Source organism: Strigops habroptila, chromosome 7 (genome assembly GCF_004027225.2).
Source record: "Strigops habroptila isolate Jane chromosome 7, bStrHab1.2.pri, whole genome shotgun sequence".
Taxonomy (NCBI): Eukaryota; Metazoa; Chordata; class Aves; order Psittaciformes; family Psittacidae; genus Strigops; species Strigops habroptila.
The window spans coordinates 37150083-37294261 of NC_044283.2; the positions used below are offsets into that span (position 1 = coordinate 37150083).

At 37.1% G+C, this 144179-nt stretch overlaps 1 protein-coding gene and 1 long non-coding RNA gene across 3 annotated transcripts; one reads left to right on the forward strand and one right to left on the reverse strand.

Moving 5' to 3' along the window:
- Positions 1 to 19654: 19654 nt before the first annotated feature.
- LOC115610768 lies at positions 19655 to 36672 on the reverse strand. Its single transcript, XR_003992330.1, has 4 exons — positions 36586 to 36672; positions 26082 to 26174; positions 24961 to 25108; positions 19655 to 19832 (listed from the first exon to the last, which is right to left on the reverse strand). It is a non-coding gene; the product is annotated as an uncharacterized LOC115610768 (long non-coding RNA).
- On the forward strand, positions 36265 to 108413 carry VEGFC (vascular endothelial growth factor C). 2 transcript variants are annotated; one of them, XM_030492757.1, is made up of 7 exons: positions 36265 to 36977; positions 85910 to 86123; positions 88033 to 88223; positions 98759 to 98910; positions 102770 to 102879; positions 103124 to 103454; positions 107874 to 108413. In XM_030492757.1, the coding sequence occupies exons 1-7, from the start codon at positions 36834 to 36836 to the stop codon at positions 107986 to 107988; spliced, it is 1257 nt and encodes a 418-aa protein (XP_030348617.1). In that variant the 5' UTR covers positions 36265 to 36833; the 3' UTR covers positions 107989 to 108413. The 2 variants fall into 2 exon arrangements, with proteins under 2 accessions (XP_030348617.1, XP_030348618.1); XM_030492758.1 differs by lacking the exon at positions 36265 to 36977 and adding an exon at positions 84533 to 84654.
- The last annotated feature ends 35766 nt before the right edge of the window (positions 108414 to 144179 follow it).

The window sequence follows — 144179 nt, forward strand, 5'->3', positions numbered from 1 at the left end:
CATGATTATCTTTCTGCTCATCTTTTTTCTTTCCCTGAAAGATTAGGTACTGCAGAGCACATATAATGTGAACAATATATGGTACAGGAAGAAACCAATCTTAAATAAAATCTCTGAACGGATACATGAAAGAGTAAAAAGCTGAAATTTTTGGGGAATATAGAGAATATTCAGAAATTGGTTTTATTTTTATGATAGCTGACTAAACTGAAGAATTTAACCTGTTTATCCAACTTACTGAAAACTGTTAGAGGAAGGTAGCAAGCACAGAATCAATAGATCTTAAAAGCTCACCAGGCTCAACCCGTGTCCACAAACGGGGTGAGCTAAACCTACATAATCCCTGAGAGATGCTTGTCTAGCCTTAAATATCCCTAGGCAGATACATCATGTATCTCCATATTGCAACCTATTTCAGTGCCTAATTATAATCTGCCATTGGAATCTTCTAATAACAAATGCAAATCTCTACTTTCTTGCCTGTTTTCTGTACATATGAAAAATATTACTCCCTTCCTCTTCCAAGATACCTGATAGACTCCTGGTGCAACAAGAGCTATATACAGAAAGCAACATTGTACACTACTCAAAATAAAATGTGAGCCATCACATTTTCAAACAGCTATTATGAGAAGAAGAAAATAAGGAAGAATATATATTTTTGTCCAGAAGCTACTACCAAATATCCCTATAAAATTGTAACTCTATTTTGTTAGGGGGGTAGGGAAAGTGGTTAGAAGTGCCAATTTTTACATTAAAACCACGTCCATTTTGTGACTTCATTAGGAGATGCACTTGCTGTGTGGATAGAAGACAGGAAACAAGGCTCTGAAGAAAGCTGAAGGAGTCTGTGTCCCCAGGAAGGCTGATTTTTACCTACGACAGACACTGAATAGTTTTTATTATCCTTTGAATTATAGATTGGATAGAAGAACCTAAAAAACAGGTACATTTGCTGGTCACTTTAAAAAAGTATAAAAAACATTTCTCTAAAAAACAGGTACATTTGCTGGTCACTTTAAAAAAGTATAAAAAACATTTCTCTTGTTTATGAAGAGAAAGACAACTTTTCCCACTACTTAAGATTTAGAAGTGAGACTTACTGGAGAGTTGTGTTGTCAAATGTTTTTCACCACTTGACATGTCAGAAACAGGATTTGGACAGGTGCTATGAGGAAAATAGAGTGTTTATGCACATTCAACACCCCCCTGGAGGCACTCTTTCTTCACACTGTCATTTGGGTTGCATCCAGCATGTATGATGCTTCACAGGGATAAAAATACCATAGATTTTTGATTTTTGCAAAAGACGATAATGTTTAACAAGGGAGACTGAATAGCTTTGGAAAGACCTATGATACCTGGGCTTATGCTGAGAAAAAGGGAGGAGATGAATATCCGTCCTGTACAACTGAGATATCTCTTTTCCTAGTTGTGCCAGTACAGAAGGTAAAATCCTGTAATGTCTACGCTATCATTAGTATGCCTGCCCCAACAAACAAGAAATAAAAATGTATTTGAACAGTAAACTTCCACAGAGAAATTTATTTCTTAGGTGCCCAAAGCAGTAGTTGTAGCTGCAGATCTGAGATTTTATAATAAGATATTTGAGATCTTTCCTACAGAGCAAATATCAGATCTTTTCATCTAACTGAAATATAGGTAAAATTCACATTTCCCCAAAGGAACTGGCAAATATTTACATGAGGTAGGGTTCATCTATTTGCTTGTTGTTTTGGGGTGGTTTTTTTGGTTGTTTTTAATCTGCAACTGGATCATTTGCAAACTGAACCACCAGGAAGTTCATGGTGTTTCTATACTCACTCTCATGCAACTAAGGAAAATGCAGTGATATCTAAACCTAGACACATACCAATTTACTTATGAAAAACTTTTCCAAATCAAAAGTGATTTTCAGCTCCTTTGCAAAAAATGAAATCACAGAGAAAGTAAGGAGACTATTAATACCAGTGACTGTCAGCATACTCCCTTTTGGAACTCTATAGTGCTAACAGGTATATAATAATACACAGTCACTACTTTAAGAAAGAAACACTTAAAAACAAGAGATGCCACTGAGGCCCTTTTCAGGTGAAAGAGGGACAATTTGTATTATGTGATTTGTCAAAATATCTCAAGAATATATTGAAATATATATCAAAAATGATAAAAGAAGATTACTCAGGGACTGAAAAAGTACACACTTAGTGATCTTGATTAAAGATTGGTACTGAAGAGACCACTGATGCTTGCCGGGCATGCTAAAGGTAGAAGTCCAATCAAGTAAGAGTCCAATTAAGTAAAAAGCAATGATAGATTTTTTTATTGGTGCTAACATAAATATGCTTTATATACCCTTTGTAGACTGATTTTAATTCCCTGTTATGACTTTACTAGAAGGAATAAAAACAAAAGAGGTGGCATGGTAGTTTTAACATAGTAATATATGAAAATACAGCATTATACAGGAAGGACAATTCTGAGTGCTTTTCAGTTTAATATCATTTGGACATATCTGACAGAAATATTATTAAATACTTTTTCATTATCACCTCCTGACTCTTTTTAACAGATAAAGGCGAACAAGAAATGTTTCTTATTAGAAACTAATCTGCAGTTATTCTGCACAGATAAGGAACAGATAAGGAAAAATATCAATGTTTATATCTTGGATATGTAAAAGATTAAGAGAAAAATACCGGCATGATATATTCATTACTAACAGATACATAACAGCACAAGGTCACTACCCTGAGAAAGATGCCTCAAAATATTTAGATGTTAATGATGAGTTTAGGTCAGCTGTTTTTTGTCTTGATTCTTCAATATGTTCCTAGTTTTCTCGTTGATTGCACAAGATCTTGTGTACAAATTGCTCAGGGACTCATAATTTTTAAGCCCATATGAAATATCCCAACAGGATATGCATGAAACCAAGGCTGAAGGTCTTTCCATGGAAGAAAGAAGGTGGTGTGCTCTGCATGATTTTTCTTTTCTTCTAATGAAAAGTAAAAAATAACCATCAGAAAAAACAGTGCTTAGAAAGGACAACAGTTTCAAGAAAAAGAGAACAGGTGGAAAAATCAAAGTAAGAAACCCAGAAATATATATTCCATAAAAGTTCTGCTGATGTCACATACGTAAAATAAGATGTATATGGTATTGACCAAGCTATTAGTTGTCCTGTGTCTTAAATCTTTATTAACTTTGCAGGAGGGAAAGCTGTGCAGAAACTCTTGTGCTACTCAAAATTAAGAAGCTTATTAACATGACTAGGGGACATAACAGCTAGGGCAAGGACAGTGACTCTGCTCCTTTCATTACTTGGTCTCATATCTCTAATTTGCACCGCGTAAATTCCTTCAGAGTTAGCCCAAGGATTTCCTAGGAGAAGCTCAAAGTCTTTTGTTTTTTGGTTTTTTTTTTTGGTGATGTTATCGCCTTGAAGTCTTAAGGTTGAGCTCCTGAGTTGTTTTAAAATGTTGTATGAAGAAAGCATGCTCTTGTCTGTCTGGCTGAAAACTTTATGCTTACTTTCCAAATTAAGACAGTTAAGGTCATCAGACGATGTAATTTTCTACCCCGTTATAACACTAAACAGATACTAATGAACGAACTTCTGAAAAATGACAGGGCACCTAGAATTGTTGTTGTTTAGGATAAATCAGCTTGCACACATCTTTAAATAGATGACTGCAGTTTCTTGGATGTTTCATGCATCTGTCTCTCTTTTCTTGACTTATCCACTCTTTGGGAAATTTGGCTTTATAATTAAAAAACATTGCCATCTATGAGTTGTATATGAAAAGAGAAGGTAGAGCAGACCTCATCTATAGGTGTCAGTCTCATTTAGTTTGGATGGTTGGTTGATGCCTGTAATTATATATTTAAATAAATAAATATACACTTGCCTGTCAAGCGTGCAGAAGATTCACATCCTCTTTATATGTGCACGTATCACATCTACATACCTGCAGATACAAGTGTTGCTAAAGGAAACTCGTTAAAAATAATGTGTTGGTGGCCATTGGCAAATAGAATTTTCTCCATTCTCTTTCGCTCTTTGCCTGAGAAAAAGCGCTGAAGTACCTTTCAAACTGAAATTGACAGTCCTTTCTGAAAGCTGAGAGGCTTAGAGGATTAATTTAAAAATGTTTTTGCTATTGGAAGATTTTTATGCAAATACTTAGCCAGAGATGATTGTAAGGATTGTTTTTTTAGTCGTTTTTGTTTCCAACAGAAACACTTTTTTAATCTTCTCTACCATCAAAAAGAAAGAAGACAAATACGGCAAATACTGCACTTAAGGCTTGTCAGATATATAAAAAACTGGACTGATTTCAACTTACAACTGCTTTTAAAGAGAGAAAATATTTGGAGTAAAGTCTTTTTAGCAGGGAAGGATACAAAAACGGTGACTGAAAGTTAGCCAGATACATCTTGTGCATTTTATTTTGAATGTATGGGAATAACAGTGGTTAATAACTGGGGGAGGGTAGGGGGAAGGTAAATATGCATTCTTATATTCTGATGTTTTCAAATTAAATCTCAATGCCTTATGAAAGATAGGCTTCCTTTAAATAAGACATACTGGGCTTTATTGCCAGACTGACAAAACACAGTTCTGTAGCCCTCTGTAGTGATCTAAGTAGATGACCAAGTGAATTTTTAATGTCTTTGAAATATACTAATCATTTACAAAAAGCTTCTTTATTTTTTTTTTATAATATGACAAGTCTCTGAACCTGAGGATAATATAGTAAAGAAGCACTCCAAAGTACATTATTTAACCTTGAAAAGCTGACAGTCAAGCTATGAAAGCATTTATTTTTGAGCTGGAAATAGTGTCATTGTTGGACAGTTGTATTTAGCAACAGCCAGGCTCCAGTCCAGCAAAGTTCCTAGGTGTGAGTGCAATTCTAAGCACTCACATACCTAGCAAACAAATAAACTAGAAAACGGATAAAGCTATGTATGGGCTTAAATGTCTTTTTAAGCAAAATCCAGTGCAATAATGCTTGTGGCTCACTGGGGGTTACAGCTGCCATCATCATGAAATTAAATGCATTTAAGAAAGGTTCTAACACAGCATGAGAAGCACTTCTACTGCATTATGCAAATTGGAAGTGGGGTGGTTTTGTTTTTGCAACAAAGTGCAATGCTTTGAAACTCCTATTAAAAACTAAATTGGCAATTCAGAAATAGTTCAACTCAGCAAAAAGAAGAGAATACTTTGCTCAGTTTCAGGGGAGGAGGAGGTTGTAAAGCATTTAGTGTCTGCCTTGCAAAGCCATTTGTACCATTTGAGAAATAAGAGACACAGAGAAACCACATAAACATTGATATAAGATATTTAATCTCAGTGGAGACTGGATTCTGCATGGCCTCAGTGAACAAAGAGGGCTCATCTCTGAGTCCCATACTGGTTTGTGAGGTGGCTCTAGTAGAAATGGCTACCCTCATACATATGTAAGTATTCTACCTAATTTTCTTTCCACAGTTGTCTAGTGGGTCCATATTAGAGCTGTAGGATCCTTCATATGCTTGAAGTAAACAAAGTAAACTGGACAGCATTGCTATTATGACAAAATTTACTTTAAAAAGGTATAAAATGAGTCAAAGCAATAGTTACAGAATAATATCTTAATCCTCTTTTCCCTTACTATTTTTGCACAGGTATTTCTGTTAAGAAATTCCCCAGCATCATCAAATAATAGTCCTTATACTTCTCTAGATTAATAAAAAGAAAACAGTAGCCTTGCTAAGCAGTATTAGTCAACCTCCTATTTCAATGCAGGGTCATTAACTTTACTCTATTCTAGTAGGACTCTAAGAACCAGCTGTCCTTAATCTGGTCTCCTCTTCCAGTCCATCAGGGTTTATCCTGAGCAGCCTGGAGAAGATTCAGGTTGACACTCTTAATTCCTGCGTGCTGACGAAGTATTGTTGTGTAGTGTGATCAGCATGATTCTAGAGTCTCTTAGTATTCAAGTTGATTCTTGTATCCATTGGTTAGTCACTTGTCTAACGCAATTTCTTCTACAGAAGCTTGGACAGGTATGTTGTGGATTCTTTTTGTTTCTTACAGTCTATATCTATGTCAGGATTTAATAATATTCATCTAGTGCTAGATTAAAGGGTTACTTACTTTGCATAAAATCTGTTGTTGGTTTATCTCTAACACAGTAATCACATAGGTGGGTTTATATTTCGTGAAAACCAGTGTAGTTTAGCTAGGCCTTCTGTCAGTGTTTAACTAAAATTTACTTCCTTTTGCGTTACTGTAAAGTTGCAACTACATAACAGAAACTGTAGGGAATAGGTGGGAGTGAAGTAAAGAGGTGCTTGTGAATTTTAGTAGCTGTTTTACTTTAAATATTCTACGGTATTGGTACTCTTACTTCTTTATAGTAGTTGCAGAGGAATTGGGCTTACCGGTTCTTTTATTTGTTTATTTTTATTTTTAAAGGTTTAGGGTTTTGGTATTCTAGAAAAAGAATGAGATGAAAGCTAACATGAAAAGTAAGTCAACACACTCTGTAGAAAGAATTTTGGTGCCAGAAATGGCTTATATTTGTATAATTTTTCAACTAAAATACTGCCAGAAAATATGGATTCAACTTTGGAATAAAAAAGAAGTTTGGACAATTTTTTTTTTTTCTTTTCCAAAAGGTACATAATCTAGTCATAGAATGAATATCAAATTGTATTTAATCTGGTTTAGACTCTTCTAAACTAAAAAAGCTGAGGTTTCATTATAAAGGTAATATTAGTTAATATGATAAACTAATGGTGATAATGTTTCTTCTAATGACAGAACTGCTGTATTGAGTTGAGAAAAGAGTTTCGAAAAGGTTAAAAGGAATTAGTCCATAGGATTTTGATTAAGCACTTCCTCATACATGCATGTGCTTTTAGGCCCTGATTTTATAATACCGATTGGTAAAGGACAGGAGTAAGTTTTGTGGGGTATGGTACTGTAGTAAATATTTGTTTTTCTTATCTAAGTGCTTTGTTTACTTCTTAGAACCTTTAGGTGTGGGAGTAGGGGAACTACATGAAGTAGAAAAATGGATGAAAAAGTAACGTTAAGGTCATGAACAAGGAATATTATGTGAAATTATACACTTATATGAAAAAGAGTTGTAAGCGTTACTGAAGGAATAATGTTTCTGTAATGTGAAACTAGATCAACGGGAGCAAACATGTTATTAATTATATACTGACAATTCACAAGCAAAATTAGTATAGCTCTGTTGATGTTAAGTCAAATGCACCATTTTACTTTGGCCTACATTTTCTTTTCTTTTCCTAAGCTACTGATATCAATCAAGTTTATTACATATACATTATAAGTTTATTTCATAATATATAATATGTTACATATAATAATGTTTTAGCTAGTCAGCTGTTACTGAAATAACCTCAGTGAATGAGACTTCCTATTTTTCTGATGTCCAACACTACACCATAATTTACTAACAGCGGCGGTTCTTACAGAAATATGATTTTTAAATTGGAATACAGTTTTAAATATGTGCCATCTAGAGACTTTCAATGCAGTTTTCCATTTCCTTCTGATAGCTCTTTAGTTGGTGAGTATATTTCTGGAATTAGGAGGCAGATAGAATAAGATCCAGGGCAACTCCTGGAACTGTGAAAAGTCATGTTAAACCTTTGGGAGTTTGTGATTGGGTCAAAAAGCAGGCAATCATAGTACCTTGATACACTTTCCTTTATAAGAATTTTGAATAGATGTAGCAGATGTTTTCTAATGCAATTTAAGTACCCCAAGTAGTTTTAGTTAGTGGGTTGGGGCAGTGGGTTTTTTAAGTGGCAGAAGTTGGGTGGGCAAATGAAAGAAACTATACCTCGGTTAACAGTCGATAACTGGAGGAAAACTAATGGAGCTAGTGAAGAGAAAAAATTAAATGAAATAAGATCTTCCTGTGAAAAGTGTCCCTTTTTTCTTCTCAGAGTGGAAATATGGTCATTAGAAAGGTGAGAGTTTTTTTCTTTGTGATTGTAGTGTTGATAACTATTTTTGGATTGTTACCATGTTTTGTACTCTTATTAAAAATGTGGGCCCTGAATGTCTAAATAATTACTGCATTGTTCCCTGCTCGGTGGATTCGGACAAATTAATACAAAGCATATGATGAAAAGACAACTTTAAATGTGTAAAATGCACTAGTTTGTAATCTGTAATTTCACTTTTTTCTCCTTCATGGCAAGCAACTGAAGTTTAAACATAGGGAAAGGATACACTAAAAGTAGTAGTTTGATTTCCCTTCCCACATCCATCTGCAGATCTGGCTGGTTAGCATCTAATTAACAAACACTGCTATGGTTATTAAGCAGCTGATTGTTTATTTGGTTTTCTCCTCTTTTGATGTGTGATTTTTATTTATTCATTTTTATATTTAATTTTCTTCTGTGCAGCCAAATTTCTGAAAAGTAACTATTCCTGATTTCTAGAAAAGTTCAGTGGAAGAGATCACAAAATAACAAAATGTAATCTCTTATTTTGTCAGGCTTTGTGCTATTGTTATTAAACCTATACAGCCTAACAGTCTGAGATGATTATGTGCAGGCAAAACTTTGTCCAAACCACTGACCAGAAAAAAGATACCAAAACGGTCCAAATGTATTTTCATTTACACTAAGCAGGTATAGACTTAGTGTTAAATAAAGAGGAATCTTGTTTCTGAATCTTAAAAAGTCATCTCATTAAACAACTCCAATATGCTAAAAAATCCAAACATTTATTTAGTAAGAGTTAATAGTAACTCTTGTACTGAAACTTCTGCATAAGTTGTATATAGACCAAATAGGTGAATGTGTGGGAACCTTGAGAGCTAGAAAGGGAAATGAGTAATCCTTAATTGATCATGAGAGTACTTGGTGAAGGGTATACACCTGCTTCAGTTCATTTTGGAATACACTATTCCTCTTTCATTGTTACTTGTGTGTTGTCCATATAGGCGCTCATTTTATTTATCTAAAAATACTTCAGAGGATATTAATCTACAAGCAAAAGACGTAAGATTCAGATTTCATTTATCTGATGCTCTTGGTATTCATGTGTGCCATCCTTACGTACCATAGTGTACTAGTCCATCATGTAAAGCTTAACTGTGTTTAAGTCACATATGAAAATATCAAAGTCTGTTTAATTCTTAGTCAATAACTAAGGTAATAACACTCTGAAATTGTATAGAGTTTAGAGCTATCAAACGTCTTACTTGCAAGAAGAGTGTAAGATTTGCCAGTGTGTAGGGTTTTGTGACTCATATTCAGTATTGTAATAAGAAATAAATGAAGCACAATGCTTTTTTTACCATCTAAAAATAAATTACCTAGCACTCAGAAGGCCATGGTAGCTGTCCTCTTCTCATATGGAAGCATCATGTGTGCCATAAGCCTTTAGCAGATCCAAATTTACAGAAAAATTGTCACTACGCTAAATTTTTGTGGTCTTTACCGCAGGATATCAATGTGCAAGAATCATTCACTTTGTCTAAACAGTTATCTTCCCAATTTTGTGGTCTGTGACTGCAAGGCAGTCAGTGAGGAAAAGGGAGTTCCTTCATCAGGGAGGGAGACTGAAGACTAAAGTGCTTTAGATAAGCACACATCTCCCTTCAGTATTTAATAAAGAGGCAAACCACAGAAAGATAAATTCAGACAACATGGATAATAGATGTAAAATATAATGTGGCTAGTGAATAGAAAGCTGAAGTAAATGGGTTAGGAAGTGCATTTTAAAACTCACATCTCTTAAAAGAGCTTGGAATTACTTAAAATGTTTAATCATAGAATGGTTTGGGTTGGAAGGGTTCCAAACCCAGCTGTCATGGGCAGGGACACCTGCCACTAGATCAGGTTGCTCGAAGCTCATCCAGCCTGGCCTTGAACACTTCCAGGGATGGGGCAGCCACAACCTCTCTGGGAAACCTGTTCCAGTGCCTCACCACCCTCATAGTGAAGAATTTTTCCTTATAGGTCAAGGAAACCAAAAAATAAGAGACCTCAGTTTTGGGTGGTGAGAAGTCCATACTCTTCAGATACTTCTTGCTCATAAGTATCGTATTTATATTGGAATAGTATATTTCAGAGATGTTATTAACACAGTTTTTAACGTGGCATTTCCTTGACATAATATAGGAGCTTATGACTATTTAGACTCTAAAAATGAGCTATGAAATACACTAAATAACACTTTCTACAACCTACATTTATCTAAAGGAACAATATTCTTTGGGACTATGATACTTCTTATTGCAGTGTCTAATTTTGCTACATCTATTTAAATTTCATTTCTAGCATAATGCTGTTGACCTTAATGTAATGCGCATGCAATGAAAAGACATACTCAAAAAGCAGATATCGCTTAACACTAAGAAATCTAATAGCGTGAGAACTAAGGGTTCTGTGTCACAAAGTTAAATTAGTGTTCGACAAAGTTAAGGATTTTAAAGCTCAAAATATTGCTCAAGCCTAGTATGTTATCTGAGTTAGTAGGCTCCTACTATGTAGTAATCATGTCTTTCTTCAAATTAGTATCTTACATTGCTTCAAAAGTGCTCATCTTTTAAATTAAAAAAAAGATACCAATCAAAAAGCTATTAACTTCCATACCTACAGACAAGGCTATGTTTATATATACTGTTCAAGTCTTAAAGGTAATCACTGTAAGATCTTAGAGATTAAAAGGTTTCATGTGAAATAAGGGGGGAAGTTTTGTTACCTAAAAGCCTGAGGATAAATGTGGTACTATTTTCAAAGAGCTTTATAAATGTCATCAAATGCTTGGACAAGCTCTTCCTCTTTTACTTAGGCATACAGAATGAATATTAAGTCACAATTCAATCAGCAATGTGGATTTCCTTTAAGGGAAGATAAGTAACCAAATTATAGAACATTTTAATAGCTGAACTAAGTAGTACAATAGGAACCAAACAGTACCAGGCACTCAAGATACAAATGCTACATTAGAGAGAACTGTAAAAATTACCTAATGGTTTTCTATGATAATTCAGATTTAGAAAAACTAATATAAACAAAATCTACCACTGTTGCTAGAAATCAATTACCTCTGTCTATTGGATAAGCTCTTCTTTTTTCCCTTTTACAAATGGCCAGAGTTTTTAAATAAACAACTCTGAGCATCTGACAGAGAGAAAAAACATCTATTCTCAAACTGACAGGAGAAACTCGATCTTTAGTGCATAGGTTTCATAAACATCTTGTTGATGGTATTATGATATTAAGATATTTAGAGCAGTCTTTTCAAAATATCAGTGCTAAACTTGAGTAAAGTTGAGTAAAATAAGAAGTGTCTACTTCTATTACCTACCCAATGAGGAAGCATGGTCACGCAAAGAGTTGTGGTAAATGGCTCAATGTCCAGTTGGAAACCTGTAACGAGTGGTGTCCCTCAGGGATCGGTGTTGGGACCAGTCCTGTTCAACATCTTTGTCGGCGACATGGACAGTGGGATTGAGTGCGCTCTCAGCAAGTTTGCCGACGACACCAAGCTGTGTGGTTCGGTTGATACGCTGGAGGGAAGGGATGCCATCCAGAGGGACCTTGACACGCTTGTGAGGTGGGCCGATGCCAACTTTATGAAGTTTAACCAAGCCAAGTGTAAGGTCCTGCACCTGGGTCGGGGCAATCCCAGCCACTGCTACAGGTTGGGCAGAGAAGAGATTCAGAGGAGCCCTGCAGAGAAGGACTTGGGGGTGTTGGTTGACGAGAAGCTTAACATGAGCCGGCAGTGTGCGCTTGCAGCCCAGAAAGCCAACTGTATCCTGGGCTGCATCAAAAGAAGCGTGACCAGCAGGTCAAAGGAGGTGATCCTGCCCCTCTACTCTGCTCTTGTGAGACCTCACTTGGAGTACTGCGTACAGTTCTGGTGTCCTCAACATAAAAAGGACATGGAGCTGTCCAGAGGAGGGCCATGAGGATGATAAGAGGGCTGGAGCACCTCCCGTATGAAGACAGGCTGAGAGAGTTGGGGCTGTTCAGCCTGGAGAAGAGAAGGCTATGTGGAGACCTCATAGCAGCCTTCCAGTATCTGAAGGGGGTCTATAAGGATGCTGGGGAGGGACTCTTCCTTAGAGGCTGTAGTGGTAGGACAAGGGGTAATGGGTTCAAACTTAAACAGGGGAAGTTCAGATTAGATATAATGAAGAAGTTCTTTACAGTGAGGGTGGTGAAGCACTGGAATGGGTTGCCCAGGGAAGTTGTGGATGCTCCATCCCTGGCAGTGTTCAAGGCCAGGTTGGACAGAGCCTTGGACCACATGGTTTAGGGCAAGGTGTCCCTGCACATGGCAGGGGGGTTGGAACTAGATGATCTTAAGGTCCTTTCCAACCCTTACTATTCTATGATTCTATGATTCTATGATTCTACTGTTGCCTAAACCTTGGGGGGAAAAAAGATATGATATCAGTCTCCCAACTTCCAAATGGGTTTCCCATTCACTAGATCTTTATTTTTTTTTTAATTCTGGTCCCTGGTTTTGGCCCAGTAAACCTTTAGTCACTGTTTTAGGAGCCCTTTCAGCTCTAGAAGAACACTTCAAACTATAGGCTGTATTTGGTGACGGATTACTCTTCTGAGGGGGAAGGACAAATCTTGTGACTTTCACCTCTGGAGTAAAGGACCATGACTCTACATATATTGTTGTGCTTAACGTGGCTGCAGCATACTTTAACATTTGTTTATTGTTAGTGTTCTAACAGCCTGAAAAACATACTGAGCATTAAAATAGCAGAAGGAAGATTTTTATATATGTTTTTTTTAACCCTAGCTCACTCTAAGTTGAGTGAAGTGCTACTGAATCATAGGCAGTTCTACTGAGACTTCTTCCTATTTATCCCTGAAAATATAAAGTCCTGGATGTTGACATATCTATTAATTATTGGTGATTTAGGGTGGTTCCTAAAGACACTGAATTGAAGGAGAAATAAATGAGAGAGAATGCAACTTAAAAGGTGAGAGGGAATGAATCCAACAAGAGCCATCCCATTTCTTACTTTGTCATCTACTGAAATTTGTCATTAGCTGGAGAAAAGTCAAATAATTAGAGCAACTGTTCCTTTCTTCTGGTGAAAGGGCCAGCTTCTAGTTGCCCCTTAAATTTTAAGTTTTCTTATTTTAGGCTACTGCATACATAAAACTAAGATGCTACAGAACTTAGTGGCAATGTGAATTGGTCATACCTAGAGAAGCTGCTATTCTAATTTGCATTTTTCTTCAGTTTCCACATTGGATTTTAAGTATTTATTTATGGTGATATAAGGGGAAAGCAGCAAAATACTGAATTCAGCTAAAAGAAGAATCACTACCAAATTAGAGATGGAGAGCTGATGTAATTCCCTTTTCATCTACTGTGGAATATCTCTAATAAAAAAAAAATTAAAAATTAATTGAATGTTTATTCTGACTTATAGCAGTTAAATTCCTAAAACAACAAAGCAGCATCATTATCTCAAATTCTAAAACTAAATCATCATGTCATTGATGAGGCTTTATTTAAAAGGATTAAGCAGACTTCCCAGGTAGGCTCATTTCCATCCAAATCAAATCTATCGCAAGTGGTAACCCCACCCTATTTGTAATGCCTGGTGGGACACTTAGGGCTTCTGTTGTTTATGAAGTATTGCAGTGTAAGTAATTTGCCTGCATAAGAGATCTATAGCTTGAAGGTCAAAGGTCTTGATCGCCTGTGACCCAGAAACAAGAAATGTTTAGCCTTCTGTGTACATAAAGTTTGGCCACTTCAAAACCTTTTGAATATGCCTGTGCAGTGCCCCTGAAGCTTTATGTGACTCTTCTCCCACCGGTAATTGTTTTTAAAATTCCTTCAAAAACAGTACTTTGCAGGGACTGCTTGGCTTCCCAGAGTGTGAATAAAAAATACATTCACTGTCACAATCAAGCTTTCGGGAGTGAATGATACACTTGCCTAATAGTGATTTTAAAGATAGTATTTACCCTCATGGTTTAAATGACTTGTGTAACTTTTGGTAATTAGCCTTGCTGTTTTTTCCTACATTCCATAAAATCTCAGCTTACAATAATGCAGAATTTATAAATAACTTGCATATGTTACCTTAGCAAAGAACTTAGTTTAGTTAACTTCAGGTATCTCTCAGATGCAAGAAAAGATTTTGGCAAATGATCTAGAATATATCAGTGTAGCTGCTGGATCAGGCAGCAAGGAAAATTAATCCAAAAATATGCTAAAAATTTGAACACAAACAGGGATTTTAGTGCAGTCTCCTTCCCAGCCTTGAGTGTGATCTAAGCAACATTTTAACTCTAATTAAATAAAGTATGCTAACCACTGTGTGATGGTCTCTCAAGGTTCTTGGCTATAAGATTTTTACAGTGAGTTGAATCTTTCCTTTGCCTGCCTTGGAGCTCTATATTAGTTCTCGTAACATTCCTAAAAGCCCTGTTAGAAATATATAGCCTAAATCCATATTAGGCAAAATAATTCTGGGGATGGCCAGTCAAATCTCCCTAGGTCTCCAGTTTGCAACTTGTTCTTTTCACAACTGATGAATGGAGGCTGGTAGCAAAATAGGGTCTTACGAGCAGAAAACAGATTATGTTGTGGAACTAGCAAATGGTGGGTTAATGGGGAGAGCAAGGCTCTTTATCCATCAGTTGATCATGGTACAGACTTATTCTTGATTCTGAGCAGAAATCCTCTCCTTCACACTACACCACCAAAAAGCTTCCCATATGCAGCTGTGTTGGTGTCTTTCACTGTATACAGCTGAAACATCAGGTTATACAGTAGGCAAGCCATGGTGAAGTGTAATTAGGATAAGAGTTTACACCAGCGATCTGGTAGCAGTTCTAGAAAAAGTCATCTAAACTTGGTGTTTAGTGGATATTCTGCAGAAATGGAGTGTCTCTGTTGCTCCAGTTACATGCTTACTTAGCATATAAGCCAATTATTTTATTGGCTTTAAGTTTTTATGTGGACTTAATCTTTGAGCTCCTTCCTTGTCAAACTTTTCAAACACTTCCATTTTTTTGCAGCCTTTTCTTATGGAAAGAGGGACTAAAGAAAGGCATGTTTTGACTATTAAAGCTTTTATATTTTCTTCTCAAGGGCTGGGGCAGGGGTAGAAAGAACAAGCATCATTATTGAATGTGGCTGTGAATAACTAGCAGTAGTCACTATAAAGGAAATATATGTAAGTCATGACTGTACCTTGTTGTAAACTATTTATTAAGCATAGAATCAACTAGGTTGGAAAAGACTTTCAAGTTCATCAAGTCCAGCTGTTACCCCAGGACTGCCAAGTTCGCCCCTAAACCATGTCACTAAGGGCCTTGTCTGCACAGTTTTTGAACAGTTCCAGGGATGGTGATTCCACCACTTCCCTGGGCAGCCTATTTCAATGCCTGGTTACCCTTTCAGTGAAGAATTTTTTCCTAACATCCAGTCTAAACCTCACTCGGAGCAGGTTGAGGAAGTTACCTCTTGTTCTATCACTCATTACTTGCGAGAAGAGACCAGCCACATCCTCACTCCATCCCCCTTTCAGGTAGTTGTAGAGAGCGATAAGGTCCCCCCTGAGCCTTCTCTTACAAGACTAAACAACCCCAGTTCCTACTTTTGCTTCAGTTATCTCAAGTAAACTTCAGAAAAATATTTTCATTAATTTCATTAAGCTAAACATCTCTTCTTGGTTTTGATGTGGTTAAACAGCAGTTCCAAACAGTGGGGTTGAATGTATGTTTTTATGGTGTTTTAAAAGGTCTCTGTCCCCTTAAAGTTTTTGTTATATCCTAACTAAAGGCTAAAAGTAGGATGACAACTGAGAAACCTAGATAGAAGGAAAAACTAGGATGCAGTTCTGTATAACAGTTTGTAAATTATTAATTTTACTATTTTATTTCAGTGATATCCGTAAGTTGCCATTGATAGAGAAAACCACTGTAAACTGGAACATAATGTGCTTTTCTAACTACACCTTGCTTACATAGCATGGCACACTTTAGCAGTAGATACTAGTGTACTCTTACATGAAAAATGTAAGATGAAAAGTAAGTTAGTTAAGATAACCTGGTTAATTGTAATTCTGAGGCAGACATGGCATGCTTGCATTTACTGATTGTCACAGCTTAACTTTAATTGCTATAGCTGACAATGTTTTATCTCTTTTATACATAGCTCTTAGTCCTTCATAGATTAGATCCTGCTATTTATTTTCCTTGAAGAGACGGGGACTTACAGGTCAGTGATGTCTTTAAATTGCCATTCAGTTTTAAAAAAAGTCAAGTAGTCTGTTGACCATGTGGGCTGCTTTTCACTTTGGAAGATTCCCATAGTTGTAATGCTGTTTGTCATTTTAAGACTAGGAATATGACCCGAGTTCCCAGGCCCGCATAGCAAATAAACATTTGTGTCTCTTGGGAGCAGTACTACTAGCCTATCACTAACTTTGGCTCATTATACCAAGATCACTGAATATTTGGTCCTTTTGATGTACTGTGTATGTGATATATGAGAATGAGTGAGTGGGTGTTGCTTGGAAATGTCCTCCTTTCATCCATAATATAAACAGGCCGTACTTGCTGGTCCCTAGGTAACCAGTTTCTGACTCAATGTTTAATCTGCAGCCTCCTAAAAGATTGTATGTTGGACCTGATTCTGTTTGTATTTGAAAATTATCTAGAGTTTGTAGAAATCCTAATGATTTACTATACAGGATTTTAGCTTATATAACCTAAATTGAATGCCCTGATAACTCCCTTAGCCTATATATCATAGATGCTTAAGCAATAAATCATTCTAATCTTTGGGTTAGACTCTATGCAACAGACCCCTACAACATCTTTTCTTTTTCTTTTGGAGGCTACATCCAGTACACTGAGGTTCATTAACTATGAGCTAAATTTCTTGCTTTTCCTAACTGTCTGCTTCTTAATGCTATTACCATCACTTTTTAAAATAATTACTAATGATTTGTATATAATAAATCATCTCATGATAGTGATTTGAAAATGTTTTTTCCCATTTTCAGTTCTCTCTCTGTTATCCCAGAGACTCAGAATTAGAAAACAGGAAAACCAGAGGGGGTGAGGAGTCTGTGCTTCATCAATTGTATTTTTCCTCATTATGCTCTTACTTGTATTTCATTTAGCACTTCTAGCACTGACAGTGTGGCTTCTTTTAGCTATTCTATCCTGTCTTCATTCAAATGACAAATTATCACTCTTCCCAGAACAGTGGAGTCTTTCACTTCACAATTTTTTTCCCATTAGAATTTGGAAAATACTGTGAGATGTTCAGCTAGAAGAAACAGATTCATATTTGGTGTTTTTTTCTGCATTTGCAGAAAGAGGATTGTCAGGGTGAATTTTAGGATTCCAAAAAGGCAATACAAGCTTTTGACTGTTGTTTTTTATTATATTCCATTTCTAGAAAGTTCACAGTTTTGCTTCAGAACTCATCTTGTTAGGTAGGGCTCAGAGGTACTTCAAATAATAACCGAGAAGTAGAGTTGCAGAAGTGAGGCTTATCACCTGCTTGTTTTTTACTGCTCACTTGGACAAATTAACATGCTAGTTCATCGGACCCATTTATGTCATTTAAACTGCATGTCCATTATATATTCCATGCTGGGCAGCTGAAAAAGAAGCAGAGAAGTGGCAAGCACAGGAAGCCGCAACTGGCAGCTTGGTAATTAATATAGCTAGTGCTCTTATCTGAAATGCACAGAATTTTTAAGATTAACACAATTAAATGTATACTGAAATTCCTAAGTCCGTCTTACTTACAAGTTTGAGTGGTGTGGGCTTAAACAGTAACAAATATTTTCTGTTTTATAGCCTCTCTTCTTGAGTATTTTGATGCCAAAAAGTACTACTAAATATGGCATGTTCATACCTATACCTTCAGAAAGAGGAAATATGCCTTTCAGATCCTTGCTTCGCATTTTGTATTTTGTCAGCTATGAGAGCAAGGTCATCTGATTAAGAAGAAAAAAGAAAAAGGCACATAGTACTAATGAGTAAATAGTTTGTTTTTCTAGTAAGCTTTACTAGGAGTGTGAGGGGGGAAGGAATAAAAATAAAATTGTCATTTCCCAGATTTAAATTTGATCAGACCAGCATGACACAGTATGCAAAAATGTGTTTGTTACCTTGACATTTGTAACCTAGAACATGTCCTCAAAAAGAGTATATAAATTTAATTAGAAGACTTGTAGTGATGATTTGTTTAGTGAGTGTCATGCTCACTAATTACAAGTAGATGATTTATTTTCATTCGTACTTGCTTTAGTTTGTTGGTTGTTTTACATTTCTGCTAGATTAAGCATTCTCATTTCTTCCATTGGTTTTTCATTTGTTTTAAGCTTTCTGAAGCCAAATGCCTAAAGTAAAGGCAGCATTAGGCTTGCAACAAGACTGCATCTTACTTGGTCATTTAAGATTTTCAGTTAAGGTTTTATGGTATAATAGAGAACTTAAACTGAAAACCATAAATCTTTTGAGAGCTGGCAGAAGCAAATGACATCTTAACCACGAACCCAACTGAATATTTTATCTCATATGTACATGAATGTAATTTTCCAGAAATGATCGTCAGTTAAATGACTGTGACAGATGTCACTGTCAGTTGCTCGTCAGGAAAAACTGCCTCTGATATGCTGACTAGTACATCACCTTCAGCCCTTACAGAAGGTGAATGTGCTGCTGCAAGTGTATTCTTTTTTGCCTTGGTTCTTACAGGCCTTTAATATAACACTGTACATTAATACATATATATAATATAAGATGTCCATTTAATATAATAATACTGTCTGTTACACAGCAAAATGCTTTCAGTCCAGTGGGGTAACAGGAAAAAAGACACGAAAAAAAGCATCGGATCATATTCTAGCAGAAATGGTACTGATAGCTCCCTTCAGGTGCTTCAGCACAGTTTTGAGTCTTTTCTTATCCGGAGTGGAGGTCTCAAGTATTAGTGTGTCTGTTACTTAAGAAGCTTGTGTTCATAACAAGTTTCTGGATGGTCTGTAAGAGTCAGATAGGACTTGAGGAGAATGAGTCTTTGCAGGATTAGAATGCTATCCTGAAAACACTAAAATTACCACTTAGCAAGGGCACTTTTCTTAAAACCCCACTGAATCTTTACTTTTAAATTCTAAAGTCAAGTATAGCATCTGTAATTTACATTGAGCCATAGGCTTAGCATAAAAAGCTGTATGCAATATGAAAGAATTTTGGTTTGTTTGTGATTTGATTTTGTTTGTTTAGATTTGAGGAGCAAATTTTGTAACCATATAAGGAATATTCCTTGGCTTAATGATTAGTAATAATGAAATAAATGTTAAGAATTATTAGGAATGTAATAGAGGAATTAAATAGAAAAAACCCCTAAGATGATTTAAACCCACAACAAACACACAAGAACTGTATGTAATCCTTTTTCTTCATTTCAGTTGTGGATAAAAAAGGGTTTAGAGGAGGATGGCAAAGATAATCGAATATACAAAACTGTCTTCTGCATAAAAAGAAGCATACTAGCTAGGAACCTTTGGTGGGGTATGTAGTGGAAATAAAGAAAACTAAAGGGTGTACAGAAGGAGGTTTACAAAATCAAAAGTGTAGAGGAGAATGTGGATAGGGATTTATTTCAGTTCCACCATAAAAATGAGAGGCATAAAATAAAACCAGTGATATTCAGAGCAAACCAAGGAAGATGGTTCTTCACGCAACATGTTATTAAGCTGCCACATGGTGTTATGGAATGTGGGCATGTACATGATCTCATAGGGTGACGGTTCAGATTCCTGGAAAGAAAAATAATTTTAAGAACGGTTATATTAAAAAAGATAACACTTCTGCTCAAGAAGTTTTTGAGCTGCATCTTGCTGAAGTCTAGAAAATATTCTGGGGAAATATAGCTATGGGCTTGTCTTCATCTTCCTCAGGCACCTGCTGTTGGTCACTGTCAGGGTCAAGATAGCAGACTAGACACACTCTCCCAAGTATTTTCACTCAACATACAAGATGCATCTATTTCAGAAATATTTGAGGGAACCTAATAGGAAAACAGTAGGAAATAATTTTGTACATCATGTCAGAATTTACCTCTGGAAACAAATGTCTTACCTCTGAAAAAGAAACAGTACTTTGAGGATAAAGCTGTCTGAAAAAGGTTGTATGGGTTTGGTGTTTGTTACTTCTCAATCACTTCTGGTTCAAACAGGTTATTATTGCAAAAGAAAGTCTCTCCTTGTGAGTGATGCAGGCTATTGCGTATTCTGTCTGTTAGGTTGGGATGGTAGGCAGTGACTGTTTAGTGGTACGAATGAAACAAGAATTCTTAAACATTTCTTACCTAACCTCTTCAGGCTATATTATCTATGAAGGCAATTATATAGCGATTTGATCAGCTACTTTTTAAATGACTAACATAATCGTATCAAACACACTTTTGCATCTTTTAAAAATATGTGCTTGGATTCTTGAAGGTCCTTAATGTTCTCCTTCATTGACATTTTATGTAGTTTTCATAGTTATCCAGTTTGCACAACAATATATTTCATATTCACTTTTTAAAAAAAGAAAATAAAAGAAAATTCCAGTAGCGTCTGTTACATCTCATCTAACTTGATACATGTCGCCTGAGTCAATTACTGTTGTTATTCTTCTCTCCTCTCTTGCTTGCTTAGTTATCATTCCTTAGTAAGTTAAGTTAAAATACTGTGGTAAAGAGCAAGATTAAATAGTTGTTGGTTTTTTTTTTCAGTTTTTTTTATTTTTTAAATGGGGAAAATAAAGATCTTTTATCTGCCAGCTGCTGGGGTTTTGGGTGTTTTTGCTTTTGTCTTAACAGAGATGACTTTATTTTTTCTAGTTTATTAGTTCTTTTACTTTATTTTGCCTAATACTTTAGTTTGTTTATTTCTTCCTTGTATTTTCCCTATTTTCACAGCCGGAAAGATTTTGTCCCAAATACAGATTATTTCTGGAGAATTCAGTTTCAGAATCAACACAAAACAGTTCTAAGTTAGGATTACATTTTCTTGGCAATGCTAAATGATACACTTCACAGTTTTTCTCTGTCTGGTCAAAGCAATAAAATGACTTAATATGCAGTCTTACAACTAAATGTACAATCTTACAAACTCTTGGACCTTAAGTTTGTGGGCTAAGCTGGTACACTGTCCATTACGCCTGATAATAATAGGCTCTCATCTTTCCCAATTTGTACTTACTACATGCCTTGTCATGTAACAGAACTTACCAACTGATAGAAATGCGTTGGTTTTTTGCATGAGCCTGAAAGATTAAACTCAATTATGTAAGAACTGACATTTCAGATAAAGATGGCATTTTACATGATACCACAGGAAAAAAATTTGATAATATGTGGGTTTGGTTTTTGGTTCATGGTCTGTAGTGGCTTGCTGTAGGTTTCCTGGTAGTCATCTCTAGCTGTATTGTTTGAGCTTTTACACAGGCTGGTATGAATTCCCCGTTTGGATGAAGTTTTATGGTTTTAAAAACCCTGATAAATCACCTTTACAAATTTGTAATCGCATTGGGCTGAAAGAAGAATTATTAAATTTATTTTAACAGGGAAAAAAAATAAATCTTAACCTAGTAAATGTTAAGTATCTGGAGAGGAAAAGTCTGTGTTTGTATCTGATTTTCCCTATCATATAGTATTTGTTATCACTATTCCTCTTCAGTGTTGCAAGATAAGACAAAACAGCAAGCTACATATTGTAGGAGGAATATTTTGGCTTTTTTGGTTTGGTTGGTTTTTGGTTTTTTGTTGGTTTTTTTTTTTTTATTTTGGTGTGGTTTTGTTCTGTTTTCAGAACTAAGTATAAATATTTCTGTATTTCTAGAGGTATATAGTTGTATATGAGTTTGCTTCCTTGCTCTGCCAGTTGTGATTAGAGGGGAAAAAAGAAAAAAGTCCTGTTTTAACAGAGGGGGGGAAGAAAAACCCAAAACCCCAGTTAAGCCTTGTCCTCCCTTTCTCAATGCACAAACCTGTAAGTTACCACAGTGTAAAAAGGAGTGTTTTTGGGGGACCTGTTTGTTAAAGCAGTATTACCTGCCTAGATTCTGGCCTTGCTCTCTTTTATTCAAATAAGTAGTAATTTTTAAATGGAAAAGCAAGTATTTTTGTAATGACAGAATCAACTTACTCTAAGCCTTATTTTGTCCTTAAATTACATTTTCATTCCTATGGAATGAAGAAACAGAAAGATATGTTGCTGAGTATGCCAAGTTGAAAAGGACCACGTCCCCTTGCTTTCAATACAGGACTGAACTTGATGGAGAATTAGAGATTGGTTTTGCAACACAAAATGGTGGAGCTATGTTGCTATCAATTTTGCCAAGATCAAGGCATTTGAAAAACAAAATATCTATAGATTTCTTCACCATGTACTGTTCTGCCTAAAATACAAAACACTAGGGCTGAAACTCTCTCACTACGGATGGTGAAAAATTTTGTTACTGGTTTTTAGTAAACTTTGGATTTCGCTAACATTGGAATACCAGGTTTGGTGTTTGTTTTTTCTCATTTGTTTCTTTGTTTTTCCTAAGCATATAATGAACACAAGGCTCTAAATTATATTCAAAGTGGAACTTCTTATAGCACTGTGACTTGAATCAAATTCATAGATTAAAACTTGGTAAACTTTTCTGCTAATTAAGTACAACATAGATTCTTACTTGATTTTAACACTTTGGTCTTTGAATTAAAAATGCTGCAGAGGGGAAACGGGAAAAGTCATGGGAAGGGAGAAAGCAAATCTTTAGAGTAGAACAAAACAATGCTTTCAGAGTTAAATATCAGATGCCAAGAGGGGAAAATTCCTATTTAAATTCTGTATTTGTAGAATCTTTATAGCTACAGTTTTTCTGTAGGTAGCCCATCTTAAGCAACATTTGGCTACATGTTCTATTAATTTTAACTATTCTGGTAGCATGCATATGACTGAACAGCAAGATGTCTTTAATATACAAACCACCAGATATTAGTAAAACTACACTCTCGTCAATCTTTTCTTTAAACGGAAGAGAAAAGATCTTATTAGACCCCAGCAGATCTAATAAAGGTTTGTTGCTTTCTACCAATACAGGATGGTTACAAGTAAGGAAAGATAACAAGCTGAAAATTTTCTATATACAAGTATAAGCAAATATTTTCATAAAGTGTAAGTGTGCTGTAAGAGTATTAGCGACATGGTTTCTACTTTTCACAGAATGTCTTGTGGCCTTGTGCCTAATCTTTGGAAACAATAACTGTGACACTGATGTATTCAGAGCTATTGTGCCTGTTGTATTAGAAAAAAAAAAAAAAAGGACACTTCAGAATAAGACATTCTGTTTAAGACACATTTGGACAAACCAGGGGGTAAATCTGCCTGGGAAAATTAAGTGTCTAGGAAACAAGATTAGCCTTTTCCATTTGATTTTTGGTGAAATCATATTGAACTGAGATGTTTCAGAGTTGACAGCTCCCAGTGAATTCACTTTTTCTTCACGTTACTGAATTGGAGAGCAGAGGTCACAGGTTCTGCTGCCCTTTTATTGTCTTATAGCTCTGTTGAATCAATTCTCATGCAAGAACTTCTGTTGCGTATATTGAGTAGTTAAGGCTTCACTAATTGGATTTGACATTATAATAGATTTCCAGCCAAAATTATAGAGAAAGATTAGACGGATTCAAATCTGTGCGATTAATAGGATATGTTACTTCATGCAATTTTTTTCTTAGAAGTAAGAATACATAATGAATGTCATAATGTAATTATAGTCTGCAACTTCCTAGGATTACTACCTCAAATAGGTGGCAAAAAAGGTAAATAACTATCTCTTTCTTGTTTTAATAAAAAAGAAGCATGAGCCACCGTAGTTAATGCAAAAACAAGGTTATGTGCTACTTTTTACTTAATTATGTAAAGAAGAAGGCCACATACATGGTATCATTTAAAAATAAAGTAATATTACTACAGCTCTGAAATTTATTGTATGGCAGTCCAGGTAAATTCAGGAGAAAGACATTTCAGTGGAATTATTATCTGTTCATTATTTTGTAAGACACCATTAGTGCTCTAAATAGAGATTAAAAATACAGGGCCTCCGAAGAATAGATCTCTCATGTGGAAGTTGTATCTCAGTTGGTGCTCTCTTTCTACTCTGATATTAATTCAGTTGAGCAGTTTACATTTATTGCACAAGAAAGTTAAAGTGGGTAAGTATAAAATCTCCTTATCCACAGGTAGACATTTACTGTTTGCAATGAGAATGTGTCTAGAGGTATTGGACAGAATTTTCTAAGCTGCGTCTCAAATGTTGGAGAAACCAAGTGTTGCATTCAAAGAAAACTAAACTTACTAGCTCTCATACAATCTGATACTTCTGAAAATCAGACTGCTTATATAAAATAATTGATATTTAGCTATACATGAAAAAATACCTGGAACACAGTTGTCTTCTGTCGATTTATTTCATTTCATACACAGAGGTAAAACAGCACTGTTTAAATCATAACCATAAACTTGGTGGCAACAGAAGGCAGGGGTCAACTTGCAGGGAGTTTTTCATACCTGGTTTGCTGAAAGAACATCCCATAATACATGCAGAGTATAAGAAACTACCATAGCTTTATGTGAGTAAGGAAATTCTGCATGCTTTTCCACTAGTCTGTGAAATTCTGAGACTCTTATTGAAAACACCATTCCACAATAGTCTTCAAAAAGCGTAACTGGGCACATAATCAGTCATATATAACTGCACCAGGATCAGTGGTGATCAGAGCTATGTTTTTGAATAAAAGGAGTTCCTTTACTATGAGACAGACATACAGGAATGCGCTTTGTCTCAAGTATCTGTATTTCCAACTTAGAAGGCGTTATAATTGTGGGTAAAATGCTTCCTGTTTCTCACCTCCTCAAGCAGTCCTGTGGTGATTTCGGGGAGTAAACTGTGGGTTCACAACTCCTAGGTGGCTGGTTGGTTGGTTGGTTGTTTTATCAGAGGCCTTTTTTTCCTTTTCTCCTTTTTGTTGGGGGCAGAACAGTATTCTAAATCTTGTCTGAAAGAGTTAAAAATAAAGTGATGTTAGATTTTAACACTTAATATTAGCTATGTTGTTCATCTATGATATCATCTAAGAGGTTTTCTGTAAGGTTTTGTTAAATGTATTTTTACCTACAATAAAATCAGACTTGTAAACTACCCTTCTTCCCACTTTGTTACCTGGGCAGGCTTAGGTTATGTTTTGTGTATGTTACGTCTTACACATACCAATTCTAGGAATTAACATCCTCTACAAAGCAGTAGGTCTATAGAAATTTCTCCCAATTCACAAAATAAATAAATAAGCATCTAGGTCCTTATTACCATATAACAAAGCAGTTTACCATATTAGATTAAAATCCTCACAAAGTTATGATTATAACATGTATTACCAGTAATACATGTTGTAAAAGTTTGTAGTTGTGGTGCAAGAAAAAGGAAAGAAAAATGACATGCTCTTATGACAAAAAATGAACCTATAAATATGGTTTCTTCTTCCTTGATAAAACAGTAACCTCTATTTATTGAGCAGTATCTACTCATTTTGCTAACCAGAACATTTTGAATGCATTATTCCTGAAATACTAAAGGAGCCATGAGAGAGTCAGCTGGACCTATGTATAGTGCATTAATCACATCAGCAACATTGTTAGCAATTTCCTCTCACAAAGTAGTCTTTTGTAAGTGACGTTCTTTAACTAGAAAGAGCCAAATTGTTTTTTAGTTTTCAGAGTTTACAAGAATGGCTGCATAAGAACTGGGGGTGGGGCTTGGGGTTCGGGGTGGCATCTGGGTTTTTGGGAAGTAGGGGTGTAAAATGAGAACCTTTTGACGTGTAGTCTTTGGAGGGGAAATATAACCCAACCACCACCAAAACCAATCTGGTTGGCTCTAAACTCAATAGCTATAGGACTTAATGCTGCCTTCTCCTTCATGGGCACTTATACAGAACTCCCCCAGCTGTGAAGCAAAGAACGAACTGCACTTACCTAATGGCCAGATCCAAGAAAAAAAATCCTGTCACTGTTCTGTTCCTTCTGTTCCCATGTAGCTCATGAGGTTGCCTTTGACTGCATACTAGTCTGTAAAAAAGACTAAAGTAAGGTAACATCAGAAAATGGGAAATTTGGAGAAAAAGATTACTACAGATACTCAAAAATTTATTTGTTCCCTGTATGTATTCTTTCTATGCATGACTTGGATCCCTCTATGGATATTGTCCCTGACTGTAAGAGATCTAACTATGCATAATTCAGAAAAAGGGTAGTAATAATTTTAATTTCTGATTATTGAGCATATTCTGGTTGCTAGTAGAGTGTGAATATTGTATGGCTTGCAAAGAGATCATACAGTTAGACTGGCTCTGTAAATCTTTGTACCAACTCAAGGCTTCACACCGTGTTACAGAGGATGGAGATGGAAATATATGCACTATATAGTATATTTGACATTCAGTGTAATTTTGCTTTCTTGATGTAATTTTTGTCCAGATAAATTTGTTTTTAACTGTTTCCTGTGAAATAAGAAAACCTCTCTATAATGAAAAGTAATATTTTTTAAAAAATAAATCTTTCTTCTACTGCTTTAATAATACTTTTTTCTCGGTCTCTATAGTGGCTGATTATGAAAAGTACTCAGGCTTGTTTCTAAGCTTCTCAGAATTAGCAAAAATAACTGTTACAAATACAGATTGTAAGTATTACAGATGTTTAAAAAAAAAGTGCAAAACCTCAATTTGCAACTACGAGTTGATCTTCCTGAACATTGAAATCTATTGTAGCTTTCAATTTTTGTTCAATAAAGAGCTGAAAAGAATGAGCAAGATATAAATCTAAAATGAAAGCACAAAATCAGTCAGTCAGCAATCAAACACTCCTCTTATTTTATCAAGTATGCCACTATTACCTTTGCTCCATTTTGATAGTCAAATTGCCAAGTTGGAGACTAATTTAATGGATTTAATTACTTACCTCGCTTAAATTCCTGGCCTCCTTTCCTCCTGTGTTTCTTGGACAGCCCCTTACGGCACTGGGGCTCCCCAGGGACAGATTTTCCAACATAGATTCTCAGCATAAGACTTCTCTTCTGTAACTTTAGGGATCTCAAAATTACTATATAGTCTCTCACTATTATCAACAGAGCAAAAACATATTTTATTGCATATCCTAAAGTAAGTACCAAAGAAATGGAGAATGAGTTCCCCTTCAGAAGAGGTCTATTCATTGACTGTAATGGACAACCAGACACATTGCTTTAGACCAGAACTGTAATTCTGGGCTGACGCAAGGGAGGCAAGATCCTCTTCTGTTTGTTTTACTCTTTCTGGGTGCAGTTAGTTCTACTGTATGTCTGCCCACATGACTACTGTTGAAAACAATTGTAATTCTCCTTTTGGATTTCACATTCTTTGGCCCCATGTGAATCAGTGAATGCTGGCATGGTGTAAGAACAATATCAAGGCAACAGTGAGCTTGAGCCCCCCTGGCATTTGCATAAATTTGGGGATTTCAGTGTATTGTGGAGGCTGGAACAAATAGAGTTCAACTGATGAAGTGCAGAAAATGTCAAGCAAGCAGAAACTTTTTTAATCTTTACATGGTAAAAATTAGTAGAAGTAGCCTGTAAATTTCTATTTTTAAGATAATCTATCTCTTATAAAGAAAGGAAGTAGTTAAATGTGCTTTGAAATGTTTAACTGACATTCAGACATGTCAAACTGACAGCTCTGTTTTGTTAAAATCAAATGGTTTGGCTTTGCATCTTGGGGGGGGGGGAGGGGGAGAAGGAGTTTACTTATAAGGTCAAGTGTTCAAGCCAACCTGAAAGAATGAGTAGTGTTAGAATTACTCCCACTGCTGTGCAAACATGAAGCTGACTGATGAAATGAGCCTTCTTAATTATGAACTTCAATATTGTATATTTAGGGTAAGCTTTTGAAAACTCACTGAGTTTAGACCCAGCTCTTTTTGACCTTGACTGAGAGTAGATTGAACTCAAAAAGTTGGCTTATTCCTACTGGCACTCAGCATTATTATTTAACAAGGCATCTGTTACACTATTTAACTAAACAATAGGTCACACGATAAAGAAGCAGAAAAAAACCTTCAAACTACTGTAGTGAAATGTCTAGACTTTGAAATTCTGTTTGGAAAAAAGGGAATACACTTTTCCTCCGTCGTTTTAAAACTCAAATGATTTTTCAAGACCTCTGATGAATATTAACAGCTTTGCTATTAATATCACTGCATGAATATATCTCCCATCTCAGTGAAAAAGTCTTATCTTTTTTGGATATATCATTGACATACTTGGATAAGGGCAAGAAAAGGAAAATTCACTTATAAAAATCAGATTTTATAAGTGATTTCAGAAGCCTATTAAAATTTAGAAGGATATTACTACAATTAATAATTATTCCTAATTCCTTCCGGATGCTTTGAAGATTTCAGTGCAAAACTGTGGGCTAGAAACATTGTTGTATCAGGTGAATATAACGCTCACTTCACAACTGCGTGGAAACAAATACTCCTTTGGACTATTTTAATTTTTCTGTAATCTTACCAACTAGAATACTAGAACTCCAAAGAACTTCCAGTAAATGTTTATTTTCATTATAAGAGATTAGACACTTACTAAGAGTAACCAAGAGCAAAATGTGTGTTGTGCATCTGGCTGTCTGCAATCCCTCATAAGCATAAAACTGTTTTTAAAACACAGTATAGCTTGTACCATCTCTCTTGTGGCTATCTCTATAGCATGCAGCAGCAGCACCATGTAGTTTGGGCTCACTGAGCTTCACCAGGTTGTCCAATAGTCTGACCTCCTCTGTACCTCTGCAACTGGGGCAGCTCAGAACCCAGCACTGGCGTGTTCCTTCATCACTCAGGCTTTCCGCAGTAGAGGGGCTGCTCCTGACAGGTCCCATCTTAAGGGACCAGAAAAATAAGGTGGAAGTATGGCCAGGTCTTTCTCTATCCTGTTCAGGTGAGAGAGCTGTGAGTGGCCATACAGGGCCTAGAACACAATGATGACTAACCTGCTAGGGTTGCTAGGGAGGAAGAAGAAAATCTGGCTCCAACGAAAGTTGATGACAAAGCTGGTTTTCTGACCACTCAAAATTTTAAAGCAGAAAAGATAAGCAAAGGTGACTTCTGTGCATCTGTGAAAATTATTTTAATGTAATAATACACATTTTGAAACTATCTTTTTTTTTTAATAATAAAATATCTGCAAATTTTAGGTTTTTAATTTTATATGCTTGTCTCTCTACCTCCTCCTTCTCTGTCCAGATCAGCTGGCTGCCCTGGGAAGATGCCATCACTGCAGGGAGTCTTACTGAGAAGCTGGGGTTGTTTTTAGTTTTGAATACACTTAGGCTTATATTCATTATCAATAGAGAAGATTAGGTTGAGTTCCACAGCTGGAACCTGCTACTGAAAATGGTCTCTTGCTCTACCCTTTGCATTTAAGAGTTTTATGCTTGGACAGATTAGTTAAGTGTCCCTGTGGAGTTAGCTGTAGGTTTGTGATGGGATAGGAATTTTAAAAATAGCTTAGGCCCAGCATGCTACCCACTTTTTAGATCAGTAGTAGCTGCTTAAATTCAAGTTACAAAGAGATAAGCAACCGGAAGGACGACGGATGTGCTGTACTGAAGGCTGCTTTGCCAAGTGATGATCTAGTTCCATGTTGCATGCATCAGCTGCGTAGTCTAGCCTGGAGTGTTGAAAGTCAAGAGACTGGCTAAAGGAGGAAGATTAACAGGCTGTGGTGAAAGGAAGAAACAGTCAAGAGCTGGCCTAAGAATGTCTCTTATTACATAAATTCATTAATGATAAGGGGGGAAATTAGCATGGCTTTCACTGTACCACAAGGAACTAATATTGGTGTCACCCAGTGCTTAGGAAAATGAAAATTCCTGGCTAGACACTGAAGGAAGGAATTGCTTGTGGGCTCTGGGGCAATCTGCATATCAATGCACCTTTTTGTTCTTTAATTCTTTGTCATTGTGTCATTGGTCACTGCCTTTTTTTTTTTTTTTTCTTTTTTTTTTTTTCTTTTTTTTTAAGCAGCTTTTGGAAAATGAAAACATTAGAGATTGAATTTTGAATTCTCACAAATGGTGGGTCCTCATCCTTCTGGTTTTGTGCCCAGGATGTATCCTTAGGCCTGAGAGCAACAATAACACTCTTGATTCTGCACAAAACATACAAACTTTGAAGGGAACATGTTATGGTTTTTATTAAGCAGTTATTTAGCAGAGAACAAAACCTTCTTAGTAACCAAGTTAAGCATGGTGCCAATTAAAACTATTAGTAATGATAACTTCCTGACCAAAAATTGGTACATAGGTTTTTTTGTTTTGCTTTGTCTTACCATTTGGTTAAAAAAAACTAAAAAAAAAAAAAACCTAAAAAAAAAAAAAAAAAAAAAAAATTAAAAAAAAAATAAGCGGCTTTACCATATGTATCCAAAAAGCAGATACATGAAGTTTTTTTCTAAGATGGAATGATTTGATCTAGTTTCAATGGTGATAGCAGCAGCACTCTCTATTCATTTAATTGTAGATTATAAAGAATATTTTACAGATTGGATTTCCTGTGTATTTTCTTCCAACCCTATCTGTTGGACTGACTTCTGGTGCAATAATGATGTGTAAAAGAGTAAGTATTTTTGTTATGACTAAGTATACGTGGTCTGAACATGAGACTAAAAGACAAGAACACATTTACTTTGTGGTTTGGACCTGAATCAATGAGAAATTGATTCACTTTCCCTCAAAATATGAGAAATGTCCTATTGGCTCCAAGAAACCATCTGTCTAGACTGTCTATCTAGTTTTCTGTCTCCAACAGTTGCAATTGAACATGCCATTTAGGGGAGAATACACAAGAGTGTCTGCTTCTGCAGTCCATTTCCTTCACACTTTTTGCAGCATCTGCATTCATTGAATTAGGGATGCACAGTTGTACACCTCTACTCGTATATTTTTTTTTCTCCTGATCCTCTTTAATTTGTCTGATCCATTTTTAAACCTCACAGTTGTCTGCTTCCAACTTGTCATAACAGCAAATTCCAGGACTTCACTACCTGGTGTATCAAGGAAAAAAAAAACAAACCAAAACCAAAAAACCAAAACCCAACCCAGGCCACAAACCTCTCCCTTTCATAATTTTTAAGCTAATCTCCACCTGTTTCCAATTATGTCAAAAATGAAGATAGGCCTAAGCAAGAACCTCAGACCAATGTCCCCACATTTTGACAGTTTTGGTTTCTGAATCAGCAAGATGGGCTGAAGCAAACCCTGCGGTCTGAACCAGCACCGCAGGAGGAAAGTTTCGACCTTCAGCCAAACTTTCCTGGTCGCTAACAATTCTTTTGCTGACCACAAGGAATCAAGGGTAGCACAGGTCAAATACACCTTTACTTTGTTACATTTACAGATGAGATCTACGTAGCAAGGACAGCACAGACAGGTAGCCTTAAAATTGGAAGTAATTTTGGTAAAGTCAAGAAATTACTAGAAAAAAAGAGAAGATAGCGGACACCATTCTGTTGAGAAATGTGAGTGTTTCACTTATGATGGGAGAGTCAGACCTACAACTGCAGGAAAGTGAACATCTCTCTGGATAGAAAATCCTCAAAAAATACCCAAGAATTACAGCTGATTGCAAGCTGAATGTGACTCTGCCTAATAGACAAGTACTGCATGGGAAGGTACATGCAGAAGAATGGGTTGGGGTGTTTTGTTATGCTCCATTTCATTCTGTGCAACACAGGTCAGTTTTGAAGTACCCTTTTTTTCAGTTTTGGGCATCACCTTTCAAAGAACTCCTGAATCAACTAAAGTTCATTCACATAACAGTTTTAAGGTATGTACCATGATAGCAGTTTGTGTTTGTATGTTTTGTTGAATCTAAATTTGTTTATATAGTGACATGGCTTCACTCGTACACAGTTTAGATTGTGCACAGCTTTCAGTTAAGAGGCAGCATAAATTTACAATCAGTCAGAGGTTATAACAATGAACATCATCACTAAGTGGAGAGATTAATTAATTTACAGGATGTTAAATCAATATTCTTTTGTGTGAGACTTTGTATCACAAGATAGAAGAAAAACTATAGTAAAGAGGAAGATTCTAACGTAAGACAGCTGAATTAAATATGTGCTAGGGCTTTCTCCATTCTAAATTTAGGGCAGCTTTAGAGATCTGTAATTTATTTGGGTAATTAAAACACTTTTCTTGAGATGCTGCCTTGTGTTGTCCATTTTTGCATCATGTTAACCCCTTATTATAGCAAGGGTTTTACACTGTTGCAGTCATTCAGTCTGCAGCCTAAAGAAATTCTAATGTTAGATCGAATAGTCTTGATTTTAACAGTTTAGAAAGAAAAGCCCTGAGAACAAAGAAACCCCAACAACCCTGTAATCCCCAAATATCAACCAGTGTTAAAGGCTGAAGACTAAGGGTTCTTGTTAATTAATTTTCAAGAGGGACCAACTTTTATACCAAATGGAAAAGAAATTGCTAGGTAATAAAGTCCAGGTTGCTAGGTCAAGCATTGCAGACAATGTTTTTGCAGCAGTGATGTCTTTCTCATTGAATTAAAGTTATCCATCCTAACAATATTTTTAGAGAAGATGAATGGATAAAGCTAAATTTCAGGATTCCTAGCTGGAGATTTGGTGCAGAACAGTTTCCCATGGGTTAAGTTTTACTGTGAGGATGTCTGATCAAAGTCAAGGAAAACATTTCAGTTGCTTTTGATCATCTTCAAGCCACAATGCTGATCCTTTTCTAGGATCTTATGAGGAAATACTACACAAGGGCCCATTAAATAAAAAGATATGTTTTTAAATCTGCTTGTGAGGAATGAGGAAGGCCATTATGCACATAATGCGTAAACCTGCAGTACTCCTAAATGTTTCCACTAAATCATATATGTTTTATGTAAAGAAAGGGGTTTGAGAAGTGGACTGAGCCTGAAATCCACTGCACCGTCTTTTTTTTTCAGTAACTAAGTCTTCTCTTCCATAGAACTGGTTACTCCAAGTGCATAAGCAATATGATAAGAAATGCGTAATAAAACTTGGGATTGAAGATTCAGTTGGCAGAAAATGTTGTAGTGAGCAGCTGTTCTAGTAGTTTGGCACTGAATCTGAAATGCCTTGTCAGTTGCTTTTCCCTATACATATCAGGCTCGTTTACACTATTTACATGAGACTTTGATATCTCAGACACTGATCCATATCCTGATTTTTTTTCCCATGCTTTTAAGCATGAGAGGAAATATAGAGGAGTCCTATTTGTAGAGTAAGGACTGAAGTTCAAAATATGAAGGACTACAGTGCCTTCATATTTTGAAATGACTCCAGAATGGCACTTCCATAGTCTTTTGAGTTGCTGCACTTGGAGAACAATGTTTTCTACCTTTGAGATTTACATTAAGTATAAATTCCATTGAAATTCACCAGTAAGCATATGTGTGCTGAAACAAAAGCAAACCATGCTAACTGATTTTAACTCTTGGGCATGCCTCCGTATGTCTATTTAAGAGGAGAGTGCAAAGTATAGTAGCATCCTACTGACTTTTCGTGCTGCTATTGACACTTCTCTATTCCTCAGTCTCAGTTCATATTTCTTACAGTGGTTCCTCTCTGACTTTTTGTACTGCTAATGAATGGAGATAGGAAACAGGTATTGAAACCCATCCACGTTTCAGAATGGATACAGAGAATGTATCAGAAAGGAACATACCTGGTATGTCTAGACGCAGGAGAGGAATGTGCTTGACAGATGTACATTACACCAACTTGAACAACAGAATGAGCTCTGGATTTTTTTTTTTAATGCAGTTTTAAAACAACATCAAGAGAATTTATTTGAAGGAATCTTACATCTGATTATAAAAAGCTTCCTTTGTTTCTCAACAGTAGCTGTAACTGCCATTGAAGCACAACAGAGTAAGACCTAGACCTATATTTCTACAGTATTAGGGATATCTCTTGTGTCTTTTGTGCTTATAATGTCAGTTTACTGTCAGTGTACTGAGTGCCACTTAGAACTTTAATTCTGTAGACAGATTTCTGCTTAATTTGAAGACAAGAGGAGGAATATTTATTAGGTTGTGAGGAACGGAGAAAATATTTTTTAAATCAGTAAGCCTTTAAATAAGCCATCTTTTACAGGCTGGAAAGAAACACAGCCTGAATTGAGGAAAACCTTAGTGTCCCAGACCCATTGGAATACTTACTTGTTTGTAAACAGAAGATACAAAGTATCATAGATTTTAAGCAATTTATGTTAAAAACCTTACAATTAGACTGTGACTTGAGGTGCTATGACTCTGATTAATAGCTTTCAATTATGACAAACTTGCTATACAGAACAGTTGGTGGAAATGCTCTCATGTAGAAAAGCCTTTGATCCTGTGATGGATGTTCTATGGATTGGGGGGAGGGAAGGGACAGAATGCAAGTGCTGAGGAACTGGGGAAATAAATAATGAAGCCAGCTGATATTATGATGGCACAGCAGGAGTGCTATGTTCCGTCCTGGTTTGTGATTTAGTTATGGGCCACTCCTTGCATGGCACTCATTACTGAAGTATAATCTGTGCATTGTTTGTCAGGCAGATTTTATTAATCTGTGATATATCTGAGAGATTTTAACATGTTTAAACTCAAATCAGTAACGCTGTATTTCTATTTAAATGGGTTTTGCATCCTGGCCTATGCTCTTCAGGCTTTAATCCTATGCTTTGATCCACAGTGCTGTACGGGTCCACTGAAGAACAATAGGCTTCTTAATTTATGTACACTGTTATATCTTCATAGCTGGTTTGCTTAAATTTTACCACTGTCTTTGCTTCATGGCTTTACTGTGTTGTGAAGATGATAAAAAACTGTTAGTGCTTTAATAACTTTCTAGTAACTATAAAACCTTTCAAAATGCATCTCTACTTAAACTTCAGATTTCATTCCAATTGCAAATGAAGCGATTACTTCCTAGCATCAAAATAATATATTGTAGCAGCAAGGTGAAAGACCATCTTGGAAACGGTAAGAAATAAATCAAAAAGGAGTACCCAAAGGCCTGCTAAAGACACCTTTATGTGTAACCCCCAGAATGTTGTTCCCTGAACAGTTACATAATGGGATTCCCGAAGAAGGGCAGTGTACCATGAGCAGACTGCCAGCATCCAGCCAAGGCAATCAAGGGTCTGCCCCCACAGTTTGTTCCCACACTATATCTCATTACCAAATGATACACAAAAGTGATGCAGAACAGCTTGAAAAGCTTTCTAAATATTTACCCAAGGTTCAATAATGCTATTCACATCAAGCAAAAATAATAGTATAGGGAATATAACGTTTTCCTTTTGCATGGCTGAGATTTGAGCAGGCTGCAGCATGTTACTTTGTCAGCAATGTTCAATCTCTTTTGGGTTTACTGCTTGACTTTTTTTTTTTTTCTTTTAATCACAGTGTAACTGGAGCACAGTGTCAACACTCTGTTTTATTTAGGGTTCTGAATGGGGTGTAACTTCTGTTCAGAGATAGCTCTGAGATGGCACTGATAGGAAGGTTACAAATAAATGTGGTACTCTTGGGTTACTTTCCAGCATGGCAAAATCTTTTTCTCTCCAGCCAAAACTCTCTCAAGCTGCCAACACTGCTCAACAAGTACCTGACTAGGTACTAACAGAGATTTTCTTGCATGCTTTCTCTGCGAGATTTTACCCAACTGCATTTGCCGAAACGAAACAAGCGGGCACTTTGCTTTCCCCTCGGGGCTGGGACATACAGCGGGATGCATCTTGTTGGGGCCAAGGCTCTGGGCGTGGCCATCTCCACTCTGCGGGAGTGCCCGTGCCTGTGCCTGTGCCTGTGCCTGTGCCTGTGCCTGTGCCTGTGCCTGTGCCTGTGCCTGTGCCCGGGCCGTGCGGGGAGCCTTAGGCCCGCCACCCCTTCACGCCGCAGTCCCGACGCGACGACGCGCCCCGGGCGGCCTTTTGCCCGCGGTGCGGGGGGATCCGCTCCCCGGGGCGCCAGCGCAGCGTCGGCGGCAGGCGGCAGCAGCAGGAGGAGGAGGAGGAGGAGTTGGAGGAAGGCCGCCGCCGGCACCCTCCCGCCGCGCAGAGGCGCAGGCAGAGGGCGCTTTCGCCATGCGCGGCCCCTGCCGCCGCCGCGCAGCACCAGGCGCCGCGCACCCCCCGGCCGCGCTGCCGCTGACAGCCGTCCGGACAGACCTCCGCGGCGGGCGGAGCGGAGCCCTTCGGACACCCCCGGCCCGGCCCAGGGCGAGAAGAACTCCCCGAGTGCGACCGGCTGCTCGGTCCCGCTCTGCCCTTCGGTCGCGCGCTCTCTCTCTCTCTCTCCCTCCTTTCCTTTCCTTCCCTCCTCCTCCTCCTCCTCTCTGCGCTTTCCACCTCCTCTGCTCCTGAGTGAGCGCAGCCTCGGATGTCCGGTTTCCTGGTGGGTTTTTTACCTGGCAAACTCCGGATAAGTTTGGTGAGAATTTGCAAAGCGGCTGGGAAAGTTGGGAACTCCCCTGCAGGCGTCTAGGAGCTCCTGCTACCGCATCTTCTCCATCCCACGGATTTTACTGCCTTGGATATTGCGAGGGGAGGGAGGGAGGGACGGAGGGAGAGGAAGAGAAGGAGCCTCATAATTTCGCCTGCATTCCTCCAAGTGCCCCGCGGCCCCGTTCCGCGCCCGCCCTGCCATCTTTGCACAATGCACTTGCTGGAGGTTCTCTCCCTGGGCTGCTGCCTCGCTGCCGGCGCCGTGCTGCTGGGGCCGCGGCAGCCCGCCGCCGCCGCCGCCTACGAGTCCGGCCACGGGTACTACGAGGAGGAGCCCGACGCCGGGGAGCCGAAGGTAAGCCCGTGTCCCCGCGACAGATGCCCTCGGGGCATGTGCCTTCGGGTCCGTTTGAACGGATTGCATGGAAATCCTACTGAGGAAAATACTTGGGAGAAGCCTTTTTAAGGAGAGGGTTCTTTAAAAGCGAGGGAAGGGTTTGTTTAAGGAGAAAAAAATAGTATGTTATCTGGATTTTCAGGGTTGCTGGAAGGAAAGGTGCATGGGGCACAGCTGAATTCACAAAGAGACGCAAAGCACCTGATGGGTAGAGCAGCCCGTGGGCTCCGCTCCTGCCGCCGTGCGGGGCTGCCCGCGGGGAGCGGGCTGCGGCGGAGCCCGGGCAGGGCAGCGGCCCGACGGCTCCAGCTGGTCCCTGTAGCCGGGCCGCCGGTGCACCCGGGGCTGCCCCGGCACGGGCGAGGCTCCGGGGTCCCGCTGCGGGCTGGGACGGACAGAGCCGGGGAGCGCGGGCGGGAGGGCTGAGAAACGCTCCAAGCAGCAGCTGTGCACGGGACGAAGCGGCGAGGGAGGCGTCGGGGGACGGTGACCAGAACACCCGAGACTTTCCATTTGTTGAAAAGCCTCTTGGAGTTACTGACACTTTGGATGAGTTGCTGCTGCGTGACGGAGGTGACGGGAGGTGTAAGGTGGCACTCGAGTATGAAGATTCTCGTTTTGCCCAGGCGCACGGGAAGGTTGGGTTTAAATTTTCAGATTTCAGTCACAAATACTTAAAATCCTGTGTTAATTTTTGTTTGCATAGGAAGTTTCGTAATGTAGAAGTCAAGTACCTTTGGTACTTGTGGTTTTGCAGTTACCGGTATGCTGATGCATAAAAATGATGCATGGTATGTGGTTGTATAAGCATGTGGCATTACTAGGAAGATCTTTGATGTCTGAGCTTTTAACAGCTCTTGCCTTCATCTCGTTGATTTGAAGATTTCTGACATACTTACTGAAAGTGATCATGACCCAGCGCATTCATTATTCATTTCAGTATGGGGCAGGGAGGGGGAGTGTGTGGATTAGAAGTTAAGCTGATATTCTGATTCTCCCCCACCATTCCCCCTGTGCTGTTTGTTTTACTGAATAGAAGTTTAGGAGATTTTACTATAACTACATGGGAAGTCAAGTTTTGACTAGTGTACATTAGGTGTGCTTATTTCAGCTATTCAAACTGTTGCAGACCTCATGTTGCTCATGGTGTTCCTGTTTTTCAAATAATAACTCTGCATGGAAAAGGTTACTGAGTATACCATAGTGTCTCTTAAAATATTGTAATTACAGCTGAATGCTTACCACTGCAGTATTCTGAATGCTAATACACTATCAGTGATAATGTTGTTTAAATGTTTATCAAGTACTTAAAAATAGGAACACAAAATCAATTCAGCTGGTTGCTCTTATCACTTAGACTACTGCAAAAAAATGCAGAACTTAGTGAAGGGTAAAAATACCTCAACTCTTGCCAGCCCATGACTGCAAGTCAGTTATTTACTGGGTGAAACTGGTGTTTGAGTTGTAAAGCCTCAGAATAGCTTATGTTTAAAAGGTAGAAAGAATCCAAACTGGAGCGTGGTGCATATTTTGTACATCTAAACTGCTGAGGTGGAACAGCTGATACTGAAGATGCTCTCCTTACGGATGCTGTATGTTCCCCTGCACGTGTTGTGGACAGTCACCCTGTTTCTTGAAGAAACCTCAAGGTCTTTGGGAGTTGCCAGTGTAGTGCATTGTGTAGAAGAAGTGCAAGTGTTCCCTGGAAAAAGGGGAACTGTCAGTAAACCGAAGGAAGAAAGGTCAAGAGACTGGGAAGCGAGCAGGATAGCATGTGTTAAGCGATTGCATTAACAGAAAAGTGGTTTTGTGCCTGACTACTGGTGAGTAGTAGAGAGAGAGAGAGAGAGAGAGAGAGGAGGAATGATTCTGGATCCAAGCAGACTTAGTCATGTTGGAAGTCTTTAGTTATGAGTTTGTTGCTTTTGCTGGAACCGTTTGAGTGAGTGAGTACTGCACATTATTTGTTCCTGTGATGAGAGAATGTTGAGATGAATGTCTGAAGTAATTTTGAAAGGATTAAATAAGTAAACTGTAAGTAATTGTTTCAAGGAAAATATGATTATATCATCATCCGTTTGAACTTCATTAACTTCAGTGTGAAATGTGTAGTCACTTGAGTTTGTGTTCATAGATGTCATGCTTCCTCCGTTTTTACTTTCCATCCATATGGCATACTGCTGCATATTAAACTGATCCTTAAGTGCAGGTCATACACCCTTTTGGGTCAACTTTTAACACAATATATTTATTTCTCTTTGCTCCTATTTTAAGAACTTCAGCTTTAGAAACATTTTAAAAAGTGAATGAAGTTGAGGGTCCTCCAACACGGGAGTAAAAGCTAGGCAGAAAGCAAGTGTGTTGTGTTTTTATGCAGGTGTTATGTATAAATCTTAGAGATTAGAAGCAACTTGGAAGCATTACAGATAAAAATAGTAGCAGTTCTTCATACACACCTCTTGCAAGGGCATGTTTCGGAGCAAGTGGGCACTGATAAGCCTGTGCAATACTGCCTCCCCCTTATTTTTTTTCAGCCTAGGGGTAAAGTTCATTATTTGACAAGCTTATGGGGTCCAGAATAGTACTTTTCAGCTGAACTGTCTGCTCAGTGGGATGGGAATGAATCCTACCTGCAAACCACCTCTTTGGGATTTCCTGCAGCACGGAAGATTTCCCCGATGAGGTGACTCCCTCCCTTGCAGCCACTCCCCAGCAGGGCAGGAGGCAGGGTGGTCCTACTCCATCTGTCCCTCTGGGTGGCCTGCTGCAGAAGACAACCTGGTACTTCAGGTCTCTTTTTGTCTCATGTGGGACCGGGGGAATCAGCCCTTCTGTCCCCAGTGTTCCTGCAGTTTGCATGGGACTCTCTACCCAGCGTGAGTGCTCAGAGCAGCTGCAGCAAGGAGAGGGTGAGCGGCAGTATGACACCAGTGTCTTGTACCTTTAGCTTCTTGTACTGTCTATGAATATTTTAATAACTCTTATAATGTGTTTAGTCTCTGGCTGTTGTTCGTTAGGTAGTTTTGAATTGGGAATGTGTGGTGAGTATACACTGCCTACCTGGGAGGGCAAAGTATTTAAAATAAATAAATAATTTCTTTATTTGTTGAAAGGTTTAAAACAAACTGGAGGGACTACACAGGCATTCTGGGCAAGAATTAAACCTCTTGGGTTACTGAAATGAAGGTGTGACGGTACCTAGACTGCATAATGGTAATAGGGTAACAGGAGCAGGAGTAGTTTATTATGGTAACTGTGATGGTTAACAGTGGTCTGGTGATAATAACTGGACAGAAGCCACACAGCTGGGAGGGTTTGCCCTAATAGCTCCACCTTCATTTTGTTGCACAGTCAGATCTTTAGGATTATGTGACTATACAAAAGCAATATTAGTTAATAGTCACACATGGTTTTAAGAGGTTTAAAGCTATATTTAGACAAGATTCCTAGTTTTTTATTAGGATGGAAATAACAAACTAAAATGTGTTTGCCTGTTCTAAAGGGCATCCCTGGAAGTGGCACTGGGGCCATTTTACACAGACGGGAGTAAAGAACAGAACACTGTGCTGTGATTCCATGATTTGCTTTTTGCAATGAAAATAAGTGCACTTACTTGAGCTCCATTTGTCTTGGATGCTACCTCAGCTGAGAGACACATCTCTATTATTAATATTTTAAAATTATTTTATATCTGACCTAAACATGTGCTGCTAGTTGATGGCTAATGGAATTTAAATGCTGTTAGTGTGGGAGAGTGAGGGAAAGCAGTGTGTCAGTTTAGGGCTCCCTCCTGTCACTGTTGTAATCTCAAACCCATCAGTTCTGTGGCTATCTCTTAAGTTTATAAAGTGTGCCTTACTCTGTGTTGTGATGTTACATGTACTGGTGAGAGATGAGGCTAGATTTTCTGCTCTGAAAACATAACATAAACCTCACTCCCAACATTCAAGCAGTGCTAAATTGAGCAGGTAGGGAGAATGTTATTTTTCCTGCTGTTGCTGTTTTGTCTGCTACAGCTTTCCTTTTCATGTGTGTGTAGCCACTTTCTTTTTTTCAGACGCATATGCACACACAGAGAGATGCTGTCTTTTTTTAGAAGCATGATTTGTATCAGTTACAATGGGATGAACAAAAGTATCATAATAGGACCTATTATGAAGATTGAGCAATACTTCTGTAAACATAATTTATTAAACCTTGGCCTAGCCTTTTGTGTGTTAGTATTGTACTTGGCTTGCCCTAAGAGCTCATGGCACTTTCTAGTTCTTGGTGTAGTTATGTGCATTCCTGGGTGTCTTGTGTAAGCTCACTTGTGTGCCTGTGAGGGACTTCATGGGATTGCTGCTGACAAACAATTGCACTTCTGAAGGTTCTAAAAAAGCTGTGAGAATCACTTTAACTAACTGATGTTTGGAGGCATACAGAAACATCCCATCAAAAATATTATTTTTACGCTCACTTAGGTTCAGCGTGTGTTTAAACTCTTGCATGTTCTTCAAGCGTGTCCCCGCTTATTTTAGTAAAAACAAACCAGGACTTGTTCTTCAAGCTGTTGTAGCTGAGGCTGATGGCAATAATCCTCTCCATTGATATGCTGCATCCAGGGTAGGAAGTCTGTCTAGAACCTTGTGTTCACCTGCTGCTTTTTTGAGTGTGGTCAGTGATTCATTAAAACAAAATGCTTGGGACAAAGGAAATCCAACTGAAGTCAGACTGGTATCCTATCAAGTTTAATATCCTGTTGAATGTAAAAGACATAGTATGGCTGTCTGTAGAATGAATTATAAGAAATTCCAAGCAAGGTTGTTGTTTGGAAATTGTAAGCTCTTTCAAAGTCCAAGTTGCTCCTTAACAGTTTTGTTTGGCAGAGTGTTGAATTTTGTTTAGTGAGTAGGATAGGTATGATTGTTTTCATTATCTATTATAAACATTCAATAACTTCTTATTTTCCTAATTCTGCCCTGCTTCTAACCTGAGTGATATGTAATACCAAGTTCCTCTCTATGTGTATGTGTATCTGCTTCAAAGACACTGATGGCTGCATAAATTGCAACAGAATTTTAATTTAAAATGTTGATAGCTTTGGAGGACCATGGGGATTTCTTTGTTGAATTACTGTTGTATATGAATTTGTCAACTTCTTTTTCTTGTTTTGTGTTTATCTGTCACCAGAAGTTTGTTCCGATGACTTAGTATGTCTGTGTTACTGTATTTTCGCCCCTTCTGTTGCATTTCAGACTTTAGTTAGGAAATAGCTAAACTGTGGGTTATTTATTCTTCTACTCTCTGATTGTAATAATTGTAAATCAATCTCTATAGCTGTGTAGTAATTTGGTTTTTCTTTTGACATTTCCTGGCTTGTCTAAGATGACTATAACTCCTTACAAATATTTAGAGACTGCAGTTGCCAGTGGAGTGAAAAAATGTTTTTGTAGGGTGTTTTTGGTCCTACATAGAAGTAATCGAGGAATGGTGTTCTTTGGCAGAGGAGGAGAAAACACAGGAAAAACACCTTCTGATAACTAAAGGAAAAAAGAAAAAACCCCAGACCAGTAGTAGTTGGTATATTTTGGCTATATTGTAGTCTTTGCTTGGAGGATACCATGACAGTAGATTTCACTGGAAGTCAAAATGTTAGTGTTTTGTTCCTCTAAAAGGATTGTTATTTGGTATACTGCTGAGGATAAAATCTCTGCTTGTTTGCAGGCTCACTATTACATGGAGAACACTGGTCCTACTATTTCTTGTTAGAAATGGCGCAGAAAAGGAAAATTATGTAAATTCAGTCGTTCCAGTTACATGTATTTATAACTGGCCACAGATACACAGGAACATACTTTGCCTGTACATGTAATAGTACCAAGACCCTTGATGGGGACTCTTATGTCTTTTTTATGGAATTGCTACTTATGGTTAGATTAGCAGTGTGATTAATTGTCTAAGGAAACTAAGAAGTAAACTTATGAGGTGGTGCCTTGTTGACTTTTGTCCCTTGCCTAGGGACAGATGTTTCCAAATTAAAACAGAGCCTCTGACTTCCTCTTCACCACACCCGCTCCCAGCAAATCTTGCATAACAGGGCTGCAGTGGTACAAACATGACCATTTACTTCCTTTCTTTTATTCATGTGTGTCAAGGTACTCATGTTAAAATTTAAAAAATCCTTAGAGAGATACTGAAATCTTATTTCCTTTACATAATATTGAAATATTATGGGATTTGGAGGAAGAGAGGCAATCCTGTTAATAATCAGCTGGCTTGCACTGTTGAATCACAGTAGGTAGATTCAGTAAACATGAAGTGTTTTTTCTAGGAGGGAAAACAGAGATGGATAATTATTTTGTCTTTCCAGTTGGGTGTGTTTCTGGCTGGCTAGAGAAGAGCAAAACGTTGGTTCATTTAAAAATACCAAGAACTCTGTTGTGCAGGCCACGGGGCACAGCTTTCAGGAGAACATTAACAGTTGCTAAATATCCCACTGACATGACTGAATATGGTAGGTATTGTCCTGTCTCCTTTGCAATTTCATGCCCTTTCATGGAAGCTTCATCTAAACTACCAGGCAGCAGAAGACAAGAGGTTAGGCTAAAAATCAAGTTCTCTGAGCCTCCTTGCTCACTTGCTGGGCCGTTTGTGATGCTGAGTTTGCACCTTCTGCCTTGTGTTCGTACGTGCACCCTGAGACATGAGAGCATATTGTTTTGAACACACAGTTTGGAAAGGTCTGGTCTCTTGTGTCTCAGCAGAGCCCAGCAGGTGGGCAGCTCCTGGGTGCCTCAGTGCAATTTCTTTTGCCTCCTAGGAATGCCGTGTTCATAGTATTGGGCACATGAGATTGTCCGGCCACCTGTTAGGAGGGAATTCACTATGTCTGTGCAGAGGGAGGTTGTTTGATGAACTGTCTGGACTCAGACGGAGATCACGCTGCCTTAGAGTGCTGAAATTGGTTAATAAAAGGTTGTCTCTGCAGTTGCAGTTTCTTCCAAGACCGTAGTGCTCAAGTGAGAGTAGACACCCGTATAACTAAAAGGTGTGGGAAGTGGTGTGTGGGGAAAAAAACCTTTTATTTTTCTTATCCGAGAAGAGCTGCCTATTTCTCTCTGATCATCAACTGTGAAAATGAGGAGGATCTTTAAGTTTAATGACGACCTTGCTTCTTTTTTCCCTCCAGGCAGCTGAGCCAACAGGTGATCAAGTCACTAAAAACAAATGAAAGGAGTAAAGAGCTGTAGAGGAGTTCTGAGTACTTTCCATTCTGAAATACCTGTGGACAGGCTGATAAGGCAGTAAAGGTACACTGAATCGTGATCTTGGAGCAGGAAGTAGGGGAAGGAGCAGTGAAGGATTTTCAGAGGGCAGGACCATGCTTCAAAGGAAGGAAGAATTAGTCTGTTCTATTGCATCACATGGAACTAAAGAATTAGGCAAACTCAACAGTCATTACTAATCTGGATTAATAGCATAAAAAGGCTCTTTGTATTAATGAAACTCCTAGAATATCTTAACGGTTTCAGAAAATTAATGAAATTTTCAAATCGTCATCTCTTATGACAGATGGATGATCTGTATTTTTCCTTTGAGCCTGTAAGTTGCTGCTTTACTCCACGATTAGTTTGCTTATGGTATTTCTTTTAAGTATTGATGTCATATAAGAGTAGAAGAATGGCTGTACCTGGTCAGACAAAATGCCTGGCTAGCCATGGATGCTGCTTTCAGCAGTATCCAACACGGGCAATCTTGTTGGACAGCCCCTCTGTGCAGCCGCTAAACATGCACAATGTGGCCCACTAATGTGGCCATGGATGACTTGGAAAGTGATGTTGGAAACCTCATGCATGGCACATGATGAGGAGCAATCTGTCACACCTTCACCCTCGCACCGGCTTTTCCGCAGTTCCTTCCAAGGTGAAGGCTGCCCTTTCACCACAGACATGTCTCTTCCTACAAGAAGACAGTGCCCACTGAGTCCTGGCCACCAAAAGTTTCTCTTTTTATCCTCTGTCCTGTGAGCTGAGCTGCTTGATTCCCCTGTGGGGAGTTTGTTGTGCAACACCCAGCTGATTTGTCCCCAAACTGTCCCATAGAAAGAGCTTGAGAGAGTTGTACTCCACTTGCTTAGTTTCTTCACCTTTGCGTCCCACAGACCATGTCCAGGAGAAGCCCTGGTGTGTGAGCGTGTACCTGCTGCTCCTTCCTTAGTCAGCTGGGGACTTCGGCTGGAAAACACAACAGCAGGCATCAGATGTTTACAGGGTGCTTAGGCTCATCATGGTTTTTGTAGTGAAAGGGCAACCATGGCAACATGCACCTGGCTACAGCCACTCTTGTGGCTCTTCCAGTACCTCTTAGGGGTTTTTTGGCTGGCCTTCTTTTTATTTATGCCATTACCAGCCAAGGCCCTGCCAAATTACAGGACATACTTGACAACCTCCTCCTGAGCAAAGAAATGGAAAGTATCAGTACATGCTTACAGACTGTTGGCAGCAGGGCAGGTTGTGGACTTCCTTGCCTTAAATGATGGGGGGGAGGAGGGAGATTGTTTTGTTTTATTTTCTATTTTATTTTATAGCTTTCAGTTGACTTTTATCCTCCATGCTATCCAGGTGCTTATTGAGCCCACAGAAGCTTTTGCCATCAACAGCATCACACCAAAGTTTGGCTTTGAGTGGATCTTCTGTGTTATATGTATATAATAGTAAATTTTAACAAACAAGCAAGCCCCAGAACTGAAAGAACCATTCCTTCTGGTTGTCTTGAGCCTGACACCTGTTAACTATGTATGAAACCTCCCCAGTCCTTGTCCTGGACAAGGCAGAGAACAGTTCTGTCCGTGGCACTTGTGATTTCATTGAGTCCCCCTCTCCATTTTTCCTTTTCAGGCTAAAGATCCTTCACTTACGTAGCTTGCTTTTTGTAATGAAGCTGTTCCTTACCTTTGATCATCTGACTTCATACCTTTCTTAATTATCTTTAAAGACTGCAGAACAAAGAGGGGAGAGCCAGGAGAGCACACAGGGTTCCGGATGTGTGTAGGGATACAATGTTTTGTTCTCTTTCCTAATAATTCCACTATTTATTTTTAAAGTGTGTCTCGACTGGAGAGCATTTTGTAACATGTCAGGTGGGAGTATGACTAAAATGCCTCTTTCAAAGAACTGCCTGTATGTATACTGAAGAACTGGATGGGGGGAGGCATTCATAGTTATTACTGCTTCCTCAAAATTCACATAAAAGCTGTTCTTAGGGGCCTGTTTGAAGATGATGTATGATTACTTAACCTATGTGTTCATTATGCTTGAATGTGTTTTTCTGCCTGCCACATGTGCACAGTGAGAGATTTAATGGGACTAGCAATCTTCTGAGTTATAACAAGGAGCTGTCCTGGTTTAAGGTCCTTAATGATTTTTTTTTTTTTTTTTTTAAGAAATGAGATGTGCTTTCAAAGTATTTTGTGAAATGTGCCAGTAATCTTGCAAAGGCTGTTTATACCTGTTAACAGTAATGTGTTACTGTCAGGCAAGATTTGTGAGGGCATGGTTATGTGCACTAACTAGGTGCATATGACTAAGCAAATTTATCAGGAACCTACCCACGCTTGCAAATTTTTAGATACACATCAAGTCTAGCCTAAAGCATGTAAGAATACCAGAAATACTCCACTGCAACAGACTAATGGACTGCCTAGACAAGTGTTTGGCCCCTGTCAGTCTCAGCAGCACATGCTATTCTTTTTAAGAAGAACATTTGGGCTTAGTCACTTTCTGCAGTTCCCCTCATACCCTCCTAACATCCACAGTTGTTAGACTGAAGATATTAGAAGACATGCCTCTGCCTGTTCTCTTCAGTATCTGTTTATGGACATCTTGTTCCATGGATTTGTCTAGTTTCATACTGAAGACACCACGAGCAGTTAGTAGATCCTGAACTACTTCATACCAGTACAGTGCCAGTTTGGGTGCAGTGGAGCTTCTTGAATTTGGCAGCCTGCAATATCTGTAAAGACTTACTGTACAGTTAATACCCACTCAGGGAGAGGAACAGGTTAAATAAGAAGGATGGAGCCAGCTAGGACATGGGGTGACAGTGAGGAGCAGATAAGGGGAAAGTCAGCACTCCTGATGCTTTGTGAAACTGGTCACACAGGCCTGTGCCCGCTGAAGACTGTCCTCTGGACTTGGATGATACAGCTGTGCCTGTGTCTTAAGACCTTTGGGTGATGTTTGCCCATTGAAGGCAGCATTGTGTAAATACTGAAATAGCTGAGGGGCGGCAGCAGGCTGTGCCTTTAGGCTTCTGTCTTTCACCTGTGTTCTTGATCAGCTCCTGTGTTTTAAATGCATCTCTAGTTCCTTGCTGGTTTCTCTATTGCCTGCTTCTCCTCTTCATCAAACTGTGAAAGGATTTGGTATCTCCCTTCCTCACACCTATCATCCTAACTTTTAATTGTCCTTTCTCATGTGAATAAATGGCAACGAAGCTGCACCAGGCTGTCACAGCTATGATTCTTTTGGCTCTTTGTCTCTGCATGGCAAATATGTGCCAGCCCAGGTCCCTCTTCAGTGTCCCTCTCTTCCGCACCATCTCCCTGTCTAGCTTCAGATCACAGCTTTCCTTTCCTGCTTCTCCCACTCTCTTCTCTGAGATCCAGGTTTCATGTGCAGACTCTGGCTCTTTTCCCTCTCAGTGTCCTTCCTTTTCTTCTCAGGGTGGACTAAGCCTTTTTCTGCTTTCTGTTCCCTTCCACTCACCCTTTTTAGCTGTCTGCTCTGGAATCACTGAGAGTACATGAAGGAAAAACCTCATGGCTGCCACTTTATGACCTGCTGCAGACCAGAGCTATACCCACACAGCAGGTCTTGTCGAGCCTCTTCAGGGAGCATAGACTCATAGAATGGTTTGAGTTGGAAGGAACCTTAGAGATCATCTAATTCCAATCCCCCTGCCACAGGCAGGAACACCTTCCACTAGACCAGGTTGCTCAAAGGCATGTCCAGCCTGGCCTTGAACATTGCCAGGGCTGGGGCATCCACAGCTTTTCTGAGCAATCTGATGCCCCTGAGTCACCTTCCATTTTTTTCTTTCTCTACCACTCCAGATCATACTTTGCTGTCAGTTTAAGATGTCAGTTAAGGAGGCAACACTATTTTAATGTGGACAAGAAACTGGCATTAGGACAGTTCCACAGTGGAAAGATCAAGCTTCAGGTTAAATAAAATCTGTCGAAACCTTTAAATAAACAGCTAGAAAGAAGGTCTTAGAAGTACAAAAAATGAAGCAGTTTCAGCTAAAGTTAACTGCTTATACCTGTGTAGTTTGGTGCCACTAGCCTGAACAGCATTCCCATTGCTCACATGTTTTTTTTGTGCCCTGCACTGTCCCCTCCTGAATGCTGGTAGGAGTATAGGGGAACTGAGTCAGGAATGTGATCTGAATGGCAGCTTGTGTGTGGGGGAAGGTGTGTGGGTTAAGGAGTACTTCGCTGGACCACTTTTTCAGTCTGGTTTACCTCTTGGCTTCAAATGTGCTTGTGTCTGCACCAGAGACAAGGACTTGTGGGAGGGCAGGGATAAGCAGGTCAGCGTAAAAAGAGAAGAGGTGGGTGGGCTTTTTGGGGGGGGGGGGTACTTACTGATCAATAACTTCATCTCACAGTGGTACTGTTAACTCAGCTTCGAGGGCCTGTTTTCTTCTCACTTTGCAATGTCTTATGGAAAAGTAACCTTAGAGCAGAAAATGTTTTGAAGGAGGCAGTAATTCTTTGGAAAACACCTGTGGTCATTGGTTGGCTTTATCTCACTTTATGTGCTTAAAGGTTAAGTAACTGAGTCACACTGTCTGGACTCCAGTTGTAACTATAAGACAGAGACAGGCATCTACAAGGAATACATGATGTGATCTTATCAGCCATGCCTTCATGGTTTCTTAAGAAATTTCAAGTTTTAAAAGTTATGTGCATGTTTATCTTGTGTAACTACAGCAACTCTTTTCAGTGGCATTCAGTGTTTTCTATGTTCTCTTTGCTGAAATTGCTGAGGGATTTTTCTTAAATATATGAAGCTGTTGTCCCCAGACCAAGCTTGAAAGGTTGCTGAAGTACTGACGCTTTGCTTGATGTTTAAATCCTTTTTGTTGGTGCCGAGTTATAAATAGCAGGTGGCTGAAGGAGAAGGTGACAGGAATAAAGAAAAGTAGCAGCAGCAGGGAAGAGATGGAACTACTGTCCCAATTATTCCTGTAGCTCCAGCAACATGTAACCAGAAACTAAGGTTAATAGGAACACTATATAACATATACTATGGTGAGAGTCTAAAATATATGTATATTTTTTAACTGTGTATTAGATCAATGTATCTGATACCTAATACCAGCTGTTGTCTTGATTCCCATTCAGTGCCAATACTGAATAGTGGAATTAAAGGAGAGATAATTATAGTATGGAATTTCCTGAGATCATATAGTTTTATTTTACTGTATTGTTCTGTATCAGGATGCTGTTGCTTAATTTAGGTCTAACTATAGAATATAATGATGCTGTTCCCACCCTTATATGTATAGCATACACGTGCACAATGTGTCTATATCTGTATATACACAGATCTTTTAAAATATGTATTATTAGTTTTCAGGTATTTAATGTGTACTTAAACCTGTCAGTTAATAATTCTGCTGCAGCTCAAGTAAAATTACTCAATTTTTTTCCATTAAATAATCTCTTCTAATTTTATCATTTGGTTTCCAGTAGGTCAGTTACAATTTAAAAAGCACAGAATCATGGGGAAAACAAATTTAAAATGGAAGCAGTCGTAAAAATAGATATTTATTTTCAAATTTTTTTTTTTTTTTTGTGAACTGCATGTTTCTACACAATGCCTAAAACTTTATTACCATCTCTGATAAATGTGGAGGAGAGACTCTTAACTGCAGACTGATAAGCTGTTTCTCAGGAGCTGTTTATTGTACTTGTGGAGTCTTGAGAATATTGTGATTAGGTGTATGTTAAGACTCCAGGATATTCACTTCCTATGTTTATTAATATGTCATAAGCATCAAGGTTTTAAGTCTGTATGCTCATTTGTAAGTATACTGTTGAAATCTAGTATAGCAGAGTGCAGCAAATATGTTATCAGGAGGAGAACTATTTTCATTTAGAAAAAATGTATTTTCAAGCCAAAATAATGTTTTTGTTTAGAGAAGCTTTTCTAATTGTTAGCTGCCTAACTCACTATATGGTAAAAAATCAGTGTCCGCTCTATCAACTTCTATACTGTGAAGTGATACACAGTGCAATACAGTATTTTAAATGAGAGGAGCCAAAGTTAGCTTAGTGCAGCCTGCTGTTCATCCACATCAGGTAAAGATACACAGGGGCAGAAGTAATTGACTTAACCTTCCCTTTATTCCTATATATATTATATCTATATATATAATATATATAGGGGTATATATCCCTATATATATATAGGGATATATCCCTATATCCCTATATGTATTATAATTATATAATAAAAATATTATTATTATTTACCTTTAAGTAGTTTTTCAGGTCTTTGATCTGCACGGACTGAAATATATATGTGATTATAACTTGTTCCATAACTAAATGTGACTGTTCACAAATATACCTGTAGATACACTCAGAGACCTTTGTTGGAGTGCCAATGAATCTGTTGCCTGTGCTCTGCTAACTCAGATGCCAAAGTTGGTATCTGTTTCATTCCTGCTTCTACCTACATGCTTCATCTTTGTCCTTCTTTAATAAATGTTTTATTCTGAGTGGAGAAGTGAGACCTGAGAGACTCGAACTTATTTATTTCATCTGAGTCAGAAGTGTTTCACAGTTACTGTATTTTTTTCTCATATTTGTCCCAAACTGTGAAGCGTAACATAATGCATCTCTCTGCTTTATATAGGGAGGAAAAAAAAAAAAGCTTTTATTAGATCATAGTTGCAAAAAAACCCAAAACAAACAAACAACAAACCAAAACCAACCTAGGTGTTTTGTACTTGAAATGCAGTTCTCTGCCCCGACACTCCAAGTGATAGTTTCGCAGAAAATATGACAAGTGAGGATCACTAATTGCAACTCCCTGTATTTCCCATTCATATTTTTATGCAAAAGACTTTAATTTCATTAGAAAGGAAAATGGAAATTGATCAATTAAACCCCTTATTTCAGACCCTTACAGTGGAGTGCCTTAATTTTTCAGCATAATAATCCTGACCCTGTCAGGCCTCATGTTTGTGACCGGCAACGAGCATTGGCAGAAACAAAGCATTAGAGCAAATGTCTTCTTGAAAGCTTGCAAACTTTTCTTGAAGAACAGTTCAACTGTTATACCATGCTAGTTTAAACAGTTGTAGTAATAAATTGCAAGTGTTTATATGGCCTATAAAATGACAACCTATAAAGATAGGGAGAGCAATAAACAAACATATATTACTGTTGCAGAAGTACTTCCTATGTCACTGTTATCTGCTGCATCCCATACAAAAACTTTTTTCACCCTGTAAAATGCTGGCAGTCCCAAATGTGAAAAATCATGAGTCCAGCAAAATGAGACTTTAAATTCATGATACTTGAAACAAAACTATGATTTGCCTTCTAGTATTTCAGACTGAATATGCTTGTGACATAGACAAAAGGCTAAATAATGGAAAGTAGAACTAGAAGAAAGATTTAAGAACCATAGTAAATACGTTTCTATTTGATCCTTCATTAGGCTGTTGTCACTGAGACAGGATTGTAACAACCTTGTACATATAGATGGGGGCAACAGTGAGTTGCAGCAGAGATGTACCCTCCTCCCGTCTTCTGTGTATGGCACTAGTAAGACAGCTACTGAGCTACTGTCTCCAATTTTGATGGTACAGATGAGCCTGTGCTGAAAAATTGGGTTGGGGGAAAAAATGCATAACAAAAAAGAGAGTCTTGGATTGTTGCACATGAATAAACTGTCAAGAGAAATGATGACTTTAGCATCTATTCTGGTCATCTAGGTGTTTTCAAGTAGAGCCTTTATGTTTCCACAACATTCAATTCAGTGCTGATACACATAGATGAAAATGGCCATTCCATGCCGGAGGCTGGAGTAGATGATCTTCCTTTGCTGTACCTGACCCTCCAAGCAGTATACCTTTGTACAGGTACATATAGTATGGCATGCCAAAATCCTCTTCAGTCTGACAAGTACGAAAAAGAATTGGAAATACCACGCTGAAGTCTGTCTGGGTTTGCATTTCCTCAGGTTGTGTTGTGAATAGTGAAGGACTGAGTGTGAAGTGGAGAGATGTTTTTTTCCAGTTTTATATTTTGGCTTCTGCCAGGCACTAGCTTAGCGCTGAGCCAGAGTAACTCTAGCCCACTGAGGTTATTATCCAGTTATATACTCACCTACTCCAGCTTTGTCGAATTCCTTTGTTCATAGCTGTTTGCTCTTCTGCGGCAATGAGTTTGAGTTGCACTGTGTAGTTGAGTCTTGAGGGGGTGGAACTCCACGTGTACCACCCCACTCCCCTTTATTTAAATCTGTTATTTGAGTGTTTCTTTTGATTTCAACCAGTTCTTGTTTTGTAAGAAATGGTGTTATAATCATTTGGGTATTGCCATTCATAATTTCACATTTATTTTACAGCTCATACAGAAACGGGAATTTAGCATTGTGGGTTGTTCTTTTCATCTTTGTCTGCTTGTCAGATCCTCTTTTCATTTTGAGGTGGGGTGATCTCATTAGTGCATGATGTGAGAGAACATGGGGAATTAATGAGGTATAATGATACAAGACCAAAATGTAGTTATTTCCTGTCAAATCAGCTGATTATAGTCTACGTTATGTGTCCAAACATGACTTCATCCCAGGACATGCTCATCAGTGAGTAACACACAGGTGTCTCTTCATTGTAATGGCTGTATATCTCATTACTTTATCAGAGATTGCGTGCTGCCTCTTACATGTCCTTCATGTCCTTACTCGTCCTCTCACAAGCACACATGCTACTTTTATGTGAGCAGACATACATCCATCAAACATCAGTAAACCAGAGCAGGTATCATCATGGCATGCCCATTTCTAGTTACATGAAGAGAGAAGAGCTGTGATGTTTTTGTAAACATTATGACGGGGTAAGCTGTGCGAATAATTCGTGTATCTCTAGCTTGCCCTTATTTGTATCTAGAAGTATCTGAAAAAGAGGACAGGAGGGAGGAAGCTTTAGCTACATGCAGAAGGAATCATTCTAGTGAGCCAAATCCCATCAGTAATTTTGGGCACCTCAGTCCAAATGACCTTTCTGGCTTTGGAAGAAGTATTACATTTTTTAGAGCTTTTTTGTCATTGCTGTTTTTTGGGGGTTTTTTTGTTTGGTTTTTTTTTTTTTTTTGTTTGTTTGTTTGTTTTATAGAAGCCTATGCAAAAGTTTGAGTTTTGATTGACTCCGGGAGTTTTAAGTAAAACAGTAAAAACTCTGAAGATGAAAATTAAGATTTGGCAGTATTGCTAACAGAAATAAAAATAAGCTTTTGAGCAGTGTACTCAGGCAACAAGGATAATTTATTTTAGAATTAAACACACCACTTTTCCTAAACTAAGCATGCTAAACAACCTGGAATTCACTTTGCATATCAAAAATATGTGACTGTTCTAATTTGTTAAGGAGTTTAAAAATCATAAACTAAAAAAATTAAATCTAAGAGTTATTTTGGCTTATGTTCTTTTATTTACTCAGTCGTATATCCGAGATAAATTTATTAAGTCTCTGAGCTTGTACTAATGTGAAAACAGAACACGATCCATGTTTTTGTCCCAATCTGCAGGCTTACGTGCAGATCCACATATAGGAAGAAACAAAATACGTAGCCAACATCCCTAGTACAAATCTCAAGCCTTTACTCTTGGTTGTGCTTTTGGATAAAAGACCAAGAATCTGATCTTTCAGTGGCAGCAAAGGCAGAAAAAGAACAACAAGCTGCCAAGGGCCACATGCTGTGAGCCAGCAGGACCAGACTTGGGGTATCCATCGCTAACCTCAAGGCACTGACACCCTGGGTAGCAGCCTAGAGTAAAGCAAGACAGTGTGCTAAACTGGCCCTTTGGTAAGACTTGCTGGGTGATTTCCAGCTTCTGGAATAACGGATCCCTGTTTGCTAGGCAAGCATTCAGGACACTAAACCATAGATAAAAAGTGGTCACTGACCCCCTGCACTAAGTGTATTGCTTAGATGGAAGCACCTGCTGCACCTTGCACAAAACTCAAGCTTGTCAGACTGTGTGAAATGCCTTCAGAGCATGCCGGCGTAATCGGCTTCCTGGGGAGATGTGACTTGGCTACCCTCCTTTGTGAGTCCCAAATAACAGTGGGGACACGCTGCTTTTTCAGATTGGTAAGCAAGCATAGTTCAATATGGTGAAATGTCATAGTTGAGGCTACTGAGCACAGTTAGAACCCACAACTCCAGCTTATTTTGTCACCCAGGTAAATGTGCTGTTTTGTGTGGCATGTGATAAAAGTATGTTAGATGCATCTTCGGTGTGCATCAGATATTTCCTATTATAGGTCAGAAAAAAAACTTTATTAGAATGATTATTTTTTTTTTGTGTGTTCTGAGAAGCACAAAGAAAGTGTAGGTGGGTGCAGGGCGATGGTCGGCTTTAAGCCCCTGTAACGAGAAGCAGCCTGCCAAGTAAATTAGAGCTTTGAAATTTCAGGCCACAATAGCTGTGGCATGGAAGTTCTTCTGTGGGTATTTATCCTCCTCCTTTCATTCCCTCACTAAAAAGCTCTACTTGGAGAACCTGTAGTGCTTCAGGTAAAACGCTTCTGCTCAAGAAAATGCACCCTTCAGCCACTGAGTCCCCTTCCCAGCTTGCAAATGCAGCCGAAGTGTCATGTACTGAGGGCAGACCAGGTCAGCCTAATTCCCTGTTTGGGAAGCAGTGGGCATCAGCCAGAGACTTGAACTACATAAGAAGCTAGTCTTGAAGGAGAAGTCATGGGCATGGTAGTGAAGGTTGCTGTAATTCTCATCTTTTTTTTTTTTGGGGGGGGGGGGGGGGGGAACCACAAACCCCAAAACTGATTCCACATTTTTCAATGTGTGATTTGTCTATATTTATATATAAATCCATATTAATTGCTATAGAAAATAAAGAGCCACAGATACTTTTTATTTTGCTTCAGTAATTTTCCACAATCCTTGGTTAAGGATCACAGTGGGAAGGGAGGGTTAGAAAGCGATTACAGTCTTGAATTTCTCAGAAGACATCTGTGCTTGACCCCTTGTTTAAGGTAACTAATGGTCTATTTCTAGGTATGTAGCTGGATTAGGATGGATCTCTGGGAAAGCTTGCATGAAATCTCTTGGAAGGATTTTATCCATGCTTAGTTCTGTGTGGCAACAGCCACTTGCATGTTAGTTCACTAGGTAGCCAATTTGTTGTCAACTCGTGCATCGTCACAAACTACCTTTATATTTTTTGTTTGAATTGGAAATTATTGTCATGATTAAGTGTATCATGCAGTGTAGGTCCAGTGAAGACAATGCCAGGCTTTCTTAATTCAGGGGTCTCGCTACTGGTTTTTGAGATATGTATCCCCCGCTTTAAGTTTACTAGTTACGCTTCTGTAGGTGAATTTTCTTGAGCTGATGACCCTATACGTGAGGATCATGAGCTCTCTGTTGGTAGTGATCTAATTCAGAGTTTCTGAAGTTAGTGAAAGACCTAACAATGGGTTTAGTAGGCTTTGCATTAGTCCTAGTGTGTGTATAGTTATTTTAGTGGGACTAAAGTGTCCACTTCAAGATCATCTAAAAACTAAAAAATGCTGCCAAAAAATTCTTTTGCCATGACTTTGAAGAGTCAATTGAAGATTGAAGTTCATTAATTTTATTAGGCAATTATATAGGGATACGTGAACATACAGTAAACTATTTGATTTCTTTTTAATATCTGTTAATTTTAAAAGGCAGTATAGAATAACATCAAGTGATATCAACTTCTTTTCCATGGTCTAAAGAAATGCAGGAATCTTTGGAAAATTAGTGATTTGCAAGATTCTGAGCAAAAGGGTAGTTGTTACCATCTGAGGACTTCATTGTTCTTGTTAACTGAGTTGTATTTCAAACACAGTCCAGCATGTATAGGCATTTAGATGACTCTGGTATTAGAAACTTAGTCACCCAAAGCTGTTCTGAGAGGGATCAGGGAGATGGAACAGCTTCAGAGGATAATTTAACCCATGCAATTCTAAATTAGCCCCTGGAGGTTCTCTTCTCTCAGCATTGCCTGAGGAATTGAGAAACCTGAGATTACTTTGTGTTGAAAGTTAAAAGGAATGCATGTGTATGGTTTTGGTTTTGTTTGTTGTTTGATTTTGAGGTGGGGGTTTTTGTGTGTGTGCAGGGGGGGGTGGTGTTTGTTTTGTTTTTTCAACTTGTTACAAAATCTTCTCTTTTGTGTTAATAAAGGTCAAGTTTATTTCCTTTATTTTTTCTATTCAAGGCAGTTTTAAAAATATTGGCCTTTTAGGTTCATGTCTTGGATCTGTGTTTTGTTTGCTTGTTTAGGAATCCACTACTCATGGGTGTGCTGTGCTTGGATTTCACTATGATGAATCTGCTTGGGCTTCTCTTAATCAAGATAGGCTGGAACACTGTATCTTGCCTTGGTGTACCTCTCATCTCTGAGAGCAGGACTTTCAGACACCCCAGCCATCCAGTACCTTAAACATCTGTTTGCACTAACTCCAACTGTGTGGTTTCTTCATTTTAGCTACTGGAGACCTTTTGATTCTAAAAAAGATAAAGAGTTGTAGACACTATTACAGAGTCTCTACATGCTTTTCTCTGTTTCAGTTTTTTACCACTACTGTTTAGAGAGCTTTGGAGGACAACCAAGATTTCTCTTCTTCTAAGTGGTTGCTAAGATGGAAGTTCTTCCTCAGCTGGAGCTGGAGCAAGATACTATTCTGCTATGAAGCCATGTTCCTTTTCTCTATTGTTCCAGATTTCATTCCCTCCTGAAACCTCTTACCATCATCCTTTGTTTTCCTCGCTACTTTATGAATGCAGGCAGTCAGGCTGTTTTCACCCTCTCACTGAAAATTAGTTATTTGGCTTTGCAGTCTTTGTGGTTTGTTCTATTGCATCTTCAAACAGCAGCCCAAACAGATGTCATGTACAAAGTTAGATGACATCCTGAGAACTGGGTACATTGGGATGCAACAAAGCTGCATGGGCTTACCATACTGTATCTAATGCAACCTTTTGTTCAGCCTTAGTGTTTCGTAAAGCCAGTTTTAGTTAATGTATTAAATTTCTGTCCTTTTTTTGTTGATCACTATTCTTTTTGGATATAGGCTTTTTTGGTAGGTAGCTGACTGATCCAACTGCATTTTATGTTCTTAAAAAATTTTGATATCTCTACATTACTTGGAAAAAAAATGTGTTTAGAAGCTTAAGTCTTCTGACAGCTGATCACCAATACAATCTTAATCACACCATATCATGAGTTATATAACAATTTTCCAGCTATTTCAAAATCAAAACAATAATATCAGGAAGGAGTTTAAAACTTAGTACGTGTGCCAAGCAAATGTCCCCAAACTAGTGATACAGGTCGCACATTTTAGTTGACTCAATTTTTTTTTTTTACTGACAAAGCTTTCTTTTCTGCTCAGTCAAAACTTACTGAGTTAGGTTTTTATGAGTGCAATGAATAGTAAGGAAAATACCTGTTGATCAGCTATTAGAGTGTGCACCTTGAAAGCAAAACAGTTTGAATGTGTAAACATTGCATCCTGGCAAATGCCGAAGCTTTTTACTCGTGAAGGCTTCTGTTTGTGTATTTTTCTTCTCACCACATCATGTCTGGCATGGCTGTAAAGTTATGCAAGTTAGTGACATTTTAAAAAAATGTGATACATGTGTAATTTTGTTGTATGCATTAGTGCTCATGTAGCAATACTTGTTAACGTTGTTAGGCATTATTTAGGCCGTTCAATGTGATTCATCTTATGTTACTCTACATTGTGTAGTGTCAAGAGCATAACCCTGCCTCAAAAGGCTTAAAGTTCAGAGAGAGACAGACAGGAGAGCGGTGTTGCTGTTATGCCCGTTTAGCCGTTCTGTGTGTATCCCTATCCACTTCACTGTAACCTTGTTTACCCAAGAAATTTGTTGTCTATCATCAAGATGAAAATATGGTCATTGATCTATAGGTTTACAATTTATTTACTTATTTTTTTGGTCTAGACCAAAGCTATAAGGGGATACTTTCTGCAGTGGAATTTCTCACATGCAGAGGATGAGCTTAGTCTTTAGAGCTTTAATTTATTTAGAAATTAGCTAGAGTTACGATTCAATATGGAGCTGTTTCAGAGAGCGTTTAAAATGATGTGCTTAAGAGTGTTGATTTTTACTTTTAATGAGTGCTTTAAATTAAACTTGAATTGTATTAAAAGTGGGACCAATAGTAATTTTCTTTTTTATTCTCCCTGAGGTAGTTTAAAACAGCAAAACATTTGAGTTCAGTTATATAAATGGAACCTCAGCTAGAACTGCAGTGCTAGTGTCTTTATTATAGGAGAGAATTCTTTCTAGAAAGCCAAATATTGCAGGTTTTTATGACATAATTATTAGGAAAGATGCTTACTCTTCCTTTAAATTGTCGTGCAACTCAAATAGACTGATACTCTAAATTGTCATGCAAACTCAAATGATGACTTGATTTCAGGATTCCTCTTTCGGATTAAAGCCATAATGTTTTAATTAGATTAATTTATACCCATATAATTTATTAGAACTTTATAACACTTTTGCTAATTAGAAAATCATAGCTTTGAAAAAGCATGTTATTTAAATGCAACGTTTAGTTTCATGTCTGATTCACTTTTCGACTCTTGAAATACAACTGGACTGCTTCTGAAAGAGTTCCCACTGATGTCTTCATGATTATGAGCAATCTAAAATTAGCAGTCTGGCTGTTTTCAAATTACTAATAATTTGCTTTTAAGAATTCTCATCCATCTTACTTATAGCAGTTAATTTGGGTTTGCCTATGTTTTTTTCCTTACAGTGATGATATGTAGGAAACAGATTATAGCCACCCACAAATGGTGAACGTAAATACCAATTATCACTACATTATGGGCTCATTTAAACAAAGAAGGTCTATAGCAAAGGCTCGTTTAAGTGCTCCCATAAACTTCCTTGAAGAGATGGCTGTGGTCTTGGCTGTTCGAATAATTGCAAATGGCAGCAAAACTGAATAGGTTTGGTTAATACCTCTCATGTTATTTCCTCTTCTTACATCTTCACTTCAGATCACTTTCTCTATGATTAATAGGAAGAATTTTGGAGGATGGTTAAGTAATTAAAGCAGTACTTACACTTACTGTGTCTCAAATCTCGTTCTATAGATTCGGACATTCCTTGTGTATATGTTTGGTTCACCATCCACAGATACTGGTGGATATTTCATTATTGATTGCTGTGGGGTTGGACCAAGATTTTGCATTTGTATAGTTTGTGGGGTTTTTTTTGCTTGAAAGATGGTGTCTTTTTAATTAGAAGCTTTACTTGTCCAAGTGTGATTTGTGAACATCTGCATTGTTTAGAGTAACATACCAGCTTTTGGGGGTGGTGTTTTAAAAAGAAGGAAGTACAATTTCTGTTTTTCTGTGTCCTAAACTACATCACTTTATGTGAAAGCAAGGAATTATTTTGTATTAGCGTATATTACAATTTACTTTGTATTTTACTAAACTAATGAAATACATTTTTTCCATTACTTCAGGGTAGGTGTACCTCATCATAAAATATTCTAGTAAACAAAATGGCAAAATAATTATTAAAATGATGCCATAATTTCTTGTTAGCTATTTAGTAAGCTTCTAAATGCAAAGCTTTAACTTAAGAATGATCCCCAGTGTTATGTTTATGAAGCTTAGATAGAAATGTTGGTGTTGAGGTCTGTATATTGTGAATATATTGTTCCAAGACTACATTTTCTTCTCCTTCTAAAGAACTTAGCATTTTTGTAGTGGGTCAATAAATCAAGCCAACTATACAAGTGTTTCTTACACAAAGAATTGGCTTCTGCTGAATGTCTGCATGATGCGGCTAGAATGGAGGGTCATTTTGTTTAGAAGGACTTCATACATCTTCAGAAATAGATTTTGTTGACTGGTTATATCCCAACCCATTTAATTAAAAATCAGTCTACAGGATTATTTCTTGTGTATTTTTAAAGCAACTGTACTTTCCTTCTAATAGATAAAATTAATTATACACAAGGACACTTTTTCATGGAATCAAGCTTGCATATACAGCCCATAAAGAGCTGTTCACATGAATTTTGAAGCAGTATTTGGTCCAGTGAATCTAGCTGAAGCCTCAGAGTAAAAGAAATTTTGAATCTACATGCCCTTATTTTGTTGCATATACTTTGGAATATTTATAACGATTTTTAATAGTTTATACTTATCTATTTCCATTAGAGAAATTTGCCTTGATTGGTTTCTGTGACTTCATCTGTGGTGGTACAGTTTTGCCACAAGACTGGCAGAAAAGCAAGACACTGGCTAGATTAAAAGCAAACACAAAAAGACATGATAGGTCTTTGTATGGGACAGTAAAGGGAAAACTGTTGTGAGACAAACGGGGAATTTTGCTTATATACTTGTATAGATCTCTAGAAAAAGAGATTATTCAACACAACTCTACTGACATCCAATGTAAATATCGTGTGCTGTAAATGTAAGTCCACTACTATTTGCCCTGGATAATGTGGATAGGGGATATGGCTTATTTCCTCCTTCTTTGTATTTAGCCCTTTACTCCACTCAAGCTCCTCTTTAGACTAAACAGTGGTCTCTTCAGTTTGTTCTTTGTAGTTGTTAACTTGTGTTCAGCTTGTGACTCAGATGGCTTTTCTGGAGAGCTGCTACAAAGTTGGAACCTCTTCAATTTGTGTTTGTCCACTTGAGTATTCCTGCTTGAGGGACAGAACTTAAAAGATCCTGAAGAGTAGAAGCGTCCTGACAAAATCTCGTCTTGCCTTTTTTTTTTTTTTTTTTTTTTTGAGTATTTCTATTATCAACCAAGTTCCTTGTGAATTCTGATCATGTCCTCCAAAGTTTCTACAACATATCACACAGCAGTCAGCTGCATATTTTTTAAGCATTTCCCTCTTCTGCCATCCGAATCCAGAGCGAATACGTTAAACAGCAGAGCACCAAGAGTACAGCTGGGTTCACTTTGGCAGTGAACCATTGATAAACAATGTAGGGTACAGTTTTCCAACAGTTTTACTTCCCTCTTTGTAGTAACTTCCTCTAGATCTTATTTCCTGCATCTTAGAATATCAAGGAGAAAGTCTTACTAAAGGCAAAATAAATTACAGAGTGGACAAGATGAGGCTTGTAATGAACACTGAGGCCACAAGCTTTCCAAGAAAAGAGGGGTTAGGCATCTGAACTGACAGAAAAAAATGATGATTTTTTTCTTAATAATAATTGTAAAAGGAAGTGCAGCTCCATGACAATTGTTTCTGTTTCTTGTAGTCTTTAATCAGTGCAACACATTGGAGAAAGGGCCGAGTTTATTTATCAGTATCTTTTAGTGGGTCACTTTGGCCGCAGGACCTCACAAAATCATACATGGGTGGAGGGAAGCTGTTATACAAATATTTGGTGTGCAGCTATAGCAGGTTTTGGCTGCAAATTTTATTATTCTGCAGAAATAGTATATTTAAAAGTATGTGTGATCTTTTTAGCAGCAGAAGCTAGCTGGGTCTGACTGGTGTCTGTATTTGCATGCAGGGATGGCACAAGGTTGGGAGAGGGGTGCTGGAAGCACTGACATTGGGCTGGGCTGTGAGTTTGCAGGAAGAAAGTGTGGCTCTTCCCATGTGAAAATGTTAGAATACTGCTTATTATCATGCAGAGGGTTTATCCTAACTCATCGGATCCTTATCACTGCTTCCTTATCAGAATGAACCATTTCCCTGTCATAACAGGAAAAGATGATGGGATTCATTTGACATGATTTGTGTGTTATACATGTCTGTATCAGAGGTTTACAGTCTCTTGCAGGGTAGGGGATAAGGATTTTTCTTTTCCTGCTCCCCAAGAACTTGCAAACAGCTTGTTTGTTTATCGTTTGCTCTAGTGTTTGTGCAATTGGGGTTGAGCCTGGGATAAGAGCTCTGGTTTTCTTTTCCTGTCTCCTGAAACCACCAGTCTTCCAGATTGGTTATCCTTCTCAAAGATAGCAACTAACAGCTCTGTTGTTCCTTCTGTCAGAATTAAAAGTATCTTAGGGAAAACTAGATTAAATAATTTGATCTCCCCTCCCCCCCCCCAACATACAGAAGAATGGTTTCCCCATTTTAGTTGAAGCTCTTTGTCGCTGTGTCGATCATGTCAGCTGCCTGATTGCAACTAACCTTTTAGGAAAAAAGTAAAGACTAAAAAATACAATTCTGTCTTCTCAGCGCAATCAGTCAATAAGCTGCTCCGTTCTATTACGTAGAAGATCAACTTTCATTTGAAGGTTAATGGACTATTAAATGGAAAACTCTTTTTCCTTCTTCACATTCTTGACTAAGTACTCCCATGTAGTTTTAGTTGAATTTAGAAATGTTTGCTCTTCAGTGGGTTTCTCTATGCTCTGTACCAAAAATTGTGATAAGCACGTAACAGAAGCTTGCTGGACAATCTGTTCTGCCTCGTTCTTTCCTCAGCAGATTGGAAAGTTAAAGCACGTTTGTTTGCCAGTACTGATGTCCTGTACATTGGGTGTTCGGATCGTGGGAGGCTATGTCCTACTCATCTTTCTGTGGTTAATGTCCTTACCTTCTTTTCATTCTTGTCACTATCCAGTTGCAGTAGTAGTTATCTGTTTATGTACAGCACATGCTGTAGTAGATATGATGCACTAATTGGCATCTACTGTAATTATAACTTCGATCAAAACCAGCAATGCTTGCTGATACTGGTGCTATAAGAGGTTTCTGTGCAGAACTCAATCACCTGATTGAAAACAAAACACACACACACGCGCAAAAAAAAACCCCAAACAAACAAAACCAAACAGAAACAAAAGACAAACAAACAAAAAACAACAATGAAAAAACACAATAACATGAAACATCTGTAAAAGCTAAACTAGATAAATCTTCACCTGGTAAATCATTTGAACTGATGAGAAGATAGAGGGCTGGATTTAGAGCTGTGCCACTTTACATAAGCTAACAATCTGGTCTAGGAAAGGAAAAACAGCTTTGTATTTATAGGGACATAAGGTACCCTTATCAGAATTTATGTGTTGCTGGTGATTGATGTAGTACACAGACATAATAAGTGCCAGCTGTTCCTCCCCCATAAATCAGAAACAATAATATTGCCTCTTATTTCAGTGGGAATTTGTTTGAATTCCTTTTTAATTCAAATGACCTTTTATTTAGTTACATACTAGAACTATATCCACACAAACAAACTAGAAACTTTGTAATATAAGAGTATAATGCAGTTGGAAAGCAGCATCACAAATATCTTTGTATTTTCAGGGTTTGCTATCCTTCGTGAACTATGTGAAAAGCACTTTTCCACTTCTGCCCATATTTCAGAAATATATATTTCTGTCTTTTTCCGTTAAAGTTGATGTGTTCGTGGTTGCCCAGATCACTTGGTATTCTAGCCATATATGGAAGCATCATGTTTTTGTAATGTTAACTGGACTCACACAGATTTGACTTTTATTCCTTTTGATCTCCACTTCCAAAATTCCTCCTTTGTCAGCAACTGTGAAATAAGGGATTTACATATTTAGTATGAAAAAGATCCAGAGGATTGATGTACTAGCGTATAAATCTAGTGAACTACATGCTGCAAGTGGTTGTCTGAAAGTTATGGCTTATCTGTCCTCTTTAGGCCTTAAGGAGATTGCATTTCGTTACTATTTCTTTTCAGTTTTCTGTAACTGCTAGGTGTGTTGATGAATGTCATGTGTAATGTAACAGGATCTAAAAAAAATAGCATTATGTGTTTGCACAGTGCAAATGGTTGTGGACTGTGTAAAATGGAAGGAAGTGAAGTTGAAATAAAATACTTGTTCAATATGCATAGTCAGGTAATGCAACAAGCACATTCCTGTAGCCTGTTAATAAATTCAATAAATGAGAGTTATCAACGGCTGGTATCTGCCTTTATAGTTACCCAAGTGAACAACTGGTGCATGGTGACCTTTGATAATTTATTTTAATTATATTTTAATGGCCCTTTAGGGTTCTCAGACAGGTTTAGTTAATAAAAGAAAGTTTTCCTCATTAGCATTCTCAAAAGGCATGTTTTATACTGTTTCTCAACCTTCAATTTACATAATTTTTGTCTTTTTAAAATGGAACCGTAATGCTGATTGCAAAAGAAGACATGGCTACTCTGTTTATGTGTATCACAAGTGGCATCAGTTCCCGTAAAACAGCTTGCTCTGTTCCGCCAGTGTTCAGTTTCTAGGCCACAATCCTGCCAATTTGTATGTGCTTTATATGATGCGAGTTTACTGAATTTTCAACTTCAAGCTAGGATAGGTTACAGATTGTGCGACATATACAATACTTGCTTTTTCTTTGCATATGAATTGTTTTTTCTATTTTAGAATATATGAAAAAAGTCTTTCTTTTTCTCATGTTCTGAAGTTTAAACAGAAATTAAATAAAGTATTTTTATTTATGAAAACACACAAAAATATTATTTGCTTTTTAATATGTTATTCCATCATTTCAAATGTATTTTATTCCATCATTTTAATCCATTTACTTTTAAAAAAGATTATTAGAAGTCATAGACAGACGTGCTACTGCTTTGAATTGTGAGCTGAAGCTTTATTATTTCAGGACTCGTGCTTTTCAGAAATACATTTCCCTAATTTGACCCCTAGTAACCCTTGAGAGACCTAAGCACAAGTTACAAACTAATTACATGAATTGCTTTACTGGAACTTCTTAGGCATTTTCTGTTTATACATTAATGTAATATAAATATAGCTTAGGCAACAAAAGCCCTTGGGGCAAATTTATGTCCTGAGTAACCCTGTTCTAGTGACCTCAACAGAATTACTCAAAGTCAAGACAGAATTTAAATTGGAAGACCAGATCTTCAGCTGCTGTAAGTAGTCTGAACTCCACTAAAATCAGCATAGCTGCAGTCACAACAGCTGTAAAGATAGAATTGTACTTTCAAGTGTATTTTTAACTGGGCTTTTTAATTTATGGTCACTTCTATCAAAGGGATTGGGCTGCCTTTTCTTCCATTGTTTAAAACCAAGCAAAATTTATCAATAGAAATAATTCTGATTTTAGTCTAGAGCTGTTATAATGTTATACAGTCTGCTTTTGTCTGAATTTTGAAAAAGTGCTTCATGGACCAACAGAGAACATAGCATATTCTGGTCCTGCATCTTTGTTTTCTGTGCTATGATCTAGCTTCTAACAAAAGTTTCTCTAACCAAGCAATATATAGGGAATTATACTCAGGTCCTGCTTAAGACTTTGTAAATATTATCACCAGACAATGTTTGTGTTTCATAATAGCTTTGTTTCAAAAACAGAGTAAGTACTGGCTAATCTGTACTCCAGCTCTACTGATGTGTATATCATGTTACTTTCATCATGGGGATTATCTCTTTGGTTTAATTGTAAAAAAAACCAAAAGTGGTTAATATTAAGTCTGGATGTGTGGCTTCACAACTGAAAATCTGGATTAAGAGTATTCTGTTTATGAGGAGCCATGAGTGATCTGCATTTTTTTACAATATTATAACAATAATCAATAGGAGTTGTCTGTCATGTTTTTCAATTCAGTAGTCAGCATTAACACTGTGAGGTTCTCTGAGCTAACTGTAGGGGTCAATAACATCTTGGTTTTTTAGTGACCTTCACTCACTATGTAAATATTAAGTTATCATTAGTCAATTGACTTGCTGGAAGAGAAACACCATACGTTTCTTATAAATGCTAGCTCACAATGAGACTACTCTTGTCGTTATCTAAAACTCTTGTGCAGGCTTGGCCAAGGGACTGGAATTGTAGTTCAAGATGTGAGGCTGGTGATCCTCACTGTTGCTCAGTGTTTCCATGTCTTGCCGGGCAATATCCCAAGCAGAACTGGGGCCCTGCTGATTTTCTGGCTTAGGACACATTTTGGGTTCTACTGCTTTGTGCTCTATATATCTAAGCCCTGAACTATGGTAGCATAAGTGTTGCGAGCAATTCTGTACCTCTTAGCTGCCCTTTCTGCTTTTCTGTGCCAGTGCAGCACAGTCAGCTTTCCTGAGAAAACCTCTTCCTTGTAATGTGCTTTAGACTTCCTATTCAAGATGTAGTTCAGCTTCAGTGGGATAACACTGTTCACTTCCAGATACTAGAATAGAATAGAATATTTAGTTAGAAGGGACCTACAATGATAATCTCATCCAACTGCCTGACCACTTCAGGGCTGACCAAAAGGTAAAGCACATAATTAAATTAAATTGTCTAAATCCCTCTTAAACCATGACAGGCTTAGGCACGGGGCATCAACCACCTCTCTAGGAAGCCTATTTCAACATTTGACCACCCTCTCAGTGAAGAAATGCTTTCTAATGTCCAGTCTAAACCTCCCCTGGCACAGCTTTGAACCATTCCCATATGTTCCATTACTGGATCCCATGGAGAAGCGATCAGCACCTCCCTTTCCACATCCTCTCTTCAGGAAGCTGTAGAGGGCAATGAGGTTACCCCTCACCCTGTTTTTCTCCAAACTGGACAAATCCGAAGTCCTCAGCCACTCCTCATAGGCCATTCCTTTCACTAGCTTTGTTTCCCTCCTCTGAGCACATTTAAGGACCATCACATACTTCTTGAATTGTGGTGGCCAGAACTGCAGACGGGGTGAGGCCGTGACAATGCTGAATACAGCAGGATAATCACCTCTTTTGACAGGCTGGTTAAACTGAGTTTGATCACCCCAGGATGTGGTTTGCCCTCTGGGCTGCCAGGGCACACTGCTGGCTCACACTGAGCCTGCTGTCAACCAGCACCTCTAGATCCCTTTCTGCAGGGCTGCTCTCCAGCCACTCCTCTTTCAGTTTATACTAGTAACTAGGAGTTACTCCATCCTAGCTGCAGAATCCGGCATTTGGACTTGTTAAATTTCATCCCATTGCCCAATGCTCCAATCTGTGTAGATCCCTCTGCAAGGCCTCTTGTCTGTCCAGAGTCAGCAGCACCTCCCAGCTAGAGAGCCAGTGTCCCATGGGAGTGTATCCCATGCAAAACAATTAAGTTAGGCAATCTCAGTATTGCAATCAGTGGACATCCCTAGGGTAACTTTTAATTGAGGTAGTTGGAGTACCAGTGCAGGATAACTGCACCTATATGGCTGTTTGCTCAATCCAAGATACTGTGTTCAGTTTGCAGTTCCAGTCTTTAAAATCACTGTGTTATAAGAGATTTTGGCCTTGTTTGGCTAATAGCCTTTCCTTCCATTGCCTGCACACATGATACTGACTGAACGTGCTAATGCACAGACTTCTACATCTTTTTCATCATTTTAATTTACCACAGTCCAGCATTCCCAGAAGTAACAATGCTAATTTGAGAGTGTGATAGCTGACAAGCAAACTGCTACTTTGTTAGATTGTATGCACTTTTTAATTAATATTTTCTTACTGGAGTGGAGAGGGATAGAAACTGATTTTAAAGACAAGCAAAAAAAATATGTTGAGAGTAAAGAATCCAAAATTTGGATGACAGACAGAAAAGTACTATCAGCAGATGGTCAAATCTGAGGAAAAACTCTAAAGCAAAACATAAATCTTCTGGTTTATAGACTGTCAGGGAAGAATTGTGTGCACACTGATGCACGCAACCTAGGAATCAATTAGGAGGCAGAGCTCTGCATGCAGACACATCACTAAGGCATTGTTGTTCCAAACAGTGATGGATGTATATAGGAAGACAGGCAGAGAACAAAAGGATGGGGGTTTCCCTTTACATAAAGAAGCAGTTTGAGTGGATGGGCTGTTTGTGGATTAGAATCAGAGGAGGGGCTGGTATGGGTGACATTATGGTGAACATATGCTACACGTCATCTGGTTAGTATGAGGAAGAGGACAAAGTCATATTTAAGCAACTTGGAGCCCCTCATTCTTAGGGGGGACCTTAGCCTCCCTGACACCTGCTGGAAGGGCAACACATATAGGCAACCCAGGAGGTTTCCGGACACTGTCAAGGGACTGTAATGTAGATGCAGTATACCTAGGTGATGCTGTTCTTCCAAATAAAGAACTGGCCAAGGAGGTAATAATCAATAGCAGCCTTGTTTTTTAGCAACCATTAATTATTAGAGCAAACATCCTGAGGGCAGTGAGGAAGGCAAGTAGCAGAGTACATGTCCTGGCCTTTGATAGAGCTTTTTTAGCGTAAATACACTTTGTTTTATTCCGGGAGCTGGTAAATGGGATATCTTTTGGAGGCAGCATGGTTATGCCAAGGCTAAAACATGATTGCCTAATCTGATCACCATCGATGATAAAATTACTAGATCTGTGGATAAAAGCAGAGAAGTGGATTTCAACTACCTTGACTTCAGCAAGGCTTTTGACACTGTCTTCTGCAGCAAAGATGTTGATAAACTTGTTTGAGTGTAGCAGTGGACCACCGAGATGGGCTGAAACACGTGCCCTATGAGAAGAGTCTGAAAGGATGAGACCTAATACTGATCTTCCAAAAGTTGAGGTTACAATGAAGATGGAGCCTGGCTCTTCACTGAGGTGCACAGGCTTAGAAAAAGAGACAATGATCCTAAGTAGAAACAAGAGAGGCTTCCAAAAGATAGAAGAAAAAAAAAAAGGGTGGAGGGGGGATAATAAGCATCAGAACAAGGTTCCCAGAGAGATGGTAGATTTTTCTTGTCTTTGGTCTAGGTTGGACTAAATGGCCATCGGAGGACCTTTCCAGCCCAAATAACTGTCATTCTGGGAGGAACAGGAAGTATCCAGTGCCAGCCAGCATTAAGCAAACAAACAAAACAAGAGAAAAAGAAAAAAAACCCAACCCCCCCAAACCTGCTTCCTTTTGCTTAACTCAAATAATAGTTTGGTGGAATATGCTGTATGTTTATAGCATACAAATACACCATGCTTTTATAATTTAAATGATTTGTTAAAGTTATCAGTTCATGCAAACTGTTATTTGGCAATGGAGGGGGGGAGGCACATAGAAACACATGCATTCCTATTTTTAGAAATGATCAACTTAATTCCCCACATTCCAGTGGGGAATGTGCAGATGTCAGAAATGTCAAAAAAATGTCAAAACCTGGAATGCTGCTGTAAAATTGAGTTATTGTTCTTCAGTTTCCAGTTTTTGTGTTTAGGCTTGATAAGGAGACTGCTATTCTACTGCTATTCTACTGCTGTTTAACAATACTTTCAGTATTGTTAAACAATACTTTCAGTATTGTTATAGGAGCTCTGGTTTCCCTGATGATATCCAAGGGGATGAGATCAGAAGGTGAAACACTACTCTTAAGTCAATATTGAAGGAAAGAAGATGAAATCCCAAAGAAATAGATGTTAAAATTGAGGATCCAGGGGAAGCATCGGGAGGAGTAGAAGGGGGGATTTCTTGGAAGGAGTCCTGTAATACACGCTCAAGAACAATGCAAGAGACAGAACAGGAGACTTCTCCAGTTTTTGTCGTTTCTTTAGAAATGAAATGTAAACCAGGGTTATTTTTTCATTTGTTGAGAAATCATAATTTGTCTATGTAAACTGTGTCTCTGTGAAGTTCACCTGTCTTTCAAGACAAAGTAACTTCTTTGTGGGATGAAATTTTCTAGCTTTCTCAATCTGTTCTTAGCACTTGTCCTTCAAATGCAGGAGATGTTAATTATATTTTAAAGACATTTTTTTGTAACGACATGAGTTCCAGAATCTGGACTTTTAGTATAAGCTACAAACATTGTCAATGTCATATAAGTTTGGCTTTTAGATCCATGTCTTTGAGCCACTTTTTTTTTTTCAGAGGAGCTAAATACTTTTTTGTTTTTGCAAAATAAGTCCTTTTGTAAGGCAGTCAGGTACATGAATAAAAACAAGCAGTAGCCATTCAAATTTCAGGTTTAGGCTACATTTACCTATTTTTGCTACATTTGGGAGACATTTTTAATGAAAATTATACTTCCCAATTCTTTAATTCTTCCCATATATTGTCTGTTCATTACACACAAAAAACATTTACACGTGACCCACTAATATATCTGAAATCGTGGAAATGTGACTCATTAATATATCTGTGATAAATCTGAAATTATAAACAAGCACATAACTGTATATTGTGCCATTTATATTGTTGCTGGATTTGACTCTACTGCACTGGCTATTTAATATTCCTTTGAAAAAATCATAAGCAAATTATTTATTCATAATAATGTGCCATATGTTCTGTCTGGGTGTGGGCTTTCTGCCATCTATTTCTATCTAGGATAGCTTGTGCTTTCTGAAGACCAGATTAAGTATAAATCCTAGGCAATCACTTTAAATATAGCAGCAAATCAACGTCTTTGTAATATGCTGTACTTCCTGATTCAGGATTTGATAACAAGGGTAACTTCTACTTTACTTTTATTAGCAGATGTAAAGCCTTTTATCAAGAATATTGGTAAGGTCAGTTGCAAGGTGCTTTTTGTTTGTTTTCCCCAGAAATTCTGTTGCTTCAAGTTTGGACGTACTAATAAATAGGCGTAATTCTGCCTGCCAGTGATGTTTGCCTGACATGGCTGTCTCAAAGAATTGAGATGGGGCTTTAGTGTGTGTGGTCTTTTTTATTGCCCCTGTGCAAAGCTGTAGGAACTGAACATTTATAGCATCGCTCCCTTTCCCCATGTATTTCCTGCAGTTACTATTTGAATACTAATTTTGTAAATGGTGAGTATCATGAAATGTTGCTGTTCATGTCAGCAGTGTCCATGTGCTTTCCAAAACTACCTGCAAGTGTGTTTAGCCCTAAAGTGCTGACTAGGCAGTACTGGAGTCTGCGCTCAGTATCAGTAGGTACAGATACTGTTGCATAGACAGTCAGTGCAGAGAGATTTTAATTCATGTGTCATTTGGTCTTAAAGACTGTTGAGAGGAGTTTTAGGCATCTCATGTAAGGAATGTTCTGAGAGAATATTGGGATTAAGCTCAGGAAGCCAACCACATATGGTTGTAGAGAACAGGGATCCGTCCTTAAATGACAAGTATTTGTTAAAAATCTGAAAAAGACTGAGAATGGAAAAGATATATCTGGATACTTCAGCAAGAAAGTATTTTCTGTTCTGTTTCTAGGCTACAAACTACCATGGCTTAGTGCAGGCTTTACTGAAAGAAGGTCGGAATAAGCCACACAAGAATTTCAATTCACATAAAAACTACAGTTTTAAGTTCAGTTTAAAGATGTGCACTTACTTGGCAGGGCTAGTTACCTTCCAAAAATTGGATTGTCCAGTTCTGATTCATGCCCTCCATGGGTGTGCTCCATGTTGGTTACAGACAGAATAGCAAGATAACTCATCTTTCATTTACATTACAGCAGTCCAGCCTTTGAACCGAATCCAACCTCCCTTACTCGTTGTGACTGAATACCATGATACTGAAAGAGACTTAGTTCTCATGCAAAGCCAGCAAGCATCTACTGATCTGTACATTATCTGGCAATCAGCAGTGCACTCTGCTGCTACTGTATATGCCAAGGGCAACAAGAGTATGATGACCAGGCTGTTGCTTGAGCCCCAAAAAGAAAACTGTTTCTGCATGTGGTCCAGACCTGACAGTGCCTGTTGACTGTAGCCTTGTAGCAGTGTCCCAGACTCAGCACTGACTTAGCGTCCCTTGTTTATCAGTAAGAGTTAAGTGCTTTTTTGTGTTTAAAGTAAATAGCTTGATAAAATCTCCTGACTAGCACATGCTTTTCAAGCATGGAAAATACAGCTGTGTATGTTGATTGGCAGTGCCTGTTTCACACGTATTGGAATGTAATGTAACCTTGACAGTAGACCCTGTTAAATACTATGCTGATCCCTCACGTAGGGGTATCAGAGAAACTGCAAACTGGAGCCGTGATTATACATCTTCTCTTGCTTGCAACAGGCTGGTGACTTTTTAACTGAATGAATATACTTTACTCAGTGTGTCACTTCAGTTAATGCTTCTGATTCTCATGTAACCAATTCTTCATCTTTCATCTACTGCTCAAAAAATCTTGTTCAAATGACAATAAAATTATCCTGAAATGCATGTACACCAGAGGATGGAAAATAACTATAGTTATATGTTAATGATATTTTTTTCTACTCTTTTAAAATGCTGTAATTCACAGTTGCACAGAAAAGAGGCTTTGCTAATAAAAACATGTTAGACTGTGGACCTCTCATAAGAGAAAAATCAGTCTATTAACTCACAGCTTCTCTGTGAGTTCTCTTTAACTGTGGTGCACAGTTAATGTGTTGCTTAAAAATCAGAAATGAATAGTTAAAACTGAGGCCAGCAGAAAATTTGATGTCACCCAAAGACCAGCATAGGCTGAAGACCACTGATCTGGGTAGAATGTACATGGTATTTCTTAAGGAAGCAAAGACTATATCCAGGTGGTCTTTGTGGACTGTAGTAGAGACCAAACTCTAGCCTCCAAGCTGCTTGGGTATGGGTCTGACCCTTGTTGATGCTGCCCAGAGCAGGCTGACCACACACTTGGGCATAGCAGTTTATATGGGTCCCCTCATCTCCTGTATAACATCTCTGAGGCATAAATACTTATTTGTTGTTGTTTTGGAGGGATCTTCGGAGGGATTTTTATTGTTGTTTTTGAGTATAGTTTGTTTTTTAAATAGTCAAAGGGTGTGTTTCAGACACCTGGAAAGGTGTTTGCAGAGTGTAATGCTGCAGGTGCCAGTTGCATGCTCTGGGAAGTGGCAGAAGGACTTCGTTGGTGCCAGACCAGCTGGGACACAGAATCATAGGATCATATGGTTTGGAAAGGACTTTCAAAGGTCATCTAGTCCAACCCCCCTGCAATGAGCAGGGACATCTTCAACTAGATCGGGTTGTCCAGAACCACATCCAGCCTGGCCTTGAATGTCTCCAGGGATGGCGCATCTACCACCTATCTGGGCAACTTGTTCCAGTATTTTACCACCCTCATTGTAAAAAATTTCTTCCCCACATCTAGCCTGAATCTCCCCTTTTAGTTTAAAACCATTAACCCTTGTCCTATCACAACAGGCCCTGCTAAAAAGTCTCCCCCCATCTTTCTTATAGGCCCCTTTTAAGAACTTAAAGGCCTCAATAAGGGCTCCCGGAAGTCTTCTCCAAGCTGGACAACCCCAACTCTCTCAGCCTTTCCTCATAGAAGGGGTGCTTCATCCCTCTGATCATTTTTGTGGCCATCTCTGGACCCCCTCTGATAGGTACATGTCTTTCCAGTGTTGGAGGCCTCAGAGCTGAATGCAGTACTGCAGGTGGGATCTCAGGAGAGTGGAGTAGAGGGGGAGAATCACTTCCCTTGACCTGCCGGTCACGCTCCTTTGGATGTAGCCCAAGGTATGGTTGGCTTTCTGGAGATGAACTCGTGGCATTTTGTGTTTGTGCTCTTAGAAGCAGGCCCTTGAGTGAACTCTCTTGTCAGCTGTGTCTGGGTTTCCTCATGCATCCAGTTTGGATGAGGAAGAGACCAACAGGCCTGAACTGACAACACAGAAACACCCTTGCCTTTGAGTCGTATAACTGGTCTGATAGAAAATGGTAGCATGCACTTTGTCTAGATTGTACTGTTTGCATAATGGTGAAAAGATGTTTTATGAACATATGTTGGGGGGTAAACTAAGGAAGGACTGCAGACAACCTGATATAAACATCTAAAAAAAAAAAATGGAATTGAGAATTAATCGTACAAATATGCTGTGACAGGCAAAAATGTTTAGAGAAGTCAACTAAAGCTATTATGGGCATCGGTAAGATCATCTAAAAATCACCAGACTGCTTTAATAAGGAGCTGAAATGTAACCAAGGATTTAGGAGAAAGACTTTAGGGTAGGAAAAATACTGTCTTTGTATTTTAGCAGAATGACTAATAAGGTAGTTAGGCCAGTAGGTTTTGAAAGCAAGTTAGCATGTTTGAAATGAAAAATATAGCAGCAATGAGACAAACATTGGCTGCCAGGTGATAGGTCCAATAATCTTGACCACAGAAGAGCTAAAGAAAGTTAAGCATAACGGAAGGAAACTGAGTTTGAGTTTTAAGGCTTTGGGAGGGTGAAAAACTTAAAAAGCTCAACATGATATTTCAGGCTAGTAAAACTACAGATACTGTGACTGTAGGGACTGAATCATACTGCACACAGTGATGTATAGATGCAATACTTAAGCTAGGAGGCGAAATCCTGTAATCCTCACTAAACAAAAATCCCACTCAAGTCGGTAAAAGATTTGGGTGAACAAGGAATGTATAACTGGGCAATTAGAGACAAACTTGCAGCCTGACCTTGACTGGGCCTTTGTGCCTGTGATTAGCTGTACCCATAGCATCTGGGCACATTCATTTAAAGGCACAGTCAATTTTAATGGCATCTTAAAAATACAATCATGCCATAGTTAAAGTTCTAATTGATCCAAATGCAAAGAATTTCAGAGAGACATATTAAGGCTACACTTTTAAAATCTGAGTCTTTTGGAGCAGCAAAACTGCATTCTTTGTTCCTTTCCTTCTCAGGGAAAACAGGAATTTAATAGATACTGGTTTAGTTTTGTCCCTAGTAATTTAGAGTGACTCTTATGTGACTTTTCAGGGACGTAAGACAGTATGGGAGATTATTGTGTAGGATGTCAGAAATAACCTCCAGGTAAATTAATAAAAATATGTAACAGCATCTGCCATATGTGTTTATAAAGCTATGTTAATAATTGCTCTCCAAATTGTCTTAAAGCTATTTCAGTATGAAACAAAATGTTCTTAAAGATCATTCATTTACATTTTTCGCCTCTTTTGCGATCCTAGTTCAAATAAAATTGAAAATAGACAAAACACTTTCGTTTGAAACAAAATCTAATTCAGCATACCAGAAATGTCATTCTCACTGCCAGTTACTCTAATGGGACATGTGTTCCTTGTGTCTGAATCTACTTTGTTTGAAAAGAGCTGCTGTCTCAAAGCCTTGAGGAAATTGCAGTTCTCAGTAAAAGAAATGCTAGAAACATGTGCAAAGAACAGACAGAAATTATTTCATAGTCTGGTCCTGTAAATTGTAACCTCAGTGACTACAATGGGCTCTTGGTATTAACAAGTGTGTGTCCAAAATTCCAATTTCCAGGACTGCAATCCTGGACATGTGTGTGCTTCATGGTGCACATAATAAGCTGCTGGAGGAAAAAAGGCAAAGGAGTCCTTCTACTGCATTAATTTTGTGCAAACCATTACAAACAATCACTGTAGATTGACTTTGGGAAGTGGTTGAATATGCTCGAAAAAGTGCTTCCTTAAGGGTTGCTGGTAGTGCTATGGAATTTGAATTTCCTCTTCTGCATAAGCTTTACTGCTTTGACACTTTCTTTTGCTAAAATCTCGAGAAAACTCTAGAACCTTTTATTCTGAGGAAACTGACTAATACAACAAGATCTATTTTATTCAGAAAGTCTAGATCCCTTTGATTTGTTTCTTCCTTTTGTGTTGGAATTTACTATTTGTTTGAGAAATGTACCTTTGCTTCTGAAGAATAGTATCTCAGCCCGAGACGGAGTGTGAGGTTGCTCTATTTTGCTACTAACTTTTACTTCCTTGTCTCTTTCTTCCCTCACTCCCATTTTCAGCTCACATACTTGATACCTGGGTTTGTTTACTTAAAGTTCTTCTGTTCAAGACTGTGACCAGTTGAATACAAAATACAGTGATACAAAACCTTTTTTTTATCCATAAGATAATTTTTTACTTCTAAGAGCAGATAAAAAGCTTAATATGAGTAAATATTCCAATATAACAGTAAGGTTATATAAAAACTAAGCTTTATTCATAAGCTTAGCTAAGTTTAAACATCTTCCTTGCATCTTTCTACAGACTCTCAATAACTAGAGCCTCTTTTCCTCTTTCCTCTGCTTTCTATATGCCTCCTTTTAATTTATATATATATAATCCCTATAAATCTATTTTCTTTTCCGTTAGTTTCTGGGTCTGGAGAAGAATGCAGCATGGTGGTATAGGACAAGTCTCAACTAATGGCAACTATAATGGATTTCAAAATGCAGTATTGTACCTTCCATAAGAGATTATACGTGTTCTTGCAATCCAGAGGAAGTTGATAGCTCAGGGCATACTTTGTAGATCTTTTATTTCAAAAACCTCATTCTGCAGTCAAGCCTCATTCAAAAAGTCTTCTGATAGCATACTATGTTCAGCATTGGATTACTCTGTGTCCTGTCAGTATAAATTAGGATCTAATTTAATACTGCTGATGTTCCCTTACCCTTTTTAAGTAACATTACAGTACAATACACTATTCAGAATAATTTAAGCCAAAAATAATGGGCAACATACATTTCTCCTGCTTTGGTTGCATGAAAGGGAATTGTGACCAAGTCTCAGTCTAGTTTTTGGATTTACTGTTCTCAAGAATTCTTTTGCCTTTCTCCATCTCTCATGCCTTGCTGACAAATCTCTTAATACCTGTCAGGTTTTACATGGTACAGTAAGCTTTCTCCTTCAGTGATACATAAGCATTACTTCTCTTTTTGTGATCAAAACCACTTGGTTTTTATTTTTTCCTCCTCATAATTCAGAAGGGATGTAACAGCTCCACAGGACTACTGATTTTTTATATTGTAGTGTGTAATGAAGTTAGCTCATCAGGGAAAGGAGAAAGGTATTATAGGCTCAATGTCTAAACAAAAGTTTTTGTTTCTGTGTATCTTCTCTGTTACAGATAGTGATCCAAAGAATGTTCCTCACAGAATTTAGAGTGGAACAAATTTCAAACCCAGATTATCAGGCTGGGCACAAGTGGGCAGCAGGTAGCAGGTCCTTTGCATTCTGTATCTACCTCAGGCTACTGAAAGTCAGATGATTTTTTTCTTTTGCTCACATTAGCAAAGAATCTTTATATAAAATATTTGGGTAATACATTGACAACAAAAATAAAAGCTTCTTCTGGTATTTTGTTTATTAATGAAATCTCACAATCCCTTAGTTACCAAAGGCTTAACTGTGTAATGTGTTATTCTGGTGTGTTACTTTGAGTTACCAAACAGACTTTTTTTAATGACTTGCGTAAAAAATGACTTGAAGAAATGTGATGCTAAATAAAACAGAGAATAATCTAATTTTAATGGCATACACTTAGAAAATCTAAAATTGAATAAGTTGCTCAGGTTTCTAAAAGCCTTTGTGATTTTTATTTTTTTTTTTTTTTTAATATATACCAAACTTGTTTGTAATAATTTAAAACAAAGATTTTGCAACTGGAATTGCTGTGTTCTAACATCCTCATTATTCTTTAACTTTTTGTTGAGTTTTAAGTAGTGTATTGTGTTTATAGCTGGAATATTTGTTGAAATAGGCAATGTGACAATGTAGGTGGTCTTCTAATTAATATTTCTGTACAGATCTGTAAACTGTGCAAGGCTTGTTTAACAAAACAAATCATGTTCTATTAGATTAAGACATTTGTTTAGGAATAAAGTTCAACTTTTTCTTTGAAATTCAATTGATCTTGTTTCATGGCCTGTGAAATTATTTATTTTAAGAACCGTTTTAAAAGTATAATTAATTCAAGAAATCCTGTGACCTGTTGCTAAATATTTAGACCACATATTAATTACATTTGTTCAGGGCTTCAGATAGTGATTTTAAAAACTTGGTGAAAAGGAAAGTTACTTAGTAGTGAGAGAAATTATACAACAAAGATAAGAGGTGAAATGTTCATATAATCCTTCTGTCTATAAATGGCTACATTGTTAAAAATCCAAGAATAAACAAAAGTGTTGAATTGAAAACTACACACACTCATCACAGTGAGAACACACCACATGCTGTAGCCTGTGTATTCAGCATAACGCAGGAATGTCCTGAAGAATGTGCAATTTCTTATTCCAGCTCTCAGTGAAACCTTTTTGTATGTACTTTTGACCTGTAGAATAGAAAACATTATGTTAAAACTGTATCTACTGCCTTTTTGAAGCCCATCGCTTGATACATGGCCAGAACTCTTACTTTTCACTAATTAGGGTCTAGGATGTCTCTGCATAGCTCACGTACTGTGCTCAAGCAGGATCTTAGAATGGTCTGGCATTCAAATTAAATGAAAGGGTTGTCCCTTACCTTCATGTATAGAAGCATAGTAAATCTCTACTTGATACTGAGAAGGTTTTTAATGCTCACTGCCTGTGTTACAGCTGCCGAAGTGATGACAGGTAATTGCAGTGTTACAGGTTAATAGTTTTCTTCAAAAACTGTCTCCATATTTGCTTGCTTTTACTGACAAAGCTAATGGCGGTTGTTAATAAAAGTAATGATAATACCAGTGAAAGCTCAGTGCAGACTGAAAATAAACAACGTTCTTATAAAGGCTTTATAGTTTATTCTTGTGTACTGATTTCAATGAGACACGTCTGACTGTTGGAAGGAAAACAAAAGGTTGCAGGATATAAAATAACCCCAAACCAAAACAATATCCAAACCATTAAAAAAATTTTGCTTGACTGGTGTTTTATCTTCTGAGAGAGTAAGATCTTACAATCACAATTTTTAGTTGGAGTTCAATTTTGAAATACTTGTTTTCAGAATTGCATGATTCACTTTCCTCAATGTTAGTTAAAAGTTACTTAAAAGTATTCAAAACAAACATATTGTTTTTATAATGTGTCAGATTCTCCAGAACTGCCATGTGGCATCACTCCAGTTGCCTCACAGTCAGGGCATACACAAATGGCACCAGAACTTGGTTGTGTTGCAGAGGGCACTGGAGTTCTCATGCTGCATGGCTGTCTCCTTTCTGGTGGATTCCTGTGTCTGTTAGCCACCTTGATAACCCAGCAATCATCACAGTGTTGTCCTTTAATTTAATTTTGCAAATGTTTTTTACTTATAAATGGTTTTGCTTTACAAGTGGTTTCCCCTTTTGTCGAGTCATGCATGGCGATTGCATTTGTCACCTCTGATCACTGTAGCTGCGGATGACCAAGAAAATAACACAAATCTCATCTGGTACAGATTGCACTGCCTGATGTCTCCAAGATTTAATCAGTTGTAAGCCCTTCAGCAGGAATAATCCAAATCCTTATTGAATCCCAATCTACTCGTAATGCTAGCTGGAAGCTTTGGTATGAGTCTTTCTGTCAATTAAACAACCCAGATGCAGCTGCACTTAGACAGCAAATGATTATCCCACAACTTTCCGTGACTGCTGTGCAGCCTTTGACCTTTAATTTGAGGGCTCATCTAGTGCAAGTTCCTGAATAGTGAATCAAGTCTATTGATAATGGGCTTGATTTTTGTATTTTACTTTGCAGTTACGACTTGCAATATTCTTAGAAATGGTCTGTGGGGAATTTATGAGCAGAAGTCGAAGACTACTGCTGTGGAACAATGCAAATTTCAAAAATCAGGCTGAGGTACATGAGAACAAAACCATTTCCATTACTATTATCTAGTTGTGAAATTACTTCAAAAAACACTATAGATACTCAGGGTCTATATAAGGTGCCACCAAGCCTCTTTCTCAACACTGCTTTCCATCCTGGTCAGGAATGATATTTGACACCTTTTCTTGTTTCTATGCACATATGCATGCGTGCCTAGATCATGCAGATTTGTCTTATGGAACTGTGGCGTTACCATCTCTAATTGCATGAGATACCTTGTTACCTTCAGCAGTGTCTTAATTACCCAAGCTCATAGGAACCTGGGAGAACTGGCCATTTAAGACAAGCTTCTAAAGAAACCAGGCAGCAGAGCAGGAAGTTGCTCTAGAAAGCAACTGGAATTACTTTTTCCTCTCTCACTGATTCCCAGGGAAATCAGACTCAGACCAAAAAAGGGTATTTTCATAAGTAATTACCATTGAATGCATGAAAGTACTGGCATTTTATTAGGGAAGGTTGAGAACGATTCAGGAATGTAGGTACTTGAGGAATAAGCATTAGGCAAGAAGCATGTTTCAGAACCTCAGCAGCAGCTAAATGTTTGGTCGAAGGACTGAACATAACTGCCTTTGTGTAAATCTGTAATGTTAGATACATTTTTCAGCATTTTCTAAGAATATCTAGATTAAATTTTACCTGGAAAATGCTGACTTGCATAAAAAATTTCCCATCATATAGAAATTTTACACTTCGTACCTCAGCTTAAATACTCGTACTTACAAATAGGAGAGCAATACTAAATAATATAAGTCTAGGATGATTTTTCTAGCTGTTTATGCATCACATTCTCAAAAAATGTTCTGGACAAAAGAAAAAAATGTATAATATAGAAGTGAAACATTTGTAGTCTTAAGCTTATCCTCATGGCCAATGTCTTTTTCTTCTTTTTTAACAAATTCTCTTTCAAATCTCTTCTCAAACTTGTTTATTTTTCCTTCTCTATATGCTTTATACAGCCCCCTCACCCCCCATTTACTTGGGTTTTTTTGTCTGGTGTTATTCTTGGTATATAAAATGCCAGAATGAATAGAGGTTACTTAAATGATAATACAGTTCAGACTGGTTTATTTATTTTATAATTTCATTCTTACTTTTTATGTTTGTCTGATGTGCTTTGTAAGCTCTTTGGAACAGAGACCAATTTTAATCTCTGCTGTTCTCATGATGTTTTGATTTAGTTCAAATTAACTGCAGTGGTCTTACTGCTTAAAGTAATGTGAAATAAAAAATTATGTTCACTTACCACTTCACTTCTGTTATTCAGTGTTTTGTAACTATATTGAAGGGTAACTTAAAATGTTGCAACTGCAGACAGTCATTCAATTTTACTAGTGGCAAATTGATGCGTAAGAGATCAAAATAAGACTATTCTAGCATGTTTGTATAGGTGAACAAAAAAGTTGAATTCAATACTTAACTTTGGCTAAGATATTTAGTTAGAATATTTTCTTCTTTTACTGGCATCTACTTCCAAAAAAACTAGCTCTGAAATACAAGAAAATTACAATAAATATTATGCAAGTGAAATGTTTATACATATTTTTCTTTTGCAATATTTCCATTTGCTTATTGTTTCAACATTTGGATTTAACTACTTGATTTTTACTACATACCAGTCAGTCAATAAATACAGAATATAAGCATATTAAAATGGAGGGGGGGTATAGACAGCATTTTCCTATTAAGCATTGTCAACAGAATCCTTGAAAATGAATTGAGCTGACAACTACAGTCAGAGCAGATGCGTAAAGTACTGTTACAGCACATTGCACAATCAATTATGTGTCAAGCATGCTGCCAAATATTAAGTGTTCTGACCTTTGTTATTAATGATAGAGGCAGACACTGGGGACATGTGAAAGACAAATAATGCATGGAAAATCTATTACAGATTTGATTTTTTTTTTATGGATATAGAGCCTATTTAATATCCTGCCCCTCCTCTTGCAAGCTATGAAAAACTGGACATACCATGTGATGGAAAGCTGCATTGTGAAAATCGGGAACATTTTATTCTATCAAAGCATAAGTTAAATAATACTGAGAGAGTGCTTGTCATCAAGCTTTACTGCTTGATTTGTATGTATATTTGTCATTTCCCTTGTTACTTGGGAAATAATGTGGAAGAAGTTAAATGAGCAAGCTTGTCTTTACTGTATTCTCCATTCATTCTTGTCTTTTCAAGTTGTTATTTTGCTCAATATCATCTATCATCTTATAGAGACTGGCTAGTCAAAGGTTTAGTCAACATCTTTCTCCAGAATATAGCTTCTAGCATTTTTAGGTGATCATGCAAGACAAAATCAATAATATGTGAAAATGACAAAAAAACAGTAGAATGACCAACCAAAGGACAGAGATAAACACTTAAAAAGGGAGTGATGGTAAAAAAAAGAAAAGGAGGGGGAGCACAAAACCCAACCCCTTAACTGACTTAAAAGAACAAGGAAAATAGAAAACATGGGACAGAGAAAACTTTTTCCTTTACAGGCACTAATGGCACTATTTCCTGCTTCCTTCTCAATGTACAGTATAGATCCCAGAATGTCTTGCGAGTAAAACCTTGAGCAGTTGGTCTAGGATTTTATGCAACTGATGATGTGAAAATCAACCTAGTCTTGTGGAAGGTGTCCCTGCCTGTGGCTGGGGGATTGAAACTAGATGATCTTTAAGGTCCCTTCCAACTCAGACGATTCTGGGATTTGTCAAAAAGCTTACTTTGGTCCTAAATATTGTAGAATTTCTCTTATCACAACCTTTGATAACATTATAGGACTTTCAGACAATAGAACAAACTTCACTAATCTGGATTTGCATAAGATTAATGAAAAATTAGAGCTCCTCTGATTTCTAGCACATACTTGTGGATGTTACATTCCTTGTGTCTTGTCATATATTCAGTATAGGGGTTGAAGTCTGCATTTCCAATGGAAAAACATTTTGAGGTTTTAGTTATTTTTTTCAGTGTCCTATACTAAAAGCCAATGTGCAGTTAAGAAAGAGCAGATAATTTGGGATAAAAGGTAGAGACTGAGTCAGTATGTTTTTGTCACATTAACCAAAATTTGCATAAAATGAAAATGTTGCCAGACAATTGTTACATTTACAGAAGCAGTTGCATTCCTCTCCTAAAAATTTAGAAACTCTTTTTAACAATCCATAATGATCTGATGCTTTTACTGTATGCAGAACAAACATTTCTAATCAACCAGAACTTCAGATTTCATTTGATGTTCATGTCAAAGTTTGACTGTTACACAAAATTAAATCACTCCACAAGCTCCTTACTCATATGTCCCATGAAACAGTTTGACACAGGTGAGAGCAATTTGCGACAGTTAAAAAATACATAGACCTACAACGAACATATCGGGAAGAGGTCACTGATCTGTGTGTCAAGGTAATACTGGAAACATTGAAAAATCAACTTTTTTTCTATTCATTTTTTCTTCCTAGCTCTGGTCACTGTAGGTACTGTATTTATTATGCATGTATGGATTTCCTTCTCCCTTTCTTGCTAAATCAGAAGAGGGGAGAGAACAAAAGCCCTCTAGTGATCAACTTGTGTAAGTTTGAATTGAAGCCATCTTTACAAGCAAATAGCATTATTATACTAAGCACAAAATAATTCAGATGCAATAATGATGATTAATTTGGGTTTTTTAAAGTAATTTTATATGTTTACTCCAGAAATTGTTTTCATTTTGTTCATATTAAGTGAGCAGTTCATCTTGTAGGCACAGAGTGCTACGGCCCATGGAATATCCAGGAAGAAATGCACTTGAAAACAGTACTTGGTTGAATTAGGTACAATACTCTGTTAAAGCCACTAATTTTTTTGTGTTTTGGCTTTTAGTCATACGTATTTTATATGTGTATACCAAATTTTCTGTCCAGCTGGAAAGACATGACTTGATTTCCTGACCAAAATGGATTACACCACACACATTACTTCTAACAAATATAACTTCTTTCCTGCTCTATACCCTGGCTTCTTATCAAGAAAGTGATTTTGACTTTAGTTACTTATTTTTCTGGTGATCTAGGCCTGTACCTTGAATATCTGAAATAGCAATAGCCAACATTTATCTACAGTGGGTGGCAGAGGCTTTTAAGGTATTCATCAGAAGGCTTTTAAAGGATTCATCCATATGTAATGGACTGGTATTAAGCGCTGTGACAGGATATACATGCTGCCTCCATGCCATGACCTCACATGCCAGTCATACTCTCATCACGTGGCAGACATGCATCTGCAACACTGGCATTTAGTGTACTGGCACAGTGACCTCATTCCTATTACTTGAGGCATGTGCTGCAGCACCCTCAGGAAACAGCCTGGAAGGAACGAGGCTTCTCAAACCCTGCTCTTTTCACCTCTCAGGAAACATGAAAGCAGACAGTGGCCGAATTAGTAGTTTGTTCAGCTTGTTTTTTGGTCTGTGGCGCACTGATAGGGAACCTGTGTGGCATCCTGCAAGGAGAGCAGGGATGGTGGGGAGTGAGATGCTCTGTGTCGCCGATGAATTTGAAGGCAAGGCCCCAAGATACTGCTTGCTGGGTGGCTTGGGTCAGAGATGGCCCTTCCTATGGAGGCAAGGAAAGAGATGAAGTCCTGAATGAGCATGTTTCTGAGACTGGTATCTTGATTGTTGAAATCTCTCAGGGCAAAGTAGTCTGTCATGACACTGTGGTTAGCGAAGCTTTAGTGGAAGAATTTTTTTAAACTTGTTAACACTTGGACACATGAAATTACTTTGAAATCTATATTAGCGTTGTATTTAACTGTATATATGGAAATGAATTATGTGAATCTGCCTTACCCCAAGGTGTTTCTCCTGTATTTGACACCTGATACAAGGAAGTGAATGCGACAGCACGAGCCATTTTGTACCTTTTTAGTTGTTTATGAGAAAAGGAGCAGTTTTAATTAAGGTGAGCTAGTTCAGAGCTGGTTGTGTTACTCACATAATGTTCAAAATCACTGAATTTAATGTCTTTTTGTTAGTAGTGGAGTTTAATAAGGAATGTGAAATTTCAGTTTCTTTAGTTATATATTTCTGGGTTTAGACACGTGTTTTACACTGTAACAGCCTGGTGCTTCTTGGACTAAAGCAACAGTTTTGTAGTAAACTGTACGGTGTCTGCAGCCAGCTGTTAGACATGTTCCACAGTGATTTTGTGTCTCTGGATTTTGTGTCTCATACTGCCATCTAAGGGCCACGTAGGCTGAGAAGGTGGCTAAAGGTTCTTCAATACTTTTCTTTCTCTGTACTGCCCTTCCCTTTGGGAAGTCAGCAGTTCATGGATGAGAAGGGTGGGCAGGGAATAACAAGAGCCTTTTGATGCAATATGTTGTTTCATCTAATGGGATAGAGGGGTCTTCCAGGTAAGTGAGAAATTAGAATGTAAATAGGAGTTATAGTATTTTAAGAAGATGCAATTGCAGTGTTTGTGTAAAAGCGTGTAAAAGTAAGGTAGTGAGGTTACAGGATTTGAGACTACTGTTAAATCAAGGAACGTAGTACTTAGAGTCCTGAAGAGTTTCAGTTAAAACTCTTAGAAGTGAGGAAGTGTGCTGTTCAGATTCTGAAAGGTACCAAAGTCCTTGACTCCTACTGATTTCAGGATTAGTGCTTTATAATAGAATTTGTTTAGTAAGATTTTCCCTAAAAAGGTACAAAATAACATGAATTATTTTCTTCTTTTTTTTTTTTTTTTAATTGTTTTTGCGTTTCTAGGTGTTTCGATTTTCCTAGATTAGGGGAAAATGAGCAAAAAATTGGGGTTTTTTTAAGAGTATGTGGTATTAAATGACATAAACATAATTTAAATATTTTGGAGTTTAAGCATTCACAATTTTAGCATGAAAACTTTTCTTTCCAGAATAAAAATGCATATTTTCTTTTTAATCTGTAAACTGTAGTACCTGTATTGGCTTAATGCTATAGCTGTTTTTTCACAAAGATATTTTGAATTAAAAATGTGATGAAGAATTAGTAGCAGAAGCAAAACATTTCAGTATTTGTTAATGTAGCACTGTTGGCATTGACTGACAAAAGCAGATTTTATAGTGAGGACCCCTTTGATCACATTTTTATTTTACAATACAGGAGTTGTTTTTCAGGCTACTTTCCAAGAAACCTTGTGTAATAGAGAAAGTAATTAATCTTGCATGTTACTTTGACAGGCTCATGCAAGCAAAGACCTGGAAGAGCAGTTGCGGTCTGTGTCCAGTGTGGATGAACTGATGACAGTACTTTACCCAGAATACTGGAAAATGTTCAAATGTCAGTTGAGGAAAGGAGGTTGGCAACACAACAGGGAACACTCCAGTTTTGACACAAGATCAGATGATTCCCTGAAATTTGCTGCAGCACACTATAATGCAGAGATCCTGAAAAGTAAGTACAGGACACAAACTGTGTTCTAACACACGATGAATTAAAATCTGAAGGCTTCTCAGTTGTGTCAGAAATACTTTAAAAGCTAAGCATTGTCAGTAACCAACCTCAGCAGTTTAATGTCATGTTTGTAATATAAAATCCTTGACAATCAACCTTCCATAATGTAACAAATTATTCTGCAGACATATTTTCGGTATATCCATTGTAAGAAGGGTGAATCCTGCTTTGTAAAGGCTGTAATAATTTTGCAGAAAGCAAAGAGGGCACTAATAATTGGGTTCATTGAACAGTTTCTGCTCATTTTCTGCAATTACATCACAGCTGGTAATGCTTTCTGCTCTTACATGTTGTTGCTTTAGGACACCAAATAATGCATTTGTAGGTTTTTCCTGTTACAAAAGGGTAGTTGTCATGTTATGCTCAAACCAGAAAAAAACAACTTTCAAACAGGTATGTCAGTACCCCTTAGTGTTTCAGATGACCTGGACAAAAACATAATAGCTTACAGTTTAAGCAAGTGCTTGCAGGCAGAGAAACACAGGATTTATAGCAGGAGGTGTATTTTTTGACATGATACTGGAAATCATGTACCTTAATGGAGACATTAAGGTATACATTAAGTGAAATTTCCATTTTTGCTGAATAGCCTACCAAGAACTGATGCCAAGAGAGAATAAAGGGATCTGTACAGCTGCAAGTCTCATGGATGTTTAATGTAAGATTGTATTTGGTAAAAGGCTGTATAACATGATGTAAAATGTTTGCCCAAATTTACATGAATAATCTGGGCACGAGTATCACCTTTCAGATTAAATCTTATGGTGTGTATAATTGCTGAATAATAACGTTTTGCTTTAAATTGTACTCTTGTAGTAATCAAAGTAAATGTATTCAAATGAATTTCACGTTAAGTCCGTAGACATCAAATTTATTGTTTCTAATATATAACATCCAAGGGAAGTACTGTGTGGGATTGGTTAAAAATTATTTTGCAGAGATGTGCAGTACTTCTTTAGACTTCAGTCAAGGTGAGACAGCGCATGCACACAAGAAGGAGTATGTACAGCTTTAGCTGCTGGCGAGCAGGTCAAAGGAGATGATTCTCCTGCTATACTCCGCTCTTCAAGACCTGACCTGGAGTATTGTGTTCAGCTCTGGGGCCTCCAACAGTGGAAAGACGTGGACTTGTTGGAGCAGGTCCAGAGGAGGGCCGCAAGTTGCTCAAAGGGCTGGAGCACCTCTCCTATGAAGACAGACTGAGAGAGTTGGGCTTGTTTAACCTGGAGAAGGCTCAGGGAAGACCTTATTGTGGCCTTTCAGTACATAAAGGGGGCTTATAAGAAAGACGATGACAGACTTTTTAGTAGGACCTGTTGCAGTTGGTCAAGGAGTAATGGTTTAAACTAAAAGAGGGTAGATTTAGGTGAGACACAAGGAAGAAATATTTTGCAATGAGGGTGGTGAGACACTGGCACAGGTTGCCCAGAGAAGTTGTGGATGCCCATCCCTGGAAATATTCAAGGTCAGGCTGGATGGAGGTTTGAGCAACCTGGTCTAGTTGAAGATGTCCCTGCTCGCTGTGGGAGGGTTGGTCTAGGTGACCTTTAAAGGTCCCTTCCAGTTCAGACCTTTCTATGATTCTATGTCATAAGCTCTGCCCGACTTTGTTATGTTGCCTCTTCTGTCACTTTCCTTCTGCTCCATGACAGTGTGTCACATCCCTATGGAGAAGAAAAATTAGCTAGAAGTTAAGAGAGTTGTGTATTTCGCTGAATAAAGGGTCTGACACTAGCAGTGCATATTCTGGTTCTAAACTTTTTAAAAAAAAATCTACTAATTTACTGCAGGAGGGTATTATTTTTAAACAGTTACTTTATAACACATGAAATTCCCTATAACTTGGCAGGTATTGATACTGAATGGAGAAAAACTCAGTGCATGCCACGTGAAGTGTGTGTGGATGTGGGAAAAGAGTTTGGAGCAACTACAAACACCTTCTTTAAACCCCCATGTGTATCCATCTACAGATGTGGAGGTTGCTGCAATAGTGAAGGACTCCAGTGTATGAATATCAGCACAAGTTACATCAGCAAGACAGTAAGTTCTCACTTTTATTACAGTTCAAGTGCACCTTGCAAATCCATTTATGATGACACATTTTTTAAACCTGCTTATTGCTACTGTAAGGAAGGAAAAAAATCAATTCCAGAATACATAGAGAAGACAGCTGAAGAGACTACTGCCTGGAAGAAAGTGTTTAACACTCCTTCCCCCTAAATATATATCTATTCATTAGTTTTTTAGGGGAAAAAAAATATGATGTTCCCCTTTTTTTTTTTTCCGCATGTACCGTTTGCCTGCTGTATGAGGCAAGCACTCTGAAAAACTAGCCTGTAATTTTGTCAGTGAAGACGAAGGCTGTTTCAGGACATGTGCAGACAGGATACATGTTGCAAATAAAGCCTTTTAGGAACTGAATTTTACTGTATTAAGAAATATTAGTGCAATGTACCTATTTGTTTTGTTTTAATGCATCTCCTTCAGGTGTATGTGTGGGTTTTAGTCTTCAAGTTCAGGCCTAGTGATGAGGTAGGAGTGTGCAGAGGTTGTACGCTGAGCCTGTGAGCTGCCTTTAAAAGAAAGCATACATGCTATAACATGTATTTAGTATGTAAGTAGCTATAACAATTGTTGCAATTATTTTGCAACAACTTTTCTCTCAAAAATCATTTAAAAATAGCTGTACTTCAAAATGCTTTCTGGAGTATTTTGCTTTTATTACAGTACTTGGTAGTTTTTTGTTGATTGTGGCTTTTTGCTTTTTATCTCATCTTTCTGATACTTTGAAGAGAACTAATTTTAGTGTAAATCTTGCTTCCTTTTTCAACTAGCTGAAGATGCAGTACATATTTATATGGAAGATACACAACTGCATAGCCAACTATAAAATTGTAGCCCATGGAAATGTCATTGCTTTATCATTAAACTTCTTAGTGCTCTGAGACTTCTGGAGAGGGAAGTAGAAAAAGGGGATATACAGAAAACATTTAGTACATTTTCTGTGCTAGTAGAAAATGTTTAGTGCTGAGTTTCTTTTTTAAGATCTTGATGTCACTGGTGATGATATAAGAGTAGTTAAAGATTTGAGAGACTCTGAAAAGGAGAATATTAAAGGACTTACTTACCAGAAAGAAGAAAGAAGCAATAGCGTTGTTTTGTTTTCTTACCTATTCTGTAAAAGCAAGCAGTTTAATCTCTGAGTTTTCTATCTTGCTTCTGCTTTCCAGTTTTATCTGGTCCTTGACAGAATGCAGTTTTAAAAAAACCCTTAATAAAGGAAGAGAGCTATAGCTATATCTCTTCATCTGTCATCATCTCAAATATTTTTAAAGTTATGTGACCACAGCTTGCCCCTATATCAGATGAGAATTAGGAAGAAAAAAGTATTGGATTCAAGACCCTTCTGTGGAATTCAGGTACCCTACACACCTATTTTTACTACTGTTTTCCTTTTATTTCCTGAATGAAATGAGAACATATGGTTAGTAACCAGCCATCTTCTGGTTTTTCATAAGTCACCATTTTTGAAGCTTTATTTTTGGTGCATAAACTCCCCATGATAACTTCATACTGTTCAACCAGCAGAAAAAGCGCTTAATGGGAAATTGACTTTTCAGCTGGAGGTCTTACTGTGAGGGCAAGCTCTAGCATTGGTTCCAGACATTAAAATGTAAAGGAAGTTGATATCAGCTTTCAGAAAAATTAATTAAAAAGAAAAGAGCTAAGCATAGAAATTATTTTTACGGGGAGCAAATGATTGATTGCCAGGAGAATGGACTAGGCCAGATGTTCCCAGATTGGCTTGTGGAACACTGTGGTGGTCCAGAGAGAGGTCAATAGTTCTCTAGTTCAGGCTGTGTTCCTCCTTTCTAGCTACTTAACTTTATTAAGAGAAAAATAGAACAGTATTCTGCTTTGCTGTTAATACCATTTTTCCCACAAAAACTGTTTCTGTACTTGAAAAGAGTTGTTTATACAATTATGATTTGGACATGACAAAATTTCTTAATTAGAGGTGTGGTACTATAAAGGACTATAAAGACATTTGATCCCCTAGGCTAATTCGTAAAATGCAGTAGAACTTTTTCTTTTCCTTTATCTGTGACACTGCAGTAGCCCAATTTTGTAAGTGGTGACTTGTCTAATAAAGGTCTGAGAGGAAAGTGATTGTTTGGATTTTGGTTTTGTGGTGTGGTTGTGTTGGTTTTTCCTCTTAATTTATTATTAATCAAACAGCTGTTCAGCATTTCCATGACATGAGCAGTTCAACAGCAGTTACAAAGATTGTAACTACCTGGTGAAGCAACGTCCTGTCCAGTTGCACTTTTTTGTGCCACACATATAGGTTCTAGCTTATACGTTGAAGCAGTAGGCAGATGGCGGAGCCATCTTATTCCATTCTTGCTCTTGTCTGGCAGGCTGGACAGTTTTTTGACTTCTTTCAGATCATTTGATGTAAAGGTCCTAAATCTTTCTTTTTCATTTTTACAGTAATAGTCCCTCAAGGGAAAGCATAATTCCAAGTAATTTGAAACTAGACTTATAGGAGCTTTTCTCACAGGAATCAAGTTAGCAGCCTGAAATGGTTTGCCATATTTGATATGTACATGGAGTTCCTTTACATGATTTGGAGATGCATATGTTGCAAGAATTTTCAGTTGTTTTGAACCTTACCATTTATGCCATGCATTTTTCTATGTTAGACTTATGATTGTAATGATATAGTAGGTACTATTAATAGTGGGAGATACATCAGTATAATTTCCAAATGCTTTTTGTTAAAAGATTTGGGGAAAAAATATTTTAAAAAGTGATTCAAATGTAAAAAGATAGAGTAAGGTGAGTATGCTAATTAAGCATGTTAATCAGATAGGAGTATTGTATCAGTAGGTTACCTATTGTATCACACATAAGCCTTGAAATACTGTTTTTTCAAGAAAGTTAGATAGTAAAATAAATAATGATGGTGTACCATTTTTCAAATTGCTCATTTTCATTCTTTCCAGTATACAAATGTGTAGAGGAAGTTTGTTTAGGAAGTGCAAAGATCACAAGTGATGGAAACTGGGAATCAATCAGTTTAAGGGAAACTTGCCAAAATAAACCACAGTCCATCAGAAGAATATAGTGTAGTTAATGTAAGTCTGGGAAAAAATGATACATAAATCCTGTATTTGAAAAGTATCTGGAATTACAAGCTTTCCTCATCCTGATATGGAAATAACAGTTTTGACTGCTTTATATTTCAGAAGTCAGGGATCATAATAATTTTACGTGTGCTGATACAATGGATATTGGCACATATGGTAATAGTGTTGAATAAATTAATTTAGCCACTGAAACAAATAGATGCTTTGTATAGAAATCAACAGGGGTTTTTTAGAAAGTATGGCATGAAGTCTTTCTAGTGTAAAGAAGGAGATATCAGTGCAGTGAATCAAAAATACATGCCTTTATAAGGATCAGTGTGGAGGAGTATATGGGAAATTTTTTTAAAAGGAATTCTGATAGCTCTTTTGCTCAAGCTGTTAGCTATTTTTGGGTTTTAGGGGCTTGGGGTTTTTCTAAGCTTAAAATCATGCTTAGCTATAGGTTGTGGACCAGACTGTAGTCCCACCCTTGTTGCTGTTCTCCACTCCAACTCTTTAACTGGCTGAAGGAAGAGCGCTGCCAGTGTGAAAATGGAAAAGAGCCTACTACAGGGATGGTTTGTGTGACCACACAGCTCTGGCCTGGACACTTTTGCAAGGATGGCTAAAGAAATAACAAAGTTGGGAAGAAAGGGGACTAGTACACATGGCATCACAGTAATTGCAGGTTGTGGAGTGCCAAAGGCCAAGTCTGGTTGGGTAGAGCAATTAGGAGTCACCTTTGCCTAGTGTCCTCTTGCTGTGCTTCTCATCTGATACATACTGATCTTCAAGGATTTAAAAAACCTGATGGTAAAAGAATGAAAATCCAGGGAAAAAATTGTTTGTAGTTGCACACATGATTGTAAAAGTGATGCATTTATTCACTTACCTTTGTATTAGTCTGAAAAGTTCTTTAATTACTAATTTGTCTGTACTGGGAGGCAGAAAGTACAAGCACAAGAAGCTGATGTTTGGGTCTGTAGGATATGCTGCCTTTTAATTTTGGCTGGTGCAGTGGAACAAAGGTTAAGTATTAAGCCTAAAATACACCTTATTACAGATTATGTAATCCAAATGTATGAAGAAAAATTACCTACCTTCATATTTGAAAATGAACGTTTCAAGTTTGGCTAGACAAATGTAAAGTCAGTGAGACCTACAGAAAATACATATCCTTAACAAATAATTTAAAAAATTGTCCTGTAACCAAAACTTCTGGTTTGGTTTGTTTTGGTTTTAAATCCGTATAGTATCAATGACTATCATGGGTTTAGCGCACAATTTCCATTTAAGCCATTTACTGTAAAAGACTTAACATTTTTTCGTGACAGATAAAAATGGGGACTGTTATAAGGAAGCTCAGTTATTAACAGCAAGAACATCATGTTTCCTCTACTAGAGATGTATCAATATAACGATCAATGTCAGAATGGAGATTCAAGCTGGATGTGAGGAAGAAATTTTTCACTATAAGGGTGGTAAAATACTGACACAGGTTGCCCAGAGAGGTGGTGGATGCACCATCCCTGGAAACATGCAAGGCCAGGCTGGATGCGGTTCTGGGCAACCTGATCTAGTTGAAGATGTCCCTGCTTATTGCAGGAGGGTTGGACTAGATGACCTTTGAAAGTCCTTTCCAATCCAAATGATTCTATAGGCTCAAATAATCTTGTTCAATGATAAAGAACTCTAGTTTAAGTAACCTAGTACTGAGGTTATCCAACATACTCCATTATAAACTCTCTTGTCATTCTCAGCCTAACTTTGCTATTCATTAACAAGAGGAAGTGAAATTTTCTCTGCCAGATGCTCGACTCAGCTTGATGTTTTGTTTTTAGTTTTTTTCTTTAAAACTACAGCAAAATTGGTGTTTCTGCATTTTCTTCGACCAGAGTGAGAAAGAAGTGTATATGGCTTTATTGTTAAAAACAAAAATTGTATAAAAACAAAAAATGTTCTCTCATTTTAGGTAAAGGATATAATACTTGTTTGTTTGTATGAGGAATGTGTGTTTTATTGTCTTTCAGACAATCTATACTTTTAAGTGTTAAAAAAGACTTAGGAGGCAAATAGAATTGTTGAGAGAGTTGGATGTATTTGTTACTAGAAGACTTTGTAACTTGGAGCTGAACAAAAATCTGATGCAGTTTCAGATCTAGGCACCTAAATCCCATCTGCTAGGGACACCCTGTCATTCATACACCCTTCTTTACCTTTTTGGGAAGGAAAGAGTTTGGTTCATCCAGAAGTAGGTGGGACAAGATGTGCGTGTGAAAGAATGCTAAAAATTATGCTAAGGAACCCAAAAAGAGGAAAGGGAAATAAAGTTTTATGTGCTAGCTGAAAGGAAAAGTTGTGTTGGGCTGAAATGAGGGGAGGTTGGGTGCAGAATCATCATATTGGGTAAAGACCTAAGGAGGCAAGGGCTGAACACAGTACATTGAAATGTTAGAAATGGTGGGAAAGACTGTAAGACCTGCCATCTGGCTTTCTGTGGCAAAACAGCCTTAGAGTAGCTGAATGTTATGTGTGAAGTTCTTCTGAAATACATTAACTACGTATGGCTTTCAACTGTTCTTCAGTTACATAGAGCTTCCATTAGGATGTGTTACACTTTGATATTAACAGCATGTTACTGACTTACTTATGATACTAGCTTCTGTGGAAAAGATCAGGATGGAGCCTTGAGTGCGACTTTGTGGTTTTGGTTTTTGGGTTATGGTGGGGTTTATTTTGTTATATATGATACTCTTAGATATTCTCTCACGTGTTTCTTCAGCGCTTGATTTCCACTGGATTCGTAGTAATTCAGTGTTGGTAGCACACGTGCAGGACTGCATGGGCAAGTTGAGTCTAGTTTTTTTCTTCTAGCTTTTGAGTGTTTGCTTCTAACTCTAGCAACACTCACTAAATGTACTTTAATTTCCTGCTCAATGTACTATAATCACTAACATTTTTATGAAGGGATGCCATCCAGAGGGACCTTGACACGCTTGTGAGGTGGGCCGATGCCAACCTTATGAAGTTTAACCAAGGCAAGTGCAAGGTCCTACACCTGGGTCGGGGCAACCCCAGGCACTGCTACAGGCTGGGCAGAGAAGAGATTCAGAGCAGCCCTGCAGAAAAGGACTTGGGGGTGTTGGTTGACGAGAAGCTTAACATGAGCCGGCAGTGTGCGCTTGCAGCCCAGAAAGCCAACCGTATCCTGGGCTGCATCAAAAGCAGCATGACCAGCAGGTCAAAGGAGGTGATCCTGCCCCTCTACTCTGCTCTTGTGAGACCTCACTTGGAGTACTGTGTACAGTTCTGGTGTCCTCAACATAAAAAGGACATGGAGCTGTTGGAGCGAGTCCAGAGGAGGGCCACGAGGATGATAAGAGGGCTGGAGCACCTCCCATATGAAGACAGGCTGAGAGAGTTGGGGCTGTTCAGCCTGGAGAAGAGAAGGCTGCGTGGTGACCTCATAGCAGCCTTCCAGTATCTGAAGGGGGTCTACAAGGATGCTGGGGAGGGACTCTTCCCTAGGGACTGTAGTGGTAGGACAAGGGGTAATGGGTTCAAACTTACACAGAGGAAGTTTAGATTAGATATAAGGAAGAAGTTCTTTACAGTGAGGGTGGTGAAGCACTGGAATGGGTTGCCCAGGGAGGTTGTGGATGCTCCATCCCTGGCGGTGTTCAAGGCCAGGTTGGACAGAGCCTTGAGCCACATGGTTTAGGGCAAGGTGTCCCTGCCCATGGCAGGGGGGTTGGAACTAGATGATCTTAAGGTCCTTTCCAACCCTTACGATTCTATGATTCTATGATTCTATGATTCTAAAACTGCAAGCAATGAAAGCTCTCCCCTTTGAAAAAACTGCCCTAATCCCTACTCCTGTCAGATCTCATGTTCTTTTGGCAACTGGAGCTCATTCTTTGCAGTCTTTACTCCTGCATGTCTGTCTTCAGGCATTGGTCCCTGAAGAACAGACCTGAATGAAATGTCTTTTCTCCATTGCCTGTAGTATGAATTAGTCAGATTTTTACTATCGTTTGAAGTTGGGAGGGAAGAGAAGATTCAGTACCCTGAGAATACAGTTAAAACAAATCCTGTACTGAATGAAGGATCAGGCAGAAATAAAAGCTATCTATCCGCTGTCCAAGAAGAGGTACCCATTTGGGCAATGTGAGAACAAACAATGGCACCCACAACCAGCAATGATGCCAAAAGGGAGTCAAGAACCAGCCTTTCCTACACAAATGTTATGGTGCACTTCTCATAGAACTATCCTTTCTAGATGCTGATATTTAGCTGTTATATGTTGCCAGACATGCCCTGTAGTGACAACAAATGTTGAGCTTATTGTTCAGTTGGATGAGGAGGATAAGCAAGAAATAAATAAAAGATGTTGGCAAAAATAGAAAACATTACACAATGTCAGATCTTGCCTAATTTGAAATTATTTATTAAGGTGATAATTCAAACGCAGTTCATGTATTTTGAGAGTTTATTCACTTATGCTTAAATAGCTTCATTGGATTTAGAGATGCTGCTATCACAGCTGAGCGTATAATTTTCTGTAGAATAGATCTTATTTTAAAATGACATAGATTATTTAAGATGAATTATTCTGAGTATTAAATGGATTTCTGTAACAAACTGCTTTTCAAGAATTTGTTTCTTGTGAAGTCTCTTCTTGATATATTTTCATTATCAGAGGAAAAGAATAAATATCTCCTTTTTCAGTATGCATCAGACATAGTATCCTAATAGCATGTGCAGACAAAATTGTAGGAAGAACAAATCAATAATTCCAGTCCTATTATTTCACTTCCATCATTTCTGTAAATGAAAATAGATCTGGTTTATATTCTTTTTCAAAATGCTAGTTCATGTATTATCTTAAGCACTTTCTGAAAGTGAGGACTGGAAATACCTGATATTAATATTATATAATATAATCTCCAATGTAAATAACTGATTCAAGTTTTTTGACTTTATGTATAAACAGTAGCTACTATTGGGTGATGTAAAATACATTGTTATTAAGAGAATTTAGTTGAACAAACTGAAGGTAATTCAGTGAGGTCAAGGAAGCTAGTCTACCTTTAAACTGTTTAGCTAGGCTTGTTTTACATTGCACCACTAAAGTGCTGATGGGAATAGCTGTTAGTGATACTACTTTCTAAACTGATACCTGTGGCAGTTTAAATTGAAGGATAAATGTAGATTAAGATAATTCATGTTCACCATCATTTCTACTTGCATTTGGTATGTGTGTTATGGAAGTTTCTCTCAGTGCACTCCTGAAGCCAAACAGGAGGACAGTTGGGGTGACAGGGACCTCTTTTAGGTGTTTGGAGTTGTAGCAATAGTCCTATACTGCCGTCTCCAGTGGTCTGGAGTCTGCTATGCTTTCCAGCCATGACAAACTGATCTACTCCAGGAACAGAAGAACAGAACACGCGTCTTTTTCTAGTCAACTGCAGTTTGGTCTATGCAAAGAATCATGCTTATCTTCACTTTGTAAGTTTTATCAGTTCTCCCTATAGCGGGGTTTTACTTGAGCTTCTGAAAAGGAAGTTCATACTGTCATAAGAGAGCAAACAAGATTCACTTTACATGTGTAATATTGTAATTAAGTTGATACTCTGTGTTCTACACCTCAATTCATACATGTTTTTGAAAGATCCATTTTCTCACAAGATATTTAATATAGTGAAGGCTGTTGCATCTATAGATTCTTAGCTGCCTAGATTTTCAGAGGTCTCAACAGTTGTGCGTTCCTTCTGAAAGCACAACAACTTGTTTAAATAAGATACAAGCCTTGTATAGGTAGGTAAGTTTTGTCATCTGATTAAAGATACCCAAAGAACGCAGCCCGTATTTTCTCAAATGTATATTATATGCAGAAATGAGACCTATTTTTCATAAACATGGTCCTTTCTGTCTTTATCTACACTATCACCTTCCTCCCCTACAATTTCCTAGTTAGTACATTATAAAATCCATATGGCCTTCAAATAGGTGGATAATTTTAAAAGAAATTAATAAGTACATAAAGCTATTTTCATATAACATTAGTATGAAAATGATAGTTTTGTGTTATGATTATTGCTCTTTTTGGATGAAGCATCTTGGTATGAATGCAATTTGTGATTAATTTAAAGGAATATTTATAATAGATAATAGATAAAGGAGCCGGTATTGGTTTTGAAGCCAAAAAGCATTGTAATAAAAACTCAATTAGAAAGTCTCTTCCCAAAAGTCTGTGTCAAACTTAATGAAAACCCTGGAGGTATGTCTGATGATAATTAGGCATTCATTTATTGGTACCAAACTTTAAACTAGACATGGACTTGTGCTGGTATCTTATTAATGAGTCAAGACCAAAATTTTAAGAAGTGTTACTTATTTTGCAGCTGGAGGAAGATGTTACTATGCTTTGGCTAGAAGCCCCTCTAATGAGGAAAACTCTTTTCATGGTAGTTCCCTAGAAAGTGGAATAATAGCTAATGACCATGTTTATAAATGCGGTAAAGTTCCCAGAAGATACAGAAATATTCTCAAATGCATGTGGAAAAGTAACTAAACACCTAAAAGGCCTAAAGTATTTGCCCTAACTAACTTTTCAGGAGACTGCTGAGATTTGAGTCGTACGATGAAATCTTCTTAATTTGATAAAGTAGATGTCCCAAATTGAATACTGAAATGAGTCTCATTGTTTGTCTGTTATCATATGTTCAGTTTTCTACAAGATATTGCTGAAGTTGTCCTCTTCCACCAGTTGAACTACATTTGCCACTAGAATTAGGACTTTATTCATTCACATACTTGATTATTTTCTTAATAGTAGATATTTCTTAATATCTTGGGAAAAAAAAAAGTTCAATTCTGTTAGGGTAACCATATAATTTGCATTGATAGAAACACTGGTAAGTCAGAAGTACAGTATGCTGCAGTTCAGAACTTGTTCATCCAAAAATATTTTGATCTAAGTCCAATATATTGCTGTTTTACACAAGCTTTTGTGATTGTGCAACTGATGTATTAGGTTGTAGCTTACCCCCTTTCAAAGTTATTCTTGGTTTCCAACTTTTTGAAGCACCTTCCAAATGTTGTTTTAGATTTTTGAAAAGACTGCCAGTTTGAAGGCATTTCCTCTAGAAAAATGAGTTCTTAGTACATTTTCCTCTTTTAGTTTAGATGTTATAGTAGGCAAACAGGGACGTAATAGGGTTTAATCTTAAAAGTCTTAATTGTCATACTATAGCTATTGTCTTCATTTTGCACATAATGATTATTTAGCAGTATAATTGGGTATGCCACAGAATGATGGTAGACAACAAAAACCTAAACTTAAATTCCTCATAGCTTTTTCTGTGTGTCCTTATGTTATTTTCAGTTCTACTGTTTCTGGTGTATAAAAAAAAGTTCTTTGCTTTTCTTTTCCTTTTATAGTTATTTGAGATCACAGTGCCTCTTTCTCATGGCCCCAAACCTGTAACCGTCAGCTTTGCCAATCACACGTCCTGCCGATGCATGTCGAAGTTGGATGTTTACAGACAAGTTCATTCCATCATAAGACGTTCCTTGCCAGCAACACAAACTCAGTAAGTATGAGTTTTGTCTTTTCTTTCACATTATGAGCAAGCCTATATAATTAGATATAAAATATTGCTGGAAGCTCTCACAATTAAGATAGATGAACTTACTATGTGAATTACACATTAGTAGTAGCAGAATGCGTTTTGCAAAGGACCTAATACTGTTTTACATGAAGGAATGTTACTAAAATAACACTACCTTTTTACCCAGTGGATAAACTGGGGCTAAGTGTTTTAAAAATTAAGAATAATGTTGTTTGTGTGTGTTTTTTTAATAGAGAGAGGTAAAATGCAATTGAGGCTTAAAGGAATCATCGAAAAAATCAACTTCCTTAAAAAAACAAGTGATCAAGAAAAGCTAAAAATATTTCCTTTTGCAAATGAGGAGTAGATAACATGTCTCTTTTAACTGTATTTTCCTATTTCAAATGCTGTTAAAAAAAAAAAAAAAAGGCCCATTTTTAGGGAATCTTTAACTACAAATCTTTTTTGACATCTTTATATGCCAGAGGTGAAAATAGAATGGAAAGGGAAAATAAAGAGTTAATTGACAGTACACATAATTAGCATATTGGAGTTTTTTTAGTGATTTTGAATTCAAAAAATAAATCTGGCACTGAAGCAAGTGTTATTAAAACACTTGAAAAGCTCCTTCCCTTCATTTTAGAGGACCGAGTGATGATGTTATGATGCGTAAATATTTAGGAGGCAAAAAAATATGTACCAGAAAAAGAGCTGCTTTGTAGAAGAACCAGTGACTAGAAGCTGAACTGGAATTAATTGTAGAAATTTTTAATAATTGAGTGAATAGTACAAAATGCCCAGAGATTTAAGCTACCTTGCTTTCCCTGCTTTCATTCAGTTAAAATCTGGATGTTTTCTGACATGTTGCAGCTAAACAGATTATATTCCATTTGGATTCAAATTACTGAATTTGTTCATGAAAACGAGAATCATAAAACAGTAAATTAGAAAAATATTAGGAAATAAATCTATTAATAGTTTAATTATTGCACAATCAACAGATTATTTTTTAAAAAAACCAAAACTTAAGAGTCAATAATAAAGTCAAATTATGCTGACTGCTCTCAGCTTCCAAGTGCTTCCAGGTTAAGAGCAGTTGTAATTACCAGTACAAGAGTTTATTCTAGATGGGAAACAGCTACCTGTAGTTAGAGGGAAGTAAGCATACAGATGAAAGACTTTGACCAGCACTCACAGGTAGTTGACTGTCCTGTAAGTAAGGAATTATGCTGCAACAAAGATAAGACAAAGTAGTACTAGATCAGAATATATATAGGCCTTCTCTACTGTTAAATACTGTCTTTAAAATCTATGTCTCTCTACAATAAAATAGAAAAAAAAAAACCCCAAACAAACAAAAAACCCACCAAACCCCCAAGCTAAATACTTCTAGATTCTAGATAGGAAAGATACTTGCATGTTCTTGGTGGTTGCCTGGATGCTTTTCAGAATCCCACCAGGGTTTTTTAGTTTGTACTGAAGTTCTCAATTTCTTTTCAGCTTCTTATTTTTCCTTAAGATTTTTATTTATAGGTTTGAATGCTGGTGAAACGGTTGTAAAGCCTACTCTTGGATATATACTTTATTGTCACAGTGCCAGATCTGCATGTGTGTGTGTATTTATGTACATGCGCTTTTTAACAAATATGTATTAATGACTTTCTTATGTATTACTGAGAAGAAAAGCCTAAGAGTATAATCTCTGCTTTTAGGGTTGTAACACTTGGGATGTAATAAGAATTCAAGGCTGGATTATGCCACAATGTACAGGCACATGTTAGAAAGAAGAGAGACATGACATGTAAGATAGAACACAAATAGTCAATCTTTTTTTATATAAAATACGTTTTCTGTGCAACTTTATCCTGAGAATTAATGTCTAAGTCTTTGCCTGTTCTCCCACTTTTTTCTTCCTTTTCCTTCTAAAAGATAGTAGCTACTTCTACGTGCTTGCAGAGCTGAGGCATGTCAGTTCATGTTTGAGAACACCTCCTGGATTAATGGTGTCTTAAATTGTGCTCTTCTCTGTTCATATACAATGTCATCAAGATGCGCAACTGAGAAAATTGTCACTATTGTAGAAGTTTAGCAATTTTGGCAGGGGGGAGCAGAGGGACCTTTAATATACAGAATTCAGATTCCCATGGCTTGCAGAGCTGACAAGCATATTTTAGATGTGGTTTGGATGTATATTGTACACGTATGTTTCCCCCTCTTACACATTACCTGTCAGTGTCAGGACAGCTAACAAGTTAGCATGCTTTAATTGATAATGATTTGGAAAGAGGTAGTGAAATTTTCTGCAAAGTGGCTTTGCCTCTGATATTCTTTTTTCTGATTTTTTTAGCCTTCTTGAACTTTCTAAAATGTTACAGTAAGTCTTTTTAACATTTCAGCCATATGCCCTAGTATTTTTCTGTTTTAACAACCAGAGCAGAATTTGTAAGGAAGCATTTGCACTTTCTTTTGCTGGGTGTCTCCAACCCTGATGCTGGAATACATATCGTTCTCTTCAAGTTGTAGTAACTTGGGGTTTGTATCAATATTGTGTTCTCATGGGTTCATGTGTGCTTGGTGGTTTTTTTCATATCTCCAGCTAGAGCCAGGCTGTTCCAGGTGTGAGTGATTTGTTGTTTTTCTAAAACAGAATACAATAATGTGTCTGTAAATTATCCCTACTATTTTCCAAGCAGAACCAGGAGGCAGGCAAAAGGACATATGCGCCAAGTCAAGGAGCAAGAGTGAGATCATTAGAGGAATGAAATCAGGAAACACCAGCTTGATAAAAGATGAGGTGATGCAGGGTGATGTTAAACTACAGCAGTCTTTACAAGCAGAGTAGTTTAATGTGGTGAAGGGGAGTGGTATAGTTGAATTTGATGAGCACAGAAGAATGTCCCAGCACCTGCATTTTTGAATGCATGCGTAATGGTGCTCAAGGGAATGAAAAGTGCTTCAAACATGTAACGTGTGTGCTGCCTTAACAGATGAAGATTTTAGGAATACTACAGAAACAATGAATAAATGACACAGCCTGGATGCATGAAGTTAGGTTTGACTTGTTAAAAGTTATAATGTTACATGTAGTGATAAAGAAATTGCAAGCAAAGGAAGATAACATGCATAAATATTCTACCTGTGGTGTACCTACCAGCTAAGTTCAGTCATCCTTTAAAAAGGCACCAGCTGCTGTTAGGATTTTTTGCTTTCTTTGGTACCGTTATGTTGACTGCAAAACTCTAGCAGGTAAAGAGCACAAACTGCTAAATTGTTTATTATCTTCCATTTCTAAAGTGAAGAGACATCACTGCTGAAGTCCAGATCTTTAGATTCACGAAAGCTGTCCAGGATTTAGAAATCAGTTTTCTCTACAACATTCATCCAGAAACTATGATCAATTTTCTTTTGGCATCTGTGTGTGTGAAAATGTTTTTGTGCTTCAAAAAACAACATGGAAAATTATGCTTGTTTCACCTATACAGTAATTGGTATGCAGGGTTTTTTTATACTACTCTATTTTCTATATAAGGCTAACATTCAAGGATTAGATGTGTTTTCAAACTACATTTGGAGAGTAGAAATATCAGCTTTTCGGAGTTAGAACTAAAGCTTGGAATAGAGAAGGCATCTTCAACAAACGGTTGAAGATTCCTGTAGGGGAGAGAACCTTAATTAGTAGCAAGTTCATAGGAGTTAAAAGTAAGATTATTAATGAGCTGAAGCTCTTAGAAAGGTTTTTGTGATGGAGGGAAACAAAAGCAATCAACACCTAAAATGGATTTATTTTTTTTTCCCCTTAAGTTCTTATGGTAGTAAATCAACAGTATATTTCATTCCATAGGTGTCATGTGGCAAACAAGACCTGTCCAAAAAATCATATTTGGAATAATCAAATTTGCAGATGTTTGGCACAGCATGATTTTGATTTCTCTTCCCTTCTTGGAGATTCTGGTAAGCAGTTTTGCTTCAATGTTTAAATGTAGTTCCATGTTTTGATTTACTTAGAAAAAACATTAAATAGTTGAATCTTTTTCTTTGTCAATACAATTACTGGTAGTTGCCTGTCTTTTGACATATGCCTGTTCTTAAAACACCTTAAAAGGTATGGATTTGCTATCATTTCTTCACTTAAAAATAGGTGAATGGATAAACACAAAATTATTATAATTGTGCAACTTCTCTGCTGTATTTCCAGACCCATCTGAAGGATTCCATATTTGTGGACCAAACAAAGAGCTGGATGAAGAAACCTGTCAATGTGTCTGCAAAGGAGGCATGCGACCCTCAAGCTGTGGACCTCACAAAGAATTAGACAGATCATCATGTCAGTGCATGTGCAAAAACAAACTTCTCCCCACTTCCTGTGGGCCCAACAAGGAATTTGATGAAGATAAATGTCAGTGTGTATGTAAAAAGACCTGTCCTAAACATCAGCCACTAAATCCTGCAAAATGCATCTGTGAATGTATAGAATCTCCCAATAAATGCTTCTTAAAAGGAAAAAGGTTCCATCACCAGACATGCAGGTAAAAACTCAAGTCTTTGGCCATTTCATTGTGTTTAAGTATAAAACTTTGGGTTGTGTTATTAGCTGTCTTGTTGAACTGATTTTTTAGTCTTAAGTAGACAGCAAGCCTCTCTTCAATTCAGTTTTATCTTCTATTATATTTAGCATCTCTAAGAGGAAACTACTAGCAGAATAAGTATTTTTAAGCACGTTTAGTTTCTCATAATCTTACTGATATTTCATGTGATTTATGGGGGGTTTTTTGATGAAAATGAGCTGTAGGTTCAAGCTCCCTGGTTTTTTTATGCTACTTAAAATCCCACTCTGTTTTTTCTCAAGAATGGAATATTGCAATTCAAATAAATCAAAAATTCCTAATTAGAATTAAAGGATTACTTCATTTTCACTTCCTATATTTTTTGCACATCCTTCATTTCACTAAACTGATAATAAAGATTTATAAGTGCATAAAAAGTCTTACAGACATACATAGCTATAAAACAGACTGCCCACATTCATAATTTAAAATGGGATTTGGTCAGGAAGAACACTCTGCTATTTCTTTATATATGATAGGAGCTTTTCCTTCCATGCCTGCTACACCCAACCAGTAGCAGTCTGTGTATAAAAATGTGGGTGTCTTCATGTTCTGAGAAACAAACCATTGTGTATGCTTCGTATATTTTGTGAGGAAAATTTTCCTGTAACCTGAATTTGTTAAAACAGAAACAATGTAGTTTGGAGCAGAAAGATCTCTTATTTATTAATATGTGGGAAGTATTTCAATTAAATTAATGACAAATAACAATTCCAGAAATGTTCAGACACTGGAAATGGAAAATGGCAAATTTGGACATCTAAATGTCTGTGGTAATGTGCTGCTTATCAATAATAAACCTTATGTATTCTTTTAATATAATACGTAATTAGATGGCATAAATATATTGCCATATATATGCACATTAGTTCATCCTCAATAAGGAAAAAATGTCTGATGTTAGGAATGACACCCATGTTGAAGTCCCTAAATTAGCGAAAATATTAATAATAACTGGCATTACCTGTTCTCCTGTTCTTGGCCTTTTGAGTGGAATAGAATAGTTATATGTTTGCAGACAAACAGAAAACTACCTGATCACATGAGCTTTAGATGTTACAAAGGCTTAGCACTGCTCTAGTATGCAGTTCCAGCAATGCTACACATATAAACCCCGATATTTTAAAAGAACATTCACGTGTGGAAAAGGCAGGCATTTAAAAAGCTAAGAAACACCATAATAAATATCTTGTGCCACCTGTCTTGATTTAAAGACTTAGTATTTGAAGGAGATAATTGAGCCCAGCTCTTCTCTGTGGTAGTGTGGTTGAACATGTTAAGGAGTTTCAATTCCTTTCTTACTTCCAAGGACTGTGATATAGGATGCCTTTAGCTGTTTCTCTTTTCCAAGCACTTCATCTTAGTGTGGAGGAAGAAAGATTTGTACATGGTGTTACTCCAAAGCTCCACAAGCAATAGCCCTGTAGCTGTTGGGACTGTCAAGTAAGAGAGGATTCTTAGCATAGGTTTGTCACATTTTGGTTCTGTCCAGCACAAGCTTTCTCTAAAAGGAATAAAGCCCCTGCAACATCCTATTTGCCTTTGTAAGAAGATCTCTTGCAGTTAAGAGACCACGTAAATAGAGGTACCACTCTATAACTTTGTGCAAGATGCCTGAGACCTAGACATGAGCAGACTGTAGCCGTGTCCTAGACAACTCACCATGCAGAGTAGTCCTTGTAGGTCCTGGTTTTGAAGCATTAACATTTTTATACGCTGTGCCTAAAATGTCTGTGCCTCTAATGTTATACCCTGCTCCAGAGGAAAGGAATGCAAAGTCATTTACAAAACACAGGATAGGAATACAGAAGAAAAAAAAAAACCCAACACATCACCTGCCTCCCCTCCCCCCCCAAAAAAACCCACAAACAAAAATCCCCACCATAAAGCATACTGGCTTTTAAGATGATCATACTGTCATCACCACTAAAAGTAGCATTTCTACTGCAGTTTCATCTGTGGAGTTGTTAAACAGAACAAACTGATAAACTGAGGCATTTGGTAGCAAAAATCCCAAATACTGATTACAGAGTTGCCACTGACTCACCCAGCACTATACCTATTGACTGAACATCTATCTTAGTTCCAGCATGCTCAGATTATCCTCGTCAAAACAGACATCTTTCACATGAAAGCACTCTGTAAACAACATTAAGCCCAAATCTTTTGAAAGACCTGGCCTATTGTTCAGCAGAGTTTCCTAAGGAAACCACATTTATATAGTTACAATGACTCTGCTGCTATTCACCCTGTGCTATCACCTCAAAAATTTATTTTGGTCAGTTTTGACAGGGCCAGATAACTAGGCACCTCAGCTGCAAAGCATTTTAGAGGCGGAGAGGAGCTTTCTTGCTCTGTTCAAATGTCCCAAATAAGGATAACACTGTAGTAACCCGACCTTCACTGCTGGCAGACACAAACTCACATGGGAGAGAGGCTTTGTAGCACTCTCAGCTGTGAGTTAAGTTCAAGTTCACAGTTCACTAGAAGTCATATTCCAAACAGAGTGAACTCCTCATATTTAATGATTACATGACTGCTTTTCATTTTGTGTCTTAGATAGATGTAAGAGTTTGGCTTTGTCTTGGGTTTTGTTTTTTTTTTTTTTATTTAATTTTACAGTCATCAGTACATGAAATAGCCTAACGTTCATGGCAGAGACAGGCAAAAAGGCAAGTGAGTTTCATCTGTTGCATCTCTATGGAGTACCTTTTCCCCAGAACAGACTTACTGCTGGTTGCCCATTTGTTCAGAGTATTAGATCCTCTTACAAATATTTTTGTTGCTTTTTACCACTGTTTCCAACTTCATTGGGCAAAAGATCAGTAGGGCTGTGAGAGATTCCCATGAGCTGTTACACTGCTCTCAAATGTCTGTATTGTGGCAGAAAATAATGTTACTCCCTTAGTTATAGAGACCACACTGTTTAACTAATCTATGATTAATGACATTGAAAACACTGAGCAAGATGTGACTAGTTAATAAATGTCATGTTTGCAGTCTTCCTCATTCCTCATTGTTTTTCTCATAGCCAGCTTCATTGGTTGAGCTAGCTGGCATGAATTAATGTAACTGTAATCCTCATATCATAAACCTCATATCATAAACAAATTATTGCAAAGTAGCGAGTTGGTATCCAAAACAAGCACACAACGTATTAACTTACCTGCAACAATAATAGGAGTAACCACAAGCCTGAAACAAGAATTACCTAAGAGGATAGTGACATTGCCTTAACATAGTATACTGTAGTGCTTTGAACTGAAGTAAGTATGAATTACAGTAATAGATCATAATATCAGAGTTCCACAAACAGGCACACATTACTTAACTACAAGTTGTAAGTATAACTGTTTTGAAATTCAAAACATACACTTTTGTCTCTTGACTCATTGCCAGCATATGAAAAAAACCCACCAGACTTATACTTTGTCTCCATTATACACCAGAAAGTATTTAGCATTGTTATTTTAAGGTTATTCTAGGTCAAGTTCTTGTCTTAATAGAAAAATAAACTAGGAAAAGGAAGAGTTCAGGGACAACCACAGATTTTTTTTTTTTGTAAAAGTTCTATTTTTCCATCAAGGAATCTGCAAAGAAAAATTCTGCTGCTTTTTAGGTAGATGTGACTTGTGGTTTAACGCTTTATTTCTGTTGTTAAACTTATTTTAATCAAATAGGGACAAATTTCTGTTCTTACCTTTAAGATTTATCATAAAAACACAGGCTCTGATCTTACTTCAGTATGCACATAGATGCAATATGAAGTGTAGATATATTTTCAATGGGCTTAATGGCTATAGGAGTTTGCAACTGAAAAGGATGTTCTCATTTTCAAGACTCAAATCACAGTAAAACGTACGTAGACAAAGCTCTCTCGGGCTTATTGCATTAGTGAATACGATGAGAAACAGTCCTGGATAAGAAGATTGTAAATTTGGTTATCGTCTGACTCTGGATTGCCACCTCAAACTGGCAGCATGTAATAGGTCATAACAAGCTAGTTTGAGTACAAGAAATTATTGCTGCATTTTCAAAAGTGACTTAATTAAAACACTCAGGACTAGAATGTGACTAGAATCTGGCAATATGTTAAAAATATACATGAGTATCTGTTGCAATAGAATAATTTCTCTTCAATAACATTCAGTATTCTTACACTGACTTTGTGAAGAATAGTCCAATTAAAAGTAGTTGCAAGAACATAAAAAGAATTTAAAAGTATTCGTAGGAATTAAATCTCCCATTGATCAATGGCAATCTAAGTGCACACAGATTTCTACTCCAGGTTGATATAAATGATCATGTTATATTAATGCCCATTTTTCTTTATTTCTTTAGTTGTTACAGACCACCATGTACAGTCCGAACGAAACGCTGTGATGCTGGATTTTACTTTAGTGAAGAAGTGTGCCGCTGTGTACCCACATACTGGAAAAGACCACTTATGAATTAGTGAAGAGAGTACTACTCGCTATTTTAGTGGACATTTTTCCACTAGAACAAAAGAACAACAGAAACTTTGCTAATATTTGGAATTAAATGTTCACCAGAGACCCTGTGGGACTTTCAGAGACAGACTTATTGTGCTTTTCTCAAGATGTGGAAAGCAAATGTAGAAAATAACTGGGGTTCATGTTTTGTAAAGAACTCAGTAAGGACTTCTTTTCTGCCAATGACCAAACAGCCTAGGTTCTTCTTCTCGTGATTTTTTTTTTTTTTTAAGAGATAATGACTATATAATTTATTTCCACTAAAACCATTGTGCAGCATTTCTGTTTATAGCAGTAACAATTGTTAAAGCTCACTGTGATCAATATTTTTATATCTTGCAAAGTATGTTTAAAATAAAATGGAAATTGTATTATATAATGGTGAGAATGTTTAATCTTCTGCCTAAAGAAAAACACATCAATTCAGCTTTACTGTTAGGGTTCTTAAAAGGGGGGGAAGGCAATTAAGAGAAAGCACTTTTATGAAAGGAAGACTATAGACATTTTCTTATACCTGTTTTACATGTCATTTGAAAGAGTTATACTCAGTGTTTCATGGCCTAGTGATATTTCTGTCTGTAGACAGAAATAGCTAGCAAAGCAAGTACAATTAATGACTAATGAAAACTTTGGAGACTCTGTGCATGACTGCATTCAGCTCTAGGACCCGCAACAAAAGAAGGATGTGGACCTATTGGAGCAAGTCCTGAGGAGGCCACAAAGATGCTTCGAGGGCTGGAGCACCTCTCTTATGGAGACAGGCTGAGAGTTGGTTTGTGTTCAGAGAGTTGGTTTGTGTTCTTCTCTCTCTCTGGAGAAGAGAAGGCTCAGCGAAGACCTTATAGCAGCCTTCCAGTACCTAAAGGGGGCCTACAGGAAATCTGGAGAGTGACTTTTTACAAGGGCAGGTAGTGGCAGGACAAAGGGGAATGGCTTTAAACTAGAAGAGGGTAGATTTAGATTAGATATTAGGAAGAAGTTCTTTACTATAAGGGTGATGAGGAACTGGAACAGGTTGCCCAGAGAAGCTGTGGCTGCCCCATCCCTGGCAGTACTCAAGACCAGGTTGGATGGGGCTTTGAACAACCTGATCTAGTGGAAGATGTCTCTGCCTATGGTAGGGGTTTTAGAACAAGATGATCCTTCAGGTCCCAATCCTAATCATTCTGTGATTCTGTGACTGACCAAGGATAGAGACTTTGTTTAAAGGACAGCAACAACTCACATTCCAACATACCTTCTATTTTATTCCTTGTTAGCATTCTTAAATAATTATATAAAATAATGTCTACTGAAGGTTATTAGTATGAAAGTGGATATGCCAACTATGCTTTTTATTCAGTATTACAGGCTATATTGTATAATTTAAAACTAAATAATTCAGGATGCTTTAATGCACTTTACTCTTTCCTATAGTCATTCAGTTATCTTGATCAACAATATATGTGTATTCAAAAATACTTTGAGGGAGTAAAAGTAATACAATTTATATTCCAGTGGAGACATGAAAGGACATATGCCAATCTGGTATGGATTGACATAATCTCTACATAAAGTATTGTCAGGACTTCTCTTTATTAAAGAGAATGCAAAATCAACATCTACAACTCCAAAAAGAGGTAAGATTTTTTTTTAAGTTAAGTTGCATGGGAAGAGCCATTTTCATAGAACAATCTGTTCAAAATTAAAATATTTTTGAAGTTAGAACTTGTTAAATTATGAAAACCTTTTTGGGTACAGAAATGAACCAAACAAAGCTGCAAAGCCAGATTTTTCTGACAGGAGTGCGTAGATCTGTAAAAATAATTTTAGATGTCAGCACTGGTTCTAAGCAGCTTTTCTTAAAAGTCATTAATGAAGTAGTAGTATTTCCAATTATTTCCTAGCAAATTTGGGGAGGGGCCATGTTGCTTTTCTAGATTCTTGCATATTTAGATATGAGAGTTCCTAAGACTTACTGAATCCTACTTTAAATTTTCAGTTACCATCATGGACTGAGACAGTCTACCGAGTATGCAGAATGAGAGGCAGCTTGAGAGTTTCCATTGTACATCTAGTGTCCTCAATGTTTTTCCTAAGAGGCCAGCTATTTATTATCCAAATAGGATAATAGGATAAAGTGTAGGTGTACAAATACTGAGGAATGTCTCTGTTACTATACTGCCTCAGCAGCCAAATGCTGGTAGAATGCCAGATGACAATTTAACGCTGATATACAACTTTAGGTAGTATAACACCACACAATTCTCATCAGTTGGATTATTAGTCATGCAAATCATCAGTGTCTAAACTGGCACTGTCAGTCTAATAGCAAGAGGTTAATAGTCAAAACTTCATTCAGTATTACTAAAGATACAGACATCCATTTCTATATGTCAGCTGCTGGAAGGGAGCATAAAATATCTTAAGAAATCAATTAAAGGGCAAACTTTAATGAAGACTCGAGAAAATGAACTGTAGATGAAGCTCCCTAAACAAGCTTTTTAATTTCTATCCAAGCCCAACACAGAAGAGAGGCAGTGAGGGAAAGACAAACTAAATCTGAAACCCAGAATAGAGGCTAAGTAAGCACTATCTAACATAAAAAAATGTGTACTTGTGGTTAAAAAGGAAGAAGACACAAGTGAAGACAGAGCAAAATTGCATTCCAATAAGTAATTGTAGATTATAAAAAGTGCATGTTACAACACTGGGCAAATAAAAAACCCCAAAACCTACTAAACTCAGTAATGCTCACTTTACATGTCTAAACTATTTGAAAGGAGTTCCTGAATATAGTTAATAAAACTATTCTGGCTAAACATATATTTAGATTTCTACTGAGTATGCTACACTCCAAAATAAAACCCATCAGGGTAGGAAAGGGAAGGCAGGGAGTTTGAAAATGAGAGCACTAAACTGGAAGCTCCAACTTTATTACAAAGTTTGTAATCATTCAATAGAATCATTCAATAGAAATTACCTTCTTGAATGCCTTGGTTTGGGGTTTTTTTTTCAATTTCTTAACTTTCCAAATATTGAAGTTCTCAGACATAAATAAATCACTAAGTAAAACTGTGATTTAAAGAAAGAGCTGACTCTAAAAGTTACCACAATTCAAGTTTATATCTGAGCAAAGTGACTGATCAATCATTCTCAAAGGTATGCAGATGAGTAGAATAATGTATGCAAGCAGTAGATAGCATTTTCTGGTAGTCAGGCTCCCCAGTTCTGCTTTACATGAAAATAGTGGGTTTTTTTCAAATGTGTACTACACAAAACCACAATAAATATCACAATTATTAGTTTAGGCTACAGAATTCCCATTCTGTGTGATAAAATGTGATTCTGTTTATCTCAGTACTGTCACAAAATCATTTATATTTAAGCAAGTGTTTTTCTGTGGAGAAATAGAGAGTGGTGGCATAATTTGCATAGCAGGTGTTCCATGCGTCTATTATATAAAGCAGCTGATAGATTTACACCATTTTCAGGTTTGAAGTGTTATTTGATTATAAGCTCCTTGCCATTTTCATCTTAATTTCAAATATTAATTTAGTGTTCCTAAAATATATAAAAAACAGACTATACAGCTTAAAAAATAAAAATATTGGTGATCATTCTATATACAAGTTATTCTGCACTAACTCTAAATAAGAAGCTTATATTGTCATTTGTCTAAAACCCTGGTATTCTCTACAAAAAACCACATCTGTGAAGGGAGAGAGCAAGCATGGGTAACTGCAGTAAGTCCCATTTAATAGTAAACAGACTTATGCTTGCATTTCATCAGAAAATTAGAGACCATAAATTATGCACAGCAACCCTCTCTACCTGTAGTAACAGAAGGACATACTATTTATTGTATGAGTGTTGTTAGTCTGCTGACATGTTTGTTTAATTCATGTTGAACAGGATAGCAAATTAGTTCTCTTAGTTCTCTTTGAAAGACCAGTGTGAAATTTTGCATATGTACCATAGCATCTTGAAAGGCTTAGTTTTAGGATTGCTTTCAATATTCTCATTTTCAGTCTTCAGATCTTGGTGACAACTCCAGATGCTCTTGAATTTTAACATCTCTCTCTCTCTCTCTCACACTGATTTGCTGGAAGTATAACTAACTATCACATCTGTGCCAAAAGCTAGGGATGGAATATTTTATGCAGCCAGTAAGCTCAATAACAGATTAACATGAGGAATATACTATATTTTTTTAAAATATTATTTAAATATTTAATTATTTAATTATTATTCTTTCAAGGTTGTTTTATTTATTAAATATTTATTTTTTCATTATTTGGATGTTCAAAAGGTTACCCTCAAGTAGAAAAGTTTAAAGGTGATCAACTCAGAATTTTCAGAACTTTAGTAATTTAGTCAATATGATATAGTAATAATTTTTAATATCATAGGATTTTTAATTTATTGAAAAAATGAAAATAACTTGATAATTTATTTAATAGTTTCTTTTTGTTCTCTTTTTCTTTTCCTTTCCCATTTCAGATAAAACTTCTGGGAAAGACCACAGGACAACCTTCTGATTGAGTGATGAAATACTAAGATCAAATGTACCAGGTATTATTTTTTTTTTTAGTGCAATAATAATGGAGGTCTAAGACTCCAGACTAGAGTTCTTAAAAGCTCTGTATAGATCAAAACATTTTTGTAAAATAACATAACTAGACTCATTTTACGTAGATTTTCATGTCCAGATGTTGTACTGGAATCTGAACAGTCATAAGCATTAAGAGGTCTCCAATTTTACAGTAGCACAGTTTATAAAATGTTAGTCACTATAAAAATGTTTATCACTATAAAAATGTATATTTTGTCAATATTTTTAAGCTATGAATCAGGAAACCTTACTTCCACTTGAGAATGTGTTGAATTACAACATACAGCACATTCCAGGGGAAGAAAAAAAACGCCCCAACCAACCCTAAAACACAATGCTTTACTCTCTTGTGCAAGCATTTCTACATGTGGCAAACCACAATGGAAATCTCTGAAAATTGCATATCACCATTTATCCCCTTTTCTTCTCAGCAAAGCAATGTCATGAAAATAACATCTTGTAGATTCAGGTATTTTTCCTGGGGAAGGGTACTGTATCCATTCCTGACAGACACTGGCCTTTCAGCTGAGTTTCAGCAAAGTCTTTATCCATTTTCTACATCTACAATCAGGCATATGCGGTCATTGAATTCTTCCCCTTTGCCCCCTTTCTCAACTTAAATTACTTCTCTTAGATTTCTGGACCATCTCTCAGTCTCTCCATAAGTATATCTGTATTTCCCTTTCAGTCTTTCTCACATACCATTGTTAGCTCTGAGCCTTCCATTTCCTTTTTATATCCAATCTCTCACTAAAAATTGCATTGCCGCCTTCTCTATTACTGTTAAGACATCTTTCCTCTACTTTAAATAATCATGCCAACATAGGGATTGATCTGCTCTTAGATGTCTAGTGATAGTTTTAACACTTATTCATTCATGTATGTGTAGTTAAGAACTCTGAAACTCACATTCCAAGTGTTCAAATCCAATCTGCCCAAACAAATAGTAATAAGAAAAATTATTACAGTTGGAAGCCTCCCAAAGTAAACTTGCAAATTAAAGTAACAGATGCAGAAATCACCCTAGCTGATGACACTTGAAATACAAAGGACAATTTATGACATCTCACCCCCTGTAAAAAATACAAGCTTTCATTCTGCTGGATGCTGGGTAGTATCTCTGCAGTCTAACCCTGCACTCATGCAGTCCTGGATGATGTCCAGCACAGCATTGTGGAACTAAATTCAGCCTTGTAAATCAGTTTATCTTCATGACTCATTCACATTCTCTGGAAAAAATTCAGGGGCAGGTAAGGAGACTTTTCAAACGTACCACAAAAAACCCAAGGTCTGTGCTCTTCCTTGGCATATATGTACCCCATCTCTATGCTTTACACCACTGTGAAGACAGATGAAATGCGATCGCAGCATCCTTCCCAGAAAGATATTGCTGTTTTTAAGGACAGAGTATTTGTAAGGTCAGGTTGCCTTCGTAAGATAAATGTGCTTTTCACCAACGTGCACCCTGACCAGTAATTTGGATGCAGGGAGCTACCAAGTTACAGAACACTTTAGGCTCAACTTAGTCCATGGGTTAACATCAATGTAGATACTATACTGGTTTCATTTTCTCCAATCAATTTTTAATAAACCATTTAAAAGATACTTATTTTAAAATAAGCAACCTGTTACTGAAGCAATAAAATATCTTGGACTCGTATTGCTTTCAGAAAAAAAGAAATCTGAACATATGAATAGACACATTGCCTGGAAACTTATCTGGATTTAAACTCAAGTAAAATTAAAGTAAGCTAAATCAAAGGGGCTAAATCAAATCGGTTATTTACTTCCATTTCCAAACTATGAAAATACATACAAATATATGCTTTATGTAGAGTTTAAGCACTTATCAAAGGTAATTTCCAAAAATAAAAGAGTGAGTTTTCAAATACCTATTAAGTTCATAGTAGTGTTGTCTGTGGGGGAACTATAAAAGTGTCTGACAGCATTTTTGTGTATTTATTTGCAAGAGCAGACAGTGCAGCAATGAGATGTTTTAATATTGCTGCAAGTATATATATATGTATATTTAAATCAGTATTTTGTTCTTTTGAAAGATTAGTACTCAGTAATAGGTCACACTTCAGAGAATCCAAGCATTAGAAGTTCATCTATTCATTCAGTACATTACTGCATTAGATTTATACTATATTAACTATAAGTTTACAAACATTCAGATTTTACAAATCTTTACAGTAACAAGTCTTTAGCTATTGAAGATCTCTCAGTTAACATTTCCCTTTATTAATTACTTGTCATTGTTCTTTAAAACATACAGGAAGTATATCTTATATTTTTTAACTGTAGTTTATTTTGAAAAATACTTCCAAAATAACTGTTTTTATTTTAGTAACTCTAACAATGATACGACAGAAAGCCCATAAACAACCTGCAGGTTAATAAAACTTCACCTTTCACAGCCCAGTTATTCACTCTGCCACCAGCTGTGGTCCTGCAGAACTGGGTGTGTGGGTTCCTAAACCAACATACCCTCTCTGAGTGGTTTCGAGTTGGGCATGCAGCTGCAGCCACCAGTGCTGCCAACATTCTGGCTTCTTAGTCATAGGACAACTTCTTTGATCTGCTTTTAGCTTAGACTGAAGATTGTTTGTATCAGGGACTTCTCAAACACTCAGGAATAAAAATCAATTCAGGAAAGCAAAAATAAATACATTACTAAATAAATTAATAATGATCTTAACATCTGAGAAGAACATCAAGAGGAAGTTAGCTAAAGGCAAGCCAAAACCATTACATCTGCAGGAGACAGCTTGTTGCTGACATCACTGATTCTTCTCATTTAAATGGTATTATTCATTTTAATGGCATCACTTTAAGACGGTGATCAGTCTTCAGAGTAGCAAGGCCTGGTAAATGTCATCAAGCACTACTGTTCTTTACAGGTTGTTTTAACATTGTTAATTGCTCAAGGAGGGAAGAACTACATATACTCAAGAATATTCTACCTAATAACTCTTTACATTTACCAAATAGGTATCTGTAGCTGTCAGAACACTGTAGCTTGGGAAGACATCATCCATAACTTCTGTTACAGTTCTTACACAAAATGAAGCAACAGATAACCTACTAGAATTCTTGCTAGCTTTTCAAGAGAGTGAGAAATACTGCAAAGCTCAAAGAATGCCTCATGGAAAAGGACTTAAAATATGAGACAGAGAAAATTAAACATCCCACCATTAATGAAGTGTTAATTAAAATTAAGTGCATTTGAAACAACCCCCACTGACAGCAAAACTGTTTTATATAAAGTTCAAGAATTCTTCAGAGTTTAGACCCAATTGTGGTCTCTTAACTACATTGTTCTTGCCATGGGAGTTTGCAACGTAGTGAAATACCATACCAAAAAATAATTAAGTCTCACAAATACTCATGAGTCAGCACTTAAAATTTCCTTTTTTATCACTGTAAAGGAGAATCTGTAAAGAGGAAAACGAAAGGTTACATAAAGGAAAAACATATAAGGGATTAGATCCACAACTGACTTTATAATCACTGTGAGCAGTACCTAAATCCTGAACTTAGACCCTAAAAACCCTCATTTATTTGCCCCCAGTTCATAGGGGACAAGTTTCCAAAGTAAGTTTCTCTAAGCTGAAGATACATTTCTGCAAATGCCTGTAGTGCAGCACTACTATATGCCTAAACTCTGTCAAGATTCATAAACTGATGATGTCTTCATTTACCCTGTGAATTAAAATCCGGTAGATATTCAGAAGGTACTAACATCTTTATGCACAAAACACATGGAAAAGTTTCTCTCACTTCCTTCTGTTTGAGTTGTTATACTTTGTATGAAATAAGTAAATAAAATGCATGTCGGAAATGGAGAATACAGTATTCTAAAATATTGTTGTTGATTTTAAAATGGAAGACCTGTATTCCAGTACTGTTTAATTGACTATCATGTTCTTGTAACACACCAGCAGATATTAGAGAAGGGACTGAACAGTCCTGGATGTTATTACTCGCTATTATCTTGCAATTCTGGAGACCTGACAGGTACAAGAATAAATCCTTTTCATCTAGTTCATGTGACTAATTCCCATTTCTCACTTTTGCCATACTTCTTTTATGTAGGATATGACATGTTTTGTTTTCTTTGACTAAGAAAGTCTTACAGTTGTGAGTTGCAATTGTTCTATGATGAACAAAAAATCTCCACATCTTTCTGTATTTTTCCTGTGGTTTCATTGATTTGTAGGGTAAATTGACACAGCTAGAACTTCTTTATACTTACATTTCCACCTGCCTTGCTCAGCCTTGTCTGATGTGCACTTGATTGTTTTGGAGCATTTCTTGGTTTACAATACTAACTGTTGATATGATTACTGAATAGTTTATATACTTCACTGAAAGCAATACATTTCCATTTCCTAAGCTGTCATCTCCTTATTAGTCAGGTATAACCACTGACAGAATTCAGAGAAGAAAAATATTTTGAAAAAAAAAGCCTCTTTACATAAACTTCAGTGGTTTAAAATCTGTTAAAGAGGTGAATAAGACAATAGTAATTTCTTTTATGCCAGTATTAGAAGTCTGATTTATTTTTTTTTTCCTTCAAACCATACAGGAAAATCAGAGATCTAAATGGCAAAATACTGCCACATTTAGACACACATACATGTGTTTGCAAAGCATTCATCCCGAAGTTTATCAGTAATTTCGTAGTATAAACTCAGGGTGAAACTCAGAGCAAGTGCCAATTAGACATCAGTACAGTATCACATACTCATCTTTGGCTGACTGTAATAACCTCTCCATAAGTCCTGCTTTGTAATTGCACTCTATGTAGTAAAACTGCCACAAGCCAGTTCAAAACTTCGTGGTACAGCTGCCATGTTTTGGACATTTTAGCCAATTTGCGTGAGCACTGTATCTACCACTAATATTACAAATGAGGCTTTCTTGAAATAAGTTTTGCAAGAATTTATACAAACCAAGAGCACGTTACTGTAGTGCTTCATGGGAAAGAATGAAACACACCCATATTCACAGTGCTTATCAGCAGTACCATATCATTGACACCAGTTATTCTGATGTTTTGATGGTGATGAATGTTTAACTTGTTTCTCCAGATGTGAGAAAAAGGTTAAAAATCCATCTTCATCTTTTTAGTTCTTGTCACACACTTTGAATACTAAAGAAAATACAATATCCTCAGGGAAGGGGGAAAGTTGGAGTCACAAGAGCTACCCATTCCCTTAGAAAGCTTCAAAAATACTTAATTTTAGTTTGTGTAAGATATGAGATATACGCATAGCCCGTGAATCTATTTTAAGTCTTATTTGCATTTTTTCTGGTGAAGCTATTGGGTAAATAAGCTGAAATGAAGAAAAACATAATTGTCTTTCACAGTCAAAACCCATGTTCTGAAATTGATGACAGCTATTCCATTCCACCTCTAGAATTCTGATAAATACTGTTTTACTTCCAGATTATGCCAAATATGGTTTCTAACAGATATCTAAAGTCCCTTTCATACTATAATATATAGAAAAATCAATGTTAAACCATATTCTTTAGAGATACTTAACTACAGATAAGACAGAGAACACTGCAAGTTTTTCATATAATTCAATAAAATGATGCTTCCAATGCTATTTATGTATTTCATAAATTTTCAACGAATGAAAAAATAAATACTTAATGGCTGATGCATTGAAAAATTAACAAAAAAAAAAAAAAGGCTTTTTGCTCTTGCACAAGCTGTTTCAGACCAGCATTAGGCTGTTTTCTAAACAGTCCATAAACAACAGACTAATTCCATGACAAGATGCAAACAAGACACATCCTCTGTTTCACTGCAGACTTTGGTGGGAATTAAAAATGCTTGAAGTGCTGCACTACCAGGTATTAAGATCTGGTATCCAGCACTAGTGAAACAGGTAGCCTCGCCATATATTGTATATAGCTCATATATAATATACAGTTTATATGTAGTCTGATCCCTTGCAACATTAACAATACAGCCTCTGACCAACTTTTCTGATCCATTTCTAACCTTTTCCCACAGCTATTCTTTCTGTGAGAAGCACCAATATCTTCACAAGAGCAGAGCAACAATCTACTTTCTGGCTCAATTAGATTCATGCATCCTTCCATACAGAATCTCAAAACCCCACATCTGTACACATCCTACTAAGAAGCAAAGTTTTTCCTTTATTACAAAACCTTACAGATAGTTTACCTTCAAAGCCTAACTCAAATGCCTGACTAGTTTCTTGCACAATCCCAAGACTGCAAGAAGATACTCGCATCCAACAAAATCCACATCACAGCCCGGTTGTTGAAAGGGGAATGGTTGCCTTTGAAAGACAGCAGGAAAGACAGTGATCTACTATTCGAAATGAATAATCCCTTCAAAGTATATAAGATATTTTCTAAATATCTTTAACACCTAGATTCCTACACATGCATATTTAGATAATCAAGGAAGCTTGTATAATACAGCTATATATATATAAATAAATGTGTATATATGTGTATATATAAATAAAGTATAAATATTTGTATATACATGTGTATATATGTATACATAGTGTATATACATATATAAGTAGATAGGGTAAAAATATCAGATAGCATATATAAGTAGATAGGGTAAAAATATCAGAGATCTGATTTTCAAACCAAAGAGAAATGTGGGGGAAATCTGTTGTTTTGAACTGTTTCCTATTTTGTTAGATAAAATATAATTACAGATAGAAAAAAAAAATTATTAGGAATGCAAAGTATCTCCTTCCAAATTCATAATTTCCTTACAATAACGATGGCAAGATTTTACCCTGAGCAATGAAATGAGCTCTTGTTCTTGGTCTTTGAGGTTATTAATCTTGCTCTGATACTGCTGCAATTCCCAAACCTTTTCAGGCATGTCCCATGGTTCACCATCTTCTCCCAATACATATTATGAATGATTTAGAGAAGAAATATTTTTTTACTTCCTATTATACAACCAGTACGAGAGCTACATATTAAGCTCTTTTTTTTTTTTTTCTTTTTTTTTTTTTTTAGGAAAATATATTTTATGTAGTATTACTGGAAGTTAATTTTATGTAAAATGTTGTATCAAGTCTCTGAGTTTCTCTCACCTTTTAGCTTCAGGACTTAATTTCATGCACAGCCACTGTACAGGGATTTATGTCCCACCATTGTCTCTTTAGTCAATGGCTGATATCCTGTTCACTGCCAAAACTGAGACTGATTGCTATTTGCCCCTGGATCATACCAGAGCCAGTATCATGGCACCCAGCCTCATGTTTGCTTCTTCTGTATTCCATAGTAGTAAGATGTCATGAAGAAGGCCTGAATGTGGCATCACATTTTCTCTCCTAATAAAGCAGCAGAGTCTCAGAATTGAGGTCAGTGATTCAGAACTTCAGATATTTGCATTGCAAGACTGCTATTTAGCACCTCCTTTAATCAGGCTCACCTTCTCTTTGAAGAGCTGTGATAATGAAAATCTCAATCTTTGTACTACTCTACCTACACCTTCTCCCACTTTGAAATAATTATTAAACCACAGAGATCAAACTCTCAGTTCTGGTCTCTTAATAGTGATTTTCTAAATTCATGCAGGTGGATGAGGAAAAAGGGCTCTGCTGAATGCAGTTTTATCTTTCTAATTTCATTTTAGGTACTAGCTGGACACTAGTTACAACTGAAGACTGAAAGTTATGCAATTGGGCGTTAAACTCTCATTAAAATGGCTGAATTATCATGACTATATAGGGCATAGATGCATTGACAAATTAGTAAGTAGTTTCCATTCTTTTCAGGAAATGGCAGTCTGTACAAATATTTCTGAGCTCATTGACTTCCCAAGTACAGGCTTGCATAGTAGTTGCTTATACAGGATATATAATTCCAGCCATCTTTCCACACAACGTGTTAAACTGTATAAACTGGTGGATGAAAGCAGGAAACAAGATTACTTTGGATCAAAGCCCTCAACATTTTTTTCTGTGGTAGGAATGTAGGAAAATTAGGTGATGTTATACCCTGTTCATTCGTATAACATTTGCACAGCAGTCAAGTAACTGCGTATTCCCAAGTGAATGACTGTGCCAACAGCATTTTTTTTACAGTTGACCTAAGGAAGGCTACATCTCAATTTCTTCAAATGTAGTACACTAATCACATACACAAATCTTCACATCACCAAGAGTCATGACTTGTCAGGTCCCCAAATGAGCTGAGACAAGCCAAAGCCCTGGAAGTGGTGCAGAAGCTGGAGGGGACAACTGCTCTTCCAGCACCCCAGGGCAACAGGTCCAGACCTGTAACCAGGAGTGACCTCAGCCTTGTGCACCTCTGCCACCACCTTGTGCTAGTACCATTCATATGCTGCACTAAGGGCAGGAGAGCTTCCCTTAAAACCCAAGACTTCCAAGGTTCACATATGGACCATTCCAACAATAATTGATTCAAATATAAAATAGGCATTAATAAGAAGAAATTACAGACCTATTTTGTTTACTCCTCCTAAGAAGAGTTACACTGCTTGGCATGGAAAAAACAGCATGGATTCCATACCTGTAGAATGACTGCATAGCTTCTAATCCATATAAAATATGTAATGTAATAATAATAATCCTTCTATTTAGAGACTGAAAACCAATCTGTCAAATATTGTGTGTTTATCATACAAAAGCTTTTTTTTTTTAGTTATAAGTTAAATTCATATTTGACACTTCTGCATCACTTAAAATGTGTTCCAAAAATATTTTTAATAGTAAGTCTAGGAGTACTAATTATGCATCATTCACCATTACCAAACATGTTTTACCCAATATATGGAATAGGAAATAACTGCGCAATCTCATTTTTAGCTTTATAGTATTTAAAAACATTTGACTTCTTAAAAAATCTGCCAATGAGATCTGATAGGGCAATAGTAGTCCGACCCAGATATGTGCTAAGCTGTCTCTAGAGAAACCATCTAATTGGGCAAAGCATTTAACACAGCAGTAGGAAATCCAAATCAGACATCCAAAAACTTAGTTACGTGATATTACAGAATTTATTCATTTTCACTGCTGCACTCTAGAATACCCAACCCACTAACTCCACAGACTGTCTTTTGTACTTATCAGGTAAAGTCAGCTTGTCTTTTCATGTTTTATGAATAATGACTTTTTTCCCTGTTAGTACAATATGCAGCAGGTGGTAGAAGGTGATTTCTGAGACTAAACATAGATATTTCTTGCTCATTTAGACACCATGCATACCTGACACTTCAGCTCAGGGCTGCCAGGTATAAATCCAAGGCCTACAGGAGACCAGGATTCACTTGGACATATAAAAAGCCACTGGACATCTCTCTCTCTCTCTCCACCTAGACTGAAAACCCTTAAGTTTTACTTACTCAATTAACCATTTTTGATACTCTATTTTCTTTTTTTCTGTTTGAGATATGTAATTATTCAGTTACGTTACTTAACTTAGATTTTGCTAAAATTCTACTACATTCTTATCCTAAGCTGGGTTCAGTAAGCGTTTTGATATTGCTTCGTCTCCATAGTACTTGCTAAGCTTCCATATTGCTGAGTAGTCTAAGCAACCATCCTATTGTTTTATGCATATACAAAGACACTCCTTGTGAGAAATACATATTCTAAGAATACTCTTTTATAATACTTCTCATATTAACAACCTTCCCTGCAACTGACTCTAATCCCATGACTAAGAATATTTGGAGTCTATTCCATCATTGTTTGTATCTCCTGTTACACCTGAGAAGGCATTTGATCTCATACAATATGCAGCAGTTGCTATTGTTCTAAAAATTGCCTTTATTGGCTTTTCTATGTGAACGGTTTCTGAAAATTACGATGATTGAATTTGTGGTCAAGTCAGGCATTCTGAGAAAGCTTATAAAATCCCGAGAGACTTGCAAAGAACAATCAATCCCTACATCAGGAAGCAAAAAGGAAGTGCCAACCCAGTGGAAATTTACTTATTACACGTTTGAAGTCTTCTGAAATAACAAAACGCTGGACTTAACAGTCAAACAGGGCATACACAGAGGCAATGGAATTAAATCTTATTTTCAACAAGGGAATGGTGTTCAAGTAATTATAAAAAATGTATTTTTTTCCAGTCACTCCTATAAAAGTTGAAAGAAAAAGTAAATGTGATAATATAAATTACATTAGGCATCACTGAGAAACTTTCCTTGAACTATATCCTTGCAGGAAATTCGCTAAATGTAGCCCCTTGGCGCCAAGGAGGTCATGAGCTCTGCGTCAGTGCTAATTCGTTTTTTGCGACCGCATTGTGTTGGAAATCCCGATTCCCAGTGCTGAAGTGTAAAGCAAGACTTTGAAGTCTATGGGATTATGCATATGATATGCCAAACATGAATGAAATTTCATTTCCTTGAACCTGTAAAGAGTGTATGAACACAGATAATGTTCCATATCTCAGTAATTACTTTCTTCTGCAAAAGTTCCAGACAATTTTCTCTTCTGAAATAAAAATTACATTTGGAATGAAATTACCTAATATAATGCAATTTTCTCTCCAAGAATCAGTCAATGGAAAACAGGTAGTCACAAAAAAAAAAAAAAAAAAAAAAGCTAATTCATATTTACAAGAAGGCTACAAAAATAATCTGATCCAAGTGTGAGTACAATAAAGACCAAAACCACCCAACCAACAGGCTTTGCCTCCAAGACAGAACTTCCATTTAAGACACAACTTCTGCAAATAAAAGACAAGTTTGAATGTAAGTCTTCAGATGTTGAAAATAGATAAATATATCCCAGCAATTAAACACCACTGTTAAAAATCTGCAAATTGTGTTCTCCAGATGAAATGGTAGAAGAGTAAATATGACAAAGAAGGAGTATGGTAAAATATGCTTGAAGGTAAAGGTTCGTCGCGCATAGAGCATGCATCTCCCAGCAGGCAAACTGCAGCATTCTCTACTAGCGCTGGCTTTTTAGTGTGCCAAGCTTTAGGTTATGCAGCATATGTTGCAGCTGTATTTAATAAAATCAGGATCATTTTGGAATGTTTCATTTCAGAGAGAAAAGGTAATACTCTTTTCATCCAATACACAACCACCCTGTCTGTATAATCACAGACTAAAATTCAGGACATTGTAAAACTGCTTTACAGATTTTCAAGTCTTTGCAGACACTCCTTGAAGAGTTTCACCAGCTTTTCTGCTCCTTCACCTGGTCCATGCATCACTGTCATTTGTTTGTCTAGCCAGATCTGTGCTGAACTACTTCTAATCTAAGTTCAGATTCCTCTATAAAAGGGGAAATGAAAGTCAGTTTTCACTGTGTAAACACTGCAGGTGGAGCTTTGCACCCACTGTCATCCGCAAAGCAGCCTCCTGAAGTGACTCTTGTTGAATGCGGAATAAAGTTGGCTTAAGCAATAGAGCTTTTAATAGTACAGAAATGCTGTGGCAGGGAGAGCAGTAGGGGACACAGTTCTTAGGCTTAGGACATACATGAATCATGAGCAATGGGGAGGGTTAATCCCCCAAAAAACATATTTACTGTCCAAGTTACTTGAGGGGACGAAGTACATTTCTCTACAGTGGCAAATACAATTTGGGGTGATATTAGGGAAGAAAGTGACTGCTGATCACATACATACAGGAGGTGATTGATGTCCTTCTCTCCCTTATGTGGTACTTCCATATTGACAGGCAGATTGCCACAGTTTGAGACAGACTGAACAGGAACTCCTGCAACCCCAGGGCTTTCCAGGTATGAAATCACTGGATTCAGTGCAAATTTTCGTTTGAATGCAACCAAACCAAACTCCTCTACTGAAAACTGTACAGCAGCTAGGTGTTTAACATAAATCTCTCTCTACCCAAGTACAGCACCAGCAGAGATATAAGTTCTTTTCTGTAGCCGAATTGCTGGGTCTGTACTCATCCCCTATTTTCTTTGGTCTCTTCCTGGTTTCATGCTCTACCACCACATACTTGTTAAGAAGGGAAAATTTTAGCACAGCCTCTTGACACTGGCATTATATTCTGTTTGGTTTCCATACAAAAATCCACATTATGCTTTTTTGGAATTCAGCCCAACTATTAGATTTACAACAGGTTTTAAGATAGTATCTGTAAGAGAGAAGATTATAATATAGCCAGTGTGGCAGTGAAAACAATTCAGATGATGTCTGCAAAGAAGAATCAAAGTCTACCAACACGTTTTGCATGATTATGGTGTCAATACAGATCCCTTTAAAAATAGAAATAAGCTAAATTATCATCCAGAGCTTGCTTTCATTTATCAAGATAACACAAGACATTTATGTTATAACCATAAGGCTTACAAGCTTTTCAATAGAGAATGCACTTTAAAGATGTATGAATTAGGAAAGCATCAAAGTTTACTGAGTTATGTACTCTGGTCATTTCAGAGTCCATCTATTTTCTGTTTACTACTTCCAGACAAGTAATTTTAACCTGGTAGCATAGCCAACAGATTTTCTAGTGAAAGCATCAGGACAAACAGACCAACCAAGAGATGGTTTTGTTACTGATTGGTCTGCTTCTGTCTACCTGAGAAAGGTAAAAAGGTACTTTCAGAGAAAGCAGTGTGCATATTTTTATAAGACTTACAATATGAATCATCCCAAGCAAGGAAGGAGCAGGGGAAAGTGTGAAAGAAAAAGATGGGAGGCATACCAGCTGTTAGTTAAAATGTTGTGAGAGCTTTTGCTGGCCAGTCCTCTATCCTTTCCTTTCTCTGAATACAGTCAGTCAACAGTAGCTAATATCTCTTGGGGAGGGGGGAGGAGAAGGGGAAATAAAATTTTTCTCCAGTTGCTTGTGAAAAAGAAACAGTAGTTCAGGGCTGTTGGCTTTTTTCCACAGTGCCACTTGAAATGGGAGGCAAATTTTGCCTTTGGAAAGCAGATTTTCTCCAAGCTCCCTTAAACAAGAGTTTCTCACTGCAGTCAGTGCAGTAACTTGAAATAATAACCAGTGTTTATTTAGAATGAATTCTAATGCAGGCTTTACTCCCTCTCCAGGCCTCATTGATTAGTTCTTGCTTTAAAAACAGTAGTGGTGCAGCTCCTGTATTTTGAGGGCCAGAGGCCTGCTTTCAACCTTACAAATGAGAACACTGTGAAGACAGGTTGGTTCAGCAGGCAAGCAAGAAGCCATTTACTAATACTTTACATCCTATTAGTAGTCCAAGAAACACATTCAGGAGGCATTGTGTTAAAGTAGTAAAGGCATGGCTAACTATTTATGTATCTTCACATAGAATATGCCTTATGATGAGACACAAATCGAGGAGTTTATGTAGCACCCCTATACAAGGGAAGGGAAGTTCCCTCCAGGGAACTCCCTCCAGGCATCAGATTTCATTCCACAATCAAAGTGATCCAGCAAAAAAGAAGTTTGGGAGCGCACTGAACAACAACTCTTGCTCCTCCAGTGCAAAACAAGCCATAAAAGACTCCACTACTCAAGTGGAGAGTTTAGAGTGTTTTATATTAAACACAAACCTCAATGACTGCAGTTGGCACAGAAGGCATATGCATTATGCTTGAACAGTATTAGATAGGGAGATTAGAAAATACCTAATCACATAACCTTTGATAAGATAACTTCTAATTCTGGTAACATTAGTTTAGGTAATATCTTTGATGAACCGTTGTACCATTTTCTTAATACTTGCTACCAGACCTGAACTGTCAAAAGTCTTGAAAGCACTTAACCAATTCCCACCCATAATCCATTTGGAGTATGTTGCATTTTGAGCTTTGTTAACATCATTAAGAACATAATTTCCATTGCCACATGTTCATAACCATTAACCATTTGGCTTTTGCACTTTTTTTTCTATCACTATTTAAAACTGAATAAAAATGCTACTCTTATTTGGGGCCAATGCAAAAAGATCTTGTTCTTTTCTTCCTTATGTATCTAAAGAATCTTTTTGTTATTTGTTTTAATTTCATTGAAAGGGTGATTCAGCTTGATTTCTTGCAATTCTAACCTCTTCCTTCTTTCTCTGACCTACAAGATACAGCTCTCTTTCATGCTGTGTTCAGGGGAGGAGGGAAGAGATTCTTTCTCAGGTCACTATTCATACAGATAAGCCTGGAGACCTTTCGTACAGGGGTAATGGTTTGGGTTTTCTTTTTTTACATTGTGACTTGCAATCCTTTTCTGCATTCAAGTCCTCGACCTATTTAGTTCAATCCTCTTAAAACACCATGTTGCTTTTTTCATACTTATATTTTCTACTAGTATTTTTATTGTTGAAATATTTTTCTGGATGCTGAAACCGTATGTGTAAGACCACATACTTAGTAATTCTTATCATTTCTTGCTATACACTGAATATATATGTATATATGTATTTGCTTTTGCCAATCAGACCCAATAAGTATTTTATAAATACGAGTATTATTTGACATATACATATTCACACTGAAGAAATAACACACATATACATTTTGTAAGGAGCATTTAAGCATGCATTAGTACTGCAGTGAGGCTTTACACAAATAATGCTTTGATCCCCCAGACTTACAGTAAAGTGTTTATTCTCCTTTAAGTAGTATATACAATTTGAAACCTAAGCATAATGTGCCTCTTCAAGTTAACCACTATACTCAAGGGCTGCCACACACGCACATAGTAGGTCAGACAAAATGCACATTAGGTGTTGTCCCACATCCCAAGGATGTTATCTGATGTGTTAACATTACAGTTTTTGTTTTTATTAATCCCTGGAGTTGCACTGATTTTGACAGCTGCTAAAAGCGTTTTCCTGCATTTTAACTGCTCCAAGACAATCATCATAAAGGGGCAAATCCTGCTTGGCTGCATAACAGAGAAGGACTTTGCACAAGTGTTTTAAAACATGATGAAAGCAAAGTGATTGTTAAGACTTTATGGTTTGTCTGGGTTTTTCTTTCCATTCGAAGCAAGGCATAGTACCCAAGCAGTGATCTTTGTCCCTTTCTTTTCCCCTCCTCAACATTTAGAAGGTAACTCCCTAAGCACTGACCTTTAAAATGACATATTCTGACAGCCGCTAAACTGTAAGGATAAGCTAATAAGCATTTGTTTAATTGCACGTTTTCTAAAGACAAGTACAGCATCAAATTGCTAATGTATTTAAACAAATCTCTTCTGAAGCAATTTCTTACCGTTAAAATTTAAATTATATTTAAAGTGAATATAAATATATTTTAAAGGTAATTAGGAGCTATGTTTTATGCTGCTGCTTCTCCAAAATGTGTGTTGTCTTGTCTTTTCCATGCACCTCATACATACTATGTGGTAGATGTTGGAAAAGCTCCAAGAAGAATATAAAAATCCCAGCAGTAGACCTTTTGTTTTTGAAAGTGAATAAAATGAGAAGAGCAGGGAGAAAGAAGTACTGCAAAGGATGCTGTCATTACAAGAAAAGGAGCAGTACATTTAGCCAAGACATCTTGTGATATGCATTTCAAGGGAGAAAATGAGAAGACATTAATCCTTCCAGAGAAACAACCATCTTTTCAGATAAAGCAGCAAGAAGGGAATGTGGTCTAAAATGTGGTTAATGAAACTAAGCATCTGAAGTACTATCATATGCAAAGCTATACACTGACATTAATTTCTTTCAGGTAAAGTATTCTTTAAAATTATTATCTAGAAGTAAATCTAGAAGTGAGTTTCACAGGCCAGAATCTAAAGATGTTGCATATACTATAAGAGTTCCTACTTCGCCTCCCATTTTCACCCCATGAAAATATTCAAAATACCAATACTTACATGTGAGCTCAGGCTGGTTTCACAGAAATTACAATCTTACTTATGACCAATCTCTACATGAAATGCACCTTATAAAGCTTGCAGACATTCTGAAAACAGTGTATATTAGGAAGTCTCTTACTTCCAGCTTCTTAATATCCAGAAATGCAATTATCCTTGTAGGAGTGCCCCAAAAGGACACAATTCCATGTATAATATTGGATTGGTTTTGTGTGGCGAGGTTTTGGTAACAGGGGAAGGGGTGTCTAGATGAAGGAGGGAGGGGGCGCGGAGGGACACAGTGGTAGCTTCTGTGAGAAGCTGCCAGAAGCTTCCCCCTTGCCCAATAGAGCCAATGCCAGCTGGATCCAAGAGACCTGCTGCTGGCCAAGGCTGAGCCCATCAGCGATGGTGGTAGTGCCTCTGGGATAACTTATTTAAGAAGGGGGGAAAGTTACTGCACAGGAGCAATTGCAGCCAGAGAAAGGAGCAGGCTCCTGGTAGCACCTATGGTCCCATGGAGAGAGGAGCCCAGGCTGGAGCAGGTTTGCTGACAGGACTTGTGACCCTGTGGGGGCCCCACACTGGAGCAATCTGTGCCTGAAGGATGCACCCTGTGGAAGGGACCTACACTGGAGCAGTTTGTCAAGAACTATCTGCTGTGAGAGAGACCCCACTCTGGACCAGGGGAAGAGTGTGAGGAGTCTTCCCCCTGAGGAGGAAGGAGCAGCAGAGAAAACATGCGATGAACTAACCGCAACCCCCATTCTCCATTCACCTGTGCCACTGGCAGGGAGGAGGTAGGGAAAATTGGGAGTGAAGTTTAGCCCAGAAAGAGGGAAGGGGAGACAGGGATTTGTAGGGGAAGGTGTTTTTAAGACTTGGTTTTATTTCTCATTTTCCTACTCTGACTTGATTGGTAATAAATTGAACTAATTTCCCCAAGTTTTGCCTGTGTTGTCCATGGCAGTAATTGGTGAGTGATCTCTCCCTGCCCTTATCTCGACCCACAAGCCTTTCATTATATTTTCTCTCCCCTGTCCAACTGTGGAGGGGAGTGACAGAGCAGCTTTGGTGGGATACTGGGGTCAACCCAACACACATTTATTTGCAGTAAGTGAAACTTCATATGCTTCCTAAACTGTATCGAATACACCAAGTTCCCTTCCTTGCTTGTAGCATTCTGTTCTTTGGGAAGCAAAGAAAGAATCTGAAAAAGCTCGTCAGAGAAGAAAAATCTACCAAATCTTTGCTTGTACGTATTCTACTAAGTAAAAAGTGAGACCTTCATCAGCACTGTTTGTTAAAGACAGTAAGTGAAGTTATTATTTGAATCTTCTCAATAAAGGGGAGGAATGAGTTACAAAAAACATGTAACATGTAAGAGGTTGTACACAGCAATACTGATTACATGCAGACTGATGGGAAATGCTGTTCAATTCTGACAAAAGCTGATCAATTTTGTATTTTTATTTAACCGAAAATGCTTCTTGAAACTTACATAAATTATCGTTTCACCTACCAACTAAATTATGTTTTTAGTTACATATTGAAACACTGTGATGGCATCAAGGTAGTGTCACTAAACAGCAATGTGGAGAAGTTATCTGCAGGTGACATAACCTCATGCTAGCAACATAGTGGAGTTAACAGGAGATGTCTACTATATCAGTTGCTCTGTCTAGGTGCATTTCTCATCCCACAGCTGATTTCCGTGGAAATGAAGTCCCAAGGCAAAATTTTACTTTATTTCACTCTTAGGGAGACTCATGGGAAAACGGGCTAGAACTTCCCTCTTCACCTCTACGACTTCATGAAGAAGTAATTCTGCATGCTCACTTGCAAAATACTGTTATTCTTATTTCACGCCTTTGTCACACTGTAACCTTACTGAACATTTACGTACAAAACCCCTCAACAACCCCGTAACAGTCATGTCCTGAGATATTGTCATCTTACAGTAGAATTGAAGACAGAGTCAAAAAAGACCTAGTAGCTATTTTAAAAGGCTTTTCTTTAACAGCTCCCTTAAAGGCATTTCCTTCTATTGTCTTTTGAAATCCCTGTCAACCATCCGTTGTTCTTCAGGGTCTGGGTTGGCAGCATAATTTTTGAATGTGCCCAGATTTGAGTGTCACATTCCACTTTCAATGACATGTAGGTAATGTTCAAATACATAACTTTCAGAACTGAGATTTCAGCTCTTGTATGACTTTGAAACTGGTTTTATGGAGTGTTACATGGCTACGAAGCATAAGCCATGAAGAACAAATGACCTGTTTTGCAAGGGTCAGCAACCTAATGCAGTATTTTAGTAGGTTCAGGTCATTTTGTCCAGGTCCATAGCATAGCTCCATGCATATATATTTTTCACAACAAGTACTTCATAACTTCCTCCTATGTTTATATTGAGCTAAACTAGCATCTTTGCAAATTTGGATTTTTTTTCCCCATACTTTCTAATTAAGAAAATATATCGCAGCTCCAACGCATTACTGGAGATGATGTTTGCATTGCAAATTTTATAAAGGATATCAAGTTATTCAAAACAGTCAGAGTCACTTAAGTCAATAACTACATGAAGGTTGGTTGGGCTCCTGAGGACTGCAAGATTGGTTTTAATGAATCAAGGATGCTTTATCTTTAATCAATAAAGAAGATTTAGCAAGGAGTTAAATACATCAACAATTGTTCATATAAATCAAAATCTCTCAGGAAACATGTCCAGATTTTTGTGTGACTTGGACTGAAACTGTCTTTATTACTATGAACTGAAGAAATGCATGAAACACACACAATGCAAACCAGTCAGAAAATTTGAAGTCAATACAAAGCTCCTATATTATTTCATTTTGCAGGTCTTATGGAATTTTTTTCCTCTTTGCCTCTGCCCTCCCCTTTCTGCTCAGAGGAACATGTACCTGCGGGTTTATAATGACCTTTTTATATTATTGGGAATTAACTTGAATTTAGCTATTTTCAGCTGGGAACCTAAGAGTAGATGCATATTGCTTCTTTAAATAACCAGTTCTTCTTCTATTGTTTAGTCCTAGAAAATACTAGTTTAACATCTGATTATAAAATTACTCTGCATATATCACCCACAATGCTATTCTGCATGGAACTGCTTGTACATCTGAAGTGTATACCTTCATATGCTAGACATGGAGGTTGATCCACAACATAAGAATACCTCTTTTTGCTTTGTTACAATTTACCTTATTTTATTTTTCAACAGACTACGTATTTTCTCATATCCAGACCCATGGCCATATGAGGGGCTTAGAACTTGCCATTTTTGATTATCTGCAATATAATCATGTCAAAGCATCTATGAATGTCTTTAAGTTTTGTTGCTACTGCCAGGCATTATGGTTAGAGTTTAAAGTCTGTCATTCTCCCCAACATCACTTTGCACTTCAGTACAACTTTTTAATTTCGTAGTTTTACAATCTAGCATTCATAAAAGACTCCATGAGCTGTTGACAACATAGTATTCACAGCATGCAAGAATATCTAGCAATATCCTTCTTCGTTTCCATGAGATAAATTATCTTGTTCATTTTAAAATATCTTGTGGCTTTTTTATACACACATATCTCAAATTCTATCCCACTTGATTTAAACTGGCAATCTGCACTTACAAAATATCATAGGTAAGATAATAGACTATATATATTATGTGGACTGAAAACACAGGCAGGAACAAGGAAAAAGAAGAGTAGTAGAAGAATTCTATAACTGCCTTCAAGATAGTCTCTATTACATATCCATATGTTAAGGTGTGGATCACCCACACTCCTAATTCTCAAACAGAAAAAATTGATAATATAAAGAAATTGTTAAATAAACCACAATAGAGATTCCATAATCCTCTAAGCAATCTATTAATCTACCTTTACCTTTTATAATTTTCTGTCTTGCCTTATTTTTCCATATTGCAATTTGAAGCCAACTGAGTCCTTTGTTATCAATTCTGAATGCAAGAAAAAAAATTCTTTTCAAGGAGTTTTTTTCCCCGTAGTTACTGATACGCCACCCAACCCCATCTATTTTTTATTTTATTCCAAACCACCTGAAGTCCATCCATTTTTCTTCATGGAATCATGACTTCTAAAATCATGTTTACATCTTTCTAACCTAGTTTAAAGCAAAAAGACTAACATAAATTATATGTAACCCTTCCCTTCACATTCCCCAGTAGGCCATAGATGACAGACGATAGGCAATTGAAGAATACCATTCAATATATTCCCAGTGCATCAGTGAATTATTTCATCTCATCATGCTAGAAAATCCAGGTGCTGATTTTGTTATTATTTTACTTGCTCCTCGCCACCTATTTTTGATTAAATAGTTCTCATGATTCTAAGTAATTACACACAGTAAACCCCAGACAGCCTACACTGATTCTGAAAACAAATACTAAAATTGCATATGTCTGCCATTAATCGTTAATTTTCCTTCTTTGTATTTTAAGATTTAATTTCCATTATGTATCCTGTAAAAAGAAGATACTATGGAAATTTGAAGAATCACCACAGAAATACAGTATGAAACGGTAAACAATGAATAAAGAAATTAGTATGATCCTTATGGGTCCCTTCAAACTCAAGATATTTTATGATTCTATGATAATGATTTTGTATCTTATAAAAACAATTTGCTTTTATTTCTCAGATCTACAGTATAGGGATAATAAAGACCAAGATTTTTAAAAGAGTTTACGGATTTGTCACATTTTGTCACACATTTGAAGGTATCTCAAAATAGCAAAATCCAAAATCTCTTCACATATATGGAAGTAATTTTAAAATTATTTTAAAACAGGACATTAGAGAACCAGAATCATCTAAACCACTCCACTTACGTCATAAAATGTTGCATACGTTTGTTTTACAGGTTTGACCTAATATGACTGCAATTTTTAATTTTTTTTTTTTAATAAAATTCTCATGGATTCCAGACTATTTTTTCCACCTCAAAGAGTCTACTTCCTTTAGAAGGACATCAAATAAGGGATGGAATAGCCTACAAGTAATGCAGTTGTATTTTGATTTTCACTTTATTATTCCTTCATTAATTTAAGGACGTTCAGTTCAGGGAAAACAAGGAAATAAAATCATAATATGGAGTACTAACAATTATGTATTTCCTACAGTGCAATGCAGTCATTCAAAAGATTTGTTTTCGAAAAGGAGTTGTTTTCCTCACAATACAGGTTTATTCTATTTGATCCTGCAGGAGAAGATGCAGACCTTTTGTTTATGATTAAACCTGTGGGTGGGGAGGACTGTACTGCCATACATTTGTCATTACACATCTATGGTTATATTTCAGAACAATTTAAGACAAACTATTCTGGTTGATTGTTATGGATGATAGGAAGAAAGTGGTTAAGAAGGAACATGTGCTGCTATCTTCCTGTTCACTGAGGACTTTCTAACAATTTTAAAATCCCACTGAAAGCAAGAGTAAAATATAAATAGTAAACCTAAAACACCCCCATTCCAGTCTTCTCTGGAGTACGAAATTGAGTTACATACTGACAAATCTAAAACCTTACAATTGTCCAGAAGCAAATTCCTCTAGAAACAGTTTCTACTGAAGAGAACATGTTTTTTTCTGAACTAAGCTCTAAAGCCAGCTCATAAGTTCGTAAGTGAAATGTTGGCCTAAATAAAGTCCAACTGTTCCCCCTTTTCATGGAAGTCCAAGGGAAGAAGAAATAAAAATCAGTCGGAAATAGCGCACACAACTTGGTTGAAAGCAGAGCACTGCTAAATAAACCTTGTAAACAGCCAGAAACATCCAGGCAGTTTTCTGTAAACAGCCAAGTCACGCACCAGCTGAAGACGGCAGCCTTCTATGGAAGCCTTTGGTTGATGTTTAACAGGGTTACATTTTAAACCAGCAAATAGTCACAGCTATTATCACTGCAGTTTGATTGCACAAACCAGAAAACTCTTCAAAAAATGAGCCACAGCCTGTTCTGATTTGGTGATGCCATTTCAGAGTTTGACAGGACAGAATAAATTCGAGAGAAAAATCAATAGATCTCCTCCTAAAATATGAGAGGCCAATTTATGCAAGGTCCATCCTTAATCCTCATGCATAAGCAGAAAAATTTAAATTCACCTTAAGTTTGCAAGTTTCAACTCAGTGCAACAGACAAATACAAATATTTATGCCTTCCTTGTTTGCTTCTTTCTACTTTACAATTTACACCCCCATTAACATACTTTGAGAAGGAATTAAACTGATCATGTGAGTGATTTCCATGACCTTCAGAGCTTGAAAGATTTAAGACTTGTATTTACTCAAAGCAATATTACATGTTTTATCCAGCTAAATTCTCCTCTTACTTTTGATGACCATTCTTATTTTTCTTTATAAAGTGAGTGTATCACCATCACTCCCACAGGAATACAATTCAGTTTAACTACTTAGTCTTTTGATTCTGTCTCTCTGATTGCACCTTTAAAATCAACAAAATTAGTATAAAACACTCCAAGTGCCACAGAAATTAAGATTTGGCAAATTCACCACAATTCAGATCTAAGCTGCTCTTACAAATTGCTCTGTGAAAACTCATGAACTCTTTGAAAGGCAATGTACAAATGAAAATTGTTAACAGAACCACTACATTTGCATGTTTCCGGTACACTTCATGTTTTCTGAAGAAATAACTCCAAGAGCCTGTTCTCCGTTTCACTGATACAAACCAAAAGTGACATTATAGAACTTCTACATAAGGGCTTTTGAATGTTCATTTTTATTTGTTACAGATGTAAGATCAATAAGTATCATATAGCCTCACTATCCATTGTTATTTTGCAGCAATGATAACTATTTTTGATATTGTACATAGCTTAGCCCAATGACAAGTTGAAATAGTCCTCCAGATTCTCCTCTTTTTTTTTAAAGAATTCCAGATGGTTCTAGTTTTCCAAAACTTGAGAAATGCTAAAGAAAATTGAAGAGATTTAAATAAAAAAGCTAAAACTTCATATAATCCTGCATTACTAATGCAAGTTTCTCAATAGCTTCAGCAAAGTACAGACCTAAAAAGGAGGAAGCTGAGACTTCAAAATACCTGCAAGCTAGAGGATAAGGATAAATGTATTTAGGGCACTTTGATATCTGTGATTAACATGCAAAAAATGATAGGAATTTTGTTACGGCATGGATTCTGAGCACAGTTTCCCAAATCTAAATTCAACAGATTTCTATAAAGCTACAGGTTTGTTCTCAGGGTTGAGCCTATACTTCATTTTTCTTTATCTTACCATTATCTTATATTAAATGTAAATTGAAAAAATGTAGTGTCACTAGGGACTTTGACAAAAAAACCCAACAGATTAGGTCATTAAAGATAGTAATAACATTGTTCACATATCTGGACTGTTACTAGCCAAGCTAAAACCTGATTTGTTAAGTTATGAATAATAAGGCCCTAAGGATTTTTTTGTTTTAAAAGCCAGCATTAGAAGGATATAACTAATATAAGCTTCTACTTACCTGAGCATTTTCAAAACATTTCATGTCTTAAAGTCACAAAAGTAATCTTTGTTTTTATCTTGTTATTCCTGGGGAATGGGCAGGCAGGAAACATGGAAAACAGACTGCACCTAGTTTCTCTGATTTTGCTTGCTTGCACCCTTGGCAGGTTTTTCTCCATCTATGCCAAGGAACTAATCAAAACTATATTTGGTAGTTTTCACTGAAGGTTGGCAATTGCTGAACATAATCATTTTTGACAGGAAAAGTTCCATAATTTTTGTCAAACTCCTATAAAAGTTAGGTCTTCCCAACTCTTACTGTATTAAAAAACAGCTGCTTTTTTTTTTTTTTTTTTATTTTCCCCTCACCAGAATATTAGGATCGTGAGAAGTAAAGGGAGATGCACTTGAGGGTGTGAAGTCTGAGTGACCCTACAGATTTAGCCTCTAAACTGAAGTCATATCTACTTATGACAATATGTATTCGGCCTTTGTTTTGAAGAAAAAATGCAAGAGGAAAACCCTATAGTGGCCTAACTCTTGTCCATACAATATGAGTATGGATGTGTAAGCAAACAGAAAGAACTTTCACCTCACATCAACTGATAGAAAAGTACATAAAGGATGTGAAACTAAAGCTAAAAAGGTTTTGGCAAAAATCACATTTTGCAGAGAACAGTTATGGAATAAGGAAGGATGCAATACGAACTTTTACAAATTACTGAAATTTTTTGAACATTGCTTCATTAAGCTGCTAGCAATGTACTAGTAGAAAATATTGTCTACAAGATCCTTTTCTATCTTTAATTATATTTATTTTGTAATCATAAAATTATGAGATATGACGATTTTTTTGTCTATATAAACTGATAGCATCTTTCTCATCTCAAAATAGGTGTTCATTGTTTTAATTTCCTTGGGGAAATGGCATTTCCTTTCCCTGGCATGCTATATTACATGATGTAACAATTCAGCTGACTGAAATTATTACAAGTTATCTAGTTTTCCTTATCTAATGAAATTAGCCTGAAGATGTGATTAAAAAAAAAAAAAGATGAAACTTTCATAGTTACTGGGTGCTATTCAGAACTGTACAGGAATTCGTTAGAAGCCATACAGTGAGAAGACAGGAGGTTTCTCTTCCTGCTACTGAAAAGAAATCTGAAATTCTGGATGTTTTGGGGGTTTTGAGGGGTTTTTTTGTTGGTTTTGTTGGGGTATTTTTTTGTTTGTTTGTTTGTTTTGGTTTTGGTTTTTTTTTTGGTTTTTTTTTAATCAGGTATCTTATATACATTTTACTTTACAAATGGGGGGGGAAAGAATGCACAAGGATTTTGTAGTCTCGTAACTAACGGTGCTCAAAAAGCTCACCTAAGAGCCTACAGTTCTTGGTGCCTCTGCAATTTTCACTTTGCCTGTGTCACTATAATGAAGCATCCTCACTGTGACCTTGGTGAGACAGAGAACATATAATCTAGATGGGAAGTCTGGCAAACAGATATAATGAAAGTGTGAGATATGTGACCTCAGCTCTCATGAAACACAACTGCTTAAGGAGGCAGATTTTAGGTTGATTTAAAAGACATTAGGTTTTTGTGGTACACTAAAAGCAAACATATTGCTGGAACTGTCACAAGAATAGTGACAGGACATGTAGATTCTTATGCTTAGGGGTTTCCTGGTTAGATGCTCAGGTGTCTAGTGAGTTGAGGCTTTTCCTACAAATGGATCAATTAAAAAGCCCACAGGATTTCCCTGCCTAAACTCATACCACAGCATTTCATTCAGGAGGCATCATCCATACATTAGATTCAGATTAATTTCATGGATGAGTATGAACTTAATAGCTTTGAGACTTCTATTACTCTTTTGAAATCAGTTGAAGTAGGCCAACTGATTCAAAATTTATCAGAAAAAGAGAGCGAGCTTCACTGGAATTATTTTGTTTGTTTTTTAATATGGAGATGGAAATAACAGAAAAGAGGTTGCATGATTACTTTCCAATTAGAATGTAAAAAACTGAATAAAATTGAATTCATGCCTCCATTTTCGTTCAGTTTTGAAGGCAGACACCTGTTTCGAGTTAGCTGTATGGTTTTTAATTCAAAACAAAAAAATCCATTAAAATTTTTCAGAAATTAAAGAAATTATAAGGTGAAAGTACCATTAGAAAGGTAAATCAAAGTGTACCCTAATAAATACAACTAATATATAAAACACTGGATAAAACAAGTTTTCAGACAGAGAACTGAAAATCAAAATAGGAGCAGAGATTTTCCCGATACGGAGGAGGTTGGCAGTTTTAGGGTTAAAACCAACTTAGATAATTCCAAAATAATCAGTGCTGACAGCAGGAGAAATACTTTTAAAAGTGTTCTATGAATTCTTCAATATTTTTAATTAAGCCGAGTTAATTTCTGCAATATTTGCCTACCCGAAGCAAAGTCCTTCAGACATGATAGTAAACATCTGATGAAACCTTTTTCTTCCCAATGGATGTCAACATGTAACTATAGTCTAATACAGAACACCGGACAGAAGAACTCTATCTAACCCTAAACAAAATCTGATCTAGTAAAGCAATATATGAGTTGTGTAAAAGTAATAAAAATACGTAGTTCTGATTTGTTTCTAGGGTATGGCTTCAAACTGTCTAAAAATGTTAACCTAAATATTGAACTGGAGTGCTCTCATATCTCCCCACACCATTCCCAATTCACATCATGACTAGAGAGTATTTCCAGCTGTTACTGATACATTAATAGGACCACTGTGAATACATACTATTTTTTAAGTCATACATAGACAAAGGAGTCTATTGCCATGATAATTTCATTCAGCCCTGCAATGACTTTTTTTTTCCCCTTTGAAAGTTGTAGTCTATTTTCACTCTTCTTACTAACAACTAAGTTAGCCACATTAGGTATGCCTAATAGTACCCTAATAATGTTTGCTTAAATACACACACTTGGATTACAGAAGAGTGAGAAAGTGTTATGGAAAAGTTGTTAAACATTACGTCATCTGAAAACATACCTAGTATGTATGAAGTCTCATTCTCTCATCTCGTCACTTCCAAATATTTTCTTTATCTTCTTTCCCCCACTCATGCAATGATCCTCAGGAGGGGAAAGTAAAATGCAGTGCTGCTAAAATGCTGGAAATGTTGCATCCAGGTCACAATCTAAGGTGCCCATCATTTTTTTGAGCTACAACTTGTAAAGTTTACATGGGCTTAAAGAAACACCTTGTAGGTTAAAAATTACAACTCATTTCTGTAACTCTCAAATCAGAACAGTCCAATCAAGGAATTAATATTAGCCCAGACCTGCTTATTATAGGCAGAGAGGGAGATAAAAATCAAAGAAAGAATATCATTATACAAAAAGTTTCCAAAATACTAGTTAAAGTTGAGTCCACATGTTTCCTAGTACCTACACCTTATTTTTGGTGTATCTCACTCTTCTTCTGGGAGAGGACAAAGGTTTACAATGGAAGCTGATGACTGCTTTCTTTTCTCTGGGAGGAGTGTGATATTGACAGTTTCTTCCTCCCCTCTACGGTTACTACTATGCTGATGTGCTTTCCAACATGCTCTACACATTGCTCATATTGCCAGTTTATAATTCCACACTACAACAAGATTTACTAGATATAGCATAATTCTAATTCTGAATACTTCCTCTCTTTTCTCTTTGCAATCTGGTTTTGACAAGTCCCAAGGCTGTACTTCTGTGGTGACCAGTGAACAACTCCATGGAGTGGTTCATAGCACCGAGGCTTCCAGTAGAATTTAAAAGGCTTCCAATGTTGTCCCATCCCCTCTACTCTACATTTTATTCCAGGGTCATGCATAGTTCATTTACATAGAATAACTTCACAATATTATTACCTATTATTAAAACATATACATAACAGTAAGCACCATACCATGATATTGCACAAAGCTAAGCAAAATAGAACAAATCATTCATGGTCATCTTGTCATTACGTGATTGCTGTAACAGCTAAACAAGCTAAAACAAACTTCCAGTAAGACTGAGACAAGGTCCAGACAGAGCCTGATGAACCTGAGGCTCAAGCTATTAGTTTAACGTAAAGACCCATGGCATTTTTCTAGCAATGGCAACACCTTATAGCTACAAGGCTATGTGACTGTAACATGGATGGTAGCGGAAGCTAAATCCAATACTTTCTCCTGCACTTCCGATATGCCTATTCCAGACTCTGTGCAGCGTGATTCAGTGTCACTAATGTTGATAAAGTGGCTGTACAGATGCAAGCACAGATTGTAATGATCATGGTTAGAAGTTTTTTGGCATGACATCCAGAATTTTCCCAAAAATATACAACAGAAGGAAAACTCATGTCCAAAACCTGGGTCCTAAGCCCAGTGAGAAACAAATCTTTTGGACTTTATTTCACTAGACCGAAAATCAAAACATGAAAACTCAAAGCATTCAGTGTTGTTCAAACCAAAAAGATCAGTGACAGCATCATGAACAGGAAATATTCAAAATTTCAAAAATATTAGGAAATCTATAAAAAGCTAACTGCAACAAGTTATACCTTGACAACAGGAAAGCACAAGTAAAGCATATTCAGCAATTGCTGTTGGGATTACAGCACCACCTAGCGTGTTGTGGATCTGCTCGTAGGAGGAGGAGTTTTTATTTATGTTTGCCTTTGGAATTGAAATCAAGTCACTATCTTTTTAGTTTCATTAAATTCATTGATTTTGAATCCACAAGAACATTACCAGAGGAAGTGTTACATATTATTTCACTAATTCCCACTCTGGTGCCAAGACAGGATTTATTCCATTACCTAATGAAAGGATCTACAAGACCTTATTTTCCTCTGACCCTCTTTATAAGCAGGCATAGAAGGAGGGGCTTGTCTACAGGAACTAAGCCCAATATTAGGACTGGCTACTCTCATAAGCATGCAAACATGGGCTCTCCAGTTTTTCAGATTTTTCAAGAAGTAAGAGGACACCATATTCTTTCTATTTGTCTTGAGCATTCTGATAAACTATGGAATAAACCCCATATTAAGTAATCAGGTTTTTTTTTTTTTTTTGGATTTGGGGTTCCCCCCATGTAGAAGAGGGTAATCCTAGATAACCCTGGGCACAATTTGGGAGTGATACTTGATAATGATAATCATATATTTTTCTCTGATTGCAGTGCGTATACAAGGGAGGACAGTGGAAAGTCTGGATAGGGAAGATAGGTTCTTTATTTACATACTCATCAAGGAGGACAAACAGTGCTAGAATTCAAAAGGAAGAACAGACACAGTGATTGAGCAAGCCTCTGAATTTTCACATATTTGTGAGGTCACAGTTCAGTTGTACCACTTGACTACTTCCAGATTTGAAATGGATGTGTTGGTGGGGATTTCTTGTTTGCTTTCTATTGAAGAGAATGATCAGATGGACTGGAAAACCACAACGTTTTCAGACATTCCATGGCATATTTGTGTATGTACTATTTACATACACTTAAAAACTTACAAGTTGAAAAGACCCATTGAAATCTAGTATAAAAATGCTAATTTCAAGTTGTCTAGGTTAATCCATGCCATTGCAAAAGAGGAATATACATATGACTGCATGAGACTTTCTTTTCATTTTACTTCTGTCTCATACAGTGAACTTACTGCTAAACATAAATGCTGCTCAAAAAATTACTTTCTTCTTACAGTCTTTATGTAGAGTTTTGCTGTGTTACTGTTCATTGTTCAAACCCAATACTGAAGACAAAGGTAGTCAAGGTTTCTCGGTTAGGGGGTTCGCCTTGAAGAAGGGCAAAACAGTTGCGAATTGAAGGAAGTACCTATCTTTGTACAATCACCTCCTGATTAAAGCACCTTTCCAGGAAGTGAAATACCCTCCTAACTGATAAACTATGAGTGGGCTATAACTGGACTAGTCTCTTTCCCCTCAATGGTAAATAGGTCTCTGCACTGAAAATAGTCAAATATTTAATGCATAAGAGACCGCCTGTTTGTGTGACCTTACAAGAAAGACATTTCCCATGGGAAGCTCCGAGGTCTCATTATTGTTCACTGTGTCCCCGTGTGCTAATTTTCAATGCCTCTAAGCAAATTGCTCCAAGGATGGCTTGGGAAGGAAGGAATCAGATATATGTGTCTCTTCTGTCCAATGGAATTTACTTCACAAAGCTAAAGTTCTTCAACGCTCTCAAGAATGAACATGTCTCATTTACTAAACTTTAAATAAATGAAGATCAAAGCCTAAATATGCAAGGGGAAAACTGCAAACATGACCATAATTTCATTCATCACTATCAGCTTAATCTGCATTAGTTATTTTTCATCACTGATCATAAATTTCTGGAGTAAACCAAGCCATTAGATGTTTTAATGTAAAATTTTTTATACATTTCTAAAGTTTATATCACCAAACTAAAACAAGTATGAACTTCACAGCCTAGCAGGAATACAGAATGAGAATTACAGTAATAGTACTTAAAATTGAGATTTTAAGAAAGGATTCAAAGAAGTTCACAAAGAGTTGTCCTGGGTTTTTTTATTGGACAAGCAGTCTGACAGGTCAAGAAAATGTAATAAAATAAAAAAACAAAATGTAATTAAATTTTACTCTTAGCAGCAAAATAGAAGCTCGTATTATTTATGCAGAGTAGTATATACTTACATCTGGCTTCAATTACATACTGTACATATGGGTAGCTGAATGGTGATTTCTCTCAACTCTGTAGACAGTGACATGACAGCTTGCTATACCTCAGCTAGTTACCTCTGTGTCCCCTTCATAGACAATAGAGAGCGCTGAAAGGATGTGTTTTATCTTTCCAATTTTAGAATGTCATAGAAAAGCCTGTTTCTTTCTTCTGCCTGTATATGAACCCATGTATGACTAATTCTGATAATGGTATCTATATCACGGATTTCAATATTTTGTCAGATAAATCCCAGACCAACTGTCTTTTCTCCTTCTGCTATTCTTACAGCAGGAATAGCAAGCAATCTTCTGGCTTGAAAACATACCTGACTTAACATCTGTGACTTGGAAGCAAAACATGAGAGCAAAATATCTTAACCATAACTTTTACCTTACACAATATTAGTATGCCTTAGAAATATCAGTTTGAGTCTGGAGTGGCAGTTGTCAATAAAAGTATTATTTCTTTGTTTGTTTCCACTAAGTATGACTCTCTGGGAACTGTATACAGCATACTTCACTGACAATATTACTGGCATGTAACTTTGTGCTATTATGATTCATTTAAATGATCACAGGACAAAATAGACAGAAAAACCTGGTTCTCAGTAAGAGATAACTAAATAGCCTAGTTTTGTCTAAAAATAAATATATAAAGGTAAAGAGATCAATTGACAGTCCATCATTATTGAACTTTTGAGTCTCCAAACAAGTTTCAAACTAGTATGTTCAAACAGGAGGGAACTTTCTCCAAAGGGAAAAAAGAAAAAAAAAGTCAACACATTTTGGGAAATGAGATGAAAAACGGCCTTAAATTTTAAAGCTGATAAATATGGGAGTTCAGAACAGCTTTTTTTCTTTCCTCCCCCAAATAAGACAAGGTTTAGGAAAAATAGCTCAGGGGATATAAATTATATTATATATTTAAAGACATAATTTTTCTTTCACTTACATTGCTATCCAAATGCTAATTAAATTAAGGATTTGGAGAAAAAGAATTGTATGAAGTGAGTACTAAGTAGGTTAAGATGGCCAGATGCTCAGAAGTTGTTAAGCAATAATTTATAAATCATCAGACAATATGTTTCTTTGAATGTGTAAAGTAGGAGTTATTGAGGTGTAGGAGGAATGGAGTGAGAAGAAAAAATGCAGTTATACCCACTTGGATATCTGTAGACTATATGATGTTATAAAAGGCTGAAACAAGACTATATCTAATCATATATGTATCTCATATATATATATAACTCATATATATATAAAATTCATATATATGTGTGTGTATATATATACATGCACTAACACTTTTTTTTTTTTTTTTTTTAATACGGTTTATAGAAATTTCTGGCTTGTGCAAGGCACTAAATAAATAAAAGAGATGAATGAATCAAAAGAAACTGAAGACCAAAACCAGCTGTACAATAAAAATTAAATTTAGCAGCAATTTTTATCATGCATAAATGAGATGCATGTACACAATAAGCCCTGGAGAACATATTAATCAAAAAAGACAGAAGGCAAAACCAAGGTAACAGACATGAAATGCAAGAAAACATTTAGAGTTATTTGTAGTATTGTGATAAAATATTCTC

What these genes read in the sequence shown, in the direction of transcription:
- VEGFC (XM_030492757.1), top strand. Translation starts at nt 36,834, where the DNA reads ATGCACTTGCTGGAGGTTCTCTCCCTGGGCTGCTGCCTCGCTGCCGGC. An exon ending in CAAGTTACATCAGCAAGACA is followed by an intron (nt 88,224 to 98,758) that starts GTAAGTTCTCAC and finishes TTCCTTTTATAG; the next exon opens with TTATTTGAGATCACAGTGCC. An exon ending in TTGCCAGCAACACAAACTCA is followed by an intron (nt 98,911 to 102,769) that starts GTAAGTATGAGT and finishes TTCATTCCATAG; the next exon opens with GTGTCATGTGGCAAACAAGA.